The sequence below is a fragment of the Rhinoderma darwinii genome, chromosome 1, assembly GCF_050947455.1.
Source record: "Rhinoderma darwinii isolate aRhiDar2 chromosome 1, aRhiDar2.hap1, whole genome shotgun sequence".
NCBI classification, from domain to species: Eukaryota; Metazoa; Chordata; class Amphibia; order Anura; family Rhinodermatidae; genus Rhinoderma; species Rhinoderma darwinii.
This window is the reverse complement of record NC_134687.1, coordinates 62,008,905-62,153,083: the sequence shown is the minus strand read 5'-3', so window position 1 is coordinate 62,153,083 and position 144,179 is coordinate 62,008,905. Positions and strand designations below refer to the sequence as shown.

Sequence of the window (144,179 nt, the reverse complement as noted above, 5' to 3'; positions counted from 1 at the left end):
TATAACATTTTTCATGGTCGGAATTTACCTCATTCATCCGCAACACAGAGGCGGAACGGGGTTTAGGGGGCCTCGTTCTAAAGATGGGTGCGGGTCCCAGAGGTGGGACCCGAATCTGACCTTTATAACGTATCCTGTGGATCAGTCATAAATGTCTCGTGGGAAAACCCCTTTAACTGTTTTAGACTTTCAAAATGCTCGACAAGGCGTATGGCTCTGCAGAAAATAAATGAAATAAGTGAAATACGCAAAAATTTGGCCACAAAAAATTGGCTTAAGTTATACAACCTATTGGTTAATTCAGCCAAGAGAAAAAAAAAAGTGTCTAGCAAGATGCGCCAAAGTTATCATACAGCATGCACCAGAAAAAGCAAACTTATCAACGTTTATGCGGTCTAAGATATAGTATTAGTAAATCTGCCCAAATGTTCTTTAGGTAAATCACTCCCAGTGGTATTGGCCCTTAATCTCTTGACGCATTATTACGTACATGCACATAAGTGTCATAGGGAAGTATGGAGGGCTTTCACGGGCTGAGCGCCCTCCATACCCTGCGGGTGTCAGCTGTGTTTTACAGCGGACAGCCCAGACTAACGGCCGGGAACAGCGATCATGCTGTTCCTGGCAGTTTAACCCCTCAAATGCTGCGGTCATTCGTGACCGTAGAATTCGGAGGCGTTAGAGAGGGGGTGCCCCCCTCCCACAGATCATCAGCGCCCCCACCACGCGGTTGTCATGGCAGCCCGGGGGCTTAATGAAGGCACCCAGGTCTACCTTTTGTCTGCCTCTGTTAAGCCAAGTCTTTGGCACAGCTTAACAGAAGCCTCTGAAAATGACGATCTACTGCAATACATTAGTATCGCTGGTTTAAGTCCCCCGTGGGGGGGGGGGGGGGGTGGTAGTAGTATATGGTGTAAATAAAAATATTAAAAACGTTAAAAAAAAACCTGCTTTTCCCATTTTTCCACTAAAGTCAAGTCAAAAAATATAAAACTGGTATCGCTGCGTCAGTAAAAGTCTGAACTATTACAATATACCATTATTTAACTCGCACAGTGAACGCAGTAAAAACCCAAAAATGTAAACCGCTGAAATCGCAGTTTTTTGGTCACTTTAGCCCGCAAAAAATAAGCCCTCACACCGCTCAATCCATGGAAAAATGTGAAAAAATTGTTTTATTTTTTTATTCAAAAGGTTTCTCTTTTTAAAAAGTGGTAATCTATAAAAAAAAAAAAACACATCATATAAATTTGGTATCGGTATCGTCGTAATCGTATTGACCCGCAGAATAAAGTTCAGTTGCTGTTTTTACCACACGGTGAAAGTCGTAAAAACGAAAAAAAAAACAATGTAGGAATCGCAGTTTTTTCCAATTTCAGCCCACCAAGAATTTTTTTCAGTTTCCCAGTACATTATGTATTTTATGGTACTTTAAATGGTGCCATTAGAAACTACAACTCCAACTCCTCCCGCTAATAATAAGCCCTCACACCGCTCCATTGACAGAAAAAAAAAAATAATTATAATAATGGCTCTTGTAAAGCGGGGAGCGAAAAACGAAAACATGAAAAATGGATCGGTCCTTAAGGGGTTAATTGTTTATCCAGTGGTCCGTCTACATGAAGCTGTGCCTAGGACCCCCACAAATCAAAGACTGATGACCTATGCGAAGGATAGGATATCAAGATTTTAGTCTAAGAAAACCCCTGAGAGAAAAATAGCAATTAGGTGATAATTTAGGATTCTGGGAAAAAACCCTTTAAGAAATCAATAAAGCAGGGTACTGAAGACAGGAGCTAAATGATACCCATGATAATCTAAGACGGACACCAAAAAAAACACAAAACGTTTTTGCTCAGTTTATTCTTCACATAACAAACCGTGAATCAGGACCCTGCAGAATTGCGGTTTCTCCATTATCGCAGGGGAGGGAGGTCTACTGTGCAAAGAAGAGATAGGAATTGTGACATGCAAACCGATAAGAGTGTATATGGTCTAGAGATAATGCTGTGCACGGTGACCGTGAGGAGTCCTGTGTGGAAGGGAATATCCATGCTTACTGCACACCACATAATAAACAGGAGGTCAGAGAATAGTAGTGGTCTTACAGGGCCCAACACGGCTCGATCGGCACTCGTTTGCTTCTTTCACAAGGAGCCATGTATGGGGACGAGCACTTGTTACTATGATCGCTCGTCCCCATATATCATCATCATGTCAGCAGCACATCTGCCTGTTTACACAGGGAGAAGTCCTGCAGACAACGATATTTTCTGGATTTAAAATGATACAATCAGCCGATGAACGAGGGTTTGTGCGTTCATCAGCTGATAGTTGCCCTGTCTACACAGAATGATTAAATCGGGAACGCTCGTTTGCCCAATAATTGGCCAGTGTAAAAAAGGCCCTAACCGGTGCTACAAATATTGTAACCTTATGAAGCTAGAGGATATCTATGCAGCTCCACAATCTAGAGGGTAGGAGTAGTATAAAAGTTTTTTTTAGGATTTAGGCCATAAAGGTTTGATCACTCGGGACCCGACCCTGGGAGCTGCATTGTGTTCGGATATTGGCGCAGTGGTCATGTAAAGGGGATAGATAAATAGCAGGCCATTCTGTCATGAAGTGGCAAGACCTGGCACCATAAATGGGCCCATTTTGTTCTCTGCTATGTGGTCCCCTCCCTTCCTTGTATGGCACGGTTACCCCAACTTCAAATCAGAGTGTGTACTTCTTACCCCCATCACAAGAAAATATTTATATAGCTGAAAAGCTGCTCTAAACACAACGTAGGGGGAAGCCGCACACATTCAATAAATATTTATCACCAGCGTTAAATGTGCATTTCCCCAGGTGTCTTTCTGAAGTGTATTCCTCAGGGATGAGTCACTCTGGAAACATGCGAGCCGTAATCCTGAGGTAAGCTTCATTATGTGAACATTGTACAAAAGATGGCTGTTTACCTAACCCAGCAGCCAGAGATCAAATAAGGGATACACACAATGCTGCTCCATCTGACGAGGTGCGAGACATCCCATGTTTCTGCCAAGCATTAGAACCGGTTCACATCTAGTCTACAGCGTATTCACACTTTGTAATTTGCAGCTAGCAATTACTCTAAAACCAAGGGTGCACGTACTATAGACACCACTCCTGCAGCAGCTATAAGCCCGGGGGTGGCTTCAGTTTGCCTCATTTGCCAAGCACCCCCTCCCGCTGCAGACAAAGGAAGGGGGGGGGGGGAATACAACTCAAGGGTCACTACTAAAGGGGGGTGCCACTGGCTTGGGCATCCATCCCGATTCTATACTTTGTAGCTGAACCTATGGTAAGGCAGCGGCCTAGTATGAAGGTACATTCCCTAATTTGTTACCTGGACAGGGTTAAGTTGTTGCCTTACAGCAAGGTTATAATGGAAATATGGTGGGCCATAAAATATATAAAGGGTGGGCGCATCAATAGAAGGTCCTACACAGAGCACCAACCAACCTAAGACCAGCTATGAGGAAACCCCCCTCCAGACTTATATAGAGAATACAGTCTAGGACCAAGATTTTTGAAGTAGTTGAACGCTTTTACACCAGTTTACCATAAGTGACATTGTGATCTCCTCACACACGATCACGTGTTGCCCTCTGATAGGATTTTCCATAAACTCACCTGTAAATACAGGACATGGAGTTCTTCTTACACAAGCTTTAAAAGCTCAATTTTCTATTCTACAATTTCTTACTCTTCTGGAAAATCTAGATTACTACAGCCGCCATACACCGTTGTCATTCAGCCTAGTTATACAGCCATCTAGGACGAAGGATGTAATAATGCATAACTAAAAAGATCATTCAGGAGTTTGGAAAAACTGTGTGGCAAGTATGAACCCGGCCTTACAGTGGGCACATGACTATTACGACTCAGTTTTATTTGTAGCCACAACAGGTCTCCTAATTATAGTCTTCCGGTCCACTACTGTATCGGAGCCTCAGATTACATGCAAGAGGTTTTTTCTGAATCTGGACAGAAAAAACAAAATCATGGCATACCCCCATCACGCACCCGACGGAGGCTTTACGGTTCCATACTAGGGATCCACATTAGGCTGGCAAAAGACTACAGTTCAAGCATGGATACACGGACTATAAAAGGAGCCCTAAAGACCACTCTGGCACCTATTGGGAAGGGGGTTCCTGGTCAGGTGGTGTTGTCAACCTACTGTACCCCAGAAACATAACATTGAACAGTAAATCTGGCTATACACATTAGATCAAATTCAGCCAAACCGAACGATTATGGTGGGATTGGCTGGTTATCTAATGTGTATGGGAGCAGCAAGACATGCTCCCCGGACCCCCACTGATCATATACTGGTGACCTATCCTGTGGTTCGGTCATCAGCTGTCTGTGCATGGACAACCCCTTTAAGAATGGGGCTAAACAGACTTTTTGCAGCACAACCACAAGCGGGGTCCAAAGGATAACAATGTTTTGAACAAAAAAACAAAAAAAAAACAAAACGCAAAGGCATTATAAGCGACAAAACAAAATGCTCCCTGTACTTTTACATGAAATTGCAATATAAATATTAACCAACTTCCTCAGTGCAAGAAAGTATTGCTAAAAACCACACACGGCTTTCTATACGTTTCTGCTGGACTGCACAAGATACATCAGGTCTGCATACAATAAATGAATCTCACCTTAGCCACCCAACTAAATAAAGGGGACATGTCTCAGCTCCTCCACATGACAAGTTAGAACCATAGAGAGACTGGGGGAGTCACATAGGAAGTCCTGAGACCAAGGAGCTTGCACTCCGAGCAGGGAGCCCCATTCTGCAGCTGCCTGATCACTGCCCACAGCCAGCATGATGTCATTGTGCCTAAGACGTCCCAGTCTGAGAACTGGGAGGGGAAAGCATTGACCCAGCAAGTTTTCACAGCAGATTCCGCCTGTTCAATTCCAAAAAGTTTTCAGAAGGTGAAAGTGTTTCTCATGACTCAGGAAACTGATACATCAGACAAACAAGTCTCCTATTTCCATGGATTGTTAATATTACACACACAATGTATACCTCTTTACGGCCAGCGTATCTAGGGTTTAATGAAAAAGGGTAGAAAAGAATTGGGAGATAAATGTATTTTTAGAACAAAACAAAAATGTATGCTTCTACTATAATGTAGACGGACATAGTAACCTTCGATACAAAACCTACATATTACAAGATAGGGCTGCGAGACCATACCGTAGCTCTACGACTGCATTTATAGTGGTTAAAAACCTAACCCGCAGCTCAATAATTCAAGAACCATGACTGCCATTAAGGGGTTAAAGTGCCCATAGACTGGTTCGGCCGACGGCGATTACTTCTGACGCTACCTTTAACATGCATGTCTGGCAAAGTAATAATAATCCCAAAATTGACAGTATGAACTGGCTGATACCTCCACCTTAATTAGGGGTACATAATTCTTCAGAAAGAAGTTCTGCAGCAGCCATAAAGGGCGTTGGAAGGAATTATGTGGAGCTTCTTGTCTAGCATTGATAGGAGTCGTTTATAGGCAAAAACATACCCATCGCACTGCTATAAAGGAAACCCTCCCTGCGAGTCTTAGGATCTGAAGAGGGCCGTTTAAAAACAAAAAACAAAAACAATAGTTCCTTGAGGATACAGCCAGAATGACAATTTTTTTTTTTCTCATCTCACGGTCTGATAGTGAGAATTTATCATTTTGACAATCGCGACACACACACAAAATAAAAATGCACTAACTGTAAGGGCGGTTTTACACGAACATGTAATACGTCTGTGCAACGCGTGTGCTTTTCACGCGCGTCGCACGGACCTATGTTAGTCTATGGCGCAGTGCAGACTGTCAGTGATTTTTGCGCAGCGGGTGTCCGCTGCGCAAAACTCACGACAGGTCCTATATTTTTCGCGCATCACGCACCCATTGAAGTCAATGGGTGCGTGAAAATCACACATGCCACACGGAGGCACCTCCGTGGGAAGTGCGTGATTCGCGCAACAGCAGGCAAACTATGATTGCAAACAGAAAAGCACCACGTGCTTTTCTATTTACAAACAGTGTGTCAATGGCGGCTGCGCGAAAATCACGCAGCCGCGCATCATATGGTGATGACACACGGAGCTGTTAAGTGCCTTTTGCGCACGCAAAACAATGCATTTTTTGCGTGCGCAAGACGCACACGTTGGTGTAAACCAGGCCTTACACTGAAATAATCCATTCTGCACAGGCCAGTGTCGCACTGAAATAGTGACCTTTCTTATCCCCCTTTTAGTCCACACTCCGCACCTTGTGTTGTCCTGGTATAATACGGGCACCCTCGCTTCCAGCAGATATGTTTGGGCCCTACCCTTCCTGGTACCCTCCCTTTTTTTCCTGACACGGGAGCCTTCACTAATTTAATTTTTTTGCAGGACAAGCTGTATTTTTTATTGGTACCATTTTGGGGTATATGCGACTTTTTGATCACTTTTTGTAGGCAAGGTGACAAAAAAGACCTATGCCAGAATTGCGTTTTTTTTTTATACACAACGTTCACCACGCATTATAAATTACATGTCAACTTCATACTAAGGGTCAGTACGATTCCGGCGATACCCAATTTATAGCACTTTTTCAGGTATTACAACCATTTGCACAATAAAATTACTTTGGTAAAATGTAATTTTTCGGTCACTAAGAGCCATAACTTCAAATTTTTTCAGCGACGCAGCTGTATGGGGGGGGGGGGCCTGTTTTTTGCGAGACGAGCTTAGTTTTTATAGGCGCCATTTTTTGGATACACGAGACATCACTTTTTACTTACATTTTTGGAAGACAAAAGTGACCTAAAAACAGCAGTTCATTTTAGGTTTTGTGTGTTTTGTTTTTTTTTATAATTTTTATAGTACAGGCAGTTACGGACGTGGCGATAGCAAATATGTAAGGTTTCTTTTTTTCAATAATAAATGACTTGATAAGTGAAAAAGGGCGATTGTGTTTTTTTTATTTTTTCCAACTTTTCTTTACACTATTTTTACTCCAACTAGGGGACTTGAAAGTCCAACTGTCTGATTTATTTTATAATGCATTGCATTACATAGGTAGTGCAATGTATTAGAACCATCAGTCGTTCACTGACAGCAAGCTGATTAGCCTCCGCCTTCGGGCTGGGCCTTATCGACTTCTGTAATGGCAGACCAGGAGGCCATTGTTAGGCCTCTAGTTGCCATAGTAGCAGTCGGCAGCCCTGCCATCGCATGACAGGGCTGCCAATTTGCTACAAACCACTAAGATGAAGAGATTGCTGCATTTAAGGGGTTAATGGCAGGGATCGCAGCTAGTTACGGTTCCTGCCATTACAGCAGCGTGTCCGCTGTAACATACAGCGGACACCCACTACTGATGACACCGGCTCAGCTCCTGAGCCGGATGCGGAGCCAGCGCCACATTGCAGTTGCTACCGGAAACCTTTTAGGCTTCCGTAGCTGGCAGACCGGGCCAGTATTAGGCGATCACGTTGCTGGGGTGCCGGTGGCTAAAAAACCCTCAGATGCTGCGATCTCTGTTAAGTTAATCGGCTGGGTCGGAGGCTAGCTCCAGTCCTGGTCGTTACAGCAGGGTGTCAGCCGTAACATACAGCTGGCACCCGGCGGTGATGGTGTGGACTCAGCTCCTGAGCCCGCACTATCACCGCAACGTAATGGTACTGCGGAAACTCCTGCCCGATAACCCCTTATATTTATACAGCGCTAATTGCGTAAAAGGAAAAAAAAAATAGGAAGGGTGAGAGTTTTCCTAATAAAATAAAATTACAAAAAAGAATCATGCACACAGCAGTACATGGAATAAAATACCGAGCCATATGGGGCGCTGTGTGCAGCCATGTAATACCTCGGTCAGGCACCATTTGTATGGAGCTACATATGCATTCAACGGAGAAAGCCACTTTGAGGCATAGGCACTTACAATATAGGGGCTCAGACATTTGTATTGGCGCCATATTATGGTTCTCTACCACTCGGATGTTGTATGTAGTCTAAGGCCTCATGCACCCTAACATTTTTTGCAGCCACAATTCACACGCAGATCTGCGGGTGAATTGCGGCCCCATTCATTTCAATTGGCCCATGCACACCACCGTAGTTTCCACGGTCCGTGCATTGCCCAGGAGCCTGGACCGCAAAATGAGCGGACAGGTCTTATTACGGCCACATCTTGCGATCCAGGCTCGTTGAAATTAATGCACACGACAACGTGAGCGGCCTATGATTTGCAGGCGGCCGTGGGTGACTCTGCGGCCGTCCGAGCTGCAAGTCACGGCCCGTGCACACCACTACTCTATGGCAGCACTGGAAAAAGCCAAACACTGCACTTGCTATCTCCGGCGCTCCCATAGAGAATGAATGGAGTGGCAGTGCGCATGCGCATGTAACCGGAATACCCCTTAACAAGGTATTTGACAGCCGCTCCTACATAGTGCCAGCGCGGTTGTTGGCCGCGCTGCGACCGTTTCAGGGCCGCTCCGTGTGGCCATACCCTTAAAATTTTCACATGGTTATGCACGATGATATTGATACATGCGTTTTGTACACTTGAAATGACGGCTGTGTGAACGGCCCCATTGAAATACACGCGTCCGTGTGACGGCAGTTGTTTTAACGGCCCTCACACAGATGTACTCTGCGTTCATCTGAATTTGGCCTTCGAAGCAAAACAGCAGCAGCACATACAAGACTTGTTAATGCAGACGGCTCATCAAGTTCTCACTTGTATAATGCACATATTTCAACTTACTAGAAATACAAACAAAATATTGCACAACAATCAGATCTTCATTTCTAGATTTTTATCTCCTTAGAAACAGCAGATCACAGCTGAAAAATGAAAATGTTCACTGGTAACTTACAACATACATCCCAGTATACGGATAGTCCCCATAGTATACACACTAGCCTTAACTTAAGCAGGCCATACAACTTAGGGTATGTTCACACGGCCTATTTTCAGCTGTTTTTTGGGCCGTAAACGCCCGGAAAAAAAATCGGAAGCAGAATGCCTCCAGAAATCTGCCCACAGAAAACGGTGTTCTGTTCCGATGGGCCGTTTCTCAGTTTTTTTTCAAGAGTAAAAAAAACGGCCGTATAAGTGTAGGACACTTCTTGGAGCGTTTTTTCATTGACTATTGAAAAAGCTCCAAAAACGGCCGTAAAAAAAAAACGCAGCGAAAAACGCCACGAAAATCGCGAGTGGCTTAAAAAAAACGACTGAAAATCAGGAGCTGTTTTCCCTTGAAAACAGCTCCGTATTTTCAGACGTTTGAGTTTGTGTGTGAACATACCCTTAAAGTGTAGCCAAGTCCCCCCCACCAATCGCTAAAACGAAGCAGCTGAAGCACTCGTGTGAGCGCTCAGCATCTGTTCGGCTTTTTCCAGAAATGAATGTTTGAGTACAGACGCAATAGAACGTCTTCAGCTGCTTCGTTTTAGCGATTGGTGGCGGTCTCAGTGCTCTGACCCCCACCAATCAAAACTTGACGTCACTATGACATGTCAGAAGTTTGTTAACCCCTTAGTGACCAGCCTATTGTCGACCTTAATGACCAGGCTATTTTTTTCCCATTCTTTCCATCGTCTCATTTAAAGAGCTATAACGTTTCTTATTTTTGTGTTGACATAGCTGTATAAGGCCTTGTTTTTTGCGGGAAAAGTTGAACGACTTGTATCTTTTATTGGGGGGGGGGGGGGGGGGGGGGGGGAGGCGGGAATTATGCAAAATAGTTCTCCTCCAGAATGAAGGAAGCTGTGTCCTCTAGTGCCACCTATATGAAGACCCCCCCCCCCCCTTCTACAACAAAAGTCTGCCTAGAAACCAATCTGCGTGGAGAATGTAGTATTACAAGCTGGCCATGTGATATAGATGGGCCGTCAGAGTGAGAGCCCCGCCTAAGGTGCCTATACACATTAAATAAACGTTAGCTGATTTCGGTGGGACCAGCCGACAATCTGTGTATGGGGGTGTCACAATTCTAGCCCCACACAGAAGATATCGGGGGGAGGGGAAAAGGATTAAGTATGTCTGATTTCAACATACCCGATCCTTTGTTCTGATGGGAGATAAATTGCCGCAAGAGGTGTGTGGTGTCGGGTTATTCCCCCGCCTCCCATTGAGAAGTGTTCAGCCGACATCTAATTAAGGCCCGTTCTACACTAAACGGATAATATAATAGTCTATGGGTGACGAATCTGTTAAGCATAACCGCCCTGGAGCCCGCAGAGAATTTCTGCTGGAAAAAAACCCCAAAAAAACATATTTACCGTAGTCGTGGCGAAGCGTCCCTCTGACATCCTTCAGCTGGCCTTTTGGGATGATGTTTCATGCCATTTGACCGCTGCAGTCTGTGATTGGCTTCTTTTTGAGTTGCGATTTCTGCATTGGAGTTGCAGCTTTTGCGACGCAAAAAAACCAAAAAAAAAACGCACCATCTGTGGGGTAGATTCCTGGGTGGGGGGGGGGGGGGGATGTGTGGCTTCCAAAATGCTCTTTCTTATGCTTTGGCACCACAAGACCTCTTCAGACCTGACACGGTGGCTAAAATATAATCTAATTAAAAGGAGGCCCCAAAATCGACTTGCTGCTCCTTTGCTCCTGAGGCCAGCATTTCATCCATGTAGCACACTAGGGCCACATGTGGGATATTTCTAAAAACTGCAGAATTTGGGCAATAAATATTGAGTTGCTTTCCCAGGTATTACCTTCTGTGTTACAGAAAAGGGAAAAAAAAAACATTTCTTGAAATTAATTAAGTTTGTAAATTTCACCTCCACTTCTCTGTAATTCCTGCGAAACACCTAAAGGGTTAAGAAACTTTCTAAATGCTGTTTTGAATACTTTGAGTAGTGCAGGATTTATAAAATTGGGTGACTTATGGGGGTTTCTAATATATAAAGATCCCCAAAGCTACTTCAGAACTGAACCGGTCCCTAAATAAAAAAATTGGTTTCGGAACTTTTCTTGAAAATGTGAGAAATTGCCGCTAAATTTATAAAGCCTTCTAACGTCCTAGAAAAAGAAGAGGATGTTAAACTATATTACCTTCTGTCTTACAAGGAGATATATTTAAGTTTATAAAAATGCTACATTTCCTCTAAGCATTTCTTTTTTACAAATAAATAGTGAATTTGTCGACCAAATTCTTCCACTGACAAAGTACAATATGTCACGAGAAAATAGTCTCAGAATCGCTTGGATAAGTAAAACCATTGCAAAGTTATTACCACAAAGTCACGTCAGATTTGAAAGACAACGGGCTGCGTCTCCACGGGGTTAAAAAAAAATATATATATACTAATAGTTTGTAAAATCTTGGCCAATTTTTTTTATTTTTATCTAAATGATCCCAAGTCAGGTTTCCTTTATTCATTTCCTGCTTGGTGCGCTCAGTGCTCGGAGTCACCAATAGCCCGGCACCTTCCACGTCTCTTTATAGTATAAGGAAGTGAGTCACTAACAGGAAGAAAACCTTGTGAACAAAAGGAGGAATACCTCAGGGACGTGAAAGACGAGAACTGAACAAAAGGAAAAAGAAGAAGATGTGTAACGCTTCGAGCACACATTTTACATTTTCTTATAGCATTAGCAAAAATAAAAAATTAAAATATTACAATTATAATTAAAGGCTATGTAAACCTTTCAAAGGGATTTTTTTTTTTTTTTTTTAATAAAATCTAAATTGAAAGTTGAACAAAACACTGACTGAAATAGTAAAACAAATTTTTAATAGATTAGATACAGCTGCTCTGTATTCTCTGTACAGAGCAGCTGAAACTTTCGCAAAGACCTGAACCCGTCAGTCCCGCAGACCTGACGGGTTCAGTGTCTCTCTTAGGGCTTATTCACATGAGCGTTGAATACGTCCTTGTGACGGCCGTTAAAACAACGGCCGTCACACGGACGCACATATTTTAATGGGGCCGCTCACAGCCGTTGTTTCAACGCACCGTGCGAAGGGTCAGTTGAAAAATAGAACATGTCCTATTTTCTTCCGTTTTCCCGGATCCCTCCATAGACTCAAGTCTGTGGGGATCCGTGAAAACGATTCCCACACAGTTGAAACTCTGACGTGAAAAACGTCCGTTTTCCATGTCAGAGTTTACCCACGTACGTGTCAATAAGCCCTAACACACAGGATCCACCTGTAATCTCTCTCATCTAAGTTATGATGTGATGGATAACGTGTGAATCCTGCGTGTCAGCCACTGATTGGTCACACTGAGTGGTCACATGGGATGAAAAGTCATCCCAGGAGGCCTGTCTGCAGGATGGCAGAGGGACGCGTCGCCATGGCAAAGGCCAAGTATGAAATTTTACTTTTTTTTTTTTTCATTTTACCTTGCACTTTTCCGCCGAAAAACCGCCCCACAATTTGGTGCGTTTTTGGCTGGAATTTCCTGCAGCGACCAGGGTGGTTACACTGTACTTTTGCACAGAGTATCGACCCTGTGTGAACATAGCCTAAGAGGGGAAAAAATATTTTTTTTTTATATTATAAATATATATATATATATATATATATATATATATATATATATATATATATATATATATATACAGAAGTAGTAAGACATAATAAAAAAGATAAAACATTAGCCCATTGATGTTAATGGGAAATATAGCATTCTGTTCTGATGGGGCGTTATTTTACGCCTCATTTTCAAATAACAGAGCGTAAAAAGACGCACCCTAAAAAGAAGTGCATGTCACTTCGAGACGTTTTTCATTGACTCAATAGAAAAAAAAAAAAAAAAAAAACCTTCAAAAACAGCCATAAGAAACGCTAGTTGCTTAAAAAACGGCTGAAAATCAGAAGCGGTTTTCCCTTGAAAACCGCTCCGTATTTAAAGCCGTATTTTGTTAAGCGTGTGAACATACCCTAAGGCTGCTCCAGCTTCTCGCAGTTTGCATGTATTTTTATTTCCGTTCAAGTATTTTACAAGGAAGCACCTGTTCAGGAGAACCAAGAGCCCCTCAGGAGTTAACAGTTCGAGAAAAACATTGCCAAGTTGTTGCTCTGCACATTCAAAAACATTTCAAGCGTGCAGCATGCGAGGAATGACATGATCTCCCACTCAGCGCAACCCTAAACACGTACAACCCAGCGACGGGGGCAGAACGGAGCGTGTTCATATACTGTATATACAGACAGATCATAATCCATTGCTAAATACCAGAGAAATAATGACCACTTTACAGGAATATCAGTTTATAAAAACCATTTCCACCATTCTGGAATTATGAGGTAAAGCAATAGAACATGGCAGCCAGAACATACATACACAAGTTGTGGGGAAATAGTGTTTGCAGTGTAGCTATATTATTTTCTACAGGGGGGGGGGGGGGGGGGGATGAAATTGGAGGCACAGCATGGGCCTGCAGATTTCTATGGGCGATTTATTACACATTCTCATAACATGGATATGCAGGGCCTCCATCAAGACCGCACTACAGCCACGTCTTCTGAAAAGTGGCCTGTCTACCGCCACTGCCTGCCGCTGCCAAACCCAATTGGGCCCATACAGCTTCACCTAGGTGAAAGGAAAAGGCCAATTATGTCATAGGGCCCGTTACTTTCACCTAAACCAAACTTCATGGGCTCCAAGAAATAGTCAGTGCACATCCTCGTCTCCTCCCACCGCCTTTTTCCCCCCCATCTTATGTGGAGCCATCTTTGGGTTAGCGGTGGGACTCCCGAGTACCTGCCATCAACAGCCCATTAGTGCCAGCTAACATTTAAATGTAGCTAGTTAGAAAGCAAATCACACAACACAAAAGAGTTTACAAAACACTATGCTGCAATTATCATAGTAACACCAAGACCCCCAGCCTCCGGATTTATCAGATCACTGTAAAATGAGCGATCGACCATTGTGAAACAGATCTATGTATAACGTATAATGAGAGGAGTCTTTCTACAAGAGGTCATCCAAATGGTGAACTTCCCTTTAACCTCAGTTAACTGTGTGCCAGGTGGAATGTGACAATTTCCATGTTATTTTCTACCGTCAGCTGTTCCTGCCCATTTTACGGATGACTGGAGATACTTGTACTGAGAGCAGATAAGGAACACGGATAATAACGAAGCACTTTCAAGAGAGATTTGGGGGTATTTTCAGAATGCGCTGCTCCAAAAAGTCAACTAAAAGCCCTTATTCACACGAGCGCCTCCGACTTGCATCCACGTGGCATCAGGTTTTTCGTTTTCCCTCTGCAAGCACTTCCTGCTTTTACTTTTCTTAATTTCTTTAGCAACTGATGTGTAAAACACGGACAGCACACAGATGTCTGCCGTGCGCCGTCCGTTGTTTTCACGTACCTATTGACTTCAATGGGTGACGTGGACGGCAAAAATGGGTCAGAATAGGACATGCAGTGAATTTCACGCAACGGACACGCTACGTGAAAAAACACGGACAAGTGAACAGGGATTGTTTGCTCATTCATCGGCTGATTGCCGCCCTGTTTGAACAGAGCAGTGATGGGGGTCATGCATTCATTCGCCCGATCATCGTCCCGCGTGAGAATGCTTTTAAGGTACAAGCGAAACTAGATTTTAATTATTAATTTATCTGATCCTTCCCCTGATTTTAAGGGGTCGGCTGAGGAATGTGTTGGTGCTTTATAAAGAAAGGATGAGGATCTTATTAATAAAAAAAAAACCAAAAAAAAACACAATAATGATTGTTTTCATGTCGCCAACACACACACGTATGTATGTATGTATGTATGTATGTATGTATGTATGTATGTATGTATGTATGTATGTATGTATGTATCAGACCAAAGATCAGACCTGGAGATAAACTGCAGTACAAAACAAAGTGCAAACAGTCCATGCTACTTTCTTTGCATAGAGGAAATTTTCTTCCCAAATATTGCCCCTCGCCCTTGTGCCATGATCCGATACAAGAGAGCAGATCTGCCGAATGGGATCAGAAAGGAGCCTTACTAATATAAACCTTCTTACACCAGTCCAAACAAATAGGATGAGCGGCTTCCTAACTAACTGAATAGTACTGGCAAACAGGTTCGAGACTTTGCAGTATCGTTATGACATCCGTTATTATCTGTGGGTTTTACATAGGACTGCTGGTAAAGGCCATTTTACACCGTCCAATTATCGGGCAAACGAGTGTCCACAGAACGCTCATTTACAGTAATTGTGCTGTGTAAGGGGGAGTTGACAGAGTTTTGACGAGTTTTTTTGACACGGAAACCACACCAAAAACGCCTCCCATTGATTTCAGCGGAAAAACCGGCTTGCAGGAAAAAGAAGGGACATGCCTTATCATCGGGCGTTTACGCCTCTGACCTCCCATTGACATCAATGGGAGGCAGAGAAAGCGTATTTTGCGGCGTTCAATGGCCACGGGCAAAAAACGCTGTGAAAAATCGGCATGCAGGCAGAGGAAAATTTGCCTCAAAACTCCAAACTGAATTTTGAGGCAGATTTTCCTCCTGCAAAAAACTCAGTGTGAACAAAGCCTAAGGATATGTTCACACACAAACGCAAAAACGTCTGAAAATACGGAGCGGTTTTCAGAGAAGACAGCCTCTGCCTTTCAGGCGTTTTTGAAGCTGAAATTAAGCTTCTTTTTATTTGGAGCTTCTTTTGAGGCTTTTTTTTAAATTGTTTTCAATGGAAAAAAAATCAGCTCCAAAAACGCCTCAAGAAGTGACATGCACTTTTTACGGAGCGTCTTTTTACGCACCGTTTTTCTAAAACAGAGGTGTAAAAAGACGCCCATATTAACTAAATGCTTGTTCTCCCATTGATTTCAAAGTGGAAGATGTTTTTAGGCGTTCAGCTTCCGTTTTTTCAGGCATTTTGAGAGACGTAAACGCACCGAAATATGCCTGATAACACTGCATGTGAACAAACCCTAAATTACATCCATTCCCTGGTGAGAAAGCCATTCTAGTAGCCTGGAATCACACATGTAGTTCTTCATGCAAGTTTTGGTGCAGTTTTTTTTTTTTTTAGCTAAAGCTAAAAGTGAATCACGAAGGAAGGACAAGTATAAATTAAGAACTGATACTTATTCTTCTTGTATCCACTCCTGTGTTTGGCTTCGCATGCAGCACTCTAGCCTGGGGCCGCTTTCACATGTAGGGTTTTCAGTGGCATTTGTTTTTTTTAAGCACGTTTTTTGGGATGGGTGAGGGACTAAAAATTCTGAGGCCAGATATTACTGAAAAGTCTATAGCGAAATACACGAGCCTACATACAAAGACGCCACAAACCAAAACACTATGTGGTGTCAGTGGTGTCTTTATCAAAATGAAACATGCTCTAGGGATGGCGTTTCTCTCCATAGTATTTAAAAAATGCCACAAAAAATAATAAATCCGATTTAGCTTTTTAATACGGTCCCATACCCCCCACACCATGCTCAAATCCTCTATTTACAAATCTGTCACATGTCCATCTGCCCACCAGTCATGTGACATTGTTGGCATCATACACACTTGAAGACAGAGGACCTGCACAGGAATAGCAAATATTAGAACATTTTCTAACTTTTACATTTTAAACTATTTGTATAACCCAGAAAACCCTTTTAAAAATCGATACATACATTAAAAATGTCATATGAGGAAGGTTTGTCCGACATAGAAAACCCGTTTAAAACCCAATCAGCTCTGCTACATCAGCATTAACCACACTATAGATAGTAAATAAGGGACACATGAGGTTTTGCGAATAAAAGAAAGTTCACAGGAAACACTGAAGTTGCGGTAGAAATACAAGTCCCAGGAGAACTAATGGTAAAGCCATTGCCTAGACCAGGGGGGATCGCCCAGCACAGCAGGGATGTTCATCCAGAGCACAGGCTGCAGCGCTTCATGACCACAGAGAGCAATGTCTGCCTACCTTATTCTCCTTCTCCTGCCCGGTGTCCAGGTGGATGGAGATGAGCTTCTGCAGCCGGGCCTTCATGTCTGGGGGTCTCCACTGCTGGGACAGAACTTCTCATGGATGGAACTGCTACTTCCTATACATTCTTAACACAGCGTTCAGCTCCTTAGGCTTTCAAGCTGCTACTGCTCTCCTCTGACCAATCATGTTCCGGGCCTCTGAGAATCTGACTCTTCATTGGATTAGGAAGTGCGGGCAGTTCCTGAAAGAATTCATTGTCCTCATTACATGCAGCAGCAGCAGCATGCAGAGCACAGCAATGTGAGGACTACTGCCGGGGACTACAACTCCCTCTATACTCACTACTGCAGCCCCCAGGAACACATCTCCTTCAGCAGGAGCTTTCACTGATGCCATGAATATTCAATGAGTTTCAACTACAACACAGAGGATAAAGGAGGGGCACAAACTTCAGAAAGAGCGTTTATATCAAACTGGCAACTTCAGCAGAACTACAAGTCCCAGAATGAAAGCCAAATTTCACACAAGAGCCACTTCAACATTATTATGTGGAAATGCATTATTATCAGCAAGTCCCTAATGTACTGCCCACATTCACGTTCCCTGTGCAGTGCCCATGAAATGTCTATCCTGATGGTCTAAAGGCGGGTGGCCCTGAGGATCCTAACCCCCCCCCCCCCCCCCCCCTGCAACCCGTACCTCCCATTTCTGGGGAGACAACCTAGACTAGGATTCCTGGGAGATGCTTGGGTGTCAGCCAAGGCAGACAATACGGCACAGACGGGTCACCCTAGTGAGGGGTCGCCACTTGTCCTTTACCGCTGTAGAGCCTACTGGTTAGGGAATGGATTTATTAAATGGTTGGGGCATTATCTTCTTTCTGAGAGGGCTTCCGATAATCTGTCTCCTTGTACATTATTTGTGATTCACCTCACATTTTTCACACCCTGATGGATTAAGAAAAAAAGTTTCCTCCTGGCACTTAAAGGGGTTGTCCGAGATAAAATGACTGTGTGTCAATGCTTGCAATTTATAAATGTAAATACATTTGTAATATGCTTACGTTTTCCAAAGTGGCCCCGTTTCCAGATCCTGCCGTGGGGAACTTGACGGGTGACGTCACTCTCTGCACTGGCTCTGGCCGCTTTGTTGATCTTGAATTCTTTGCCGGGTATACGACACGTCACCTGTATTCTGCCAACGTAACAGGGGGAAGGGTATCGCCCCAATTACTTCTGCTCAAAGGGGGGAAAATTCTGGTAATACGTAGGTACACAGCATTCAGCTATAACATTGAAACCACTGACAGGTGAAGTGAATAACATGGATTATCTGGTTACAATGGCGACTGACAAGAGCTGGGATATATTAGGCAGCAAGTGAACAGTCAGATCATGAAGTCGATTTGTTGGTAGCAGGAAACATAGGCAAGCGTAAGGATCTGAGCGACTTTAAAGAGGCTCTGTCACCACATTATAAGTGGCCTATATTGTACATGATGTGATCGGCGCTGTAATGTAGATTACAGCAGTGTTTTTTATTTAGAAAAACGATAATTTTTTACAGAGTTATGACCTATATTAGATTTATGCTAATGAGTTTCTCAATGAACAACTGGGCGTGTTTTACTATATGACCAAGTGGGCGTTGTGGAGAGGAGTGTATGACGGTGACCAATCAGCATCATACACTTCTCCCCATTCATTTACACAGCACATAGCGATATAGCTATATCACTATGTGCAGCCACATACACACACACTAACATTACTGCAGTGTCCTGACAATGAATATACATTACCTCCAGCCAGGACGTGATGTGTATTCACAATCCTAACCACTTCTCTGCACTTCTCTGTGATTTACAGCACAGCACAGCGAGATCTCGCTGTAAATGACAGTTTACAGCGTAATCTCGCGAGACTACGCCTGCTATGCTGTAAATCACACAGACGCTACAGAAGTGGTCAGGATTCTGAATACACATCACGTCCTAGCTGGAGGTAATTTATATTCATTGTCAGGACACTGCAGTAATGTTAGTGTATGTGGCTGCACATAGCGATATAGCTATATCGCTATGAGCAATGTAAATGAATGGGGAGAAGTGTATGACGCTGATTGGTCACTGATTGGTCAGCATCATACACTCCTCTCCACAACGCCCACTTGGTCAAAAAGTAAAACACGCCCAGTTGCCCATTGAGAAACTCATTAGCATAAATCTAATATAGGTCATAACTCCGTCAAAAATGATCGTTTTTCTAAATAAAAAAAACACTGCTGTAATCTACATTACAGCGCCGATCACATCATGTACAATATAGGCCACTTATAATGTGGTGACAGAGCCTTTTTGACAAGGGCCAACTTGTGATGTCTAGACGACTGGGTCAGAGCATCTCCAAAATGGCAGGCCTTGTGGGATGTTCCCGGTATGCAGTGGTCAGTACCTACCATAAATGGTCCAACTAAGGACAACCAGTGAACCGGCAATTGGGTCATTTAAGTTTGTGGGGAGTCAAGTCTGTCTCCCACAGAAGAGCTACTGTAGCAAAAACTGCTGAAAAAGTTAACACTGGCTGTGATAGAAAGAGGTGTCCGAACGGCAGAGCATCGCAGCTTGCTGAATATGGGGCTGCATAGCCACAGACCAGTCAGAGTGCCCATGCTGACCCCTGCCTACTGCCGAAAGCACCAACAATGGGCATTTGAGCATCAGAACTGGACCATGTAGCAATGGAAGAAGGTGGCCTGGTCTGATGAATCACATTTTTGGCAACAGGATGCACTATAGGAAGAAGACAAGTCGGCGGAGTCAGTGTGATACTCTAAATAATGTTCTGCTGGGAAACCTTGGGTCCTGGCATTCATGTGGATGTTATTTTGAGGGTATGTTCACACACAGTGTCATCAGGCATATTTCTGGGCGTTTACGCCTCGAAAAACACCTGAAAAAACGGAAGCTGAATGCCTACAAACATCTGCCCATTGAAATCAATGGGAAATAAAGCATTTCGTTTATACGGGGCGGCTTTTTACGCCGCTGTGTTAAAAAACGGAGCATAAAAAGTGCATGTCACTTCTTGAGGCCTTTTTTGGAGCTGATTTTCCATTGAACACTATGAAAAACGCCTCAACAGAAGTTCCAAATTAAAAGAAGCTTCATTTTCAGCTTCAAAAAAGCTTCGTATTTTCAGCCGTTTTTTGTTAAGCGTGTGAACACACCCTCACATGTACCACCTACCTAAACATTGCTGCAGACCAAGTACACCACTTCATGGAAGTGGCCTCTATCAGCAGGATAATGTGACACACTGCAAAAAATATTCAGGAATAGTTTGAAGAATATGACAAAGGTTCAAAGTGTTGACTTGGCCTCCAAATCTGTGGGATGTGCTGAAAAAAACGTAAAAAGTCCCAACCATACAGGCCCCACTTTACCACTTACAGTACTTAAAGGGGTTTCCCATCTTGGACATTTATGTCATAAATGTCCGATAAATGCGGGTCCCCCCTCTGGGAGCCGCACCTGTGTCTAGAACGGGGCCCCCAGACCCCATTCTACCTTGCTGGGCTACCACTGACTCCCAGCCACTTCATGTTTAGGTGGCCGGGAGTTACGGAAACAGCATAGTTCGCCGTGCTTCACTGTTTCCATAACTCCCATTAGTTTCTATGGGAGTTACGGAAACAGCGTAACTCATCCGAGCTCAGCGTGCTCGGATGTTTTCGTATCTCCCGACCACCCAGTCAGTAAGTTGCTGGGAAGCAGCAAGAGCCATGCAAGGTTGAACAGTATTTAGTATACAAAAAATTGAAACATAGGTTCGCTCACCACGTTTCCAGATCCTTTTCATACCACGCTGTAATCTTCTTGGTGCTCGTAAATACAGGATATATTCTGCGTCGGCAGAAGATGCAAAATGTAGTAGTATTTAAATAAGGATGTATCCAGCACTCATTTGAATAAAACTTCCAATTTATTAAGTCATATTAAAAACAAAAGGATTAAAACATCTCGGGAGGACGCTTACGCGTTTCGAACCACTGGGGTTCTTAATCATAGCTGGCTTCCCTTCTAGAATAAGATTTAGGGGGCCCGTTCTAGAGATTAGTGTGGGTATGCCATAAATATCTGAGATAGCAAAACCCCTTTAAAGGATCTGCTGTTAATGTCTTGGTGCCAGATATCACAGGACATATATATATTAGGGAACTGTTAATGATGTAGTTTCTTAATACGATGGTGGAGCTTCAAATTAAAGAGCTTCTAAAAAAGCACACAGGTTTTTTGTGTGGTGTTTTAACCCCTTGACACACCAGGACTTAGCGGTACGTCATGCATTGCAAGGACATACTGGTGCGTCATGGATGTAAACTGTCAAAGGGCAAGGTGGCAGAACTGTGCCATCAACTGTTTATGACAGTTGATCGGCACAGTAAGACGGCAGGGGACCAATCACAGCGGTCCCCTGCCGGCGATCGGTGTGATTGGTCAGTCACAGCAACACTGACCAATCACAGCTCCTTGACAACAAAACTGGCTGTAAACATTGTTATAGGGCCTGATCTCCTCTGTGTGAAAGTGAGGAGATCAGACATGTAAGGCCTAATTGAAACGAGCGTGTTCGGTCTGTGATATACGGTCCGTATGTCGGCCGCATTTCCCGGACCGAACACACTGCAGGGAGCCGGGCTCCTAGCATCATAGTTATCTATGACGCTAGGTGTCACTGCTTCTCCGCGGAACTACTGTCCCGTACTGAAAACATGATTACAGTACGGGACAGTTTTCCCGCAGCGAGGCAGTGACACCTAGCGTCATAGATAACTATGATTGTAATGTCCGTGGCTGCTGGCCATCAGCTCCAATCTCCTGTCAGCCGCAGCCACGAGTCGGCAAGCGCTGGCCCCAGCCTCCTCCTCAGGAGACGCCAGCGCTCGTGACCACTCACCTCAGCCGGATCCCGTAGGGTGCGGACTTCTGATGAACTTGAACCCCTGAGTACCCTGGACTATAAGAGGGTTCCGGTCCCCTGCTTCTATGCCTGAGCGTTGTTGATGTTTCCTTAGTTTGTCTATGTGATGGCCTACTAGTGTGTTCCTATTCCTGTTCCTTGCATTCCATACTATCCTGGTCGAGCACTGTGCTGTGCCAAAGTCGTGTCGTGCTGTATCCCACGTCTGACCTTCTTTACCTCGCCTGACGTCCACCTGCTGCCTAGTCCCAGCCGAACCTGCCTTGCTGCTGTCCGAGCTGCCACAGGTACCTATATGAACTATAAACATTGACCTGCACCCTGTTGGCCAGCTGCCGTATCGCCAAGGCGGTACGGGCCAGTGGGTCCACAGACTGTTCGTGACAATGATGCTAGGAGCCCGGCTCCCTGCAGTGTGTTCGGTGTGGGAAATGCGGCCGACATAAGGACCGTATATGACGGACCGAACACGCTCGTGTGAATTAGGCCTAACAGTGTGCCCACTTACCCGCAAAATCAAAATCACGCCTTCTCTTGTAACTGTACGTGATGGTGATGGAGCTGGCTCAGAAACTGTGCCAGCGCAATCACCGACTTGTGTTGGCTGAATATTACAGCCGACACCCAGATGTAATGGCCAGGACCAGAGCTAGCCTCCGATCCGGCCGATTAACCCCTTAGATGCAGCGAACAAAAGTGATCGCTGCATCTAGGTGGTTAGATCGCACCCGATGGTTGCTAATGGCAACCATCGGCACCCGGGGTGGCCTCCTAGTACGGAAGCCTATTAGGCCACGCCAGGAGGTGAAGCCTAATAGGCTTGCTGTCAGTGAACAGCTGACAGCTCTAATACACTGCACTATGTAGGTAGTGCAGTGTATTAGAATAGCAAGGGATTCATGCCTTCAAGTCCCATAGTGGGCCAAAAAATAGTTTAAAAAAAGTTAATAAAAATTTAAAAAAATAAAAGTTTCAAGTTACAAAAACAATAACTTCCTTTTTTCCCCATAATAAGCCTTTTAACTATAGTAAAAAAATGGAAAACATAAAAACAAGTACACATATTTGGTATCACCGCATCCGTAACAACCTGAACTATAAAAATATCAAGCTATTTTATCCGCACGGTGAACGCCAAAAAAAATAAAAAGCAATTCCAGAATCGCTATTTTCGGTAACTACCCCTCCCAAAACAGAATTAAAAAAGTGATCAAAATGTTGCATGTACCCCAAAATTACACCATTAAAACCTACAGCCTGTCCCGCAAAAAACAAGACCTCCCACAGCTTTTGAAGAAAAAATGTAAAAGTTATGGCTCTCAGAATAACGCGACACAAAAAATAAATTATTTGAAACAAAAGTGATTTTATTGTGCAAACGCTGTAAAACATAAAAAAAACTATACACATATGGTATCGCCGTAATCGTATCGACCCGCAGAATATAGTAAATATGTAATTTCTAGCGCACGGTGAACGCCGTAAAAAAAGAATAAAAAACATCAGAATTGCTGGTTTTTTGCACCTTTCTTCCTTGACAAAAAATGAAATAAAAAGTGATCAAAAAATCACATGTTCCCCAAAATGGCACCAATGAAAAATAAAGATTGTCCCGCAACAAATAAGCCCTCACACAGCTCCGGTGGTGAAAAAATAAAAAAGTTCTGTCTCTCAGACTATGGCGATGAAAAATGTGCAGAGTGTTCCAAAAGCGAAGAAGATCGGGCACTATTTATCAGTGCGACACTGGCCCCACACAGGGCCGGCCTTAGGATAGATGGCGCCCCACCCCATCATTTAAAAAAAATGCCCCATAAAAAAATTATAATGCCCCTTTAGTGCCCCCATACAGTATAATAATAATAATAATATTTAATAATATAATATATTACAACCCCTTCAAGGACACAGTATTTTGTCCTCTAATTGTGCCCACAATATTATGCCCCCTGTAGTACCCCTACACAGTATAATGTCCGCTTAGTGGCCCCCACACAGTATAGTGCCCCCCTGTAGATTTTGCCATACAGTCTCCTTGTAGACAGTACCATAAACGCCCACCTCCTCCATGTAGACCGTGCCATACAGCCCCCCCACCTCCCCCTTGTAGACAGTGCCCCCAAACAAAAGCAAAAATTGTACTCACCTAGGCCCTGTTCCCACGATGAACTGAGCTGCTCCACGACGTGATCATTGTGTAGGCCGGCGTGATCCTGTAGCCTACAACAGAGTTTCACAACCTTTTTGGACTTGAGGCAGCACTGGAAAAAAATAATTTCTCAGGACACCTCTAAAATTGTTTAGAGAAAGACAGAAAACGGCTCCTGTTACTATAATAACTTTATATTGATGTGGTGCGGGGGGCCGCGGGCCCCCCTGGCTTCGGGGCCCGGTCGCAATTGGGACCGCTGCGACCCCTATACCTACGCCACTGCATGCAAATGATAAATGCCTGGAGGGGTGTAGTTTACAAAATGGGATCTCTTCTCAGGGTTTTTAACTGTACTCTGGTACCTAAGGGAGCTCTGCAAATGCAGCATGGCGCCCGTACACCAGCCAAGTAAAATTTGCACTCTAAAAGCCAAATGGAGCTTCTTCCATTTTGAGCTCTGCCATGTGCCCAAACAGCAGTTTAGGGCCACACATGGGGTATTGCCGTACTCGGGAGAAATTGGGTAACAAATTGTGTGGTGTTTTTTCGCCTATTACCCCTTGTGAAAATAAAAAATTGGGAGCAAAAACGACATATGAGACTATGAAACACCTGTGGGATCAAAATGCTCACTACACCGCTAGATGAATGCCCTGAGGGGTATAGTTTCCAAAATGGAGTCACTTCTCAGGGGTTTCTACTGTACTGGCACCTCAGGGGCTCTGCAAATGTGACATGGCGCCCAAAAATCAATCAAGCAAAATCAACATTCCACGTAGCACTCCTGCCATTCTGAGCCCTGCGGTGTGTCCAAACAGCAGTTGTTGATCACATATGGGGTATTGCCATTCTTGTGAGAAATTGCTTTACAATTGTTGGAGCGCTTTTTCTCCTTTATTACTTGTGAAAATGAAAAAAATTTAACATTTTAGTGGAAAAATGTAAATCTTCATTTTCACTGCCTAATTCCAATAAATTCAGCAAAAAAAAAACTGTGGGGTCAAAATGCTCACTATACCACTAGATCAATTCCGTGAGAGATGTAGCTTCCCAAATGGGGTCACTTTTGTGGGCCTTGCACTGTTTTGGCCCCTTAGTGGCTTTGCAAATGTGACATGGCCAACACAAACCATTCCAGCAAAACTTGAGCTCCAAAAGTCAAATTGTGCTCCTTCCTTTCTAAGCTCTTCCCTGTGTCCAAACAGCAGTTTATTACCACATATCGGGTATTGCTGTACTCGGGAGAAATTGCTTTACAAATGCTGGTGTGCTTTTTCTCCTTTATCTATTGTGAAAATTAAAAAAATATGAGCTAAAAATACATTTTATTCGAAAAAATTTTGATTTTCAATTTCACGGCCTAATTCCAATAAATTCTGCAAAAAACCTGCTGGGTCAAAATGATAACTATACCCCATGAAAAATTCCTTGGGCGTGTAGTTTCCAAAATGGGGTACTTTTGGTGGATTTTCACTATTTTGGTCCCTCCGGTGAATTGCAAACACAACATGGCACTGAAAACCATTCCAACAAAATCTGCGCTAAAAATCCAAATGGCACTCCTTCCCTTCTGAGCCCTGTCGTAGGTCCATAATGCAGTTTATTACCACATATGGGGTATTACCGTAATCCGGAGAAATTGCTTTACAAATGTTGGGTTGCTTTTTCTCCTTTATTTCTTGTAAAAATTACAAAAAAAATTTCAGAAAAAAAAGTAGATTTTAAGTTTTACAGACTAATTCCAATAAGTTTAGCAAAAAACCTGTGGGGTCAAAATGCTAACTATACCACTAGATACATTTCTTGAGGGGTGTAGTTTCCGAAATGGGGCCACTCTTAGGGGGTTTCCACTGTTTTGGCAACAGAAGACGTCGTCAAACCTGACATGGTGCCCAAAGTATATTCTAAAAGAAAAGGGAGGCCCCAAAATTCACTAGGTGCTCCTTTGCTTCTGAGGCCTGTGTTTCAGTCCGATAGGACACGAGGGCCACATGTGGGATATTTCTAAATACTACAGAATCGGGGCAATAAACAATACATTTGTGTTTCTCTGGTAAATCCTTCTGTGTTACAGATTTTTTTTTAATACAAATGGATTTTTGCAAAAAAAAGACATTTTAAATTTTACCCTAAGGGTATGTTCACGCGATTAACAAAATACGTTTGAAAATACGGAGCTGTTTTCAAGGGAAAACAGCACCTGATTTTCAGATATTTTTTGAGCAACTCGCGTTTTTCGCGGCGTTTTCGCTGCGTTTTTTACGGCCGTTTTTTGAGTGGTTTTCAATAGAGTCTATGAGAAAACGGCGCCAAAAACATCCTAAGAAGTGTCCTGCACTTCTTTTGACGAGCCGTCATTTTACGCGCCGTATTTTGACGGCGACGCGTAAAATGACAGCTCGTCTGCACAGAACATCGTAAGACCCATTGCAAGCAATGGGCAGATGTTTGCCGACGTATTGGAGCCGTCTTTTCAGGCGTAATTCGAGGCGTAAAACGCCTCCATTACGTCTAAAAAGAGGTCGTGTGCACATACCCTAACTGTAAATTCGGAAAACTTTTGATATATCATATAGAAAAATCCGAAGTTTTAATTGGTGGGGTATGGGTGCTAAGACCCCCACCAATCGCTTAAATGGAGGGGCAGAAACACTCAGCCCCAGAGGTATAACTTGAAGTTCCTGGGCCCCAATGAAAAATCTATAATAGGGCCCCCATCTACCATGTGCCATTTATAATATTGGTATCTTCTTATGTGGCAGATCGGCTTTGGGCCCCTACAGGTACCAGGGCCTAGGTGTAACTTATACCTCTGCACCCTCAATAACTATGCCCCTGCTGGCAATATCTATGGCTGGCACCAGTGGCGTAACTACCACAGTAGCAGCCGTAGCAGCTGCTACGGGGCCCGCGGCATGGGGGGGCCCGTGTCACCCTGACAGGCACATTACATTATGCCTAATAGTAGCATCACTAATGTAACACTAGGCATTCGGGGGGGGGGGGGGAGGCCCAGTGATAGCCGCGGGGGGGGTCCGGGGGCCGGGTGATAGCCGTGGGGGGGGGGGTCCGGGGGCCGGGTGATAGCTGCTGCACTGTGCACTGATAGTCTGCCACACAGTTGAATAGGACGGCGATAGGTGGTAGGAGGAGCGCCCAGGCAGGGGAGAGGACAGGGGGCGGAGCTAAAGGGAACGAACGACGCGATACTTCGGGCGGAGGACAGTACAGTCAGGACTGCCGGAGTACTAGGTATCTCACAGGACGGGTGGAGGGCGTGCAGACCGCAGAGGACAGGTACATGAAGTTAAAAACTTCATGGGAGAAGGGAAACGTTTTTAGGTAAAAAAATCTGCCTCATAATTCCTTCCGGAATTTTAAGGCATATTTTGAACACTTCCCGCGTTTTTCGTCGCGTTTTTTGTGACGTTTTTCGGCCATCGGGCCGTGGGCAGAAAAACGCAGCAAAAAACGCATTTTCTGCCTGCCATTGTTGTCAATGGGAAGTCGGAGACAGAAACGCCCGAAGAAAGGGCATTAGGCTACGTTCACACGTAGTATTTTGACGAGTTTTTTGACGCGGAAACCGCGTCGCAAAACTCGTCAAAAACGGCCCGAAAATGCCTCCCATTAATTTCAATAGGAGGCGTCGGCGTCTTTTTCCGCGAGCAGTAAAACTGCCTTGCGGGAAAAAGAAGCAACATGCCCTATCTTCGGGCGTTTACGCCTCTGACCTCCCATTGACTTCAATGGGAGGCAGAGAAAGCGTATTTCGCGGTGTTTTATGCCCGCGGCGCTCAATGGCCGCGGGCGAAAAACGCAGCGAAAATCGGCGTGCAAGGAGAGGAACATCTGCCTCAAACTTCAAAACTGAATTTTGAGGCAGATATTCCTCCTGCAAAATACTCCGTGTGAACATAGCCTTACGCTTCTTTTTCCCGCAGGCATTTTTTACTGCTCGCAGGAAAAATTTCATGGATTTCAATGGGAGGCACTTTCGGACGTTTTTTGCCATGGTTTCCGCGTCAAAAAACTCAGTGTGAACTCCCCCTAAGGGTATGTTCACACGATGAGAGGCATTTACGTGTCAACAGACAGACTGTTAACAGCTGCCTCGTTTCACACGTAAATGCTCCTCCTCGTATTTTGCGAGCCGTCTGAGACGCTCGTAAATCTTGAGCTGTGCTTCATTTGCCGAGGCAGTCAATTTACGCGTCGTCGTTTGACAGCTGTCAAACGACGACGCGTAAATTACAGGTCGTCTGCACAATACAGAACAAACACTATTACACTTTGTGTCTCCTTTACTTCCTCATAGATTGTAAGCTTTTGCGAGCAGGGTCCTCACTCCCCAGATTTGAATTGTAAATGAACTTTGTCACTATGTAATGTCTGATATTGTTTGTTTCATGTCCCCTCTAAATTGTAAAGTGCTGCGTAATATGTTGGCGCTATATAAATAAAGATTATTATTATTATTATTATTAATACATCGGCAAACCCATTCAAATGAATGGGCAGATGTTTGCCGACGTATTGTAGCCCTATTTTCAGGCGTAAAACGAGGCATAATACGCCTCGTTTACGCCAGAAAATAGGTCGTGTGAACCCAGCCTAACACCTATACTGAAGCCTTAAGGTCCTGTTCACACAGAGTTTTTTTGCAGGCAGAAAAATCTGCCTCAAAATTCCTTCTGTAATTTTGAGGCAGATTTTCACATGCCTGCCCGCCGTTTGCCGTGTTTTTTGCTGCGTTTTTTGGCTGCGGACATTGAGCGCCGCGGGCAAATTTCTCTGCCTCTTATTGTCAATGGGAGGTCAGAGACGTAAACACACGAAGATAGGGGCAAGTCGCTTGTTCCTGTAAGCAGTTTTAGCGCTCGCTGGAAAAAACGCATCCGTTTTCGTCTGTTTTTTTACACGTTTTTCCGCGTCAAAAAGCATGCTGAAAAACTCAGTGTGAATTCCCCCTAACACATATACTGATGCCTGCCCTCTGCCACGTTATATAACTTCAAACTTCACACACATTACATTAAAGTAAGGGGTCCTCTGGGCATTTTATATTGATGGCCCATCCTTAGGATAGACCATCAATATCAGATCAGTGGGGGTCCGTGATTGATGGGACCATAGCGTTCGTCTGACTTTTCCAAGTTAACAAGCACAACACCATACACACACGGGGCGACTGTGCCTGGGATTGCATTCAAGTGAACGGGACTGAGCTGCAATCCCAGGCGCAGCTGCTACCGATGTGTATGGCGTTGTGCCTGGTAAACACTGAAGAGGCCAAGGCGACGAGTACTACGGCCCCTTCAAAAAAGCTGATCGGCGGGTGTTCCGGGAGTTGGACCCCCGCCGATCTAATATTGATAACCTATCATAAAGATAGACCATCAATAAGAAATGTCCAGAGGACCCCTTTAACACCCTAACGACATGCCACGTACATGTACGTAGCAGCCAGTGGCGTAACTACCGCTCTAGCAGCCGTAGCGGCTGCTACGAGACCCGTGGCATGAGGGGACCCGTGTCGCCCGCCGGCATGGGCCCCCACCATGGCCGGAGGCTCCGCTAGCTGCCGCTACGGCTGCTACAGCGCGACACCACTGAACACTACGGCAGAGCAGGGAGGTATCTCCCTGCTCTGCCATTAAACAAAAGACATGTATCCCCTAACCACAGGATAGGGGATACATGTGTGATCGCTGGCAGTGATAGGGAGAACGGGGGACTGAATGTCCCCTGAAGTTCTCCATGAGGAACCTCGGACTTCCGGGGTCTGTGTCGGCAGCTCCGTAGAAATGAATGGAGCGCCGGTCGCGCTTGTGCGCATGCGTGACCAGCGCTCCTTTCATTTTTATTGAGCTGCGCAGACGCCGGAAGTCAGAGGTTAGTCATGGAGAACTTCGAGGGACTTTCAGTCCCCCGTTCTCCCTATCGCTGCCAGCGATCACACATGTATCCCCTATCCTGTGGATAGGGGATACATGTCTTTTGTAGGACACACTGTAGGTTGCATTTTTTTTGAGGGTTGGGGCTGCATGGCGTTACCTACAGGGGGGGGATGTATAGGGTTACCTACAGGGGGGGCTGTATAGCGTTACCTACAGGGGGGGCTGTATAGCGTTACCTACAGGGGGCTATATGGCGTTATCTACAGGGGGTCTGTATGGCGTTACCTACAGGGGGGGCTGTATAGCGTTACCTACAGGGGGGGCTGTATAGCGTTACCTACAGTAGGGCTGTATGGCGTTACCTACAGGGGGGCTGTATAGCGTTACCTACAGGGGGGCTGTATAGCGTTACCTACAGGGGGGGCTGTATGGCGTTATCTACAGGGGCGCTGTATGGCGTTTCCTACAGGGGGGGTTGTATGGCGTTACCTACAGGGGGCTGTATGGCGTTATCTACAGGGGGGCTGTATGGCATTACCTACAGGGGTGGCTGTATAGCGTTACCTACAGGGGGGCTGTATGGCGTTATCTGCAGGGGGGCTGTATGGCGTTATCTACAGGGGGGCTGTAAAAAAGGCACTATCTACAAGGGGGGGGTTGTGTGACACCCAGGGGAGGGGGGCCCCAGTCAAAAGTTTGCTATGGGGCCCAGTCTTTCCTAGTTACGCCCCTGGCTGGCACACACTGTTATGGGGGTATCTGTGGCTGGCATACACTGTTATGGGAACATCTATGGCTGGCGCACATATCTATCTGGGTGTGTATGTATCTACTCCAGATTTTTTCATATTATTATGTGATTGGATTAAGAGCAATTTCCAGGCACCACACTACAAGTCTATAGTATCCATTACTTATTATGATTTAGATCTTTTTTTGCTTCACAGCTCAGCAGATACAAAGCTATGCTGACAAAGCATGATAAATACATTAAGAATGTTGTGAGATTGTGGATACACAAAGGGCCCGTTTACACCGGCCAATTATCGGGCAAATAAGCGTTCAAACAACGCTTGTTCCCGATAATTGCCCTGTGTAAACGATGAGCAAACGCTTGTGAGCGTATCATTTTAAATGCCGAAAATATTAACGTTGTCGGCAGCACATCTCCCAGGCATGTTACCAACATGATAGAAATGTATGAGGATGAGCGATCGAAGTAACGAGCACTCGTCCCCATACTAGCCGATCAATGAGCTGTCTCGTTGAACAGCGCTCGTTTACATGGCTTACTGTCTGACTTCCTGAAATCTCCTCACTGCACTTGCCTTATTTATTACCTGTAATTTCTTATCTCGCTTCAAATAACAGTCTCCAGTATATTTACATTCAGATACCAAAGTCAAATATGACATCATAGACCAGGTCATTAATAACAAAATAAACATGTTTCTATGTGTACTGGTTGAATCGCTGCTACAGTGTTAGGGTCTGTTCACGTCTGCGAGAACAACGGAATATCCTGACACAGATGTGGACAGGGCCTTACTTCCACAGACATCTAGCCGAGCCTGCGTTGACAACTGCTGTGCAGCACGAGCAGTGAGGCTATGTCCATATCTGTGTTGGAGGCTCCGTTCAGAGTCTTCGTTAAAGGTTCTATCGTTTTTGAGAGGAAAAATAGTGTTGCATGCAAGTCAGTGGGGTTCGTCAGAGGCCACAGGTGTCCATCATGTGACAGATCCTTTACTGCTTTATAAACAGGAGCCACAAAGCAGATGTGAACAAAGCCTAAATGGAGCCTGTTTACAGGGAGAAGAGTTGTAAAAGTCATTGCTATAAAGCAGGATTGTGACAATCTTATTGGTGTCCAAGTCTGTGAATTTAAAGAAGAGCTTTTTTTTTTTTTTTTTTTATTCATAAATTCTGCCCCTACCTCAATGATGCCCCAGGCGGCTGCCTACATCGCCTACTGCTTGTCCCGGTCCTGCTTTAAAGCTGGTCATATGGTCATAAACGTAGAGTTCCTCCCTGGTCTGACATGAGAAGACAATTATTGTCACTTGTGCGAATTGGAACTACAACTTACAAATTACAGCTATAAAATCTCACAAGACATAGAGTAGGGAGAACATGAAGAAACTGTGTCTCATATGTGAAGGAACTACCACAGATCTAGGCATATCTTCAGTGTAAATAAATGGCGGACCATTTTTTGTTTGTAGATGTTACTGAAAATGTTGTAACATCTTCATAAATATAGTGCGCATATATAATCAGGACGGTCCTACTTCTAATAGGGTCAGGGGGGCAGGGGTTTGAAATACACCATGCTGGCTATCTGCAGCCACCACTAGAGAGAACTTAGGAACTTATTGCATACTGATTTATTATTGAGTCCAATGCATCAGTAGTATGCAGTAAACTCCTCAGCCCCCTCTAGTGGTAGCTACAGGAAGCCAGAAGGTTATTTTTGAAATATTTGTCTACTGAAAGGGTATTTGGAGCTCTGTATTAGAGAAACAGAACTTAGACTACTATAAAAATATGCTAAAAAAAATATTCAAAAAAATGATGTTCATGGGTTTACATTCACTTTAAGCAATTTAAAACACTGCGATGGAGATAAACAGGTTATTAATAATAGAATTCCCAAGTATATTCGTTGTATACTTCAGGTTAATTGCCATCTAAATACCCATTCCCTTGTCTATGGTTTAATTTATGACGGACAGTGCAGTATTATACTGTGCTCAAGATTATAATGTACAATACAGATGTTACTTTTTTATTTTTTAGTATCAATTGTAATTTAATTAATATTTCATCCATTACATTATGTCTGCTGTGAGCGTTACAAATACACAATTAATCACATGCAAGATATTTTCCTGTGCCCTTTAACATGTGGCACATTGGTGTAGTGCCCAGTCTGGTGTGAGCTCAGAGCTCCTCTGGTTTATAACAGCACAGAGATCTCAGAACATTGTTACCATAGAAGGCTGAACATTCCTGGTGTTCACACAGATAAAAGTGACTACAAGATAAAGCACTGAGTCTAGGAGAATGTAAGAAAACACCTCGAAGGAGCAATAAGCTTATAAACCTAAAGAAGAAATCCTAAATCTTGGGTAAAATAAACATTTGAAGTTTTTGAAGCCAAAACCAGGTGTGAATGAGAAAGGGAGATAAAGTATAAAGAACAGATACTACGTCTCTTATTTGTATCCTCTCCTGGTTTTCTCTTCAAAACCTGCATCAGAAAACCTGATCAAAACCTGAATGTGTGAATTCAACCTTAGCCAAATAGACGTAACACTATTAATCACAAAGGATATCAGTGGATCTTTCCTGATCGTTTTATGACCAAAGCTGTAACAGATTATAAAAATAAATTGTCATTTGTTCAATGATTGCATTGTGGCTGTCACACTTCTAGAATAAACCACATATAAATATGGCTTTTAGTGCAGTATTAGAGGCCATTTACTAAATAAACTCCATTTCCACTATTCATTGACTGTTTCATGTAATATTGTGTTAATCATTTTTAGTGATCAGAGAAGGAGAGCGAACCTGTATTGAGCAGTGTTGCAGTGTAGTTCTGGAATATCAAATAGGGGATGACCCTTCACTTGTATATTATACTAGCAGAGTTCTCCAGCTTCACACGGGTCTATTTATTGGTTGTTTGTGTGTGTGGTTAAAACTTTGTTTCCTACTGATATGAAGCCAACTTATCCAATGAAGTCCAAGTCCAGGTTCCTTTTTGGAGACATGACTGGTCTGAATTTATGAGAATGCTGAAATCCAGTATAGGTACAGTGTAATATAGGTACAATCTGTTCATGGCGAGTAAAGAAAGATGGCTGGATTCTTATGGAAACCCGGTGTAAAACCAAAATGACTGGGTTGTTATGGGAACTTGGTGTAAAACTGTGTGTATGTTAGTGAGGCTAAGAATGAATGACCTGCCACCTTCTATTGGCTAATACAAGTCATCTGATGTGATATGGAGGAGGACCCTTGATGTGGAATCCAGATATTGCCATAAATGCAGGATTTTGCCAAGGGTTACTTCACAGGTATTATGCATATGCGGCACATACATACACACATATACATGTACATGCTCTTGACAGACACAAACATTCCCCTCATTATAAAGTGAATGTAGTCCCTATACAGTGTACACAGATAATAATGCCATACTGTACACATAACTAATGTCACCATACAGAAAATACAACTAACCCTGCCATACTGCACAAAAAATGCTGCTATACAGTGCACCCATATAATACACCCCCATATAATAATAATAATAATAATAATAATAATAATAATAATAATGACAACCAGAGTTCTTCAGATAACAGCATACCTCCCAAATGTCCCGGAGTCCGGGCAGTATCCCGCTGTCCCGGGCGGCCACTGGTATTGTTCTCAGGACGCAGATACAGTTGAATCCAATACTGAAGCAGGGAACTGTCAGCTCCCTGCTTCAGCATTCAACTATGGTTACTGTGGCACTATCTACAGGGGCATTGTGGCACTATGGGGCATTATACTGTATGGGGGCATCTGTGTGGGAATTATACTGTATAGAGGCAGCTATGGGGGCATTATACTGTATGGGGGCATCTGTGTGGGCATTATACTGTATGGGGGCATCTGTGTTGGCTTTATACTGTATGGGTGCATCTATCGGGGCATTATAGGGTATAGGGGGCAGCTATTTGGCATTATACTGTGTGGGAGGCACTATGAGGTATTATACTGTGTGGGGGGCAGCTATGGCGGCATTATACTGTGGGGAGGCAATATAGGAGTATGATGCTGTGCGGGCTGAACCGGGTGTGTATGGGCAAGGTTAGAGGTGTAACTTAAAAGGAAAATAAATTGTCATTTTGTTTTTATGTATTTTATTAGATTCAAATGATGTCCTCATTGATTTAATAATAAATATTTATCAGAACTCTTATCGAAACCCTCTTTTTCCTTTACGCAGCCAGCATTACATGATAAGATTCCGTCTGGCTACAGGCACCACCAAGCCCATATTTTGTCCCAGACTCTTGCTTAACTTGGCACCATAGGGGGGATAATCGGGATATACTGTAACTGCATCGTGTGAATACACTCAAAGACATCTGAGGTAAATTCTGCAGAGACAACGTCAAAGAAGACATCACCCACGAGTCATTGGATTGCATTATTCATTATGTCTCGGACTGTGTCTAAAGCGTACTAGATTGTACTTGTACAGTCTGCAGCGTGATAAAACCCTGCAGAAAAACCCTGCGAAGGGCTGAAATCACACATGCAGTTTTTTATGTCGTTTTTTGAGCCAAAGTCAGGAGTGGATCCAACAGGACGGGAAGTTAAGTCCCTCTTTGTACATCCCATTCCTTTTCAATCCACTCCTCTCTTTGACTCTATACTGCACTGTGATCTGAGTAGTGGCTTTTATTCAGTTACGGTTTGGTAATATTATTCAGTCATCATGTGGTGAGAATATTTGTGTATGGCATGATAGTATTCATTCATTATGTGATGCAGTATCTGGTCATGGTGTGGTGGTATTAGGCCGGTAAAATGTGGTTATGCTACTGTGGCCAGAGGTCCCTCTGACTCATCAGTGGATTTTTTGAGGGCCTAACCAGGGGGCAATGTCTAAGAGATTATTTGTATTTCACCTTAAAACCCTTAAAAGGGGGTAAGGACTTTATCAGGTGGAATCGCCAAGTGTGTCCTCCAGTATTATCTAATTTTCTATGGATACAGGTTCCGGTACAATATGTTGAAGACTGTATTTTCCAATGCAGCCTACACTACTGTAAAGCAACTCTTTTCCAGACAAAAATTCAAATTTTGTGTCAGTAAAATTGATGGTTGATCTTCATACATACCGTATTTTTCGGACTATAAGACGCACCCAGGTTTTAGACAACACATTTTACAAAGAAAAAACTATTGGTTAAAAAATTTTTTTTGTTGAGTTTCACCACATTCTGGGAGCCATAACTTATATTTATCCATCATTTGAGCGGTGTGAGGGCTTATTTTTTGCGGGACGAGCTGTAGTTTTTATTAGCACCATTTTTTTGGTACATACGATTTTTTTATCACTTTTTATTTCATTCTTTTTAGCGCTATGGTGACCAAAAGACAATGATTCTGGGGTTTTAAATATATATATTTTTTACACCGTTCACTGTGTGAGTCAAATAATGCTATATTGTAATAGTTTCAGACTTTTATGGACGCAGTGATACCAATTTTTTTATTATTTTTAAATGTTTAGATTGTGCTTGGGGAAAAATGGGAAAAGTTTTTTTTTTTAACTTTTAAACATTTTTTACACTCCTGAAAATATATCTAACTTTTTTTTACAAATTGTATTAGTTCCCGTAGGGAATTAAATCACCAGTACAATACACTGCAATACATGGATGATTTACGGAAACAGCATAACTCGCTGTGCTACGTTGTTTCCGTAACTACTATTCAGTTGTATGGGAGTTACGGAAACTGCGTAGCTCAGTGAGTTACACTGTTTGCGTAACTCGACCATGTAACCAGGAAGTGAAGTGGCCGGAAGACAGCGGAGCCGGGTAAGATAGAACGGGGTTTAGGGGGCCCCGTTCTAGAGATAGATGCGGGTCCCAGAGGCGGGACCCGCATCTATTTGACATTTATGACATATCCTCGGGATATCCAAAAAATAAAATATTCGAAGCAGCACAAATCCCGATGTCAGAGCGGTGTCACACTGTAAGATCAGACAAACCCAGTCTGATGTAATGTAATCCTCAGAATAAGCGTGGTTGAACAGCAGCACACGTCTCCCAAATTTCAATCAATATGTTCTTTTGTTGGTCAAACATCTAGTAAAAAATGGCAATGTTTCGACCTGTGACAAGTGGAGGGTCTTTCTCAAGCCTGGCTTGTTCTGCTGTTCAACCACGCTTTTTCTGAGGATATCCTGTGGATATGTCATAAATGTCCTTCATGGGAAAACCACTATAAATCCCGCGGTCGCTATTGAACAGTGTTCCTGGCCTTTAGAGCAGCGTGTCAGGAGCTGACACCTGCAGTGTATGGAGCGGGCTCAGTGCGTGAGCTCGCTCCAAACATCATCCCCTCCCCGCTCCATGATGTGCTGGCACATCATGTAGCGGGAAGGGGTTAAGAAAGGAGCGGTCAGGGGGCCTGGCTCTGCCGGGTCCCTTGACTGCCGACTATAAGACGCAGGGACTTTTTAGCAAGATTTATTCTTTTTTAAAAACTGCGTCTTATAGTCTAAAAAATACGGTATTTCAACCAATTTTAAGAAAACAGGAGTAACTACATGTGTCGTGTATACAGGTACAGTAAGTGTATTCAGTCTTAGTGCCTTGGGCAGCTTTAATTACAGCCCTGGGAAACACTAGAGGGAGCTTGTTTAGCTAACTACTTAAAGAGTCCCTGTCACCACATTATAAGTGCCCTGTCTCCTACATAAGGAGATGGGCACTGTAATGTAGGTGACAGCAATGCTTTTTATTTAAAAAAACGATCTTTTTTCACAACGTTAGGAGCGATTTTGGTTTATGCTAATGAGCTTTCTTAATGCCCAAGTGGGCGTACTTTTACTTTCGACCAAGTGGGCGTTGTACAGAGAAGTGTATGACGCTGACCAATCGGCATCATGCAGTCCTCTCCATTCATTTACACTGCACTAGCGATATAGTTATATCACTATGTGCAGCTACATACACAAACCCTAACATTACTACAGTGTCCTGATAATGAATACACATGACCATCCAGCCTGGACGTCATGTGTACTCAGAATCCTGACACTTCTGACTCTTTTTTTGTGAGATTCTGGCAAGTGAAACCAAATCTCGTTTAGCTCCGTAATCTCGCGAGATATGGTTTCACTTGCCGGAATCTCACAAAAAAAGATTCAGAAGTGTCAGGATTCTGAGTACACATGACGTCCAGGCTGGATTGTCATGTGTATTCATTATCAGGACACTGTAGTAATGTTAGTGTAAAGGATCTGCCAGGCACAGCTTCTGTGTCAACGCCCATAGGTAATCAGTCTGCACCTGCTTCTAGGTCTGTGAGGCTGACTCCATCTTCCACCACTCAGGATGGCAGGCTTAGGAGTGGGAGAGCCTATCGCAGCCTGGCCAGACGGAGCTAGCTCCCGCCCTCTGTCTATTTATACCTGCCTTTCCTGTTCCTCCTTGCTTGTGAATCTTCTCTGTTGGTTTCCTGGCCCTGCTGCAGCTTCTTGTACTATTTGTCCCTGCTTCGTATTGACCTTGGCTTGTTGACTACTCTCGTGCTCTGCGTTTGGTACCTCGTGCTCTCCTGGTTTGACTCGGCTTGTTCACTACTCTCCTGCTCTGCGTTTGGCACCTCGTACTCTCCTGGTTTGACTCGGCTCTTTACTACTCTTGTTGCTCACGGTGTTGCCGTGGGCAACTGCCCCGTTTCCCTTAGGTTCTGTGTTCCCTTGTCTGTTTGTCTGTCGTTCACTTATTGAGTGTAGGGACCGTCGCCCAGTTGTACCCCGTCGCCTAGGGCGGGTCGTTGCAAGTAGGCAGGGACTGAGTGGCGGGTAGATTAGGGCTCACTTGTCTGTTTCCCTACCCCCATCATTACATATTCACAAGCCCATATACCTAGTCTACCCTGGTCCCTGACACTACTATGGACCCCCTTGAGACCCTGGCTCAGCAAATGCAGGGTCTCTCCCTACAGGTCAAGGCCCTGGCTCAGAGGGTCAACCAGCCTGATGCTACCATGGTAGTGCCCCTCACCTCACCTCTTGAACCCCACCTCAAGTTGCCTGACCGGTTCTTAGGGGACCGGAAGACTTTTCTCACTTTTCGGGAGAGTTGTAGGCTCTATTTTCGCTTAAAGCCCCACTCCTCAGGTTCTGAGAGCCAGCGGGTGGGTATAATTATGTCCCGGCTCCTGGAGGGGCCCCAAGAATGGGCCTTCTCCTTGGCTCCTGACGCCCCTGAACTTTCCTCCGTTGATCTTTTCTTTTCTGCTCTCGGACTCATTTATGACGAGACTGACAAGACTGCCTTTGCCGAGAGTCAGCTGGTGACCTTACGTCAGGGTAAGAGACCTGTTGAGGAGTATTGTTCTGACTTTAGGAAGTGGTGCGTAGCTTCTCGGTGGAATGACCCTGGCTTAAGGTGCCAGTTTAGGTTGGGCCTGTCGAACGCCCTGAAAGACCTGCTAGTTAGCTACCCCTCTTCTGACTCCCTAGACCAGGTTATGGCTTTAGCAGTACGACTTGACCGACGTCTCAGGGAACGACGACTTGAACGTCTCGGTGTTTTCTCCTCTGACTCCCCCATGATGCCTCCCGAGGTTCCGTTGCTTCGTTCTTCCACGGAAGACTCGGAGGTACCTATGCAACTCGGGGCCTCCGTGTCCCCCCAACAACGTAGAGAGTTCCGCAGGAAGAATGGTCTCTGCTTCTACTGTGGGGATGACAAGCATCAAGTGAACAACTGTCCTGGGCGTAAGAATAAGCAGCCGGAGGAACTTCCGCGCCTAAGTGATCATCGGGGAGGTCACTTGGGCGCACAGGTATTTCCCGTAAATATGAAACGTAATAAAATCTTGCTTCCCTTTCAGGTCTCTTTTGGTGGTAGGTCTGCTACCGGCAGTGCCTTTGTGGATTCAGGGTCTTCTGCTAATATCATGTCTGTGGAATTTGCTATGTCTCTAGCTATGCCTTTGATTGATTTGCCTAAACCTGTCCCGGTAGTGGGTATCGACTCCACTCCTCTTGCTAATGGTTATTTTACACAGCATACCCCTGTTTTTGAACTCCTTGTTGGCTCCATGCATTTGGAGCAGTGCTCTGTACTGTTAATGCAGGGATTATCGTCAGATTTGGTTTTAGGCCTTCCCTGGTTGCAGTTGCATAATCCCACGTTTGACTGGAATACTGGGGATCTTACCAAATGGGGTAATGAATGCTTGACATCATGTTTTTCTGTTAATTCTATTTCTCCCCCTGAGGAGGTGAACAAGCTACCTGAGTTTGTTCAGGACTTCGCTGATGTTTTCTCTAAGGAGGCCTCCGAAGTGTTACCCCTTCATAGAGAATACGATTGCGCTATCGATTTGGTACCAGGAGCTAAGCTCCCTAAGGGTAGGATATTTAATCTCTCTTGTCCCGAACGTGAAGCCATGAGAGAGTATATCCAGGAATGCCTGGCCAAGGGTTACATTCGCCCCTCTACTTCTCCTGTAGGTGCTGGCTTCTTCTTCGTTGGGAAGAAGGATGGTGGTCTTAGGCCATGCATTGACTACCGAAACTTGAATAAGGTCACTGTGAGGAACCAGTATCCCCTTCCTTTGATTCCTGATCTCTTTAATCAGGTTCAGGGGGCCCAATGGTTCTCTAAGTTTGATCTACGGGGGGCTTATAACCTTATCCGCATCAAAGAGGGGGATGAGTGGAAGACTGCGTTTAACACGCCCGAAGGTCATTTTGAATACCTCGTCATGCCCTTTGGGTTGTGTAATGCTCCCACGGTCTTCCAGAATTTCATAAATGAGATTTTAAGAGACTACCTGGGGGTATTTCTTGTAGTGTACCTTGATGACATGCTTGTGTTTTCCAAGGACTGGTCCTCCCACATTGAGCATGTCAGGAAGGTGCTCCAGGTCCTTCGGGAAAACAAACTGTTTTCGAAGACCGAAAAATGTGTGTTTGGGGTGCAGGAGATACCATTTTTGGGTCAAATCCTCACTCCTCATGAATTCCGCATGGACCCCGCCAAGGTCCAGGCTGTGGCGGAATGGGTCCAACCTGCCTCCCTGAAGGCGTTACAGTGCTTCCTGGGGTTCGCTAATTATTACAGGAGATTTATTGCTAACTTCTCGGTCATCGCTAAGCCTCTTACGGATCTCACTCGCAAAGGTGCTGATCTCCTCCACTGGCCTCCTGAGGCTGTCCAGGCTTTTAAGGTCCTTAAGAAGTGCTTTATCTCGGCACCGGTGCTGGTTCAGCCCAACCAAATGGAGCCGTTTATCGTGGAGCTTGACACGGTGGGAGTGGGGGCTGTCTTGTCCCAGGGTACCAGGTCCCTCACCCATCTCCGTCCCTGTGCCTACTTCTCCAGGAAGTTTTCGCCCACTGAGAGCAACTATGATATTGGCAACTGTGAACTCTTAGCCATTAAATGGGCATTTGATTAGTGGCGCCACTTCCTGGAGGGGGCTAGGCACCAGGTAACGGTCCTTACCGACCACAAGAATCTGGTTTTCCTAGAATCTGCCCGGAGGCTAAACCCGAGACAAGCTCGATGGGCGTTATTTTTTACCAGATTCAACTTTTTGGTTACCTATAGGGCTGGGTCTAAAAATATTAAGGCTGATGCACTGTCGCGTAGCTTCATGGCCAGCCCTCCTTCGGAGGAAGATCCTGCTTGTATTTTGCCTCCAAGTATAATCATTTCCTCTATTGATTCTGATTTAGTCTCTGAGATTGCGGCTGATCAAGGTTCAGCTCCCGGGAACCTTCCTGAGAACAAGCTGTTTGTTCCCCTGCAATTACGGCTAAGGGTACTTAGGGAAAATCATGACTCCGCACTATCTGGTCATCCAGGCATCCTGGGTACCAAGCACCTCATTGCCAGAAACTATTGGTGGCCTGGGTTGCCTAAAGATGTTAAGGCCTACGTCGCCGCTTGTGAAGTTTGTGCTAGGTCAAAGACTCCCAGGTCCCGACCAGCGGGCTTACTATGTTCTTTGCCCATTCCCCAGAGACCTTGGACCCATATCTCCATGGATTTTATCACCGATTTGCCTCCATCTCAAGGCAAGTCGGTGGTGTGGGTTGTAGTAGACCGCTCCAGTAAGATGTGCCACTTTGTGCCCCTCAAGAAACTACCCAATGCTAAGACGTTAGCTACCTTGTTTGTCAAACACATCCTGCGTATCCATGGGGTCCCTGTCAATATTGTTTCTGACGGAGCGGTACAATTTGTTTCATTGTTTTGGAGAGCCTTCTGTAAAAAGTTGGAGATTGATCTGTCCTTCACCTCTGCCTTCCATCCTGAAACTAATGGCCAAACTGAGAGGACTATTCAGTCTCTAGAACAATATTTAAGGTGTTTTATCTCTGACTGTCAATATGATTGGGTCTCATTCATTCCCCTCGTCGAATTTTCCCTTAATAACCGGGTCAGTAACTCGTCAGGGGTCTCCCCCTTTTTCTGTAATTTTGGGTTTAATCCGCGGTTTTCCTCCGTTTCACCTGGTAGTTCCAACAATCCCGAGGTAGAAGTCGTTCATCGGGAACTGTGCACAGTCTGGGCCCAGGTTCAGAAGAACCTAGAGGCGTCCCAGAGCATACAAAAAACTCAGGCAGATAGAAGACATTCTGCTAACCCCTTGTTTATGGTTGGGGATGTGGTGTGGCTATCGTCAAAAATTTGCGCCTGAAAGTCCCGTCCAAGAAGTTTGCTCCCCGGTTTATAGGGCCGTACAAGGTCATTGAAGTCCTCAATCCTGTCTCCTTCCGACTGGAGTTGCCCCCATCTTTTCGAGTACACGACGTGTTTCATGCCTCCCTCCTTAAACGCTGCTCCCCGTCATTGGCTCCCTCGAGGAAACCTCCGGTCCCTGTTCTCACCCCTGAGGGGGTAGAATTTCGAGGTGGCCAAGATTGTGGACAGCAGGATGGTCCAAGGCTCCCTCCAGTACCTGGTCCATTGGAGAGGATACGGGCCTGAGGAGAGGACGTGGGTACCCGCCCGGGATGTTCACGCTGGGATATTGGTCAGGAGGTTCCACCTTCGTTTCCCCAATAAACCAGGTCCACTTAGAAAGGGTCCGGTGGCCCCTCATAAAAGGGGGGGTACTGTAAAGGATCTGCCAGGCACAGCTTCTTTATCTACGCCCATAGGTAATCAGTCTGCACCTGCTTCTAGGTCTGTGAGACTGACTCCATCTTCCACCACTCAGGATGGCAGGCTTAGGAGTGGGAGAGCCTATCGCAGCCTGGCCAGACGGAGCTAGCTCCCGCCCTCTGTCTATTTATACCTGCCTTTCCTGTTCCTCCTTGCTTGTGAATCTTCTCTGTTGGTTTCCTGGCCCTGCTGCAGCTTCTTGTACTATTTGTCCCTGCTTCGTATTGACCCTGGCTTGTTGACTACTCTCCTGCTCTGTCTTTGTCTGTTTGTCTGTCGTTCACTTATTGAGTGTAGGGACCGTCGCCCAGTTGTACCCCGTCGCCTAGGGCGGGTCGTTGCAAGTAGGCAGGGACTGAGTGGCGGGCAGATTAGGGCTCACTTGTCTGTTTCCCTACCCCCATCATTACAGTTAGGGCTTGTGTATGTAGCTGCACATAGTGATATAACTATATCGCTAGTGCAGTGTAAATAAATGGAGAGGAGTGCATGATGCCGATTGGTCAGCGTCATGCACTCCTCTCTACAACGCCCACTTGGTCGAAAGTAAAAGTACGCCCACTTGGGCATTAAGAAAGCTCATTAGCATAAACCAAAATCGCTCCTAACGTTGTGAAAATAGATAGTTTTTTTTAAATAAAAAGCATTACTGTCACCTACATTACAGCGCCCATCTCCTTATGTAGGAGACAGGGCACTTATAATGTGGTGACAGAGCCTCTTTAACATGGATTTATAAAGAGCCCATTAGTGGCATCTGCTGGCAGAAACACTGTAAGGCCAGGATCACACACACAGTTTTGTTGAAGTTTCTGTGGAAGTTTTTGGCTCAGTTTTTTGATCCAAAACCATTAGTGGATACAAAAGGAAGGATATTTATAAAGAAAAGACTGATGCATTTCCTAAATCGAGAAAATTCAAAACTCTTTTCCATATACTGACCAATTCTTCAAAATTTTTTCTCCCCCAGTCAATTGCAGTTGTGGTGACGTCATCCATAGTGATGTCATCACTGCAAAGCATGATTAGCCACGGCAAATGATGTGTCATCAGTATAAAGGGCCACATTACAGCAAACAGGAGTAAAAAAAGAGAAAAACAACCAACGGTAGGGATTGGTAGGCAACCTTGGAGTTGGTTTTTGTTTTGTCATCTTGCAGCCATATACCTTAATTTATATTTTATTAGAAAAAACCCTTTAAAGGTAAATGTTTGAAGGTTTACCTTTACATTTTCAGTAACAGTGTGAGTCTGTGGCCTGTGATCCCCATCGATCACTAGAACAAAGATATTCTTACTTGGTGATCTTTGGATCTTCAAGTCAGTCATTAGAAATCTACAATTTACTTCAAAGTAACTGTATTGTGCATGCGCCTTATGGTGCCTTCATGAGGATGTATTCTTCTATAGAAGTAATGCTACTAGGGGAGAATAAAGTACCTCCGTAATACTGGATGCATTCAAGCAGAGATGTAACCAGGTTCCTAATGCAACTGCTACTTCTGCATCCCCTATAGCTATACCCCTGAGTCGGAGGCAGGGGTGTAGCTAGGACAAGAATTATTGTTCCTGCCCTAATAAAATAAATCTGTGAAGAAGTCACCTGCACAGTTCTGTTAATTAATCTTTTTGATTTCCACATTATTGACCAGCATCGACAATATAGCAGGAAGAAGTGAGAATCTACATCCTGCGGGTTTATTGAAGAGCTATAGATTGATAATAGTACAGCATAAAATGTACATCCTATATGTATCAAATACAACAACTGGAATGTCTAGCGTAGTATTGCTTATTATTAGATGGGGAGAACAGATAAGGATGGTAAATAAAATTCCACATACTGGGAAAAATACATAAGGCTACATTCAGATGTAGCGGAAATTTCCACCAGATTGTCACCCAAATCTGCTGCATAATCGGCATGTGTTACAAACAGATTTTGCAGCAGATTATATTACAATTTAAAACATGTTAATTGCTTTGCTGCTCCAATACTAAGGGTCTTTAGACAAGCTGAGAGTAAAATGCCATCCATACTGTAAACGTGACAACTATTGCCACTCAGGAGTGTAAATTGAAGCTCCTGAGTCTCAGTGCAAAATCTATTGCCCCTGCTGTCTTATACAGAACCTCCTGACCAGAACACTAGCTCTTACTAATATAGTCATTTGTTTTAGTTACTTCCTCGGTATGAACACTAGATGGCACTATTAACTATTGCATTTCTTCCAGTCTGACTTTTTCAAAAATAATCCTTTCTGTCTAAATCAACTTTTGGTGGTGGTGTTTTTTTAATATTACTATCTACCGGTATATTATAAAAAAAATCCTGATGACTTGCAGCCTTCACAATATGCTGACACATCCAGTTCTGTAGAGATCCCTTTTCAGCAATCATTTTTGATCCCTTTTCAGTTGCCAACATTTGAATTTTTTTCCAGGGACACTTAGGTTGTGGCGTCTTTGGTGGGTGTGACTAGTGGGCATGGCTTTCTTTCCAGAATTTCTGCATACAAATAAATGAACAAAAATTTCTGCACTAGTTTGGCTGACAACTACTTTGGTGGCCAGTATCTCTCTCTGGTTATCCGGTTGTTTACAGGCAGGTGCTGTCTCATTTTATCACTAAGGCAAGTTAATATGTGCTGACCACTACTGGCATCGTGAAAACCAGTATAGATAGTGCCACATTTATACTACTTATAGATGATGCTCCACACTGCCCCCATTAGATATTGCCACATACTACTCTCGGTAGATATTGCCACGCTCTGCTTCCTGTAGATAATACCACAATGCCCCCTGTAGATAGTGCCACTGTGCCACGCTCTGCTTCCTGTAGATAATACCACAATGCCCCCTGTAGATAGTGCCACAGTGCCCTCTGTAGATAGTGCCACACAGCCCACCTGTAGATAGAGCCACACAGCCCACCTGTAGATAGAGCCACACAGCCCACCTGTAGATAGAGCCACACAGCCCCATGTAGATGATGCCACATAGCCCCCCTGTAGATGATGCCACACAGCCCCCCTGTAGATAATGCCACTCACACCCTGTTGTAGACAGTGCCACACACACACCCTTGTAGATAGTGCCACACCCTCCCCCTGTAGATAGTACCACACACACCCTTGTAGATAGTGCCACCCCCCCCCCCCTGTAGATAGAGCCATTGGCTCCCTCTAGGAGGGGAATCCCCAGCCAGAGCGTTGCCGACAGTAACGTCAGGAGCTCCCTCTAGGAGCAGAACCCGCTCTAGGAGGAGTGAATGGCAGAGCAGGAAGCGGATAGTTTCCTGTTCTTCCGTAGTATTCAAATGCATCTGCCTCCTGGGGACGCAGATAGAATTGAATGTGGCAGTTACCGGGACACGTCCCGGGACAGTAATTTGCCGGAACTGTCTCCGGCAAATTCGGAAATGTTGGCAACTATGCAATCATCCCATTATCATCACAGGCAGTATTACAATGATAGGTAACACTTCTATTATAAAGCTAGAGGCAGATTACAAGGATTCTTCATTGACAATAGGTGATGGGGACAAATCCACTCCTTCCCCTCCCTGTACAGGTCCCAGAGTATGTCCACAGCGCCTCTGTCTTCCGCCCGATCTGACATTATGCGTGGAGAGACACTGCTACATGAAGGGCGGGACAGTTGCAAACTGTCTCGTCCTGCGTGCAGCTGCATCTCTCCACGCATAATGTCAGATTGGGCCCCTTTAATGAGTCGTCTTCTGCCTGAGGTTTTTTATATCCAGGTGTCTGCAGTAAAGAAAATCTTTGAACTGCTGTCACAGCTTAGGCAAGACGGCTGCCCTCATATTTATATAAAGAATAATAGAATGAAATCAGAGTATAAAATCAGAAAAGAAAAACTGTTAATTATATTTCTTTGTCCTCTGTTTAATTTGTACCCCTGACCCTTCTCCCTTCCTTTTTGTACCCTCTACCCTGCCCCCTCCTCACTATGTTTAAAATAAAAACCAAAAAACAACAAAGTTAAATAAAGAATTTACAAAAAAAAGAAAAGCATAATGGGCCATATTTATTATGGTCTTTGCACCTTGTTTCTGGCTTTTCATGTGCCTATTTTCTTGGCGCATATATTGGACAAATGTATTAATGCATGCGCCAGATAAAACCTTGATTTGCAACATATCACCCATGTTGGGTTTGCATACTGAAAATATGCCTGGGGATTATTGAAAATGTGATATGCGCCAGATTTAACACTTGTATGCGGCAGTTTTGTGGAGCAGATAATTGGTCTAAAGAAAATCACCGAATAGGAGTTGTAAAGAAGTGTCCATCACTACCGCTGTAGCAGCCATAGCGGCTGCTAGCGGCAACACAGGGCATGAGGGCGGTGGCACCGCTAGCAGCTGCTGCGGCTGCTATAGCGGTAGCGACGGCACTATAGCAGAGCAGGGAGGTATCCCCCTGCTCTGCTATCTACTAGCGCCACTGTAGCTCCCTGAAGGAGCGGAATCCCCGTGTGGCCGGGGATTCCGCTCCTGGAGCGCTGCTTGATGCTTCTGTCCATATATGGACAGTGACATCAGGGGAAACTCCTGAAGCGGAATCCCCGGTCACAGCGTTGCAGACTCTATGACTGGGGATTCCACTCCAGGAGAAGCCAATGACGTCATGGACACAGACGACAGTAGCTTGTACTGGAGTGGAATCGACGGTCATAGCGTTTGCAACGCTGTGACCGAGGATTCCGCTTCAGGAGTTTTCCCTGATGTCACTGTCCATATATGGACAGAGGCATCAAGCAGCGCTCCAGGAGCGGAATCCCCGGCCACATGGGGATTCTGCTCCTTCAGGGAGCTACAGTGGCGCTATCTATACTGGAAGGGGGGGTTGCTATCTACAGGGGGGCTGTGGGCTGTGTGGCACTACCTACAAAAAAGGACAAATGTGCAGGAGCACACAAAATACCCAGCTTTCCCGGGTATAAAAAAAAAAGTGTGGAAATAAACTAAGATATAACTTTTATTTAATCTAGCTAAAAGGATTAATCCTTTACTCAGACTAAATAAAAGTTATATCTTAGTTTATTTCCACACATTTATTTGATAGCTGGGAAAGCTGGGTATTTTGTGTGCTCCTGCACAGTTGTCCTTTTTTGAATGTCTATTGCCCGCCAGCTATCAGGGTAATTTCGTAGTCCTTGCACTACCTAGAAGGGGTCTGTGGGCAGTGTGGCACTACCTACCTGGAGGCAGTGGGCTGTGTGGCACTACCAACCAGGGGGCTGTGGGCTGTGTGGCACTACCAACCAGGGGGCTGTGGGCTGTGTGGCACTATCAACCCGGGGGCTGTGTGGCACTACCTACCAGGGGGCTGTGGGCTGTGTGGCTCTACCAACCACGGGCTGTGGGCTGTGTGGCACTACCAACCAGGGGGCTATGTGGCACTACCAACCAGGGGGCTGTGGGCTGTGTGGCACTACCTACCAAGGGGCTGTGGGCAGTGTGGCTCTACCAACCAGGGGCTGTGGGCTGTGTGGCACTACCAACCAGGGGGCTGTGGGCTGTGTGGCACTACCAACCAGGGGACTTTGGGGCACTACCAACCAGGGGGCTGTGGGGCACTATCAACCAGTGGGCTGTGTGGCACTACCAACCAGGGGGCTGTTGGGCACTACCAACCAGGGGGCTGTGGGGCACTACCAACCAGGGGGCTGTGGGGCACTACCAACGAGGGGGCTGTGAGGCACTCCCTACCAGGGGGCTGTGGGCTGTGTGGCACTCCCTACCAGGGGTCTTTGCGACACTTCCTACCAGTGGGCTGTGGGGCACTCCCTACAGGGGGCTGTGCGGCACTCCCTACAGGGGGCTGTGTGGCACTCCCTACAGGGGGCTGTGTGGTATTATCTACAAGGGGGCTGTGTGGCGCTATCTACAAGGAGGCTGTGTGGCGTTATCTACAAGGGGGCTGTGTGGCGCTATCTACAAGGGGGCTGTGTGGCGCTACCTACAAAAGGGCTGTCTGACGCTATCTACAAGGGGGCTGTCTGGCGCTACCTACAAGGGGGCTGTGTGGTGCTACCTACAAGGGGCTGTGTGGTGCTACCCACAAGGGGGCTGTGTGGCGCTACCCACAAGGGGCTGTGTGGCGCTACCTACAAGGGGGCTGTCTGGCGCTACCTACAAGGGGCTGTGTGGTGCTACCTACAAGGGGCTGTGTGGTGCTACCCACAAGGGGGCTGTGTGGCGCTACCCACAAGGGGCTGTGTGGCGCTACCTACAAGGGGGCTGTCTGGCGCTACCTACAAGGGGCTGTGTGGCGCTACCCACAAGGGGCTGTGTGGCGCTACCCACAAGGGGCTGTGTGGCGCTACCTACAAGGGGCTGTGTGGCGCTACCTAATCTGTGAGTGGGGGGCTGATGGTCATTTTAGTGTGAGTGGTGGGTTGATGGTCATTTTACTGTGAGTGGGGGCTGATGGTCATTTTACTGTGAATGGGGGGCTGATGGTCTTCAAGTGGTTTCCACCTCTGACCTCCAATTGAAATTAATAGGAGGCAGAAAATACCTGCGGCGCCCTTTTGCATTCGCTTCAACAGCTTAAGAAAAAACACAAAAAAAAGGTCACACAACGCTGTCAGTTGCTGAAGGAATTTTGAGGCAGATTTTTTTTGCCTTACAAAAAACGAGTGTGAACATGCCCTACGAGTGGAGTGCTTGTTCTTAGCCATTTTCTGTCTTTCTAAAAACAATTTTTGGTAGGCGGGCACTGAGGAAATTTTGTTTTTCCAGTGCTGCCTCGAGTCCGAAATGGTTGGGAAACTCTGTACTAGGCTACAGGGTTCCGTCATGGAGCAGCTCAGTTCATCGTGGGAACGGGGCTTAGGTAAGTACAATTTTTGTTTTTGTTTGGGGGGACTGTCTACAAGGGGGAGGTGCGTGGACTTATGGCACGATCTACAAGGGGGAGGTGGGGGACTGTATGGCACTGTCTACAAGGGGGAGGTGGGGGACTATATGGCACTGTCTACAAGGGGGGGTGTGGGGGGCTGTATGGCACGATCTACAAAAAGGAGGTGGGGGATTATGGCACTATCTACAAAAAGGAGGTGGGGGATTATGGCACTGTCTAAAGGGATGGCTGTATGGCAAAATCGACTGGGGGCACTATACTGTGTGGGGGCCACTAAGTGGACATTATACTGTATAGGGGTACTACAGATGAAATAATACTGTGGGCACATTTAGAGGACAAAATACTGTGTCCTTGAAGGGGTTGTAATATATTATATTATTAAATATTATTATTATACTGTATGGGGGCACTAAAGGGGCATTATAATTTTTTTATGGGCCATTTTTTTTTAATGATGGGGTGGGGCGCCGAAAGATAATTTCGCACAGGGCGCCAACTATTCTAGGGCCGGCCCTGGCCGCAGATTCCAGGTGGGGACTAGTGGAGTGAGGCCCTCTCCAATCTGCTCAACAGGAGTTATGGAAACAGCCAAACACGTGCAGCTCGGCTGTTTCCATAACTCCCATACAACAAAATGAAGAGGGCCATGCATGCACTAGTCTCTCCAATAGTTCCTGTTTGGAATCTGCAGACAGCTGCTGCTGCACCAAGTGTGACGGGGTCGGGTGAACGTGGTTCTTGATATAGGTGAATGAGACTCGAATCTATCAGACATTTATGATATATCCTGTGCATATGCCATAAATGCCTAAGATGTAATACCACTTTAACTCTTGTTTTCACTGAAGATTTCTCCAATAAGGTTATTTCAGTAGCTTGTAGAAAATCTTGCAGACTGACAGAGTTTGCTTTATATGTTTTTATTTCTAGGTTTTACTCCTTTATAATAGGTTTAAATCTAGCACTGTGTTGGAATTACAATATAGCCCCTTTTACTCATAAGGCCACTAACTTTCAACAAACTTAGCATAAATCAAGTACAAGCGAATATAAGAAACTTTGTAATATATCTTATTAGAGAAAAATTGCCTGTTTGTGCCCTTATCCGCCTCTTCTTCCTCCCTCCTAACTGTTCACACTCCGAATTTACTGCTGAATCCATCTCATGACAAGACAGACTATAACCTCACTGAGGGATCCGGTTACAGCTGCCCATAGAAGTCTATTCAGAGGGGAGGAGGGAGAAGGGAGCAGGAGCAGAGTGAGAGAGAGGCAGATACAGACGCTGCTGCAGCTTCTAGTAAGTGTTATATCTCACTAGCCCAGTGCTAGTTTCTCAGCTACACTGCTAATTACTGCTGTATAATGTCCCCCATGATGCTACAGCTTCTATACATATATGTATCATGAAGGGTCTGTGGACCCACTGGGCTGCACCGCCTTGGCGGTAAGGCAGCTGGCCAACAGGGTGCAGGACAATGTCTATAGTTCGTAGAGGGTACCTATGGCAGCTCGGACAGTAGCAAGGCAGGCTCGGCTAGGACTAGGCAGCAGGTAGACCTCAGGTGAGGTTAAGCAGGTCAGACGTGGAACAGCACGACACGACTTTGGCACAACACAGTGCTAGACAGGGTGTATGGAAATTCAAGGAACAGGAACAGGAACTGGAACACGTACAGGAACTGGAACACACTAGGAGGCCATCACATAGACAAACTATATGGAACAACAACAACGCATAGAAGCAGGCATAGAAGCAGGGGGCTGGACCCCTCTTATAGTCCAGGGTACTCACGGGTCAAGGGTCATCACAATGTCCGGTGCGCGCTGCCCCTTTAAGAGCGGGCACGAGCGTGCGTGCGCACCCTACAGGATCCGGCTGTGGTGAGTGGACGCGAGTGCTGGCGTCTCTTGAGGAGGAGGCTGGGGCCAGCGCTTGCCGACTCGTGGCTGCGGCAGTCAGGGGAAGGTTGGAGCTGGCGGCCCCCAGCCACGGACATTACAATATGCATGTAATATATAGAGATATGAGAGCAGGATTATCCTCTTCTTTATGTGTGCAGTGTATAGAAGACATGATAGCAGTTAGGCTTCAAGCCATACCTCCCAACTTTTGAATTTGGAAAAGAGGGACATTTTAAAGCCACACCCCCTAACCACGCCCAATAGCCCGCATAAGCACATCAAATCACGGCCAGATCCTTCTGCAAATAACAAGCACACATTCTCACTGCGGATATCTAGACTGTCTGGATATCACAGATATTATGGATCCGGTTATGTCGTCTTTGTGTTACTTTTCCTATCTTGGGTATAACATTTGCTCATCACGGCAGCAGCAGCTGCAGGACAAACCAAAAGAGTGAGAACAATGAAAATCAAGAGGGAGACCCTGTGGTGGATGACTTTTCAATTGACAGGTAGCAGAGTTACATGATGGGGATTTTTTTTTTCCAGTTGTGTAACTCTGCTACTGGTCATGGGAAAAATCATCCACCAGAAGGAAAAATGTTTCCCCATGGTGGAGAACCACAAAGAAACACCTGGGAATCAGACACGATGGGGAAAAGTTTTTCCATGTGGCGGATGACTTATTTTTCATTGATGTCTAGTTTCTATTGCAGCGCAGGGAAGAAAACAGAAGTCGCTGGAGGTGAGAAGTTTTTTTATTCTTCATATTGATAACTTAATTTTTTTTGTTTTGCAGGTTCCGCTGGACTGTTTCGACTACGTCGTAGATTAGTTAGACTACTGCGATGATCTACGGTTTTTGTTTAAATAAAATGGTGAAAGAGGGTTGTGTGGGGGAGTTCTTATTTCAATAAAAAATATTTTCTTATGTCTTGTGTTTTTTTTCAATACTTTATTAGCGCCTTGGTAATGACAGTTGTCTGACCACGTCCATTACTAAGTTGGGGCTTAGTGTGAGCTGGTAAAAGGGCTGCAACTAACCCCCCATTATCACCCCGTTACCCAGCGCTACCAGGGGTACTGGGAAGAGCCGGGTACGATCCAGTACCCGACCATCTGTAGTGACGGGCGGGCACTGGTGTGGCCGCAGACTGTTACTCTTAGACTGGGAGTAGCCAGAAACAGTGACCTCCCCACCCTGGTAATGCTGGGCTGCTGCTGTGTTGTATCTGGCTGGTTAGGAAAATGGGGGGGGACGCAATGTTGTTTTCTTCTTTTTTTTTATTTTAATCAACGTGATTCCCCTCCCATTTTTCATAACCTGCCAGATCCAACATACCGGCGGCAGCCTAGCATTACCAGGGTGGTAGCGGCCACAGTTTTTGGCCCTTTCCGGACACATAATACCAGCCTGCGGCCGCACCAGTGCCTGCCCATCACTGCAGATGGTCAGATACTGAATCATACCTGGCTCTTCCCAGCACCCCTGGTGGCAGTGAGTACCGGGATAATAATGGGGGGTTAGTTGCAGCCTTTTTACTGGCTAACCCTAAGTCCCACCGTAATGGACGCGGTCAGACAACTGCCATTACCAAGGCGCTATTAAAGTATTAAAAAAAACACAGAGACATAAGAAAATAATTTTTTATTGAAATAAGGACTCCCCACTCAATCCTCGCTAACCATTTTATTTAAAAAAAAAAATAGATCATCGCAGTAGTCTAATCTACGACGTAGTCCAAACAGTCCAGCGGAACCTGCAAAACAAAAAAATAAAGTTAGCAATACTTACATGGGGGCTGTGTGTACATAGCGCCAGACACATCCCCCCTGTAAATCGCTCCACACACAGCCCCTGTAGATAGCTTCACACACAGCCCCCCTGTACATAGTGTCACACACTGCCCCCTGTAGACACAGCCCTCCTGTAGATAGCACCAGACACAGCCCCCCTGTAGATAGCGCCACACACAGCCCCCTGTAGATAGCGCCACACACAGCCCCGCTATAGATAGTGTGACACACAGCCCCCCTGTAGATAGTGTCACACTCAGCCCCTATAGATTGTGTCACACACAGCCCCCCTGTAGATAGTGTTACACACAGCCCCCTGTAGATAGTGTCACACACAGCACCCTGTAGATAGTGTCGCACACAGCCCCCCTGTAGATAGTGTCGCACACAGCCGCCCTGTAGATAATGTCACACACAGCCCCCCTGTAGATAGTGTCACACACTGCCCCCTGTAGATACAGCCCCCTGTAGATAGCGACACACACAGCCACCTGTAGATACGGCCACGCACAGCCCCCCTGTAGATAGGGCAACGCACTGCCCCCTGTAGATATTACAACGCACTGTTCCCTGTAGATAGTACAATGCACAGCCCCCCTGTAGATAGGGCCACGCACAGCTCCCCTGTAGATATTACCACACACAGCCCCCTCTTGTACATAGCGCCACGCACAGCCCCTCTTGTAGATAGTGCCACACAACCCCCTCCCCCCTTGTACAAAGCGAGACACAACCCCCCTTGTACATAGTGCCACACAAACCCCCCTCCCCCTTGTGCATAGTGCCACACAACACCCCCTCTCCCCCTTGTACATAGTGCCACATAACCCCCCTCCCCCTTGTACATTGTGCCACACAACCCCCCTCCCCCTTTAACATAGTGCCACACAACCCCCCTCCCCCTTGTACACAGTGCAACACAACTCCCCTTCCCCCTTGTGCATAGTGCCACATAACCCACCTCCCCCTTGGACATAGTGCCACACAATCCCACTCCCCACTTGTACATAGTGCCACATAACACCCCTCCCGCCTTGTACGTAGTGCCACACAACCCCTGTCCCCCTTATACTTTGTGCCATACAACCCCCTCCCCCTTATACTTTGTGCCACACAACTCCCCTCCTCCCTATACTTTGTGCCATACAACCCCCCTCCCCCTTATACTTTGTGCCACACAACTCCCCTCACCCCTTGTACATAGTGCCACACAACCCCCTCCCCCTTATACTTTGTGCTCCAATGCTGCCAGAGCAGAGAGCAGTAGAGGTAACCTACTGATTCCACTCTCCGCTCTGCCTTCACGTCACTCATCGTTAGGAGAAGGCAGGAGGTCTGGCAGCAGCGTTCTGACTGGTGTCAATGCCGGCCTGGGAGTGGACCAGTCCAGTCACCTGACCTGTCACCTGACCGGTGAAGTCAGATGACAGGTCAGGTAACTGGACTGGTCCACTCTCGGGCCGGCATCGACTCCAGCCAGAACGCCGCTGCCAGACCCCCTGCCCCCTGACGCTGATCACTAATTGCTGCTGCAGTCACCCGGCATGCAGGGCGACTGTTAGCAGCGATCAGCTGTTTTGATACAGCTACAGCCAGCGCCCAGCGGGACATTTTTCAGACCGGCCAGGATGGTGGGACAGCGGTGAGTAACCGGGACTGTCCCGCCAGATCCGGTACGGTTGGGAGCTATGCTTCAGCCAGTAGCTCAGAGAAAACAGAAAATTAGAGAGAGAGTAGAAAACTGCTAATAAATGCATAATACGAGTCATATAATGACCATAGATAATGTTATTCCTCATGTACACACATATGACAGCTTATTCTGAAAAGTCACCTGAAAAGTTATGTACACTGCAAATCAGATTGTGTTGCAATTCCCAACATAGTGCATGGTCGGGAGAGGTACTGTTCCAAGGTCGGAGTTATCTCAGCAGTATGTTGGCTATTAACCCCTCCCCGACATTTGATGTATGGCTACGTCATAGCCTGGTAGGGAAAGTATGGAGCGGGCTCACGGAGTGAGCCGGCTTTATACAATGCGGCTGTCGGCTCGTTTAACCCGTTAAATGCCGAGGCATTTAAATTGTTAGAAAGAGGTGGGCAACCCCCTCTAGAAGTTCATCGCACTCCCCGCAATACAATCGCGGGGTGGCGATGTTTGCTATGGCAGCCTGTGGGCCTAATGAAGGCCCCCAGGTCTGCCATCTTTGTGCTCCTAATAAGCCCTGCCTCTGGCAGGGCTTAATAGAAGACTGTCAGAAAGACGATATACTGCAATACATTAATATTGCAGTATATAGTGCAAACGATCTAATGATCGCTGGTTGAAGTCCCCTAGGGGGACTAATAAAAAAATACTAAATTAGTCAAATAAAGGGTTTTTTATGTAAAAAAAATAAATAAAAAAATGTCAAGTTCAAAATATCCCCTTTTCCCATTTCCTCCCTAAAGCATTGTAAAACAATAAATAAATAAAGATAATAGGTATCGCCGCATCTGTAAAAGTCTGAACTATTACAATATATAATTATTTAACCCGCACGGTGTACGTTGTGAAAAAAAAAATATGTAAACGCCAGAATCGACATTTTTTGGTCACCTCATCTCCCACAAAAAATGGAATAAAAAGTGATCAAAACTTCGCATGTACCCCATAATGGTTGCATTAAAAACTACAGCTTATCCCACAAAAAATGAGCCCAAACACCACTTAATCGATGGAAAAATAAAAAAGTAATGGCTTGGCGACAAAAAAATGTATTTTATTTTTTACACAGTTTTTTTCCTTGTAAAAGTAGTAAAACATAGAAAAAAACAATATATATTTGGTATCGACGTAATCATATTGACCCACAGAATAAAGTTAACATGTTTTAATTGCACGGTGAATTCCGTGAAAACGAAGCGCAAAAAACAATGGAGGATTCGCTGTTTTTTTTCATTTTCTACCCCACAAATATTTTTTTCCCATTTCCTAGTACATTATATGGCACAATAAATGGCGCTACCAGAAACTCGTTCCGCAAAAATGAAGCCCTCATAGGACTAAATATCGAAGGAAAAATTTAAAGTTATGGATTTTGAAAAGTGGGGAGGAAAAAAAATGAAAACGAAAATGTGAAAATTGTTTACGATGGGAAGGGGTTAAAGCCGGCACCCACTGGTGATGGAGCGGGCACAGTATAGATAATGTTTTGGTTTTACTGCCAGCAATAACTTCAGAACTTTTTTTACATTAATGTTTATGAGTTGAACTTGTTTAGGCTCCACTAAGGCTGTATTCACATTTAGTGCCTACATCGGGGAAATGCCCCAGTATATGCACCGAGGGTAAAGCCCCAAAGTATGCCACTGTGTACATATGTTGACCATAGGATGCTATGCATATCGGACTATGCTTTTCAGCAGTATTGTTGGAAAAGAAGGTTTGTTGGCACATACCCCCTGGATGTATGCCAAAAGGACACTCTTTTGGCATACATTGGGTAAATGTGGCCCCCATGGATTTGTTCGGCGTATGCACTGTTTTTTTCATCTTTCACTATTTACCATAAAAAATGGGATTGCCATAGCAAATATGTCTTTATTATGTACAACTATGTGACATGCATTTTAATGGGTCAATCAGAGCTGATAACTGCCTATTGTCTGTCCAAAAACGATTGCACTGAAAAGGTAAACGATCACTAGGGTACATGGAGGGAGTTATTTCGCTCTCTGTGTTTTAGGGGTTACATGGCCAAGATCTAAGGTGTCTTTGTTGTTGCCCATTAGTTTGGGAGTGTGGCTGTCAATCAGCTCCCTCCAGTGGGTGATCGCATGGGCACAATTACCATACCCTGTGTGATCACTAATACTATCTTGCCTATATGAGGTGCCAAATCTACGACCATTATTAAATTAATCAAAATGTAAACAGCTCCTGGCATTATTCCAAGCTATATGTTTTTCCTTCCCTTTTTCACTCCTCTATAGCGGATAAGCTTGTAATTTTTTACCAGGCTAAACATGGCATAGTTGTAAGAAATATACCCTCCCTTATCCCAGCAGCATCAGTAGGACTGTGGGTGCTGCACAACAGATTGACTTCCATTGCTCTGCCCAACAGGTTGAACTGGAAAGGTAGCTGAGTGGTACTTGCTCAGCAGTGCGGCATTTCTCCTGGCCAATCTAATCATGAAGTACATTATAAGGGTTGCCTAATACCAAAGGAACATTACCGGTAGGGTGCCTTAGATAGTGCCTGGTGCTCAAACTTACTCCCTGTGCTGTATGCTATGTTAGATTGCCTCCGACCCAAGTAACTTCGTTTTGACCTTGCTTGACCTTCTAATTGTCTCCAGTCTAACATTTCTGCTTAGTTCTTTAGTTAGAAGTCACTGACCTTTGTGTCTAATTTATGACATCCTTACTGACCTCTAATGTTGACATTGTCCACTGACTATTCCTACACCTGTTGACTTCGTATTTCATGACACCTACTGCCAAATTAGACTCTCATAGCAACACTTCTGTGCCTGTTGCTATTGATAAGTACCTGCTCCAAGCTGTATAGTCTATTACTGAGACTCACTGACCTCCATCGCATTTAGTGACCAGGAATCATGTCACGTACTAGGGCCACCAGAGTACTCCTGAGTGCAAAAAGTTCTGTAGGAAGTGGGGTGCTATAAGTTAATAATTATACCATCTACTAGGTCCTTTCTCCTGAACACCTGCTTGTATTTGGAGAAAATTCGAAAAATGAGGCACCTCAAATTATCAGCATTCCCTCGGGTGGAATTCTGGATGGAGAATTTCTGCTGTATATGTGACTTATGAACAATTACAGGGTGTGGTGGATACTGTGGTCATGTAGAAGCCTGAGGGTAATTCCTTCTATGCTATGTTATTAATGGAACTTAGGTATCTGTTCTGATGAAATGTGCCCCTTGTGGTTTATTTTTTCCCAGACACTGAAAGATGGTGAACTTTGACCAGTCGTTGTTTAGGATGCAGTTAAAAATAAATTGCATTCATTCAGTGGAATGCCAGCGCTGTACGAGCTCACATAGCAAAGGACCCATGGAAACTTATCGCCACATCGCCCAAAAGTCAATCAACAACTGCACAGGAATAACAATGGACGTGTTTACTGTCTAATATATCATCATGATCTCTGCGCCGTGACATACAACTATCATGTAGGTGTCATAAATACACTTCAAAATGAAATATTAGATAACATTGCCTGGGCCATACGTTCAGTGAATGTTTCCAAAGGTCCCACCTAACGCAATGGTCAAACCTGATGTGAACCTAGTCTTAAAAAAATACATACTTCAGCTGTGTGGCTCAAACCAGGTGTAAACAAAGCCTTAGTGACCTTACGGAGCCCCCTTTTACTATGCCAAGTACTGTGCTAAATGCACAAATGTATGTATTGTACCAGTTCAGACGTAACAGAAAGAAATCTACCACTGATTTTGCCGTGATTCCACAGATTTTATCCTTTGCATTGCAATAAATTATATCCGCTGTAAATTTGCAACATAGAAGCCATGCTCCAAAATGTGCAGCATGCCCACAAATCCACAGAAGAAAAATCTGCTACATATGAATGGGGTTTTCAAAACCTCATTCACATGTATTGTACTGTACTCTGTTGTAGATCTTCACAGAAAATCTAGTACGTCTGAACATGGCCTAATATCACAATATCTCCATAGGACAGTCCATTCCATTAATCCATCTCACATGTACTGCATTCGCACCACCGTAGATATGTAAAGGACACATATACACGAATGGCTGAACTTTCTCTGAGCATCAGCTCCAAAGCTGGTAAATGTGGTGGCATCATCTGAACATCATGAGAAACAATCTTCTATGCTCGTGGCAGTTTTATCATACACCAGATGGGCCTCGAAAGTAAACAGCTGCTACCTTAGTCTGACTGGTGTTATAGCTGCCCTGAGAACACGTCATTTGTCATAGTGATTTATTTACAGTACAGTCACCACCCAAATAAATGCCCCCCGCAGTAAAATCTACGGTCATATTCACACTATTTATATTTGTATACCTCCAGTTATAGAAATTTCCTGACAGATCATACAGAAATCTCTTCGGTGGGTGCTGAGACACTCATGATAGCCAGAACAGAAGGTTGTGCCACTCTGCAGAGATCCGTGCCCCTTCAGCTCCAGTTGGCTTGTGTCAGAGAGGTGAAGACAGGCTACAAACCCTTCATCCTAGCTATCAGTGCCTGGAGCCCTCTTGCAATGACATTGAGAGGTTTTCCATAACTATGCAAAAGTTTTAAAAGTAAACCTCTACTTTCGGTTACAGAAGTATTCCAGCCAACAGCAATTATTACCTAACCACTGGAAAGATAATAAATGTTAGATTGGTGGAGGTCCGACCGCTGGAATCCCCACCGATCACTTTACTGGGGGACTCGTCAAACATGCGAAGTGCTGTTCCATTTAAAGCATACACTGAGAGAAACAACCAAGCACAGCTAGCTAACATTTATCCCTTATTCAGGCAATAGGTGGTTAATACTTTTGGCTGGAATACCCCTTTAATGTTGGTTATATAATAATTAGTTTTTAGTCCCTGTAAAATAAAATACAATTCTGTTGCTACATGGATACCATTAACAAACAGGTTAGATGCTGTTCCCTTGTGTGTAAATGTATTCTAATTATGGTTTTTACTGATTTTACATAACCAGGATAAGTCAACTTCTTCAGCTAAAAATACCCAGGCACATCCAAAAAATCTGAATAAGGCTTCGTTCACATCTGCACCAGGGTCCCGTTCCAACGTTCCATCTGAGCTTTCCGTCGGAACGGGACCCTGACTGACACAAACGGAAACCAAAGATTTCCGTTTCCATCACCATTGATTTCAATGGTGACGGATTCGATGGCAATGGTTTCCGTTTGTCTCAGTTGTGCAAGGGTTTCGTCGGAATCAATAGCGTAGTCAACTACTAATCCTAACTAAGAACGAAGTCTAACTAAGAACCAATAATTACATATTTATATTTATGTATTTATGTATATCTATGTGTTATCACCAGGGTGGCAGGGGGTAGTACGGTGTCAATAAGCAAATCAGATCCAAAACCTATTCATAGGACACACTTATGCACTAGAAGTACTAATATTACACAAATGAACTAACAAATAAATAAATGAAAACACCAACAAAATAATAATAATAATAATAATAATAATAAAATACTGAAGATAATAATAAAGATATGTTACAAAGAAGCTAAATTTTCCAACTGCTGATCATTTAGTTGTGACAGACATTTTTGCAACTGGCATGTTATTGTCTGAACATATGGACAAAATGACAGCGAATTCAAAGGTGACCAATATGGCTGCACTTCCGGTTCCCTCCTTCACTTTGTTTTTTAAAAAAAAGGTACTGCAACTAAATAGAAGTATGGCAATATCTCTTCCTCTGAGTAATTAATACAGTATACAGATGAGTCCTTCCTTACCTTTAGGGCCGATTCACACGAACGTGAATCTCGTCCGTGTGCGGTGTGTTGAAACAACGCACCGCACACGGACACATTGATTTCAATGGGGCTATTCACACATGCGTGAGTTTTCACACAGCGAGAGTCCATTGCGTGAAACTCACCGCATGTCCTATAATGGTGCTTTTTCACACACCTAGCCGCCCATTGAAGTCAATGAGTGCATGAAAACCACGGACAGCACATGGATGCACATCTGTGTGCTGTCCGTGTTTTACGCATCAAATACATTAGAAAAAAAAAATAAGTGCTTGCGAGTGCGTGAAAAACGCATGCCACTCGCAAAGCACACTGATGCATAACGCAACACACACGGACATATTTGCGCATGGTTTTTACGTGCGTAAATCTGTCACGCTCATGTGAATGTAGCCTTACTGAATGTAACCTCAACATATCCTGAGATCTGTGGCGTGAGATGACCAGCTTTAAAAAAAAAACAGGATTTTGAGATACTTATATGTGTGTAAATGTGTGGCCACCCAGTGGTTGTAATGTGAATTGCAGCCTGTCAAGGATTTTGCTAGCATGTCATGATATTGTATTGAATTGGTTTAATGAGAAATTGGAGTCAAAAGCAAAGGTAAGGGTGGACAAATCTGTATGGTTGAAAATCCTCTTTAAAAATGTAATGTGACTGGTGGTCATTGCCAATATGGGCAAAATCACAGTATTTTGATAGATCTCCCCCATGAAGTTTAGCACAGGGTCACCTACTTTGGCTTGGTCAGCAGCTCGGAAGACATAGCATTTACTTTGCTGATGTGGGCCGTCTTCTTCCTTTAGTAAACAGGCAAAATAATTGGGATCTTGACTATTGTATATTAATTTCTGGACAAACTGCGGCTTGTGTTCAAAGATGCTACAGCAGATTAGAGGATCCCACTGCTGGCTGTCACCGGGATCCGGTTCACAACAGATACATGTGGCTGACACATACAGCCGGACAGCACGGACAGGTTGTGAATCCTTTGATCTCAATAAGCTTTTCTTCTTGATCTCTGCCACCACCCAAGGTAACATGGGCATCGTAGTGAAAGCATTGAGTGTTAGAGAGCCAATCAACTGAAGTCTGTATTCTAGTACAACGTCACACGCTGCTAAGGTTTTTGGAGCAGTAAATGATATAGAATCCATGGTAAGAATGGAGCAATGTCCGTGTTTCCAATTCCTACAGTTTTCAGACAGATGGTCCGGTTTTGTGCTGTTCTTGCGTTGTTATTATTATGAGGACATCTCTATGGGAGATACACAAAAAAATTAACATGTTGGATATATACACACTGATAATGCAAAATTATTTAAAAAAATTATTTGGGTCAGAAGAATTTTGGGTTTTTGTTTTTGCATTGGCAAACATAATTTTTCAATTTTTGTGCAGATGTTTAAAGGCCTTATTTTTTGTGGGACAAGTTTGACTTTCTTTAGGCGCCATTTTGGGGTACATACAGTATACATATGCCTTTCAGATTATGCTTAAGAAACTTTATTTATTCTGAAAAAAAATTAATATTTTTTTTTATCTTTAATCTTTTAGTAAAATATATGGTATATTAGCCTGTTGTTAGGGCCAGTGGTCTACCATGAGCCAGAGGGGCCTAGCACTGAGAAGCTACCCCCTTCCTCCTGGTGATTGTAGTCCCTTGATAATGGCTTGCCTAAGTATGCTCTACCAACCGGCAATATGGTTAGTCAGTTATAGGGTTCTTCAAAGGACCATGGATTGTCTGCCCATGTATCAATCCATGTTTCACAGAGAGCCACACACCCAATTTTTTTTTAGCAAGAACTATATCACAGCTCCACATGTATGTTCCATTGCTGTGATTTTTCAATTGGCAAAAATTGATGCAAAAATACTACAAAATTCTGGCCAGTAAGGGTATGTTCACATGGCCTATTTTTGGCCGTTTTTCGGGCCGTAAACGGCTGAAAAATGGCCAAAAAAATCGGAAGCAGAACGTCTCCAAACATCTGCCCATTGATTGCAATAGGAAAAACGACGTTGTATTCCGACGGGCCGTTTTTTCGAGAGGCCGTTTTGAAAAACGTCCGCGTAAAAAAACGCCCACGAAAAAGAAGTGCAGGTTACTTCTTGGGACGTTTTTGGAGCCGTTTTTCATAGACTCTATTGAAAACAGCTCCAAAAACAGCCGTAAAAAATGCAGCGAAAACACATCGAAAAGCACCACGAAAAACGCGAGTTGCTCAAAAAACTTCTGAAAATCAGAAGCTGTTTTCTCTTGAAAACAGCTCCATATTTTCAGACGTTTTTGAGTTTGCGTGTAAACATACCCTAAGTAGGGCATTCTGCAGTTTAAAGAATAAATAAAAATAATTTGCAGCAACAGCGTGATTTTGCGTCCGAAATTCACCCGCAAATTTGTGGGTGAGTTGTGGTCCCATTCATTTCCATAGGCCGATACACACCACCGTGGTTTCCATGGTCCGTGCATTGGCCAAGAGCCTGGACCGCAAAAAGATAGGACATGTCTTATTGCGGCTGTATTTCGCACACCAGGCTTATTGAAATGAATGTACACGTCCATGTGAATGGCCGTGTGATTTGCGGGCGCCCCTGTGTGACACTCTGCGGCCGTCCGACCTGCAAATCACGGGCCGTGCACAACAGTACGGTCGTCTGCATGAGCCCTTACACATTGGACCCCTGATCTTATGTATAAACTGCTGTCAAGGTTATTAAACAGAAATGGTCGGCTGCATGTCCCCAGCTCAGACTGTACACGTTACATGAACTTTTCACAACTACCAACCAGGCAAACAATATTTAGAAGCAAGCATTGCTCTGGGGAAAAAAACATAATATCAACTGCATACTTAATAGGATTGATTTGGGAGAAACATATATAGAATTAGATTTGTATAATTGTATTACTGTTTTCTTTTATTATTTGGTTTGTTAGTTTTATTGAAGACCTAAAAATCAAAATATTGTGTTATTGAAATGTCTCTGTTTAAGAAGCAAACATATGAAATTATCAAATTATTATACTAAATAGACTGAAAAATAGCAGGTTTACGAAGGCCTCGTTCACATCTGCATTGGGGTCCCGTTCTGACGTTCCGACGGAGCTTTCCGTCAGAACGGGACCCTGAACAGACACAAACTGACACGAACGGAAACCAGAGGTTTCCGTTTCCATCACCAATTATTTCACTGGTGACGGATCCGGTGCCCGTGTTTTCCGTTTGTCTCTGTTGTGCGCCAGACCCGTAGTTTTGCCGGAAGCAATAGCGTAGTAGTTCCTACTGTGGCCATGTGATGGCCGCTTTTTGAATGACAGGGAAACCCTGTCGTGTGAATAGGGCCTACTCTATGCATTGTTTCTACATGGAAACCATCAGCAAGTTGGGTAGTAGGCAGATGACAGATTTTATTATGGCTTTATTTTTTTCTAATTATGCCCTGTGTGATTATCCAGGATAAATTGGCTCAGTAATGCAAGAATACCAGATAAATTTTTAAGAGGATGCTCTGGGGAAAACTGATACCCTATGTTATGCCTAGTCCACGGTTCAGGGCAAGTGCGTGACACTGGGATTTCAAGAACAAAAAAGAAAGAAAACCTGTGTTAGGTATGTGCCTTCAACAAGTGAACATCCAAATAGTCTGATTCACATACCTATACATAATACTAGCTTTGGGTATTCTTGTGCAATTGTGCAGGAATCCCTGGGTATTAAGGAGATTTCTGGGTATTAAAAACACCCTTCTATCTGTCTCCTACCGCTTGCTGTAGGACAAATAGACGGCAGTATGACTGCAGGATCAGGCTACACATGTCTTGTTTGTAGTCTGTAACCATGGAGACACAAAGATCTGCTGTAGACACAAAACGACATTTTTTTTGTTTTGTTTTTTTGCAAAGTTGATCAAAAATGATTATTTTAGAAGCATTGGAGAAATAAAAAAATAATAATAATTGTTCCAAAGGTACAGCATACCCTTTAAAATGTTAAAGTAGTAAATGCTTCAATATACTAACCCTCAAGTTCCGCATTGTGCCCGTGCCACTGGTCTACTTGGTCTGCTGCCACCATTTGTTGACAATTCTACGTGATGGTGAGTTGTCTATAGCGATGATAAATCACTTGACCACAGTGACCACATGCAGCCCAATTTTTAGAGGGGTTGTTTCTTCAGAAATTTTCCCTTTTACATGGGAGCCTGATATTCCTGGGAACTCTGAGCATAACTCCACACAAGGGGGTACATAGAGTTAAAGGGGGCCATAGAAAAATACATACAAAGACATATGCTGGTTTCCGCACTTTCTTCTTATCTAGTCCATTGTAGGATAGAAGGACAGTGTAAGTCCCTCACCTTGTTTGCTAACAGTGTAGAAAAGGTTATCCCTACACAGGTCCACAACACCTATGGGTCCAATAAAAGCCTCAGGGTCTGCACCTCCATGGTATATATGCCCACTCCATTATAAGCAGCTGAAGACCATAGCCCATCTTCACTAATGTCACTAATGGGATTGTAGGCAAAATACTGTATATACGTTATATTACAGGCTCCTCCATACACATTAATCTGAGGCCAGCTGTTTAGTTGATGTTTCAGTTGATGTACTTTACATTACATTCAGTTACCTATATGTTGGTTGTTTTATGTTCTTTAAATGTAATTATAAATCTTATCGAATCTAGTATAGAGCCAAAAGTTCACAGATATATGCATAAGTATACAATACAACGGGCAGTAATAAGTGATGAGTAACTAGACGGCCCAGCTCGAAAATGCCCAAATAAATGCCAACAGTAAAATCCATTGGCAAAAATGAGCCTTTGATATCAACAATGGAAAGAGAAAAGAAACCAACACTGTTACTCTCAATTCCAAGAAAACTAGAAGAAGGAAACACCTGCATAGAGTTTGTACAGTATGTTGTAACCATATTGCTGTGGTTTCCTCCGAGTTCTCTGGTTTGCACAGTCCAAAAACATACTTAGAGATTAGTTGGCTACTATAAAATTGGCCTTAGTCTCAGCCCATTTAGATAGACAACGTCAATTTGAGAAAACTGTGCCAAGTGGGCTGCAATACCCTATTTGGAGATTTCCGGCATTCTGTATCCTTCAAAAACTTTAGGGATAAAGAGAGTCCATTTAATGACCTTTTAGAAGTTTAACCTTACACAAATATGATCAAATGAGATTGAAGGGCGCTGAGGTCATAATGGGGAAACAGACTGGAAGAGTCCAAAAATAATATAGGAGGTTTGTTAGGAATAACATTTTGACACCAAAAATACAACCTGGGCTTGGTCTAGGAATTTACACTTGAAGGGGTTTTCCCTCACTAGGGTCTCCCCTCTATGTCACAGATCGTATACCAGCGCATCCTTGCATTACATAGATAGCAGGGGAAATGTGCGGCTGGACGCAGCTTCCCCCGGCAATACCAACTCATTACCGTGTAAAGGGTCAGCACTCAAAATTGCAGGTGAACGTATGAACGTATAATTTATTATTCCACGTCACCCAACATCACTGTGTTACATCGATTGTAGCATAGTTAGCAGTGTTCGTGGCAACGTTTCGGGCAAAGGCCCTTCCTCAGGCTGTGTAACTGCAGCTACAATGTCCTTCTGTCACAGTGGTGAACTATGCTACAATTCATGTACCACAGTGTTGTTTGACATGTCATAATAAAGTATACATATAGAATTCAACCTAAAATCTGGAGTGCTGTGCCTTCCTTTGCATCTTTGTATACATTTATGATAAATTGGATGTTAACCACCTGGGTTCTGGCACCCAATATAACTAATTGATCTAATAGGAGATCCCGCCTGAATTGCTTCTAGATGATTACCAGGGGTTGAGAGAAGCCGGACCTCTGATCAGCTGACCATTATGCCGCCCCCCACAAGACAACCCCATTAAGTAAGAAAGGAGTTCAACTATCCACCTCAAATCATTAGGATATTTTCACACTGAGTTTTTTGCAGGCAGAAAAATCAGCCTCAAAATTCCTTCAGGAATTAAAGGGAGGTGATTTCGGATGTTTTTGGCGCAGTATTTAACGCGGTTTCTGTGGCAAAAACCACGCCAAAAAACTCTGTGTGAACTAGCCCTTAATATGCATGAGCTTGACCATCTGAGCAACAGGATAAAGGGGTTGTCAACTTTGGACAATCCCTTTTTGTCAGAAAGGTCCCCTGGCAATAAACTGATCGCAGGGTGGCCGATGCTATCTCCCCCAATCAGGTGTAATCCGGAGGGAAATCCGACAAGTGTTCAATAGCCTCGTAGCTCCACTACAGGGGAAATAAAGCATTACACAGTTTTTAGTGAAACCAATGAAGTGTTCATGTAATGCACGGACATGACAAGTCCTCCAGAGTTAGAGACACTTTTTGTAGCTACTCTCCACTAATCCTTATAGACGAGGGTCCTGGACGTGGTACTCTCCTCTACTAACCTAATAGATAATTGAAACATGGATTTTCTACATGAGACAAGAGGACTTCATCATCGATCCATGAAAGTAACAGGTACCCCTAAATTAAAAGTTCAAAAGACAATCCCAACAATATACCTGGATGTGGAAATGAATTACAGTAGCATTATAGAAAGGTAAAACTACAGGGACATATGAATTCCCATCCATAAAGGGAAATCTTGAGATGTAGGATGAATGGTTTATCATTTCTCCTGGGTGAAATCTATCAAAGTAAAAGTGCACAGTCCAAAGGGAATGGTGCATTCAATGGATTATTAATCAAAGTGGTTATCACGTCAGGATAGTGTCTTTCCACAGCCGTCTTCCTCTACGTAAAATACTGTTCACCTTATGGCATCGCATTATTAGCAGTTACTACTCCTCACATGCCTGATATGCTGCCATGGGTAGAGGTAGCAATGGGTGCTTCCACCATAAGGACACACTAAATATATCTGCATGAGACGTCCAGCATGGGCACAGCATCAGATCTGCATGTACCGCAGATATATAGTAGAAATCAAGTGACACCTACCTGACTGCAGAGTCTGGGGATGAATGAAGCATTGCAGGGGATGTTCTTCAGGCCAGGACAGCAAATAGCAACTCACACGATGACCCCAGAAGAAGCAGAGCCCTGTCCTCCCCCTTAACACCCTCAGCCACATTACACTGCAAAGCAACAAGCAGAGAACAGCATGAGAGGGACCGAGATGGGGTGGGACAGAAAAAGGCTCAGTGCGGTCTGATTGGGTCATGTGGGGGGAGACGATGATAGAGAATACGTGCATGAGCAATATGATGGTGTATGTATAGCAGAAAGGATTAGAGTAGGCAAGAAGCTGGATGACTTTGTGAATGTAAAAGTGTGTGCCAGTCTATATGTAAGGCAGGGAGGATATGTGCGGGTAAGGCGCTGGCAGAAATGTGGCAAGTTACCAATAGTTTGCCAGTTTTGCAACGTTTAATTTCATTTTTTGTTATATGTTTAATTTCCCAACATACATATATTAAAGAAAAAAACAAAAAAAAACAACATCGAACATTTACAGAGCTGTTAAATACTACAGGATGTTCTCTCTGCAATGTGTTGTGGTTTATATTTGCAAATACAATTCTGAAAGTCAATCCGCGAATATTCTTTCATGTTGAGAATAATTGCGACATATTTGTCGCGAACACGACTCCCGGCACACGTGACTTGGATGCTACTGTAAAGGGGAACTCTGCGTATCCACTCTCACACACACCTATCGCAACAGGCTAACAATGAGTTAAGCGCACCCCACAACCAGGTCACACATCCACACAAAACGCTGCCACCACCTGCCGTATTAGGCCGACAAGAGCCTCCTGGTAACGCTCACGTTCACGCAAGCCCACGCTGAATCGAAATAGCATTCAACAGGTTACGCTTTTCCTCTTCGAGGTGGTAGGTAGGTTTAGAGCAGCAAGGAACAAATTTTAAGGTTTATTATACGAAAGTACAGTGCTTACAAAAAAGGTTACAAAAATTATATATATAAAATGACATACATATAAGCAAAACAGTTACAAAATATAAGGGAATAAAGCAAAGAATAACAGACCTCTTACGTATTTGATAGGTTAGAGATCCCGCTGAGGAGAACACCTTGAAGGTGGACAGAACTGCAATGTGGTCGCATCTTCTGTGGTCTGACACGGTGTATTTCTTAGTATGCCACTATAAAGGGTCCAAACAAGACCCCTCACCCTTCCTCCTGGTCAGGTGGGAGGAGGATGGCTAATTACATGCAAAACAGGGAAAGTTGCCAGACACAAGTCTAATCGGTCATAACTCCTTATATGAATCTCGTAGCGAGATACTATGTCCGACAAGTTCTCGGGCATATATTTACCAACCTTGGCATGCCAAACATGACTATGAAATATGAGTACCTATATAGAACCAGACCTAACGATAAACGTTATAGTAAACGTCCACACATATCAAGGAAAAACAGACAATAAATACCTATAACTGTATGTGAAGACAAATCAAATCTCCCAAAAGGGAAAAATAATGACACCAAGTACAGTAAGTAACTTGCAAAAAATATAAATACTTTATTACAATATACATAAGAACATGTTGGCCATCAGGACCAAAAAACCACAGACAATTAAAATATACAATGTGGAGAACATGAGGCTACTCAGAATGGCCTATATTCAACATTCAATAATACCAGACAGGGTCACTACGACAGTCATGCTATAAATGTACAGTACAAGGATAACAGAAACCGCAAAATGTGTCTCCAGAAAGCATGCTGAAACAGAGCAATGTAATACAGACCCTGTAAAAAATAGTATACACGGGAGACTGGTAGCTAACACTGAAATCTCAGTGTAAATAAAGTGGTATAGAGACCAGGGTATCACCAAAAATCAGAGTAGGTCCCAGAAGCCATACCAACCCGTGTATTGCATATCAAGCCAAAAATGAGCTCCACAGCAAGAGCCCCGACGCACGTTTCGCGGTAGCTTTTTCAAGGGGTACCCCTTGCTGTGGAGCGCATTTTTGGCTTGATATGCAATACACGGGTTGGTATGGCTTCTGGGACCTACTCTGATTTTTGGTGATACCCTGGTCTCTATACCACTTTATTTACACTGAGATTTCAGTGTTAGCTACAAGTCTCCCGTGTATACTATTTTTTACAGGGTCTGTATTACATTGCTCTGTTTCAGCATGCTTTTTGGAGACACATTTTGTGGTGTAGGTTATCCTTGTACTGTACATTTATAGCATGACTGTCATAGTGACCCTGTTCGATATTATTGAATGTTGAATATAGGCCATTCTGAGTAGCCTCATGTTCTCCACATTGTATATTTTAATTGTCTGTGGTTTTTAGGTCCTGATGGCCAACATGTTCTTATGTATATTGTAATAAAGAATTTATATTTTTTGCAAGTTACTTACTGTACTTGGTATCATTATTTTTCCCTTTTGGGAGATTTGATTTGTCTTCACATACAGTTATAGGTATTTAATGACTATGAAATATGAATCATTTTAACCAGCATTCAGTTCTGGGATTTCTCATGGCCAAGAATCCCTGCGCTTGAGACCCAAGGAGCATCTGAGTTCCTGGATCATATGTACCTAGCTGGGTTATATACAAGATGAATTATGGGAGGGGGAATTTGAAGGATTATATTTCTTTTGTCCCATACAGCCATTTCTGCAGACATGTGGGTACTGGAGCCTGGCTGTCCGTCTTCCAAAGCATTAACTTTATTAGCACCCAGGTGTGATGGGAGCCCCACAGAGACAGATTTGGTCCTTGTGTTGACATGCAAACTAATTTGATTATGTCTCTGGAAAAGGACATCCTGATTATCCCATACAGTCAGGGAGATTTACCTCATGCATGGGTCTTAAAACATAACTCATAACACCTCTCCCTTTTATAGATGGCATGGGAGATTGATTCACAACCTGAAAATTAAGAATATTATACCCCCCAAAGTCTGGTTTATCACAATATTTATTAAAAAATGTGCAAAGAAAACACGTAGAAACCAATTACCTTCTTAGGCCTCGTTCACATCTGCATTGCGGTCCCGTTCTGACGTTCCTTCGGAGCTTTCCGTCAGAATGGGACCATGAACAGACACAAACTGACACAGACGGTTTCCGTTTCCATCACCATTCATTTCAATTGACTTCCGGCAAAACGACGAAACCGGTGCACAACAGAGACAAACGGAAACCATGGGCACCGGATCCGTCACCTTTGAAATCAATGGTGATAGAAACCGAAACCTCTGGTTTCCGTCTGTGTCAGTTTGTGTCTGTTCAGGGTCCCGTTCTGACGGAAAGCTCTGACGGAACGAGGCCTTAGTGTTATCTATTGTTTTAGTACAGGTATGAAAATTTAAACCAGGTTCTGATTGGTAACTAGTTTGCACTCAGGGGCGTAGCTAAAGGCTCATGCGCCCCAATGCAAAGATTCTTCTTGGCCCCCCTCCAAACTTCTCATGGCTGACGGCCCGCAGCTTTCAGCTACATTGCTGGGTCTCCTAAGTGACCCAACGATGCAGCACTAGCAGCCAAGGGCGTCACCTAGGTCTTAAAACGTCAGGGGAAATAGCCCCAATACATATACCCCCCAAAAAATGTGTGTGCATGTATGTATATGTGCATATAGGAGACAGCATATCTATAGCACCACGACCCTATAGCTATGGATGGGATTAGATAGAGTGGCTCAAAAGACAGCATCACACATGATAGTATTGGATACAGTGGCTCAGCAGACAGTATCACACATGATAGGATTAGATACAGTGGCTCAGCAGCCAGTATCACACATGATGGGATTAGATACAGTAGCCCAGCAGACAGTATCACACATGATAGGATTAGATAGAGTGTCTCAGCAGACAGTATGACACATGATGGGATTAGATACAGTAGCTCAGCAGACAGTATCACACATGATAGGATTAGATACAGTGGCTCAGCAGAAGAGTATCACACATGATAGGATTAGATATAGTGGCTTAGCAGACAGTAATATTTTAACCTATGTTTTTAAACTTTATTACTACCACCTTAGTAATGGCCGCTGTCTGATTGACAACGTCCATTACTAAGACGAGGCTTAATGCTAGACATGAAGAGGCTATCACTAATCCCCATTATTATCCCGGTACCCACCGCCACCTGGGGTACTGGGAAGAGCCGGGTACGATCCAGTACCCGAGCATCTGTAGTGGCGGTCAGGGACTGGCACGGCCGCAGGCTGGTATTATTAGGCCGGGAAAGGCCAAACACAGTGGCCCTTCCCAGCCTGGTAATGCTAGCCTGCTGTTGCTGTGTTGTATCTGGCTGGTGATACTGTTCTCTCCAATTATTATTATTTTTTTTTAAATGACGTGGGGTCCTTCCTATTTTTCATAACCAGCCAGATACAACACAGCAGCAGCAGGCTAGCATTACCAGGATGGGAAGGGCCAGTCTGCGGCTGCCTCCAGTGCCCGGTCGTCACTACAGATGGTTGGGTACTGGATCGTACCCAGCTCTTCCCGGCACCCCTGGTGGCAGTGGGTAGCGGGGTAATAACAGCGGTTAGTGTTAGCATCTGCACTGGCTAACACTAAGTAATGGACGCTGTCAATCAACCAGCAGCTATTAATAAGGCAGTAGTAATAAAGTTTAAAAAAAATACAAAGACATAGATAAAACAGGTTTATTGATATTAACCACTTTATTGATAATATAAAAAAACTGTCATCAATGTAGTCCTCGAATCCGACGTAGTCCAACAACCGAACCTTTAAAAAAACACAAACACAAAACAAAAACCATAGTACGGGCCTGTTCACATCACGGCTGCCCTTCCGTTGGAGTTTTCCGTTGGGTAACTCCTAAACAGAAAGGCAAACTGAAACCTCAGCTTCCGTTTCCCTCACCATTGATCTCCATGTTGAAGGAAACATTGCTAAAGTTTTCCGTTTGTCACCGTTGTGACAGGGTTCCGTTGTTTTGACAGAATCAATAGCACAGTCTACTGCGGTATTCATCCCGTCAAAACTACGGATTCCTTGCACAACGGAGACAAACTGAAACCATTGGCACCGGATTCGTAACAATTGAAATCAATGGTGATGGAAACAGAAAAATTTGGTTTCAGTTTGTGTCAGTCAGGGTTCCGTTCCGACGGAAAGCTCTGACGGAACGTCGGAACGGAGCCCTGATGCAGATGTGAATATAGCCTAACCTGGGAAGCAGGTCCTGCATAGATCTCTTCCATCAATCAATTAGATCACATGGGAACCACATTTTTGTCTAGCTGATGGTGGCAGGCCCCATGGCGTTAAGGAATATAATATCTGAGGTTTAAGTATTGAGTAGCAGTTTAAGGCTATGTTCACACGCTAAAGTAAAAATGGCTGTAAAATACACAGCTGTTTTCAAGGGAAAATAGCCTCTGATTTTCAGCTGTTTTTAAAGCATCAAATGTTTTTTGGATGCGTTTTTTGAAAAACGGCGCGTAAAGAAATGCCCCGTAAAAAGAAGTGCATGTCACTTCTTAAGCCGTTTTTGGAGCCATTTTTCATTGTATAGCCATTCAATAGAAAAACAGCTCCAAAAACAGCTCCAAAAACGGCTTAGGGTATGTGCACACACACTAATTACGTCCGTAATTGACGGACGTATTTCGGCCGCAAGTACCGGACCGAACACAGTGCAGGGAGCCGGGCTCCTAGCATCATACTTATGTACGATGCTAGGAGTCCCTGCCTCGCTGCAGGACAACTGTCCCGTACTGTAATCATGTTTTCATTACGGGACAGTTGTCCTGCAGAGAGGCAGGGACTCCTAGCATCGTACATAAGTATAATGCTAGGAGCCCGGCTCCCTGCACTGTGTTCGGTCCGGTACTTGCGGCCGAAATACGTCCGTCAATTACGGACGTAATTAGTGTGTGTGCACATACCCTTAAGAAGTGACATGCACTTCTTTTTACGGGGCATTTCTTTACGCGCCGTTTTTCAAACAGTTGTGTAAAAAGACGCCCCTTGTGAACGAAACGCTGTTTTTCCCATTGAAATCAATGGGCAGATGTTTGGAGGCGTTCAGCTTCTGTCTTTTGAGATGTTTTTCGGGGCATTTACTCCTGAAAATAAGCCGTGTGAACATACCTTACGGGATGTCTATTCACAATCTCTGTACTTTGTTACTCTGTCTGTGGTAGTTACAGCAGAGGAAGCGTAATCTTGCGAGATTACGCTGTAGATAACAGGTTACAACGAGTTTGTACACAGTTTTGATGCAGTTTTTGGCTCCGTTTTTTTTATGCCAAACACAAAAATGGACACAAAAGAAAGAAGAAGGATCAGTCTTTTCTTAATGCCTGTTCTTGATTTTGGATCCACTTCTGGCTTTGGCTAAAAAAAAAACTGGGCCAAAAACTGCAACAAAAAGTGCATCAAAAGTGCCTGCGTGATCCTGACCTAAGTGTTCCAGGGTGGGGGGTTGATGATGATTTCATGACAGCCACCCTAAGGTTTTTATAGCGTGACAACTAAAATTTTAACTGTTGCAATCCATAAGTATATATTGTTGCCATGAAAAATAAGCTCTATAAGCAGTCTATAAAGCCTCCTTTGTACATCACAAGTTGTATGCTGGCCCTAAGGCCAGGATCACACACAGTTTTGATTCAGTTTTCGGTTCAGTTTTTTGAGCCAAAACATAAGTGGACACATAAGGAAGTAGATGCACCAGTTTTTTCTTTATACCTTTTCTTCCTTTTGGATCCATTTCTGGCTTTGGGTAAAAAGCTGAGCCAAAAATTTCATGAAAACTGTGTGTGAAATTGTGGCCTTATCGATAGAGATTTTTGGGTGGGATCTGATGATAATCTATAATGCCTGTCATTAGTCCACCTACATCTTCCGTCAGAGAAAGGTGTTGGCAGTCACTTGTCTACCTGTCTGTCTGAGAGTACATGTTTATAGAGGAATTGGGCAGTGTCCTGACATGTATTAGAAATATATGGACAACTAGGGAAGAAGGACCTACGGAGATCTCTTCCAGTGATCACTAGATGTAGTACACTAGAATTTCAAAAAGTTGCAGGAATTTGCTTAAGCACAGAGGTTTTCCCCATGACAGAGAGGGATGACATATCGCCAGGATATAACATCACTTTCTGATCAGTGGGGGTCAGACTGCCGGGATTCCCACCAATCCTGAGAATGGATCCGGCAGCTGCTGGGCCATGGCCCTCAACCAGCGCCAAAACTCCTTCATTTAGGATCAATGGGGGTCCCAGCAGTTTGACCTCAACGGATCAGAAAGTGATGTGGTATCCTGGTTATATTATTAGAAAACTAATAGACCATATCGTTTTACAAGGAACAGAGGGTAGGGCGGCACTGCTGGAGTTGTACTCCCAGCTCGAGTGCTCAAATTCCAAGGGGTCGACTCCAATCCCATTGATTCAATATGCAATCAAAAGAAGATGAAGCGTCGCTCCAAAGTAATCCAAAAATGGTGTAGGCTTCATTCTCCCATGGTACATAAGAATGCAGTGTTTTGACCACACAATGAAGCCATTCTCACGGTTGGGAACAACTCCATTGTGGGGTTGAAACGTTGCATTCTCATGTACCATGGGTGAATAAAGCCTACACCATTTTTGGATTTCTCTGGAGTGCTGCTTCATCTTTTGTTTGCATAGTTTTCCTTCCCTGTTTCCCATCCCTTGGTTGAACTTGATGGACATAAGTCTTTTTTTCAACCGTAGTATGTAACAAGGGGTGCCAGCACTTTTGCAGAAGACTGTATATATACAGGCATATCTCCTTTAGTGCAATGACTTACCATAATTGTGCCTGCACCCTCCCTCGCTTCAGTCATGCACGGCTGCTTCTTCAGTCTTATTGATTCCTTCTAGATGCAGAGTTAAGCCGAATTCAGACGAACGTAGATTACGTCCGTGTGACTGCTGTTAAAACAACGGCCGTCACACGAACGCATGTATTTCAATGGGGCCGTTCACACGGCCGTTGTTTCAATGGACCGTGTGAAGGGTAAGTTGAAAAAAAGAACGTCCTATTTTCTTTCGTTTTCACAGATCCCACCATAGACTCAAGCTTATGGGGATCCATGAAAACGTTACATTTTTCACGTCCGAGTTTCCCCACGTTCGTGTGAATCTGGCCTAAATGTGGACAGTAATATTCAGCATTAGCTGTGTAATTCACTATGTAATGTCTTGTCACAGTCATAAAATGTCTCTTGCGCGTCATATGGAAACAACAGCTGCCAGATCTGCCTTGTGCTTGGCCTTTCCTCTCAGACGCCCTGTGTGTCTTCTGGGGAAAACATGGTATAATTATAGATTGCATTTGGAAATAGCCCCTGACAAATTGTGAGCTCCAAAAACATGAGGCACAGAAAGCAACGCTTGATACTAAAGCTGAACTCTGCTTGGACAGCATCAGAATGAACTAAAGAGAGGGGCATTATCTTCATATTTATAGCAAAATGTATTCAGCCGTGTCTGAGTTGGGCCTAGTTTACACATTGCAGAATTGATGCAGATTTTGTATGCATTTTTTAAGCCAAAAACAGGAATGGAACCTAAACAGAAAAATATATAAAAGATGGCCATAAAGTGCCTCCTTTCCTGTATCTATTTCTGGTTTTGGCTTAAAAAAATGCATGCATAATCTGCATCAAAACTGCAATGTGTGAACAAGGCTTTACACCACTCCGGAGTTGCAGTGGTTGTGGATGGTGTATGGGTGCCCATGTTGTTTGTTACCCAATTTCCCAGAAAACAGACAAGAAATGACTAGTGGCATCACTAGCACAGGGCACATACTTCAGGTCTACCAGCATCAGCGATCACCACATTCAATTTCATACATTTTGAGGACAGTAGGTACAGTATTGGGGGCATCCGGCCAGCATTAAGCACAGTATTAGGGGCATTTGGACCAGCAGCAGTCACTGTATAAGATGTCTTGGTGACAAACTCTGCAGAGGAAATTAGTGGCTCGCCTGAACCAAATGAAAAAAAAACGCAAACGCGATATACTTCAATCAGAGAAGTCGTCAACTGTGAATCATTTGACGTAAAGGGGAAGTCTCCAGATTAAACATTACATTTATTAGAGCAGGAATCACTCCACCTCCCATGTACAAGAAGATCTGGGTGATAGGACTGAGCTACTGAGTGGTATGACCACCAGCGCTGGACACCGGTGGATGGGGGCTCATGCTGGACTGCCACTCCATTCAAGCTCCTCCTCACTGTGGGGTGTACAATGAGTAGGATCGGGGGTTCAGCACCCACTTTCTTGGTAGGAGTCCAAACGGTCAGAAAATTATCATTTATCTTGTGGATAGGTGATCATTTTTTATTCTGGGAATACCCCTATAATATAAAAATAGCTGGAATAAGATGCGCATAATTTAATTAGAGGCAAACACCTCTTGTTAAATTAGGCGCATCTCTGAGTATCCGCGAGCCTGAAAAGTGAAATGTATGCCAGAGCTAGCGTAGATTTCCACTATAAATTTATGTCAGCTCCTGCCGTCAATTCTAGTAAATTTGTTGGGACGCAGCAGGCAATGCCCCCTTTTGCTAGGTCCCTCATACTTTTTGAAAAAGTAGCATGGGTGGCATAAATGCATCAAACTTCGCTAAAACATTTTTTTTTTGTTACAAATTGCAACTTTTGATGCTGTAAAGTTTATTAATCCCCCCCCCCAATATGTTTATGTACCTCAATCTGTGGCCCAAGCACAAAAAAAAAAAAAAAACAACGTAAAAAAAATAAAATCATACACCTGGTGAGGTAGACTGATGGCTAGTGAACATGTCTGAATGTTTTTGAATCGTGGAAAGGAAATCTAAGAAAATCAATACAAAAACACTATACTGACAGTAGCCCACTGTACCCCCTGCCATGGCTCATCTCCGCTCAGACCTTGGTAACCTGTATCCAGCCAGATATATAGTTATGTTCTCCTGGTTTGTCTGGGAAAGTTGAACATTTGGTAGAAGACATCACTTATGTTTCAATGTTTATTAGTCTGGATCTGTTTAGTTATTGGTCTCATAAGGCCTTATTCACACGGACGTGTCCGTTTTGTGAGCGCAAAAAACGCTGTGTTTTGCGAGCGCAAAAAGGTCCGTGTGTCATCAGCATATGGTGCGCGGCTGCGTGATTTTCGCGCAGCCGCCATCATTATGACACTGTTTTTATTTTTTACAAACAGAAAAGCACGAGGTGGTTTTCTGTTTTCATTCATTCTTTTTACTACGGTTGCTCGATTCACGCGCAGCATCCGGAAGTGCTTCCGTGTGCGATTTGCACGCACCCATTGACTTAAATGCGCGAAACACAGGCAAGTATAGGACATGTGAGTTTTACGCAGCGCACATACGCTGCGTGAAAATCACTGACAGTCTGAACGGCCCCATTCACTAACATAGGTCCGTGCGAATAAGGCCTAAGTGGCACGCTTATTACTCCTCACCAGTAGATGCCATCAGACGTTTGTATTTTTAAGCTGGTACGTCGCCTGCATATACAATAGGTCCAGCGTGCTTTACCTCAAAAGCTCAACCTTTTGTTCTTGAAAATGACATGTTTTTATTCCATGAAACCCACGGAGCTTAGAAAGGTTGGTGCGAATATTGTAAGGTTTTCCGGATAAGCTAAATGTACTCAAATAATCAGGAAACATTTTATTGAAAATGGTGAAAAAAAAATTAGGTTATTGAAATATTGATATTTACCATCTTAACATGTCCAGGCTATAAAGGTAAGGCATATAGTAGTGACCTTATGACATCAGTGTTCCTAAAGGAGCTTAATGGGAGTCCTAGGACTATACATAGACTGGTTGTACTGCAGGTTTCAGATATCAGACATAAGTAAAGACTCTGAAGATACTGGTGAAGGACATGTCTGTCTCCCGTAGATGATAAGTCGGGTAATGACATCAGAGAAATACTCATCCGTTCACCTTCTTCTAGGTTTTAAAGTAGAAGATCTGTGGTGAAACGTAAGATGCCCCCTAATATAATTATAGGACAAGACTCTGTACTGATGCAGAAGTCAAATCCTTGTGTATAGACGAAATAGAAGTGTTACTTTTTGATGATATTTGGCATTAGCTCAGGTCTCCAAACAAAGTCATATGTCCACCTATCAGGGGGAGAAACACGGCCGTAGCAACAGCGATGGGGCACAGGGGGTGGTAGGGGCCATTCAGGTGCAGGAACATCATTAGTTTTTTGGGGGTAATTCCAAGGTGGTGGTTTCTGCTATGTGGTACTTTTATAAAGGGAAGGTCTGCTGTATGAAGCTACTATGTATTATTGATTACTGCTCGAGGACAAATAGTTATGCTACTTCTAGAATAACGTTAGAAACCGTGTACGTGATGTCATACTATAAAGACACAATAGGTGCGCAGTATAAGGGTATGTGCACATGACCTCTTTTCAGACGTAAAGGAGGCGTTTTACGCCTCGAATTACGCTTGAAAAGACGGCTCCAATACGTGGGCAAACATCTGCCCATTGCTTGCAATGGGTCTTACGATGTTCTGTGCGGACGAGGTGTAATTTTACGCTTCGCTGTCAAAAGACGGCGCGTAAAATTACGGCCGCGTCAAAGAAGTGCAGGACTCTTCTTGGGACATAATTGGAGCAGTTTTTCATTGACTCCAATGAAAACCAGCTCCAATTACGTCTGTAAAAGACGCCGCGAAAAACGCGAGGACTTGTAAAAACGTCTGAAATTCAGGAGCTGTTTTCTCCTGAAAACAGCTCTGTAATTTCAGATGTATTTGGCGTTGTCGTGTGCACATACCCTAAGAGTCTCCTTTACTCTGAATAGGTCTATATTTTGTCTCATTATCATGGCAGGAAGAGATAGAAAACAGAGCTCTGGACACCTCCTTGCCCATTCTCTGCCCTAAGTTCAGTCTAATTTGGCCTAAACAATTTGAGACAGCCTGATAACTAGGGACGACCTGCTGCCGGACAACCCAATATAAAAGCAGTAGTTGTTTGGTTATGTTCACCGCAAATTCTTCATTGGAAAGGGTAAATCTGCAAGAAAAATCTGCAGCATTACCTTATTTCCTTGCAGATTGTTTCTGCTACATGTGGCCTTGCAGATTGTTTCTGCTACATGTGGATAAGGTTTTGAAAGCCCTATCCAAATGTATTATACGGTACTTTGTATTATACGTTACTTTGCTGTGGATGTGCGGTGCGCAATTCACAATGCAAATCTGTAACATCTAAAACGTACAAAAAACTTTTGACCCCACCGATCAAAACTTCTGACATGTCACTATGACGTCAGAAGGTTTTTGAAAGTTTAGTTACCCTTTAGGTACGAAGGAGTTATTTACTTAGAGTGGCGTTTCGTATGCCAGTCTTTACTTTAGAAACCGCATGAGAAAGATGCGGCTTTTTAATAAATGTGTTGCTTTTTCGGCTGTCCGTGCGCCAGAGGTAAAATCTAGCTTCTGGAGCAAAATATAGTAAATAGGTCAGGCCACTGTTGTCCCCCGTCCCTTCTGCTGATCCCCACCCATTTTTCTATGGCAAAAGCAGCACAAAAGTCAAAACTTTTCCCTTTTGTGCCATCTGTGACTTTCTACGCATCAAAAAGTTCATAAATTCCCCCCACCGTGAAATTTTTTAACAAATTTATGTGGAGATCACTTGAAATGAGAGACAACGATTGGGACTAGGACACAAAAAGTAAACCAAACATAGAGAGAACTACAAAGTTTAATGTTAATGGAATACGTTGTATACATAAAATAATATTTTTGTGTACTGAAGTACATATTAAAAGAAAAAACGAAATGAGATAATGTATAAGTAATAAAATAGTCTATAAAGCAGTATACAGTTATAGTTATTCATTACATAACCTTTAAGGCTGCAAACAGTGGGCCTCATATCAAATCTAACAGAACTGTTCTTGTTGCCTATAGCAACCAATCACAGTGCAGCTTTCATTTTTCCACAGCAGTTTGAGAGCTGAAAGTGGAGCTGAGATTGGTTGTTATGGTTAACATGGCCAGTTCTTCTGCTAGACAGTCCTGATAATGGACGCCCACTACTCTGTCTTTAATCTGCCTTTCTTTGCAATTTATTTTTTTCTGGCTGAAAGAAATGTTCTTCAATGGCATCAGCGAGATCGTTCAGTTCCTTCTTCAGCTGATTGTAGTCACTGTGAACACACAAACAATGAGAGTTTAACCCCTTGCCTTCGCAGACCGTTTTGACCTTCTTGACAGAGGACCATTTTTCAAATCTGACATGTGTCACCTTATGTGGTAATAACTTTATAATGCTTTTACTTATTCAAGAAATTCGGAGACTTTTCTCGTGACACATTGTACTCTATGTTAGTGGTAAATGTTGGGTGATACATGCATTGTTTATTTGTGAAAAACACAAATGTATCAAAATTGGGAATTTGCATTTTTTTAAATTTGGTTTTCTCTGCTCCAAGGCATATTTCTACAACCCAAACAGGTACTAATTAACATTTCCCATATGTCTTCTTTCTGATGGCATTTTTTGAACCTCCTTTTATTTTTTGATAGGAAATTAGGAGGCTTACAAGTTTAGAAGTCATTTTTCAGATTTTCGAGAAAATTTCAAAACTAAATTTTTTTTATGAACCAATTTAGTTCGGAAGTGACTTTTAGGGGTCTCTATATTGGAAACTCTCTAAAAATCACCTCATTTAAAAAACTGCACACATCAAGGTAGTCAAAACAGCATTTTGGAAGTTTTCTAAGCCTTCGATGTTCCACTGGAATTAAAGCAAAATGAAAGGTAAACTTAGCTTATCTTTTATTTTTTTTTGCAGATTTTTTTATTTTAATCCTTTATTTCTGTAACACAGCAAGTATTAACAGAGAAACGCAGCTAAATAACTATTCACTAGATTCTGCAGTTTTTATAAATATCCCACATGTGGCCATAGTGGCTCCTTGACTGCATGAGGTAAATAAATAATAAAAGAATCCATATATGTGTGTTACGCTGTGAAGCAATCCTTTCTGCACAGGCCGGTGTCGCACTGATATATGGCGTCCTTTCTTATTCCCCTTTTGGTCCCTACACTCCGCACCTTTGGAGTTTGGGGAATTTTGCTGGGAAAGTGTTGTCCTGGTATAATACGGGCACTCTCGCTGCTAGAAGATGTACTTGGGCCCTCCCTTTCCTGGTACCCATATATTAGGGCCTTGATAACCATCTATTAGAACAGAAAAAATAACTTTTTTTAATTTTTATATAGACTATGGTAGGAGGGCTGCTTACTTTATTCTGCGGGTCAATACGATTAAGGCGATACTAAATTTATATATTTTTGTTTTATGGTAAACCGCTCGTGTCGCCATATTCTGAGAAACATCGTGGTTTTATTTTCCTGTCGACTGAGCAGTGTGTTTTTTGCGGGATGTACTTTAGTTTTCATTAGTAACATTTTTCAAACAAACTACTTAAATGCTACGGTCGCTATTGACCGTGTAATATAAGGAGTTCATCGGCCGGGATCGGTGCAGCTCAGGTCCTGCCCGTTACAGCAGCATGTCAGCTGTAATATACAGATAACAACCGCACCATCAGGTTGTCGTAACTGTATGACAAATTGCAGAAACCATTTGCCGACCATGACGCACAGGTATATCAAATGTCACCAAGGGGTTAAAGGGCATCTCCAACCAAAGTAAAGCAATGCAATAGTTGTTGTGCAGTCTGAACACCAACCTAAAATATCTAAAGGGTACAATAAAGGAAAATCTATTTCTTCTGTCAGCCCAGGAAATAACCTTCATAAGATGTATACCCATAATTTACCTGTTTCCTGGTGCAGCACACAGCTCAGCATAATATTTAATTTTTGGCTCCGTGCCACTGGTCCTCATGGTTGCCACTCCGCCATTGGCAAAAGTGAAAGTGATCATCTGGCTGCTCTGACTAGTAGGCAGAATCTACAGGCAGAAAAGATAGAAACAGAGGAGTGTGAATGAGCAATCTACAAATGTGAACTACAATGTGCAGCCTGTACTAGCCATACACATTAGATCACAATTCTAGCCATACACATTAGATCACAATTCTAGCCATACACATTAGATCACAATTCTAGCCACACACATTAGATCACAATTCTAGCCACACACATTAGATCACAATTCTAGCCATACACATTAGATCACAATTCTAGCCATACACATTAGATCACAATTCTAGCCACACACATTAGATCACAATTCTAGCCACACACATTAGATCACAATTCTAGCCATACACATTAGATCACAATTCTAGCCACACACATTAGATCACAATTCTAGCCATACACATTAGATCACAATTCTAGCCACACACATTAGATCACAATTCTAGCCATACACATTAGATCACAATTCTAGCCACACACATTAGATCACAATTCTAGCCATACACATTAGATTACAATTCTAGCCATACACATTAGATCAGTGGCCTCCAACCTGTGGCTCTCCAGCTGTTGTGAAACTTCAACTCCAGGCTGTCAGGGAATGCTGGATGTTGTGGTTTTGCAACAGCTGGAGAGCTACGGCTTGGATACCTCTGTGTATAATATTTGTTGGCCGAGTTCCTGAAATTTTTGAGTGCATTGAGACAGCCCAATGTGTCCTGTCGGGGGAAAGCAAAGTCTGCACCTGTTGGCGGTCAACCTGTTCGATGGTGTCTTGTAACGTAGCTGCTTATCTCCCTACCCTTAAACACATTGTCTAACCAGGACACCTCCTTGTTAATATGCCTTAAAATATACAGGGATCAGCCTTGACATTGACTATACGGTTACAATGGCACCTGACAAGGGGTGGGATATATTAGAAAGCAAGTGAACAGGAAAAATAGGAAAAACAAGAAAAATAGGCAAGTGCAAGGATCTGGGAGACAATTTTAACAAGGACCACATTGTGATGGCTAGATAACTGGGTCAGAACACGTCCAAAACTAAAGGTCTTGTGGTGTTTCCGGTATGCAGTGGTTAGTACCTACCAAAAGTGGTCAAAGGAAGGAGAACCAGCGACAGGGTCATGGGTGCCCAAGGCTCATTGATGTCTGTGGGGAGTGAAGGCTAGCTCATTTGGTCCGATCCCACAGAAAAACGACTGTAGCACAAACTGCTGAAAAAGTGAATCCTGGCTATAATAGAATGGGGTCAGAACACACCGTGTACCACAGCTTGCTGCATATGGTGCTGTGTAGCCGCAGACTGGTCAGACTGCCCATGAGGACCCCTATTCACCTACAATGGGCACGTGCGCATCATAACTGGAGTAATGGAAGAAGATGGCTCTATGATGAATTATGTTTTCTTCTATACCACTTGGATAGCCGGGTGCGTGTGTGTCACTTACCTGGGGAAAAGAAGGCACGATGTACGATGGGAAGAAGGCAAGGAGGCAGTGTGATGCCCGCCTGCCTAAACACACGTGATCTCGGACATTTCATACTTTTGAGAGTGACTGCACTGAAGAAACGCACGGATGAAAGTATGAAACGTCATAGAATCGAGGAATCAACTCGCAGAGATCAGGTGACCCCATTGCAGAAAAGGTTTTCCAGTGCTTCCCCCGACAGGAAGATAATTGATAAGTTAACTACATGAGTGTTATTTTTTGCAAATAATTTGAGTAAAACCTTTAGCTGATGAGCCTTTCGGCAAGACACGAGCCTGTTGGAGTGTCTGTCTTCTTGGAACTTACAACATATTCAGGCATCGCAGTGTATTAAATGAAAGGTTCAGCCTGCCCTATTACCAAGGAGGAGCTCAGGCAGGCTCAGATCATGTCACAGAGTACATTAGTTGATGGTTTCAGTGATGGAAAAGCAGAAATTGAATGAAGAGTTGGGGGGGGGAAGCGCAAATATTCCAGCCCAGAATAACCCTTTAAAAGGCCTAGAAGATGCAACTGACAGGAAGAACTGCCGATATTCACACATACATTACATTAAAAAGCTTCTGGAGCTCTGCAAGATAAAGTAGTGATCACAGGGGGAAAGGGATGTCTGTGCACCTTCTGTCAGTAATCCCATTTAGAAACACTACAGTCTTCTCCACGGCTGATAACAATGGCTTGCATGCAACTTCATGGCATAAGATAGACTTTAGGCATATTGTCCCTTTAAGCTTTAGTTCCCTATGGCTGATCTACACAATGGTCACTGCTTCTTACACGGCCAGAATAGACTGCTTACATAAATAGTGGAGTACTAAGCAAAAAACAGAGCGCACGCGGTCAAATAATAGCAATCGTACAGTAAGATTTAAGGAACTCAAGCTTCTTATATTCAAATGAATGTGCTACCCAGAGTGCCCCTTAGACGCTGGATGTAAAAATTCACTGAACACATAATTGGATCAAGAATCTATAAGGTTAATGCTGGATACAAAGAGAATATAGAGAAGAAATGCGTAACACAGTGAAACTCACAGCTTTGTTATCAGGCTGGTTGTTATCAAACCCTGTGGTCAAGTCACGTACGCCCGTAACCTCAAATTTACCACAAAGTTTAGGGTATTTGGAGTCTCCATCGTAGTTGCGTAGGTTGTCAAACAAGTTTTTGATAGTAGTTTGATCATAGCATAGGAAATAGGAATTCCTGCTTATGTGATAGCCATACCTGTCCAAAAATATTATAATTATAACAATGCAAGTACAGGATAATAATGAACAGTCTGCAAGAAACAGGTGTGTGTAGATCTGTGGCACAAGATAGAATTACCTGCATATATTCTAACACACAGTTATATAGTTCACAAGGATGAAAAAAGACACAGGTCCCTCAAGTCCAACCAATCCTACCGTGTTGATCCAGAGGAAGGTGTGACGGTCTCCGTCCAATATAGCGTAGTAATAATATTTTCGGACGGCAGGGGGTGAACCCACCGTGTCGTATGGGATTTCTGGTGGCTAGACCGAGGAGCGGATTCTGGGGGACCCTCGGCTTTTCCCCCTCCATCCCTTGTATAGGGTCTTTGTCTTCAGGACGAGGAATCCCCTGATAGCTAAACCCCCTGAAACAGCCTCCCGATACAACAGCCGATAAATAACCGACGGAATAGAAGTGACAAATGGCGCACTTACTATTGAGGTGTACAGACTCGTGTGCGGATCCATAGCGGTAGTTGTGGGCAGTGGTACAGAAGAATAGTAGGGGGCACGTTCCAAGGTTGGTAGGTAGGAGGCAAACAAGAATAATCGATGATACAGTCCAATAGATCAAAAACAGCACACACAGTACCAGGCTTTATGAGGGAGCAATGTTATTGTTCTGGCAAAGTCAAACTGCGGCCACCACACGAACGCATTTATTTCAATGGGGCCGTTCACATGGCTGCTTCAACGGACCGTGTGAAGGGTCCGTTGAAAAATAGAACATGTCCTATTTTTTTCTGTTTCCACGAATCCCTCGATAGTCTCAAGTCTATGGGGATCCGTAAAAACGGGACCCGCACGGGTGCAACTCGGACGAGAAGAACTGCAGTTTTCCACGTCAAAGCTTGCACTCGTTCGTGTGAATCTGCCCTGAGAGTGAGAGCTTTAGGCTGGGTTCACACGACCTATTTTCAGACGTAATGGAGGCGTTTTACGCCTCGAATTATGTCTGAAAAAACGCCTCCAATACGTCGGCAAATATCCGCCCATTACTTTTAATGGGCTTTACGATGTACTGTGCAGACAACCTGTCATTTTACGCGTCGCTGTCAAAAGACGGCGCGTAAAAATACAGCCTCGCCAAAAGAAGTGCAGGACACTTCTTGGGACGTATTTGGAGCCGTTTTTCATTGACTCCAATGAAGAACAGCTCCAAATTATATCCGTAAAAGATGCCCCGCAAAACTCGAGTACAAGCAATTACGTCTGAAATTCAGGAGCTGTTTTCAGACGTATTTGCCGTTATCGTGTGCACATACCCTTATATGGGAAAGCAACAGGTGCTGAAGATGACCAATTAGTGCATGCTGCTACTCCAGAGCCAAGGACAGCGGATGCAGAGAGTTAAGTAACTAGTAGTGTGAGCTGTCCTCAGTAGTGCCAGGAATAGTAGATGTAGCAGAGCTGACACTGCATGGACGGAGGCCAGACCGCAGCCTGGAGTGAATGGAGCGGTACCGTGAAAGGGTGAGCAAGAGTGGAGGAGAGAGAGGTGCGGTGGTAAACCGCTACATTAAGCAAAAACACCTAGGAGGCAGATGCAAATTGGCCCAAATCAGAATACGTCGCATCTGCAGTAATCTAGTACTCATAACATATGCGTATATCATTTCTAGGCCTTTACTATTAGGGTATGTTCACATGCAGTGTTTTCAGCCGTTTTTCGGGCCGTAAACGGCCCGAAATACGGTTGAAAAATGGGAAGCAGAACGCCTCCAAACATCTGCCCATTGATTTCAATGGGAAAAACAGCGTTCTGCTCCAACGGGCCGGCTTTTACACGGCCGTTTTTCAAAACGGCCGCGTAAAAAAACGGCCGCGAAAAAGATGTGCATGTCAATTCTTCAGCCGTTTTTGGAGCAGTTTTTCATAGACTCTATGGAAAAACAGCTAAAAAAACGGCCGTTAAAAAAGTTGCGAAAAACGCGACTGATTAAAAAACGTCTGAAAATCAGGAGCGGTTTTCCCTTGAAAACAGCTCAGTATTTTGAGAAGCATTTTTATTTTCTGTGTGCACATAGCCTAATAGCCTCACATACTTCCTATAATGACCGTCCATGTGGATGCCCATAAAGATGAGTGGAGCTGACAGCAGGTGAAGTGGAATGGTGCTTTTCTAGCTCCTCTGTCACTTTGATCCAGCGGTTGTCTGGCGAAACAGCCATTAGACCCCAGCCAATTGGTGGCATATCTTCGTGATATGTCTGTGATACGGCAACCCCTTTTAGGAATTTGCCAATTCTTATTTAAGGATCCGGCTAGATTTTAGTGTGACAGTTCTATTTTTACATGTGATGATCAAACAAATAAATCAGAACCCAAAAAAATGATCTTAAAGCCATTCTCATTATGATTTTTATCTCTTACTTTCCTTTGAATACTACTATTATTCGCTCAGTGGTTGGCGCAGTTGTCTTGCAGAACTGGGGTCGCAGGGTTGAATACGACCAGGCAACATCTGCATGGAGTATGTATGTTCTCGCTGTGTTTGCAGGAGTTTCCTCCACCCTCCAAAAACATACTGATCAGTTACTTGGCTTCCTCTTAAGTTGTCCCAATGTCATTGTATGATATGGACGGTCATTCCATTGCCATTGTGAGCTCCACAAGGGGGACAGGGACAGGGACTGATGTGAGTGATAACAATCAGAAGGGCCGGCCTTAGGATAGATGGTGCCCCGTGCGAAATTATCTTTCAGCGTCCCACCCCCATCATAAAAAAAATGGCCCATAAAAAAATTATAATGGCCCCCACAGTATAATGCCCTATATAGTATAATGCCCCTTTAGTGCCCCCCATATAGTATAATAATAATATAATATATTATAACCCCTTCAAGGAAACAGTCTTTCATCCTCTAGTTGTGCCCACACAGTATTATGCCCCCTGTACTACCCCTACGCAGTATAATATCCGCTTAGTTGCCCCCACACAGTATAATGCCCCCTGCCCTGGCTGCCACACAGCCCACTCTGTAGATTGTGCCATAATCCCCCACCTCCCCCCTTGTAGACTGTGCCCCCAAACAAAAAAAATAATTTTTTACTCACCTAGGCCCCGTTCCCACGACGAACTGGGCTGCTCCACGGCGGGATCCTAGCGTAGGCCGGCGTGTTCCTGTAGCCTAGTTCAGAGTTTCCCAACCGTTTCAGGCTCGAAGCAGCACTGGAAAAATAAAATTTCCTCAGGGCACCCATACCAAAAATTGTTTGGAGAAAGACAGAAAACGGCTAAAAACAAGCTCTACACTCGTAGGGTATGTTCACACAACGTTTTTTTTTTTAAGCCGTTGAAGAGAATGCCAAAGATGCAGGCAGAAAAGCTCCAAACGGGCGCCGTAGCTAGTTTCTGCCTCCTACTAATTTCAATTGGAGCTCAGAGGTGCAAACCACCTGAAGACTATCAGCCCGCTACTCACAGTAAAATGACCATCAGCCCGCTACTCACAGTAAGGCCTAATTCACACGAGCGTGTTCGGTCCGTGATATACGGTCCATATGTCGGCCGCATTTCCCGCGCCGAACACACTGCAGGGAGCTGGGCTCCTAGCATCATAGTGATCTATGACGCTAAGTGTCATTGCCTCGCTGTGGGAAAACTATCCCATACTGTAATCATGCATATCACGGACCAAACATACTCGTGTGAACTAGGCCTAAAATGACCATCAGCCCCCCACTCACACTAAAATGTCCATCAGCCCGCCACTCAGCCCCCTTGTAGATAGCACACCCCCCTTCCTGTAGATAGCGCCACTGTAGCTTTTTCAAGGAGTGTAATCCCCCTGTGGCCGGGGATTCCGCTCCTGGAGCGCTCCGCTTGATGTCTCTCAATACATGGACAGTGACATCAGCGACAACTCCTGAAGCGGAATCCCCGTCCACAGCGAAGTGAAGCCCCTGTCGTCTGTGTCCATTTAATAGTAGATAGCAGAATAGTAGATAGTAAAGCAGGAAGATCCCTCCCTGCTCTGCTACAGCGGCGTTGCTACCGCTGTAGCGGCTGCAAGCGGCACCGCCTGCAATGGGGCCTGTCCCGACGGGCACACAGAGGCCCTCATGCCCGGTGTCGCCGCTAGCAGCAGCTATGTAGCACCGGGGCCGCAAGGCGGCTGTGGAGTCGCCGGGCCCATGCGCTTCTGAAACAAGCAGAGGAAGGGAGCCAGCACTGCTTGTGTAATGGCACAGGCCGGCCCTGACAATCAGCACCAAAATTACTAAAAGGGCAAAGCCTTACTAGTGACCAGTCACACTTGTGTCCCATACCCCCCCCCCCTGATGATGCCGCAGTTGTGGCGAACATGTAGAGGGGACACTAGCTGTCTTCTATATTTTAACCCATCATGTGCTTAGTATTTGTAAATCATTTAACGGGAAAGTTCAATCCAGACCTCCAATACCCTAGTCAGCTAGCATTATTCAGGAAACTTTTCTAGTCCGCTATTCAGAACGTTAATGTAGGATAATCATTAGACACCGTAAATTCACTTTATTATGAACCCATTCACTAAACATTTATTTCAAGGACACTTTAATAAAAGTTGCGTTTTAATGGCCTGCTAGCGAAAGGCTGGGTCACTTCTGGGGCTTTGCCCTTTTAGTAATTTTGATGCTGTTCAGAAATAAATTCCTTTCCCAGGCTTCAATGCGCAATTTCTACCTCAGCTTCATTTCATTCTAGGATCACAATCCGTGTGCCGCACTGACATACGTTGATGCTAAATAAGCAATGGAAAATAAATGATTCTTCATATAGAGAGCTTACTTCTTAAAAATGGCTTCGAGCTGCTGAGACAGGGTGAGGTTTTTAGTCGCTAGGTAACTGGCCATTTCTGCGGCGATGACGGCAGCACTTACTCCATCTTTGTCCAGCACTAAAGGGCAGCACATGTAGCCTGGAACACAACACATTTATTGATTAATAGTCAGACTTGTTTTTGGCCTCTTATGTCAGCCGGATCATTTACTCATCCTGTCACATTACAATACAAACACTACATCTGCTCCAATGTACCAGAGACCTGGTATTTGCAATTGGACCTTAACCATTTACACCATGCTGTTTTAAGGTCCAAAATTCTATGTCAATTAATTTTAGAATATATATTTTATAGTGTCCGGTGCTCGATTCCATTGATATGTAGTTAAACCGTACTATTCTGGCTGCAAGCAGCTTCCTGACACTGTTTATACATATACACAAGAGCTCTAAAGCTCCCTCTAGTGGTGGCTGCAGGCTGTCGCAATGGCATATTTTAATTCTAGCTCAATGCAGGCGATTTGTAGTGCGGTGTCAGAAAAAGAGTGCGGAGTGCGATATATGTATATTAAAAAATGAATCAGTACAGAATTTTGGACCCTCATATTTAATATTGTGTCAGAAGGACCATCAATATAAAACAACCTTTAAATTATCAAAATTACGCTAAAATAAAGTGTTTATAACTCGGTCGCACTAGGTCAAAGATGATCATAGACTTTGGATAAGCAGGTAGGGCAATACAGTTGATCTGGGGTTTCGGAGTAGATGGGAATATCACCCTATAGAAGTCCTAAACTATAATTGCCCTGCCTGCAGCGGAAATGCCACCCTGATAAAAGCGATCCCACTGGAACCTCCTCTATGTATCCTACTAGGTCCCTAGATGTGGGAAATATCTATCTCGGAAAATAATTCCATATCAATAAATCAAAGACCGCACAGATAATATTCTAAATATGTTATAAAAGCCCCAACACCTTTCCCTATAAAATAATTATAGTTTGTCAGGGGACAAACAATATCTCTTACAGAAATCAGCAGCCATAATAACAAAGGTATGTACAGCCACATACAGGTAGAGCAATCTAAACACAATACAGAAGTAATCTCACCGAACAGGTATAATAATAAACCTCACGAGTTAAACTTGTACTACTTGCGTATCATAGGTACAAAAAAATTTTGCCTTCGGGTACAATACACCCCAGATAATGTTAGATCCGACACCTTGACAGGTCACGGCTGCAAATGAGGTATAGATGACACCCGCAGCAGGTTCCAGAGTGTGACCGCTCTTATCAGGGTGGCATTTCCGCTGCAGGCACGACATTTATAGTTTAGGGCTTGTAAAGGGTGATATTTCCATCTACTCTGACACCCCGGATCAACTGTATTACCCTACCTGCTTATCCAAAGTCTAATCATTATTGACATACTGCAACCCAGTTATAAACACTTTAATTTTGGTAATTAAAGGTTACGTTTTATATTTATGGCCCTGTGACAATATTAAATATATTGACCTCAATAGGTTTAGTATAAGGCTGGATTCACACGAGCATGTTCGGTCCGTAAAGGACGGAACGTATTTCGGCCGCAAGTCCCGGACCGAACACACTGCAGGGAGCCGGGAGCATCATAGTTATGTACGACGCTAGGAGTCCCTGCCTCGCTGCGGGACAACTGTCCCATACTGTAATCATGTTTGCAGTACGGGACAGTAGTTCCACGGAGAGGCAGGGAGGCATGCTCGTGTGAATCCAGCCTAAAAGTCTCTGACAGCTGACAAGTCAGTTCTGTATTGTGCTATAATATATATATATACATACACACACACAATTTTTTTTTTATAAATACATCAAATTAATTATGTTTAATGGTAGGCATTCCGTTTTAAAGAAACCCTCCCATCTCAGACATTTATGGCATATCTGTATGATATGCCATAAACGTCCGATAGATGTGGGTCCCAGCTCTAGGATCTATCTCGAGATCTGAGAAGAAAACTGGCACACTGCATCCAGGTGGTGAATCAGTGGCAAGGATTATAGAAACAGCCGAGCTCGCTGTGCTACGCAGTTTCCATCACTCCCATTCACTTTGAAAGTTCACTATGAAAGTTGCGGAAACCCTATGGGAGTCCCCGACCCCCTCTACACCGATTCCACGCCAGGATGCGGCAGCCAACATCCATTTCACGAGTCGGGTCAGGGGATTCCAATCTAGAGATAGGTGCAAGTCCCAGTTCGGACACGCATCTATCAGACATTTATGGCATATCCTATGAATATGCGATTAAATGTCTGAAATTGAATATTTGAATAGGCCACTACGTAAAGCCCTGCAATGGGTTCGATTAGAAGTACAAATTTTGTAATATTATATCTCCTACAAGTTTTAGCTACGAAAAATACTCCACATACTGTATAACCCATGACCGGGCCGCGATGATCATTATAGCATTTATCGGCCTCTCACCTATGGCTTCCTCAAACGCAAACAAAACCGTTTTCCCTTGGTCAATATGTTCCTTAGCTCGATTTCCCATCCATTTAAATCCTGTCAGGGTTTCCTGCAAGTATTAAGAGAACAGGGTGACTAGCAGATCATGTAGTATACAGTATACAGTACAGTAGGTGGAACAGTATAGAGCACCTCAAAGTGAAAACCTTCCTGCACAGCGATGGCTCGGAGTATCTTGGAGGAGACCGTGCTTGCCAGCATGTAGACGTTCTTCACTGCACCCGCGTCTGTGTTCTGCTCTTTCCAGCAAGTAAATATCCACCAGCCCAGAAGTGCGCCAAGCTCATTGCCAGAGAAGACTTTCCACTCACTGCTGACCAAGAAAAGCAAGAAACTATTCAATCTTCAATCATTGGCAAATCCTGAGAAATTATTCTTCATACTCAAATAATGGTTATTGGAGTATTTTTGAGGCAGGTCAATGGAGAATTGCTATTATAGAGTTAGCACTGAATATACAGGAATCCAGTGTACCTATTACTATGTAGTATATACCATTGCTACCTCGTCTACCCCTACCTACCAACTCCTTCAAAGATGGGGATGAATGTGGTCAGTTTCTCAAATAACTGGTCTTCCTAAAACAAGTGAATTCAAAATGGGCACCAAGGAGAAATCCCCATGTCTATAGTTCAGCACTGTTGATGTGCACTACAGTAATGAGTATACCCTGTGCCAGTAAGCATACTGGGCATACACAAGGCAGAGAGTGGGTCTGATCAGCCAATGATCAGACACACTTTACTGGCATCAGAAGGAATTCAGTAAGACCTACTAATAGGGCGAGCTGTCAGCAACAGCTTTAGACAACTAATACTATTAATAATATGGGAGGTTAGAGGGGTATTCTCAACTAAAACATTTATGGCAGATCCACAGAGGTGGGAGCCGCACCTATCTGGACAACGGGGGTCCCCCTACAGCCGTTCCGCCAGATTAAGCTCGCTGCTGAATCCAGGCAGAGAATAAATCAAGAGATGGCACACTTGCTCAACCGTTTCCAACTCCCATAGAATTGAATGGAGAGAGCGTCTCCATACATGCCCTGACTGGATGCGGCAGCCGCCTCACCCCTGTTCTCCAGAAATGTGGGGGTCCCATAGGTGGGATCTGCACAATTTATGCAATATCAGGAGGATAACACAATGGCTGGTAACCTTTGCCTCTTCTTCAATACCTTAGCTTGGTCATACATCGTAAAAATCAGTCTGCTGTGTGCTAGAAGAGTTGCATTAGTACATGATGTGTAATTCTCCTACAGCGACTGCATATTGCATGTCAGTAATTCATCCTCATGAGTGGATTTGGGAGTCACTGCAGATCTTTCACATTGATTAATAAAACACGGAGCCCTGAAGATTTATGTCTGCACCGCGGCCGGTCACAGGCAGAGGGATGTGGCATCACCATAACAACTACCAGGGAAAAGGAGTCATATCACTTAAGTAAAATCCATTGTAAAATCCATTGTATACTGTGAGAACGGACTGCACTGGAAGTACCCGCAAAATAACCACTAACTCCTAAATTTACAGCAGTATGTAAAAAATACTACTGTTATAATGGACGGAAAGGATCAGACGGCAATACAAGTATTGCTATCACCTATCCTGTGGAAATTTCCACTCATTTATCATTTTTATTTTAAGTGTCGAGAGCGTTAAAAATGGACCAAAAGTCAAAATGTTTGTGACTTTTGAGGCATTTGCGACTTTTTTTTTACTACATTAGAGTTCTGGTTTCTTTTTTGCTTTTCTATATAACATTACTAGATTGACAGCAGTTCCAACTCAAAATAGCCAAATGTGGTGAAAACTAACACGTATGGACACTTTTCTGTATAAAAAGTGCGAAAAACTCCAGAGAGTGAAAAGTGGTGAATGCCTCGAACCAGCGCCTCCTCCTATAACATACACTACCTGACCACGAGAGGTGATCGGAATCAGACCGAGACCGGGTTAGTTACATCCGTACTTTGTATCTGTCCTGTGTGACTGGATAAATAGCCAAACGACAGTAGCCCCAGTTCATGAGCTCACCTCTCCTGCTTCTCAGCAACAGCAAGACGATCAGCATCTGGATCATTTGCCAATATAATCCTGGCCTCTTCTTTATCAGCCAACTCAAAGGACAATTTCTGCAAAACACAGAACTGAACATGAGAAAATAAACTAGTGATGTCATCAGCCTCTCCGGACATCACTGCGATCACTTATTCCCACGGCAGCAATACGGCTCCATGTGAATGCCATACATTGTGTGCTAAATTAACTACTGCCGTGTCCTAAAGGGGGTTGTCCCAGAATGGACAATCATCACCTATCCACAGGATTGGTGATAATTGTCTGATCGCTGGGGGCCCCACTACTGGGACTGAGAGAAACGAGCGATTGCACTCGGCTGTCTCCGTCATTCCCATAAACTTTGAACGGAGGGGCAATGTTTATGTTTGACCGCTGCTTCATTTAACCCCTTAGTGACCACTAATACGCCTTTTAACGTCATTCACTACTGGGCTTTAGGCTAGGCTGACGCCTTTTCACGTCAGCCTAGTCTAAGTCCTGCACGGGTCTCCCGTGCAGGCTGGTGCCGGGGCTCTGCTGTCTGATGACAGCTGAGCTCCTGCTCCAACGCCCGCGATCGAAGTTTACTTCGATCGCGGCCGTTTAACCCGTTAAATGCCGCCGTCAATAGCGACCGCGGCATTTAACTTTGTTTACAGAGGGAGTGCGCTCCCTCTCTCACTCATCGGCGGCCCGCGAATGCAATCGCGGGTCTCCGATGCGGTGTCATGGCAGCCGGGGGACTGATAAAAGCCCCCAGGTCTGCCCTGGACATATGCCTGTTAGGACGCGCCGGAGGCACGTCCTAACAGATTGCCTGTCAGATTTACACTGACAGGCAATAATGCTCTGGTATACGAAGTATACCAGAGCATTATAGCAGCGATCGGAATATCGCACAGTAAAGTCCCCTAGTGGGACTAATAAAATCAGTCATCAAAGTGAAATAAATATTATTAATAAAAAGTACAGTAAAAAAAATAAATAAAACCATTTTTTTTCCATAAAAAGTGGTTTTATTTAGTAAAAGTGTAAAAAAAAAAAAAAAGTACACATATGTGGTATCGCCGCGACCGTAATGACTCCATTAATAAAGTTAATATGTAATTTAAACCGCAAAGTGAACACCGTAAAAAAAAAACGCCAAAAACTATGGCGAAATTGCAATTTTTTTCCATTGCCCCCCAAAAAAGTCATAATAAAAATGAATCAATAAGTCCCATGTACCCCAAAACAGTACCATTCAAAACTACGTCTTGTCCCGCAGAAAACAAGCCCAAAAAATCACTACATTGATGGAAAAATAAAAAAATTACGGCTCTTGGAAAGCGACGATGCAAAAACAAATAATTTTAGTTCAAAAGTGTTTTTATTGTGCAAAAGTCGTAAAACATAAAAAAACCTCCACATATGTGGTATCGCCGTGATCGTACCGACCCATAGAATAAAGGTAACATGTTATTTACGTCGCACAGTGAACGGCGTCAATTTAAAAACGCATAGAACAATGGCGGAATTTCAGTTTTTTTTTATAATCCCCCCCAAAAAGGTTAATAAAAGTTAATATAAAAATTATATGTACCCAAAAATGGTGCCATTAAAAAGCACAACTAATCCCGCAAAAAACAAGTCCTCATACAGCTATGTAGACGAAAAAATAAAAACGTTATAGCTCTTTGAATGCGACTATAGAAAAACAAATAAAATAGCTTGGTCATTAAGGCCTAAAATGGGCTGGTCACTAAGGGGTTAATGTTGACAGCAGTGAAGAGGAACGGGGTTTCAGGAACCTCATTCTTCTGATCGGTGGGTGTCCCTGCGGTGGGGCCACAAGCAAATCAGACAATTATCATATAATTTTATTTACAGTTGTCAGTTCTGGGACAACCTATTTAAGGACGCAGACAATTTTGGCTGAAGGGAATTTTTTCCGTTTTGCACTGCATTTCGACAGCAATAACTTTTTATTTTTTCAATTTACATACGTTTAGAGGGCTTGTTTTTGCAGGACAAGTTGTATTCAATAGCATCAATTTGAGGTGCATATATCTTAGCGTTTATAAAGCTTTTATATATTATTGAGGGGGAAATGGGAAAACAACATTTTTGTTCTGTGTTTTGATTTTACATCATCTAACGTGCAGTATAAAACGTATTGACTTTATTCTGTAGGTCGCTACGGTTACGTGGTTAACAAATACGTATAGTTATTTATATATTGCCCACATTGAAGGATCACTAAACTGATCAGAAATACCCCCAACACTTCACATGATATTCTAATCTTCCTTGATGCTATTCTGTTTCAAATTGCAATCCAAATTAGGAAACATCTTATTTATCAATCTTCTCCCTCTTGAGTTTAGAATATGCCAACAATAGTTTTGGCTGAAATGGGCAGGGCTAAGGCAGCGGTGTCAATGGCCGGGAGGTAGTAGAAACGGCCCTCTTCTGCACTGACTTAAAACTGACAGGAAGCAAAGAAAAGTCATGTCTCTTTAAATCAGGCTTGTCCCCTTCTCACAGCAGCCGAACCACTAAGAAAGCCATGGGGTCCCTCTTACTGTGATTTACTCTTTATTGTCCTTTCATTTTTTTAGCAGAGAAAATAGGAACCATCTCCTTCTGGCCCCTCCATCTTTTATTAACTTGGGTAAAGAGATATGGCTTACCTAGTCTTCATCGCGGATAGTGCAGCAAAATGCCCCAAGCTTAACACTTGTACTAAACTACCTGCGCATGATGTACCAGCACTGGGGGAGGGGAGACAGTTGATATATAGAGGAACGGTCTTTTTTTTTTTTTACATTCTTTGGATTGTGAAATCAGATAAGACAGGTCAAGGAAGGACATAAAGCGAGGGGAGCTGGTACTTAGTAAGTGCTCGTACCAAGACTCCTTTGCCCTCTTCGGGATTGGGGTATTTCACGGTAGGAAATTCTGGATCTGGGTCCTTTTGTTCAGGGACAGCGAGTGGGGGGCTGAAGCTGAACGCTTGGAATGCAGACTGCACAAACTCGTGGCCCACGCCGTGCACAGACGTGTGCACAAACTTCAGCTTGGAGGTCTTGTTTATGTCTCTAAAACAAAAGAGAGAGACCGTAATATTATCTATACATACAAAGGAGCACCTAATAAGCAGTACAATAAACTTCCATGCACTGGAGAGCTTTTGTATGACCAATGATGGTGATATTTTCAATGTTTTTGCTGATCATTTTGCTCATCAAAATTATAGTCTTATTGGTAGGGATCCGACCACTAGGACCCACAAATTCTGCGAATGAACCTGTCTCCATTACACCCTTTATTGGATAGTGACTAACCGTGTATAGCCACGGTCAGTCACCTCTGTCAGTCAGACCTTCGCTGATCAGACTTTTATGGCATATTTAGCGAACATACTATAAGGCTGGGTTCACACGCCCTATTTACGGACATAATTCAGGCGTTTTAGCCCCGAATTACGTCCGAAAATGCGGCTCAAAAGCGTCGGCAACTATCTGCCCATTCATTTGAATGAGTCTTACGATGTTCTGTGCCGACTGTCATTTTTTTTACGCGCCGCTGTCACTTCTTCAGACGTAAATGGAGCCGTTTTCCATGGACTCCATGGAAAAACAGCTCCAATTACGTCCGTAATGGACGCAGCGAAAGACGCCTGCACATGCCATTACGTCTGAAATTACGGTGCCGTTTTCTCCTGAAAACAGCACCGTAATTTTTGCCGTAACGGACGCTGTCGTGTGAACATACCCTAAAAGCGATTTGTCAGAAAATGAGCTATGCACAAGTGTGTGCAGCATATGAGGACAGATTTTACACTTCTAAATGAAAAAAATGAATGTTTTCATTCACTGACTGTAAGCAGAGGAGCTTATTAGAAAGTTTCCTAATTTATCTCTGAAAAATCCATATAAATGTAAAATTGTGAAGTTTAATATGTTTAGTGATCGATTATAATACCAGAAAAATAAAGTATAAGCCGCACATAAATTAAATCACTCTAGTGTACGTCACCTGGTGGTTTTGGTCCAACTCACACACATTTTTAGAAATATTTCAATAAAAGGCTTTATATAATGCGAAGTGTCGCATGTTGGATTAAACAATACCTTATATTAGAACTTTTCATTAGAATACCAAAGATCTCTCCTCTACATGTGTATTCCAAGCAAAGAAATTAGCCACAAAAATACAGCAGAGGCAGTGAAGTCATGTTAGACCCCATTCACATTAAATTTTTTGGCCGTTTGACGTGACGCCAGAAAAGCTCCCGGCGTATATGTGAAATGTAGGCTGTGACAAATGCCTCACAGTGGCCTATGTCACGTAGACTATAATGGTATCCATCATAGTCTATTAGGCATCCGATATAGTATCCGTTTAACGTATAAGTAATGAAAAGCTATAGAAAAGCCCATTAAACGTGTCATACAGAGGTATACGTCACGCATAGGATCCCATGTTAAAAACAAAAACCATATACTACGTAATAAATCTGTATTTGCGGGATGCAGTTGTATGGAATAGTGTAGACTACTACGCTATTCCACTCTTAAAAAAAACAGAGCCCTATGGACGCATTTAGCACATACGCCAGGAGCTTTTGTGACATACATGATAAACGTAGGGCCAAAACGTGATGTAGACTCGGCCTTAGGGCAGATTCAGACGAACGTTGCGTTTTTGCGCGCGCAAAAAACGCTGCGTTTTGCGCGCGCAAAAACCACTTGACAGCTGCGTGTGTCATCCGTGTATGATGCGCGGCTGCGTGATTTTCGCGCAGCCGCCATCATAGAGATGAGGCTAGTCGACGCCCGTCACTGTCCAAGGTGCTGAAAGAGCTAACTGATCGGCAGTAACTCTTTCAGCACCCTCGACAGTGAATGCCGAACACAACATCGGGAAACCTGTTAAAAAAAAAGAAAAAGTTCGTACTTACCGAGAACTTCCCTCCTGGCCGTTGCCTTGGTGACGCGCCTCTCTTGACATCGGGCCCCACCTCCCTGGATGACGCGGCAGTCCATGTGACCGCTGCAGCCTGTGCTTGGCCTGTGATTGGCTGGAGCTGTCACTTGGACTGAATTGTCATCCCAGGAGGTCAGACTGGAGGAAGAAGCCGGGAGTTATCGGTAAGTCAGAACTTCATTTTTTTTTACAGGTTCATGTATATTGGGATCGGAAGTCACTGTCCATGGTGCTGAAACAGTTTAACTCTTTCAGCACCCTGGACAGTGACTATCTCCTGACATCGCGTACCGGAAATTTTTTTGCCGAGTTCGGCCGAACCCGGTGAAGTTCGGTTCGGTTGTCCGGGTTCGCTCATCTCAAAGACACTCCGTTTGGATGTTTGGAAACAGAAAAGCACGTGCTTTTCTGTTTACATTCATCCTTTTGACAGCTGGTGCGCTGTTTCAGTCAATTCGCACGGAAGTGCTTCCGTGCGACCTGCGTGGTTTTCACGCACCTATTGACTTCAATGGGTGCGTGATGCGCGAAATACGCGGAGATATTGAGCATGTCGCGCCTTTTGCGCAGCTGACAAACGCTGCGCAAAAAGCACGTACTGTCTGTACTGCCCCATAGACTTGTATTGGTCTGTGCGTGGCGCGTGAAAACCACGCGGCCCGCACGGACCCAATACACGCTCGTGTGAATCCCCCCTTAAGGTCATCCTTAAAGAGGCTCTGTCACCACATTATAAGTGCCCTATCTTGTAAATAATGAGATCAGCGCTGTAATGTAGGTAACAGCAGTGGTTTTTATATAGAAAAACGATCTATTTTCACCAAGTTATGACCTATTTTAGCTTTATGCTAATGACTTTCCTAATAGACAACTGGGCGTGTTTTTACTTTTGACCAAGTGGGCGTTGTGGAGAGAAGTGTATGACGCTGAGCAATCAGCTTCATTCACTTCTCCCCATTAATGTATTCAGCACATAGTGATCCTGCGTTGTTCACTATGTGCAGTCACATACATACACATTAACGTTACTGAAGTGTCCTGACAGTGAATAGACATCACCTCCAGACAGGACGGGATGTCTAGTCACAATGCCGACACTTCGGTAATGTTTGTGTGTGACTTACTCACACAGCACATCGAGATCACGCTGTGCTGTCATTTACAGCGAGATCTCGCGGGATTAGGCTTGCTGTGCTGTAAGTCACACACAAACGTTACCGAAGTGTCGGGATTGTGAATAGACATCCCGTTCTGGTTGGACGCGATGTCTATTTACTGTCAAGACACTTCAGTAACGTTACAAAACATCAGTGTAAATAAAAAGGACCGATTAATGTCAAATCACATTTCTGATAATAAAAGTGAAAAACTGACAGGCAAGTTAAAGTGTATGTTCACAAATGCCAGAAGTCTAGCAAGCAAAATGGGGGAGCTGGAGGCCTTGATACTGGAAGAAAATATAGATATAGTTGGTGTTGCTGAAACATGGCTGGACTCTTCACATGACTGGGCTGTAAATCTACAGGGTTTTACACTTTTTCGTAAAGACAGGACAAATAGGAAAGGTGGTGGTGTATGTCTGTATGTGAGAAGTGATATGAAGGCGAGTGTGAAAGAGACAATAGTGGGTGAATACTGTGAGGAGGTTGAAACCTTGTGGGTGGAACTAGAAAGGGAGGTAAACACTGAAAAAATTACTTTTGGTGTAATCTATAGACCCCCCAATATAACTGAGGAGATGGAAGGTCAGATATATAAACAGATGGAGCGGGCTGCACAGGCGGGTACTGTAGTGATAATGGGAGATTTTAATTTCCGGGATATTAATTGGTGTCATGGTTCGGCTTCAACTGCAAAGGGGAGACATTTCCTCAACCTGTTGCAGGAAAATTTTATGGGCCAGTTTGTGGAAGACCCGACTAGAGGTGAAGCTCTGTTGGATCTGGTCATTTCTAATAATGCAGATCTTGTTGGGAATGTCAATGTTCGTGAAAACCTCGGTAACAGTGATCACAATATAGTTACATTTTACCTATACTGTAAAAAACAAACGCAGGCTGGGAGGGCAAAAACATTTAATTTTAAGAAAGCCAATTTCCCCAGGATGAGGGCGGCAATTCAGGATATAGACTGGGAAGAACTAATGTCAAATAATGGGACAAATGATAAATGGGAGATTTTCAAATCTACCTTGGGTAATTATAGTGCAAAATGTATTCCTATAGGTAACAAGTATAAACGACTAAAATTAAACCCCACATGGCTTACACCTTCTGTGAAAGGGGCAATACATGACAAAAAAAGGGCATTTAAAAAATACAAATCTGAGGGTACAGCTGTAGCCTTTGTAAAATATAAAGAGCTTAATAAAATCTGTAAAAATGTAATAAAATTAGCAAAAATACAAAATGAAAGGCAGGTGGCCAAGGATAGTAAAACAAATCCTAAAAAATTCTTCAAGCATATAAATGCAAAAAAGCCAAGGTCTGAACATGTAGGACCCCTAGATAATGGTAATGGGGAGTTGATCACAGGGGATCAAGAGAAGGCAGAGTTACTAAATGGGTTCTTTAGCTCTGTATATACAACAGAAGAAAGAGCAGCTGATGTAGCCGGTGCCGGTGCTGTTAATATATCAGTTGATATACTGAATTGGATGAATGTAGAGATGGTCCAAGCTAAATTAAATAAAATAAATGTGCACAAGGCTCTGGGACCAGATGGGTTACACCCTAGAATTCTTAAAGAGCTTAGTTCAGTTATTTCTGTCCCCCTTTTCATAATATTCAGAGAATCTCTAGTGACTGGTATAGTGCCAAGGGACTGGCGCAGGGCAAATGTGGTGCCTATTTTCAAAAAGGGCTCTAGGTCTTCCCCGGGTAATTATAGACCAGTAAGCTTAACATCCATCGTGGGGAAAATGTTTGAGGGGCTATTGAGGGACTATATACAGGATTATGTGACAATAAATAGCATTATAAGTGACAGCCAGCACGGTTTTACTAAGGACAGAAGTTGTCAAACTAACCTAATCTGTTTTTATGAAGAGGTGAGCAGAAGTCTAGACACAGGGGCCGCTGTGGATTTAGTGTTTTTGGACTTTGCAAAGGCATTTGACACTGTCCCCCATAGACGCCTAATGGGTAAATTAAGGACTATAGGTTTAGAAAATATAGTTTGTAATTGGATTGAGAATTGGCTCAAGGACCGTATCCAGAGAGTTGTGGTCAATGATTCCTTCTCTGAATGGTCCCCGGTTATAAGTGGTGTACCCCAGGGTTCAGTGCTGGGACCACTATTATTCAACTTATTTATTAATGATATAGAGGAAGGGATTAATAGCACTATTTCTATTTTTGCAGATGACACCAAGCTATGTAATATAGTTCAGACTATGGAAGATGTTCATGAATTACAGGCAGATTTAAACAAACTAAGTGTTTGGGCGTCCACTTGGCAAATGAAGTTTAATGTAGATAAATGTAAAGTTATGCATCTTGGTACCAACAACCTGCATGCATCATATGTCCTAGGGGGCGCTACACTGGCGGATTCACTTGTTGAGAAGGATCTGGGTGTACTTGTAAATCATAAACTCAATAACAGCATGCAGTGTCAATCAGCTGCTTCAAAGGCCAGCAGGATATTGTCGTGTATTAAAAGAGGCATGGACTCGCGGGACAGGGATGTAATAATGCCACTTTACAAAGCATTAGTGAGGCCTCATCTAGAATATGCAGTTCAGTTCTGGGCTCCAGTTCATAGAAAGGATGCCCTGGAGTTGGAAAAAATACAAAGAAGAGCAACGAAGCTAATAAGGGGCATGGAGAATTTAAGTTATGAGGAAAGATTGAAAGAATTAAACCTATTTAGCCTTGAAAAAAGACGACTAAGGGGGGACATGATTAACTTATATAAATATATTAATGGCACATACAAAAAATATGGTGAAATCCTGTTCCTTGTAAAACCCCCTCAAAAAACAAGGGGGCACTCCCTCCGTCTGGAGAAAAAAAGGTTCAAGCTGCAGAGGCGACAAGGCTTCTTTACAGTGAGAACTGTGAATTTATGGAATAGCCTACCGCAGGAGCTGGTCACAGCAGGGACAGTAGATGGCTTTAAAAAAGGGTTAGATAATTTCCTAGAACAAAAAAATATTAGCTCCTATGTGTAGAAATTTTTCCTTCCCTTTTCCCTTCCCTTGGTTGAACTTGATGGACATGTGTCTTTTTTCAGCCGTACTAACTATGTAACTATGTAACTATGTAATGTGAGTGTATGTGGCTGCACATCGAGAACAACGCAGGATCACTATGTGAAGAGTAAATGAATGGAGAGAAGTGTATGACGCTGATTGGTCACTGGTCAGCGTCATACACTCCTCTGTACAACGCCCACTTGGGCAAAAGTAAAAACACGCCCAGTTTTCTATTAAGAAAGTCATTAGCATAAAGCTAAAATCGCTCATAACTTGGTGAAAATAGATCGTTTTTCTAAATAAAAACCACTGTTACCTACATTATGTACAAGATAGGGCACTCATAATGTGGTGACAAAGCCCCTTTAATACTTGTAAATTTGAGAAAACCGTTTTCTCTTCTGTTGTATGTGAGAACTGACGAACATTAAATATTGGCCTCCATTGAGGATGAAAGGAGCGTTTGTGACAACCGACGAATTGCAAAAATATATTAGTAAAAGCGAGGTTAGTAAGCAACAATTACATTGCACAATTTTAAATGGCTTTAAATATTGGAGTGTGTCTGGACAGAAATCCCACCTGCTTACCTGTGGTAGCAATGTGTCTGTATGTCGGAAAAGTAATCTTTGTTTATTGTGCTGTAAGGATCTTTAAGGAGGGGGCTGCCATCAATGAGAGAGTCATCCCAGGCTTGTGTCCATGGCTCCAGATTCTCCTCAATTGCCAGAGCGATGCCCGCATCATGCGGAGGAATAATCTGAGCTCCATTCTCCCAATAGACCTACAGTAGAAATAAAAATCACATCCACTATAAAGTCACTGGACGCATGATGCCGGTGCTGGACCGATCTCACTTGGATCACTCCTGTCTGATTCTACTGCACTCCCTAAAATAAATGGTGGAGGAAAATAAAGTATTTCAATTTAATTTTATATTTAACTCTTTAATGAGGCGGCCTATTTCACACCTTCAGGACGCAGTGATTTGTTTTTTTAATAACCACATGACTTATCTTTCAGTCGATGTAGCTGTATGAGGTCTTGTTTTTGGCAGGATGAGTTGTATGTTTCAATAACACCATTTTGGGGGCAAATATTACTTATTAACTTTTATTAGGCTCCGTTCACATCTGCATCAGGGCTCCGTTCCGACATTCCGTCTGAGCTTTCCGTCAGAACGGAGTCCTGACTGACACCAATGGAAACCATAGGTTTCCGTTTTCCTTATCCAATGATTTTAATGGTGATGGATCTGGTGCAAATGGTTTTCGTTTGTCTCAGTTGTGCAAGGGTTCCGTCGTTTTGATGGAATCAATAGCATAGTCGACTACAGTATTGATCCCGTCAAAACGACGGAACCCTTGCACAACGGAGACCAACGGAAATCATTGGCACCAGATCCGTCACCATTGAAATCAATGGTGATGGAAAATTAAACCTATGGTTTCCGTTTGTGTCAGTCAGGGCTCCGTTCTGACGGAAAGCTCCGACGGAACGTCAGAATAGAGCCCTGAAGCCTTAATTGATTTATTTTGGCTTTGGTGACAGGGACGATGTGTAAACCCTACTACATGGTTATTATGTTTTACACAAAGACTTTGGGTTCCAAGTTTGTGATAATATTATTTTGCAGTGACTGGGCACACGTTATCCCACATTAAGTTGAAATTGAATTGTACAGGTTGGTGAGCTCTTTGCCTGTCTGGTAAACCGTAGACTGCGAGGACAGGAATATATGATTTTGTAGTCCCTCAGGACCTTATAAATCAAAGGTGAATAAAAAGATCTATAAACTGAAATACCTTGTATCCATTGTCTTGCTTCGGATTGTGTGACGCAGTGACCATAATTCCTGCACATAGGTTAAAATGAGTCACAGTATATGGCTAGAAAACAAAGACATAGTTACCGGACTATACAGATAGGCTTAATTGTTTAACAGAAATCGTATAACTTACAGTAGAAGGATAAAAGATTGTCATCAATTACAATAACACGAGACATTCAAGGAAATGTTAATAAAGCCAAGATATGAAACTCTGGTAACACATATGAGAATATACATGAAATAAATGATAATGTTGTATAGAAGTGTCTGTTAAGGCCCTTTTACAAGGGCCGATGATTGGGCAAGCGAGCATTCATATGAATGCTCGTTCCCAATCATTGCCCCGTTTATCGACTGTTTGTATAGTTTATGCAGCACATCTCCTCCCTGCGTAAACAGAGAGATGTGCTGCCGACGGGATACAAATGCATGGGGACAAGAAATCATAGTAACGATCGCTCGTCCCCATACATAACTGGTCAAGCTGTCTCGTTGATCGGCGCTCGTTTTCACGGCCCATATTAGGCGGTGTAAAAGAACCCTTAGTATTCAGTGCTCTGGAACGTGACTACAGTTTTATCCAATAGATACATGGGTAAAACTAAAATGTTTTTCTCACAGCCACAAAGATATCCATTTCATAGACATCAGTCTCAGATGTTATTCCTCAAAATTGAGTGAACCAAAATACATGTACATACCCTCATTATATCCCACCTAAATTACTGAAACATCCTCCTCTGTGGCCTCTTGCCCCCTTCGTATCTACAACTCCACAGCCCAGTTAATCCACCTCTCCACTCATCAATCTCCTGCCTCGGCTCTTTGTCAGTCCGGTCACTGGCTACCCATCGCCCAGCAAATACCTCTCAAAATAAGAACTTGTCCCCTCCATACATCCCTGCCCTAATCTCCCGATACCTCCCAACATGTAATCTCTGATCCTCACAAGACCTTCCTCTCTGCTCCTCCCATTGTCTCCAAGATTCTTCCAGCGCATCCCCCATACACTTACCTAACACATCGGACTCTCTACTATTATCCAAACCTTTAAAACCAACCTGAAATCGACCTATTCAGGAAAGCCTACAATCTGCAATAACCCGGCCACCGCTACACTACCATATGAACAGCTTCTACCCTCCCCTACGGTCTCCTTCCCCCTTCATTGTAAGCCCTCGCGGACGGGGTCCTCTCTCCGGCTGTACCAGTCTCTCACTTAGTAAGTTTATTGCAGATAAAGGCATAGTGCAGTTCAAGAAATAGTGGTCACAGAAAAAAAGATTTAATTTACATTAATTATGATCATGATCAGTAAGCAACGTGACATATGTAATTACAGTCTACCTGGGCCTTCAAGAATAATGTTTTATACGTAACCTGGAACTGACCACAAATGGTGTTGGAGTGATACCGGAGAAGAGGTGCACTGGAATGCCTTGACTGATGAATGTTGTGGCAGCAAGTCTTGCAAACCTGGACAATTAAAAAGTTACATTCTATCACGGATGACCTGGAACAGATACATACAGCACCCAAAGATCACAGAATTGTGGAGGCCACTTCAGAAGTGAAGGATTTGTAATGGGCAATGGTTTCTACTGAACAGACAGGAATGTATTATGTCCACGTGTGTGCAGGATAATAAATATGCTTTAAAAACACCACTTGCTTAATAAAATGGCGCTATAAATAAGGAAATCTATGAGATGCCCATAAAAAGCGTTGAAACATTGCCTTGGAATTTGGGGTGTTGAACCCAACTTATGTAGTCCTTCTGTCAATGGTGCTTTATAATGGTGAAGACCCTTCCCCTCCTGAGTCATCCTTCTATAAACTGCTAGTTTGTGCCATTCCCTTTGTTAGTCCTCCTAAAAATGTATGAATAAATTGACAACTTGGTGTCACCGGTTGGGGGTGTGTCCCTACACAGTCTGACACTGTCCAATCAGGGCTGGCATAGACTGTGAAGGACACGCCACTTTGACCAGGGAAATGGTAACACCCAGATGTCAAAATAAATCATACATTTCTAGAAATAATAACGGAGGAACGGTACAATGCAGAGTTCTTTGAAAATATTTTCCAGATTTGTTATTTCATGGGGAATACAAGTATTTACTAAAACAGATATAGGTCAGGAGAGCTAATTTTAAGAACACTGTGGCTGGCAACATTTAGGGGCACTATATATTGTTCTATTATTTGGACAATGTATGGCATTACTTTGTGGAAGGTAAATGTGGCTATTGTTTAGGCACTGTATGGCTGCATCATTTCAATACTATTGGATATTATGGAATAAGTATTATGTTGTGTTGTATAGGGTGGTATTATGTTGCATTATTTGGGTCGTATATAGAAATATTATAGGCATAATAGTGTGGTGGTATTACTTAGCAAGTTCAAGATAGCTTGCCTTTCATTGAATAAAGGTGCATGGACTGATGGAATATACTATGTGATTAATGCAAGAAATAGATGACAGACTATAACAGGTGACAGTGTGATACTGTCCCTTGCCCTATGATCTGCACTCATCCCCCCCATCCACTGTAGGCCATACCCTAGTGCCACACGAATGAGAAGAGAGAGCTGGATGGTGCATAATGCTGCAATTCAGGACTTATTTATGTCATTCTGGTAATGTACATGACAATTCAACATTAATTGGCATTTAGATTTACCTTTTACTGCTACCACCACTTGCTGGGTGAGCTCGAGCATCATAGCCAATTACTACACCTTTTTCCTTCAGGTCACTGATGTTCTTCTCAAGGTACCGGCAGAACCCCTATGGAAGAATACCAAAAAAACAACGGCCCACATTTAATATTCATTTATGCTTGATTTTGGAAGAAATTCCACAGATTAAAAAGTTGCATCTAATACTGCGCTAAATTTGAGGCCAAAAAAAAAAGTGCCGAAAAGTGGGCATGCTCAAGCTGTAAATGTACTTTTAGACTCTATAATTAAAAGGCATAAGTTAAAAAAGGAGATAGCTGCTCATAGCCGGGGGAAAAAATAAATCCAAAAAGAGTCAGACAATTTCAAATGCACCAGATTTATTAAGAGGTGTGCGCCAAATGTTCCTAATTGGTTAGGAAATTTAAAATGGAGACGCATACGAATATACTTTCACTTTCAAAACTAAGGATGTCCAGATTTCCCTGTCCTGTGATGCGGTCCCAAAAGGGGAGCATCTCCCCTTAGCTGGGACGTGTCGACACAGGTTTAGGATGCAGCTCCCCCCCCCACCCTTTGTGTGTCGGTGACGGGATGAAGGGGCTGGCTGCCTGGCTTATTAGATAAGCCAGCTCCTTCTCTGTCATGGCTAATATACAGTAGCTTTATGTCCAGTCTGCAATTGTTCCTTTTCCTCCTGTTCTCCTTATTATCTATTATCGCCCTTCCCCCTCCTGACAGAGCACGGAGCTATCTGTTTTCTGTTACCCTTGTTTATTCACAAGAGAAGTTACAGTCTCTTGGTACTATGGTAATAAGACGTAACAAACTGGTTACGGATCTGTTTGTAAAACCAACGTATAGTAACAATTTGCTGCATTTTCAAAGTAGTCATCCAAAAGTGATCACCCCTTTAGTCAACTCCTGAGAGTCAAACGGATAGACAGGATAAGAATGATGATTGATAAATTCTCAGAAAGAAATTATCCCAAACCAATCGTTATTAGAGCTTTGAATGAAGTTAAGGATTTAGAACGATGTACTCTACTTAAAGAAAAAAAAGAATATACAGAAAAAATTCCATTTGTAGCCACCTATGCCCCTATTTGTGGTAAGATTTCTAATATCCTTGGGGAATACCGGGCGGTCTTGAAGGACACATTCCTAAATACCATTGAGTTTCAAAAAACCATCATGGTGGCGTATAGGAGACCTACTAATCTAAAAAAACAAAACAGATTAGTTAGGGCCGATATAGGCTCAAAAAAATTGCTAAGGAGGGCAGTTAACCTTGTCCCGAATGTTGCAATTGTTTGATCAAGGGTAACACCTTTCTATATCCGAGAACAGGCAGGATATATAACAAAACATTATACATGTCAATCGTCGTATGTTATATATATCATCCAATGCTCATGTGGGCTATGGTATGTTGGTGAGACAATACAGGAATGCAGAACTTGATTAAACCAACATAAAATACAATTAGAAACCTATAAAAATGAATTACCAGTCCCAGATCATTTTATGAAGTATAAACACAAAGTCTCCCAGCTACGATTCAAAATTATAAATGGGGTTCCACCAATGAGGAGGGGTGGAGATAGAGAAAAGGCCCTAAAGAGATTAGAACTCAAATGGATCTCTGAATTAGATACTTTGGAACCAAAAGGCCTTATTAGAGAGTTCAGAATGACTGGTATCTGTCGCTAATGGTTTTCCTGTGTAGGATCCTGGCGGCATCATCATCTGAATATGTAGTTGAAGATTTAGTGTCCAACCTCTGGTTGTGATTTTAACTTATTCTTTTTTTCTTCTATTTTTTGTAGATTTATTAATACTTGAGAATTTTGGATACTCTGAATACACTAAAAAGTGAACATGTCTAGTTAGTGGATTTTTAACTGAAGTCCAGTCTCTTACTTCTGTGCCGGATCTTTTACCAGTTTCGCAGAATACACAGTAGATATAAAAAGTTTACACACCCGTTAAAATGCCAGGTTTTTGTCATGTTGCCAAATCATTTCAGAACTTTTCCACCTTTAATGTCACCTATAGTCAGTACAATTGTATAGAAAAACAAACAGAAATCTTTTAGGGTGGAAAAATAAAAAACAAAAGTACAAAAATAACGTGGTTGCAAAAATATGCACACCCTTAAACTAATACTTTGTTGAATTATCCTTTGACTTTATGACAGCATTCAGTCTTTTTGGGTAGAAGTCTATCAGCATGGCACATCATGACTTGGCAATTGTTGCCCACTCTTCCTTGCAAAAGCGCTCCAAATCTGTCAGATTGCGAGGGCATCTCCTGTGTACAGCCCTCTTCAGGTCACCCCACAGATTTTCAACAGGATTCAGGTCTGGCCTCTGGCTGGGCCATTCCAAAACTTTGATCATCTTCTGGTAAAGCCGTTCTTTTGATGATTTGGAGGTCTGCTTTTGGTCGTTGTCGTGCTGAAAGGGGAAATTCCTCTTCATCTTCAGCTTTTTAGCAGAGGCCTGCAGGTTTTGTGCCAATATTGACTGATATTTGGAACTGTTCATAATTCCCTCCACCTTGACTAAATCCCCCAGCTCCAGCTGCTGAAAAACAGTCCCAAAGCACAATGCTGCCTCCACCATGCTACACTGTGGGTATGGTGTTCTTTTGGTTATGTGCAGTGTTGGCTTTGCACAAAACGTCCCTTTTGGAATTATGGCCAAAAAGTTGAACCTTGGTCTCATCAGACCATAACACGTTTTCCCACATGCTTTTGGCAGACTTGATGTAGGTCTTTGCAAAACAAAGCCAGGCTTGGATGTTTTTCTTTGTTACAAAAGGCTTCCGTCTTGCCTCCCTGCCCCACAGCCCAGACATATGAAGAATACGGGAGATAGTTGTCACATGCCCTACACAACCAGTACCTGCCAGAATGTCCTGCAGCTCCTTTAATGTTGCTGTAGGCCTCTCGGTAGCCTCCCGGACCAATTTTCATCTGGTCTTTTCATCAAGTTTTGAGGGACGTCCAGTTCTTGGTAATGTCACTGTTGTGCCAAATGTAATCCACTTCTTGATGACCAGGTCTTCACTGTGTTCCATGGTATATCTAATGCCTTGGAAATTCTTTGGTACCTTACTCCTGACTGATGCCTTTCAACAATCAGATCCCTTTGATGTGTTGTAAGCTCTTTACGGACCATGGCTTTTGCAGTCACATGCAACAAAGAAAATATCAGGAAAATCCTAACAGAACAGCTGAAGTTTATATGGGGTTACTCAGAATCACTTTAAATAATGGCAGCTGTGTACTGACTACTATGTAACATGAGTTTGAGGGCTTATTTAGACAAAACGTGTAATACGTCCGTGCAACGCGCGTGATTTTCACGTGCCTCGCACGGACCTATGTTAGTCTATAGGGCCGTGCAGACTGTCCGTGAGTTTCACGCAGCGTGTGTCCGCTGCGTAAAACTCACGACATGTCCTATATTTGTGCGTTGTTCGCGCATCACACACCCATTGAAGTCAATGGGTGCGTGAAAATCACACGCAGCACACGGAAGCACCTCCGTGTGAGGCGCGTGATTCGCGCAACAGCAAATAGTATGAATTAAAACAGAAAAGCACCACGCGCTTTTCTGTTTACAAACATACAAAATAGAGTGTCATAATGACGGCGGCTGCGCGAAAATCACAGTCACACATCATACGCGTCTGACACACGGAGCTACAATACGCACACGCTCGTGTAAATGCGGCCTAAATGTTATAATTCTGAGCACAACCACATCCCCAATTACAAGAGGGTGTCCACACTTATGCAACCACATTATTGTAGTTTTGTTATTTTTCCCCTCTAAATGATTTCAGTTTGTTTTTCAATGGAATTGTACATATTATGGGTCACATTAAAGGGGGAAAAAAGTTCTGAAATGATTCATCCTGGACTGATTTTGTAACATGACAAAAACCTGACATTTTAACAGGGGTGTGTAGACTTTTTATATCCACTGTAATTAATTATGTCCGTTTTGGCTTTTTTGTGAAGTGGGGTTTATCTTTACGCGAGGGGCTATATGTGGTCGTACGTTTGGGTAGTGGTCTTTTTAGACTTTCCTGTCCATTCAACTTGAAACCGCAATGGATGGTTATATGCAGTGGTTTATGGGTGCGACCCCTCATCCGGATATAGGGTGATGGATTGCGAGATGACCAATCTGTTGAACATATTGATCAATGGGTCTTTAGCAGTGTATTGGACCATGTACACATGGCCACTCTACGCCAGCTAATAAATATGGACCTAGTTTCAACATATAAATAAAAATTATTTCTCAGATAGATAATGCCACTATGGTTGAATGAGATAGGTCTTCTTGCCCCCTCGAGAATAGATATAAGTCCGCTATAGTTTTAATAAATGTAAGAATATTTTCTTCTTTTGCTGTGAACTAGATGAAATGTTTGGGGGCAGACGTTTATGGTATATGGCCTATGTGAGAAATAGAAGAGCTGATTTTTTTAGCTCCGTTCTTTCTCATTTAGCTCGCAGACTGTGGACGAGACTGCGCAAGCGCAGCCAGGCACGGCCCATGTAAACCTGACTTTAGGGTTTTGTATTTATGTCATTCAAACAATACTTAGTGTGCGCGGCATGACGCGATTCTTAGAAACTGCTGTCGAAGGCAGCTTAGACAGCCCGAAATATATAGTCAGATGCAATTTATTTTGGCATCGGGTATTGTCCTGCCGACCAGTGAGAGGTAACAGTGGGGTTAATAGAACTAGAGTGTTTGCATTCCGATGAGTCACAGGATAACACTGGGTAACTAGGAACGCTTCTGTCTAGAGATTCCACTCCCCCTACAAACAGGTGTTCTAATTAACTACGGACACTGAAGGGGGTTTTACACTGGCCGATTATCGGGCAGACAAGCGTTCATAGAACGCTCGTTGCCGACAATTGCCCTGTGTAAACGGGGCAGCAATCAGCAGATGAACGAGCAAAATTATATATAAATTTGGTATCGCCGTAATCGTATCAACCCATAGTAAAGGTTAACGTGTAATTTTTACCACACGATAAACACCGTAAAAACAAAAACAAACAATGGCGGTATTGCTGTTTTTTGCCCATTTCACTCCACAAAGATTTTTTTTTTTCTAGTACATTACATGGTTCATTAAATGGTGCCATGAAAAACTACAACACGTACCACAAGAACAAGCCCTCACACAGCTATGTCGACGAAAAACTAAAAAAAAGTTATGGCTTTTGGAAGACGGGGTTGAAAAAATTTAAATTGGCTGCAGAGGGAAGGTTTTAATGGCTATTTACACCTTTGACGCAAACATTTATTTTTTTTAATTATCCTTTTTTTTTTATAAATTAATGTTTTAAGAGATTTGAAACAACTTCTAACTTGACTTTTGTTTAACTTTTTAAGATACAGCTTCTATGTATCCTGTATACATAGAAGCTTTATCGCTCTGTCAAAGCCGAGGCCGTCAGTTCAGTAGAAGTGATGGCTTGGCTGAAAACTGGTCCGGAGTTTCTAACACTCAGGAACCAGCTTATAGCGATCACATCTTAGTTGATTTAAAATGTAAATGTAAAAGTTCTTTCAAATCACTTAAAACACAGATTAAAAATTTTTTAAAATCCTACAAGTGTGTACATAGCTTTTAATCAATTACAGTTTAGAAATTGTGGAAAGGATGAGGGGATCCGCAGAGTTGAAGTTCAGTTTTCTTTTGGTCAGGAGGTCAGTGACCAGAGAGAGACCAATAACTAAACTAACACAGAGCTGTAGACGGCTCTGCCATCTAGGAAAGTGAATATTACATCTAGAAGGAAAGATCATTGTTTCTACGTTGTAATCTAAGCAAAGACAGAGAACTGTGGGACTATGGAAAAAGCTGCTGTATTCTTAGCACGTGTCCTCCAAACCAGATCCTACATAGCGCCAGTTGTGGTTGCTGGTCATCTTCCCCTGCCAAGGCATTGCTGGTGGTGTCCCGTCCCCCCACGATAGTAAAGAATATGCACAAGTGTAGAGATCCAGCGTGGTCACCTCTGGCAGCAGAGGAGGGATGCCCAGTAAGCCCTGTGCCAGCAGAGACAATATATTAGAGAGTCTGTATAATGACTACTTACAACTACGATGAACCTTATAAAATAATAATGGCTATAAAGGAATCAGCCTTAGGCTGGTTACGCATGGCGCTGTCAAAATGGCGCAGCTTTGCTTCAAATCTAAGCATTTTGATTGACATGAAACCCCAGCCTTATATGACCGCAGTGTGACAATTTAAAGGGGTATTGCCATTTCACCAAATATAGCTTATACTGTATGTAACCAAAATGAAAACATTCTGTATCAATTCCTCATGGTTTTTAAGATCTCTGCTTGCAGTTACTTACTTTAGGTTGGGAAAAAGGCCATACTTACTGATACAAGGGCAGGTAAAACACCAGTTCCCAGCAGGATGCAGACAAGCCACAATGTTAAATGGAGGGGAAAGTGATTGCACAGGTGCGAAATACTGATGAACAGCCACTTTCACACCTATCGTCCATGACGGGGGATCGCTGCTTAGCATTATTATTACACACAGATATAGCTTCTATTAAAGGTGCCAGTCACACAGTTACATGTAGTGCACAATGCAGGTTAATGGTCTATTAGGTCTAAGTGTATCACAAAAAGTACTGACACCTCATTGTCCCCCAACATCACATCCTTCAAGAATAATAACCATGATAAACATTATAGAGGTATTCGTTGCTATTTTGGCCAAAATACGCAAGGTCGCAACCCTCGCCAAAAGTCCTTATTGTCTTCTTAGTTCCCTACACTAACATTAGAATGTTTTCACAGAAAATTGAATCAAATGGACTCAAACATAACAGAACAATGCCATACTTAGGCCCCATGCACACGGTCCGTGATTATGGCACAGACGGGCCACGGTGTGTCATCCGCGGGCTGGCCCTTATCACGAACCGTGCACACACAAAATTGCAAACCGTATAATGACATTCCTGTTTGTTGCGGTCCGGGCTCCCGGGCAACGCACGGACCACGGAAACCAGTCGTGTGAATTGGCCCATAGGATAGAACGTGTTCTATGCTATCCGCGATGCCGCAATTGCAGGTCGTATACGGCCTCAAATGCACGGTCATTAACATGAGGCCTAACTGATATAAGGGAAGGTTGACGGCATCATGCTGAGAACTGGTTTATTAATGGCTCTTGTATCAGTATGTATGGCATTTTTCTGTGATTTTAACCCCCCCTTACTGATCACCAATATGCCTTTTCACGGCATTCAATAATGGACCTTATTCCGATGCATAAGCCTTTTTACGGCAACTCGGAACAAGCCGGCACGGGTGCGCAGTTTTCTAATAACAGCAGGGCTCCTGGTCCAAAGGCCAGGATAGGAGTTACCTTCAATCCTGGCTGTGTCCCCCCTTAGATGCCGTGGTCAAAAGCAACCTAAGTCACCAATCCCAGGCCTCCAATGGGCTGCCCTGAGCCTGACAAAAGCCCCCAGGCCTGCCATGGCTATATGCCTATTAGGCCGTGCCAGTGGCCTTTCCTCATAGACTGTCAGTTTTACACTGACAGGCAGTAATGCTTTGGTATACTAAGTAAAGCATTATATCATTGACATGCCGATATTTTGCTATCCTATGTTTTCAGTTTCCATTTGACAAAATGACAAGACTTGTTTTTGGTTTGAAATTCATAAAACTTTATTGTTTTTTTAAAAATGATGCATAGGGAGTGTTATTTAAAAAAAAAAAAAAAATACACATATATGGTATTGCTGCAATCATAGCGACCCAAACAATAACGTTAAAACTTTATTCAGACCACAAAGTGAACAGCACAAGAAAGAAATTCAGAAAATAATTAAAGAATTGCTTTTTTTCCTCATCTCCCATTAAAAAAAAAATATAAAAAATTTGCTAAAAGTTAAATAAGTCCCATGTACCCAAAAATGGTACCAATGAAAACTATATCTAATCCTGCAAAAATACAAACTCACATACGGCTACATCAACGTAAAAATAAAGAAGGTATGGTTTTCGAAATGAAACCGTGCAAAAACAAATATATTTTTTTTTATAGGGTATTTCCACAAAGGGCGGATATGCTGTGTAAAAGCAGAGAGGAGTATCTGCCCTGGTCGCCGCAGGGAAGTAAAGAGTAAAGGAGAGTAAAGGAGAGAAGGTTGTGGTCAGAGAGCGGGAGAGGAGAGTTAATAAAGTCAGAAACTGAGCAGAGCTGGAAGACGACCAGGGCAAGTGAATGCCCGTCTTCATGTGTAGGAGAGTTAGTAAGTTGTGACAAACCTAGAGAGGAGGTTAAAGATAGAAACTGGGAGGCAGATTGGGAGATTGGGTTATCAATGGGGATGTTGAAGTCACCCATGATGAGAGTTAGTGTTTCAGATGATAGGAATTGTGGAAGCCAGGCAGCAAAATGATCCAGGAATTGGCGGGGTGAGCCCGGGGGGGCGGTAGACAACTGCCACTCGGAGGGAAAAAGGGTGAAAAAAAGTCTGAGGGTGAGGACTTCAAAAGAGGGAACAATAGTTTATGTTATCATTGAAATGATGTAAGGGTAAGATATAATACTCAGCAGACTTGACAGTGTCGTTTGGGTATTACCAGGTGCTACATGACTACTTCCACAGAACACTTCTGAGCGTTAACATGTGACGCGACACATTCAGGTATCGGCATATCACACGTTCCAATATCCTTTGTGTAATCCACTGGTATTTACTGGGCTTTACGAACACAAGATATACAGTGAGCAATAGATTTTAGCTCTCCGTTGTTAGAATACTCTTCAATGAGAACCAGCACCGCTCGAGCACTGCATGAAAGGCCATCTTGTCCAGTATCTTGCTCTGTACTGAGGAGGGGAAAACACCACGAAACAGTTGTCTACAGAGGGGTTTTTCTTCTTTTTGGATGAGATTGTTTTGGCTAAAATCCCTAGTCATGTTTAACCCCTTAGTGACCACTAATACGCCTTTTTACGTCGGTCACTAATGGGCTTTAGGCTAGGCTGATGCCTTTTCACGTCAGCCTAGTCTAAGTCCTGCACGGGTCTCCTGTGCAGGCAGGAGCCGGGGCTCTGCTGTCTGATGAAGTTTACTTCGATCGCGGCCGTTTAACCCGTTAAATGCCGCCTTCAATAGCGACCGCGGCATTTAACTTTGTTTACAGAGGGAGTGCGCTCCCTCTGTCACCCATCGGCGGCCCGCGAATGAAATCGCGGGTCTCCGATGGGGTGTCATGGCAGCCGGGGGCTTGATAAAAGCCCCCAGGTCTGCCCTGGACATATTCCTGTTAGGACGCGCCGGAGGCACGTCCTAACAGATTGCCTGTCAGATTTACACTGACAGGCAATAATGCTCTGGTATACGAAGTATACCAGAGCATTATAGCAGCGATCGGAATATCGCACAGTAAAGTCCCCTAGTGGGACTAATAAAATAAGTCATCAAAGTGAAATAAAGATTATTAATAAAAAGTACAGTAAAAAAATAAATAAAACCCATTTTTTTCCATAAAAAGTGGTTTTATTTAGTAAAAGTGTAAAAAAAAAAAAAAAAAAGTACACATATGTGGTATCGCCGCGACCGTAATGAGTCCAATAATAAAGTTAATATGTCATTTAAACCGCAAATTGAACACCGTAAAAAAAAACGCAAAAAACCATGGCGAAATTGCAATTTTTTTCCATTGCCCCCCAAAAAAGTCATAATAAAAATTAATCAATAAGTCCCATGCACCCCAAAACAGTACCATTCAAAACTACGTCTTGTCCCGCAGAAAACAAGCCCAAAAATATCACTAAATTGATGGAAAAATAAAAAAATTACGGCTCTTGGAAAGCGACGATGCAAAAGCAAATAATTTTAGTTCAAAAGAGTTTTTATTGTGCAAAAGTCGTAAAACATAAAAAACCTCTACATATGTGGTATCGCCGTAATCGTACCGACCCATAGAATAAAGTTAACATGATATTTACGTCGCACAGTGAACGGCGTCAATTTAAAAACGCATAGAACAATGGCGGAATTTCAGTTTTTTTTTTATAATCCCCCCCAAAAAGGTTAATAAAAGTTAATATAAAAATAATAAGTATGTACCCAAAAATGGTGCTATTAAAAAGCACAACTAATCCCGCAAAAAACAAGTCCTCATACAGCTATGTAGACGAAAAAATAAAAAAGTTATAGCTCTTTGAATGCGACTATAGAAAAACAAATAAAATAGCTTGGTCATTAAGGCCTAAAATGGGCTGGTCACTAAGGGGTTAAAGGCTCTTCTATGGGTTGGACATTGACTTACAGGGAAGTAACCTCCACTAGGGGGCACTAGAGAGATGGTTTTCATTCTCCTGAAGGAGAGCTTGAATAATATTTTCAAAGGAATGGACCAGAAGGTGGTGACCACCATCTACTATTTATTCTCCTATACCTTACCTATTTATTGTAAGAATAGCTAACACCAGTTCATGTGACTGTATAAACAAAAGGTATTCTTAACCACTTGCCGACACATGACGAGAATACTCGTCCTGAGTGGCAGGTACTTTGCGCATTAGGATGAGTATTCTCGTCCTGTGTGACAGCCGTGTCCACGCACGATCAGGAGCGGGGCAACGGCTGTAATACACAGCCACAGCCCCGCTCTAACGACGGAGAGAAGAGAACCCTCTTCTCTCCGCCGTTAATCCCTTGAATGCCGCGATCAAAGCTGATCGTGCCACAGCTGATCGTGCCTGTGATGTGATCAAAGTCCATAACTTGCATGGCCAGACAGCCCAGGGTCCATTGAGGGACCCCGGGGCTGTCTGACCATATTCGTTGTGGTTAGGACATACAGAGGTATGCCCTAACAACTGCCTGTACTATCAGTACACAGGCTAATGTACTGCAGCATGTGAATGAAATTTGATAAAAAATCATCCACTTTGCTGCTAATATAAATGCTGTGGATTTTCTACTGCCAAATACAGGCTAAAAAATCTCCCGTGTACACGCTATGTACATTCATTACGGACAATCTTCATCAAAAAAAAAAAAAAAAGGATGCAAATTAGATTTCCTCCAGAAGAAACCTGTCTCTCTAGTGCCCCTATAGGTGACTACCCTGTAGTCCATTAATTAAAGAGCCTTGAAACAGGACTAGAGATATCAGTCAAACTTAGTAGGATACTACCCATAGGTGGCACTAGAGAGCTTTCTACCATCCAGAGAAGAGGTAATTTGCATAAAAATGGGTGACAGCCTTGTAAAAGTTATTTATTCCATTCGAATTTTATATCCGTCATGCTGTGCTCTAGTTCTGTGACTACTCTCTATTTATTATTCCCTTTCCAGGTAGGTTGCAACATGCAAAGCAGTGGTCTTGTGCAGTCCAGTGCTAAAGTGGCCATGTTCAGAGCTGTTATAAATCGATGACCAGATGACCTTCAATGAAAACGTCTATCAGCTTGTTTTGTGCAACTTTCTAAATACTTTTTATTAAAAATAAGCTTAACGTTTTTAGATACAGCTGCTTTGTATCCTGTATACAGAGCAGCTGTATCCTGCGCTAAGACCTGTATTAGTCAGGTCAGCGGCAGGGACGGGCTCAGTGACAGCGGGTCCTGCATGACAGGATCCACCTGTAAACGATCACATCTAAGTTATGAACTTAGATGTGATCAGCTCGATCCTGCTTGTGCGTCTGGTCAGTGGGACTGACGGCTTCAATTCAACTGCAATTGATCACATCTAAGTTATGAACTTAGATATGATCAGTAACATGTGTTTCCTGTGTGTCAGAGATACGCAGAACCCTCCGTCACTGAACCCGTCAGTGCCGCTGACAAAGGCTTCAGGTCTTAGCGCATGATACAGCTGCTCTGTATATAGAATCCAAAGCAGTTGTATCTCAAAAAGTTAACCTCTTAACGCCGAAGGACAGATATATCCGTCCTCTGCAGCTGCTAGTTCGCGCAGGACGACGGATATATCCGTCCTGTGATGGCGCGGGTACTGAGACTGCACCCACGCGATCAGCGGCAGGAGCACGGCTGTTATACACAGCCTGGCTCCTGCCGGAATCGAAGCGCGCTCCGATTCCGGCAGTTTAACCCATTAAATGCCGCTGTCAATAGTGACAGCGGCATCTAATGTGTTTGACAGAGGGAGGGAGCTCCCTCTGTCACCCCATCGGCGCCCCCGCAAACAAATCGCAGGTCGCCGTCGGGTTTCCATGGCAGCGGGGGGTCTAACAAAGACCCCCAGGTCTGCCTTCAGCATCTGCCTGTTAGGCGATGCAGGAGGCATGGCCTAATAGATTGCCTGTCAGTTTTACACTGACAGGCAATAATGCTTCGGTATACTAAGTATACCAAAGCATTATATATGCGATCAGCAGATCGCACAGTGAAGTCCCCTGGTGGTACAAAAAAAAAAATGTAAATCAGTTAAATAAAGTTGGTGAAAAAAAATAAAATAATAATTACAGTGAAAATCAAATAAAACGACTTTTTTTTGCCCAAAAAGTGGTTTTATTTAGTAAAAGTGTCAAAACAAATCACACATACACATATATGGTATCCCCGCGATCGTAATGACTTGAACAATAAAATGAACACATTAAACCGCTGGATGAACGGCGTCCAAAAAAAACAACGGCAAAATTCTCTCTTTTCTCCCATTCCCCCCATAAAAAATTAAATAAAAATTAATCTATAAGTCCTATGTACCCCAAAATCGTACTAATGAAAACTACACATTGGCCCGCAAAAATCAAGCCCACATACGGACACATTGACGGAAAAATAAAAACGTTACGGCTCTTGGAATGCGGCGATGCAAAAACAAGTAATTTTTTTCTAAAAGGCTTTTTATTGTGCAAACGTAGAAAAAACATAAAACCTTTACATATTTGGTATCCCCGTAATCGTGCCGACCCATAGAATAAAGTGAATATGTTATTTACGCTGCATAGTAAACGGCGTAAATTTGTAACGTGAAAATCAACGCTGGAATAGCTGCTTATTTTCAATTCTCTCTTAAAATAAAGTTGATAAAAGTTAATCGATATATTATAAGCATCTAAAAATGGTACAAAATACAACTCGTCCCGCAAAAAACAAGCCGTTATACGGCTATATAGACGGAATACAAAAAGAGTTACGACTCTTGGAATGCGACCGTGAAAAAACAAAAAATAATCCTTGGCCATTAACGTGCAAAATGGCCCGGTCATTAAGGGGTTAAACTAATTTTTAATAATCTAGAAAGTTGCACAAAACAAACTAATAGACATAACGATTTCAAAAGGTGTACAGACCTTTATTAACATACACTTAAAAGCTACCAGTTCAGAGCAATCAAGTTCTGATGCGTTTGTTTGATGTATAAGGGACGTACGTATGCCAAAACAGTGTCCTTTTGGCACACACCTGCCCGGCATACATCAGTATATCTTTTTTATACAGTATTGGAGAGTGTAGTCAACTACCTTTATAATACAACGGCATCCGACAAAAAAAATATATATATATAACGCATGGGTGAACAGAGCCTCAGTTGTAATGTAATAAAGAAGTCAAGTAAAGTGTTTCCCATTTATTGTTGGAGAAATCTAAAAAATGTCTTGCCCAACTCTCTGGGGGCACACCTATACCCGATAGTCACGCTGTCCTCATACCATTATTACATCAGCTTTCAACCATTTCAGAAAATCAGGAAACTATTTTCCAGCATTACCTCAGCCTCCAGTAAATATAATTATCTACTGGTATTTCACAAATTTCCTACCAATTATGAAATTCATATGATAGTAACTAATATGGTTGGATGGAAGTGAAATTAATGCCTGCACCTCAGGACCAGTGAAGGAATACAGCTCAGTGGTTGGCATCTAGCACCTGAATTAAACCAGGGTGGTATCCTCATGGTGCTTGTGCTCCCAGGAGCACCTATGAGCACATACATGTCCAGGAGCACCTATGAGCACATACATGTCCAGGAGCACCTATGAGCACATACATGTCCAGGAGCACCTATGAGCACATACATGTCCAGGAGCACCTATGCGCCCAGGAGCGAATTCTGAAATTTTGCACCCGAGCACAGAGGTGCCCTGTTACGCCATATATCTGTCAAGCTCTGAAAGCATTATTTGTGTAGGCCATTACACCTTAAGTTTAACTTGCTTTTAACTTAAAGAGGCTCTGTCACCAGATTTTGCAGCCCCTATCTGCTATTGCAGCAGATAGGCGCTGCAATGTAGATTACAGTAACGTTTTGTTTTTTTTAAAAACGAGCATTTTTGGCCAAGTTATGACCATTTTCGTATTTATGCAAATGAGGCTTGCAAAAGTACAACTGGGCGTGTTGAAAAGTAAAAGTCCAACTGGGCGTGTATTATGTGCGTACATCGGGGCGTGTTTACTACTTTTACTAGCTGGCCGTTCTGATGAGAAGTATCATCCACTTCTCTTCAGAACGCCCAGCTTCTGGCAGTGCAGATCTGTGACGTCACTCACAGGTCCTGCATCGTGTCGGCACCAGAGGCTACAGTTGATTCTGCAGCAGCATCAGCATTTGCAGGTAAGTAGCTACATCGATTTACCTGCAAACGCCGATGCTGCTGCAGAATCATCTGTAGCCTCTGGTGTCGATGTGTCCTCGCTCGTCTGACACGATGCAGGACCTGTGAGTGACGTCACAGCGTGATCTCTCGAGAACACGCTGTGTCTGCACTGCCAGAAGCTGGGCGTTGTGAAGAGAAGTGGATGACACTTCTATACACAACGCCCAGCTAGTAATAGTAGTAAACACGCCCCGATGTACGCACATAATACACGCCCAGTTGTACTTTTACTTTTCAACACGCCCAGTTGTACTTTTGCAAGCCTCATTTGCATAAATACAAAAATGGTCATAACTTGGCCAAAAATGCTCGTTTTTTAAAAATAAAAACGTTACTGTAATCTACATTGCAGCGCCGATCTGCTGCAATAGCAGATAGGGGCTGCAAAATCTGGTGACAGAGCCTCTTTAAGCATTACAAACAGCACACACAAAATGTTGGTGCCATGGATCAAATCAATTTAGGTAAGATCTTAACCAGGAGCTGAAACATATCTGTCTAATGGACTCCAACAAAGTCAATACCTGTGTGGTTTGGATAATGGTCAGGTCATTCATCTGAGATACACCAGGGCCCATCGCTGCTCGGAGCCCTGCTGTACCAAACTCCATTCTGGAGCCAAAACATTTCTCCAACTCTTGTTTGTTCCCGTCGGACAGAAGATTCTTCACCAACTCAGATGTTTTTGGATTCTGCAAAAAAACAGCAAACCCTATTTAATGAACATGTGTAATTAACACGACAGCAATTTCTGATAATACAGAAAATATTTGACATACTCATTACATATTACCCAACTTTCATGAGATCTTATTTTGAACCCATAAAAGAGCGCCTTCATTGCCATTCAGAGTGCAATGTGAAATGGTGGATTTCGAGGAGACGTTCAGCGCACGCTGGTGTGAATTACAAAGAACATCTGATAAATTTGTTTCTTAAAGGAGCCACTTTAAAAATGTTCGGGCTGAAGCGATGCTTTCCGTTTGGACTCTCGTTCATCTCTTCCTCTGATACAATAGGGTGCGATTATTGCGGCGGAAACGCTGAGATTCTGCCGGAAAAATCGCAAATCTGAAAAAACGTTTTTTAATAAATACAATACTTACCCTCATGCGCTGTCATAGCGGCGCGTTGCTCTGTTCTGTGAAGCCCGGCCTTCTGGGATGACGTTTCATCCCATGTGTCTGCTGCAGCCAATCACAGGCTGCAGCGTCATCCCAGGTGGTCAGGCAGAACAGAGGGACGTGCCGCTATGACAATGCCCAGGAGTAAGTATCAATTATTTTTTTTTAAAATACAACCACTGCTTTCCGCAGCAGAGATTCCAAACAAAAATCTGCACCACAATTTGGTGTAGTTTTTCAGGCAGAATTCCCTGCGGGTTCTCAAATCCACATCAAAGCTGCAGATAAATGCCGCTAATTCCGCAGGTAAAATCAGCACTTATTATGTTTTTAGGTGCAGATTTTACATTTTGATGCAAAAACAGGTGCAGAATTTATGCTTTGGTTTTGGTGCGTTTTTGGTTGCAGCAGCTCGCGACCGCTCAACGACACGTGAACGCTGCAGGAGCTTTCGGAAATGGATTGGTGGTGAAGGGAGGGGCTGCGCTGGAGTGGGGGGCATTTAATAGATTATTATTTTTATTATTATTTTCCCCGAAAGTTACGGATAAGGCCCCATGCACACGACAGTATTTTCATCTATCCCAAGAGACTGGCCGTAAAAACGGTTCAGTAGGCATCTGTATATACACAGAAGGGCGTCCGTAAATACGGTCCGTATTGCAGCCATATATATACGGCTCCTTACATAAAGAGGGAGGTTGCAAATGATGTCATCAACATGTTGCCTAGCAATGCTTCCGTAAATACGGATGGTATATGGATGCACATCAGCAGCCGTCCGTATTTACGGAAGCTCCCATAGACTTCTATGGACGAGTCATTGCCGTAATTACTGACAAGAATAGGATGGGTTCTATCATTTTTTCAAGACAGACACCAATCTGTAAAAATACTGAAAGGTGTCTGTGGCCAATAGAAACGAATGGGTCCGTAATTACTGATGAAAAATACTGTCTACTGATCCGTATTTACAGACAGTATTTCGGGAAAGAAAAAAGTCGCCTTATCTACGAGGATCACCTATATAGAGAAAAAAATCAGGAGTCACACCGCATCGCTCACGTTCCCGATCGTCTACATAAAGTACACAATTATGGGGCACACTTGTAAGAATTGACAATTCCCCATTTTCTGTTGCAAAAATTGCGAAATTTGACATAAGTAGCACATAGAGGTGTATGAAGTTGGTATAAGTAGTAAACAGCGCCGTACATCCACCAATGCCATCGTGTGCCATCCTTCACAACGACCCAGTAGCTGCGGCCGGGCACTGCCTGCAGAGGACAAACTGTTTTACGGGTTTAGACTGGTGCTCCGCGATTCTCGTTCTGACGCTTTCCTTACAAGACGCACGTCACCGCCATATTCAACCCCATCAGAAAACCGTATTGGTTGCACTCATTTTTAGAAATGAACTCGAAGTGTCTCGGGATGTAAATGCAGACATGGCCATAGATCCGAAGATCGCTGGAACGCGCGGACATGGACGCACTCGCCTTCATAGTCGCATAAACGTCAAGATAATTTCCTACAATCCCAGAAATTGTTCCAATCATAATAAAAGTCATTCCAATCTGCACAGCCCTAAAATTAGGTTGTTAGGATTCCCCCCAAACGCCAGAGGAAGGTACATGATTTTACTTTAGCCATAAATGTGAATATTACCAATCAGATCGTTCAGATCACTTATACTGTCCGATATAGTAATAGTCTGAACGATCTGATCGGAGTCCAATCGTTCCAATATGATGATGGATATATTATTGTCCTTACTATATAGCGGTCATTCATTGTGATGGGGAATGGACAGAGAGGGGGGGGGGGGGCAGTACTACAGCTGCATGTGACAACGTGGCGGACAGGCCGGGGTCTCCTCACCTTGTCCCATGTCAGCCATGTCGTGGCTGCTCTGTACAGCACGTCACTCCCGGAGCTGCTGCTGCTGCCCTTCCCGGCCATGTCAGCGCTTCTCCTTTCACTTCTCACTGCTCGGCAGTTCTCATCACCAGGAAGCGCTTCCCGTACAGACTACGTCACAGCGTCATGTGACCAGTCACGTGTTCTCCAGCGGGATTGCGGTGGTCACTGGATAGAATGTCAGTATGTAGAGAAGGGACGTGGCTGGAGCGGCGCTGTCTCCGCTGACGTGTTACTATAGACTAATAAAGCTTGTTATGGAGGAAGAAAATGACAACAAAGATCTGAGTGTTTCCCCTTGAAATAAAACCAAAATTGTAATTGTTAATATTAGTCTTGAATGTATTTATTCCCCTTTGCTTACATAGCTCCATCATGTTCCGCAGCGCTGTACACACATTGTAATAACTGGTACCCAAAGGGGAGAATTTATTATCGGCGTAGAAAATACGCAAATGCATAAAAAGACGCAATTTGCAAAACGTATGAAACGCCAGTGTAAATAATCTCTTCCATAGTGTCTTGGTTTTATGTTTGTTCGTGCAGTTATAGACATTATAGAGGTGGTACCAGTGGCGTAACTATAGGGGCCGCAACTGTGACCGGGCCCCGAAGCCAGGGCCCGCACCACATCAATGAATAGCTACTATAGTAACTGGGGCCTACGTAATAAACTACACGGGCCCCCGTTACTATAGTAACTGACAGTACTTACAATCCTCCTTCCAGAGCGCAGCGGCGGTCCTGACGTCACAGCGCTGTGCACAGCATCCCGATCCTGGATGGAGTCAGGACCTCCGCTGTGGCTGAAGAGGAGGGTAAGTTTAATACCACTGTCTGCTGGAGCTGATGGGTCGGGGTCCGACTCCCGGGATCCCCGCCAATCAGCTGTTTTGAAGGGGGGGCAGCGCTCGTAAGAGCGCTACTTCCCCTTCGTTCCGGTCACTTTCTCCGTGTCACAGTGTGAGCAAGAGAGGAAATTGAAGGGGAAGTAGCTCTTGTACGAGCTCTGCACCCCCTTTAAAACAGCTAATTGTCGGGGGTCCCAGGAGTCGGACCCTGACCTATCAGCTATTAATGGCCTATCCTGAGGATAGGCCATCAATGTTTAGGGACTGGATAACACCTTTAAAGTCTACCATGTGGTAGGCTTAGATACAGGGTCCAACAAACCGTATCACACATGCACTTGGGCCCTGTATTTAAGCCTACCATATGTGTTAGGCTGTGTTCACATCAGCTTTGCCCTTCCGTTGAGGGGTTCCGGCAGAGGTTTCCGTCGGGCAACCCCCTCAACGGAACTGCAAACTGAAACCTCAGCTTCCGTTTCCCTCACCATTGATCTCCATGGTGACGGAAAAGTTGCTAAAGGTTTTCATTTGTTACCGTTGTGACAGGGTTCCGTTTTTCTTGGCGCAACCAATAGCGCAGTCGACAGCTCTGTCACCAGAAATGTACCTATCAAACTAGCAACAGATTAATATAGGGTCGGCTCACCTGAATCTAACGTTTGTTACCTTTTTCACATGGGTGGCTCCTCTGCAGAGAAAATCACTTTATTCAATATATGCAAATGAGCATTTTGGAGCAACGAGGGCGTCACCATTGCTCCAAAATGCTCTGTCTTCTTTCCCCCGTCCCTCCCTCCCTCCCTTCTTTTATTGATTGACAGGGGCCAGGCAGTGTAATAGGCGAGTTCACGCCTGACCCCATAGTCCACTGAACGCGCACGGCTCTACCTTCATAATCGGCGCATGCGCAGTACACCCTTCACGTTCAACGGTGTAATCGTCAGTACTGCGCATGCGCCGATGACATCAGACCACACCCGAAAGAGATGGACCTTGGCATCGCAGAGCAGAAGAGGGTGTAGTCTGACGTAATCGGCGCATGCGGAGTACAGCCAATTAGACCGGTGAAACGTCAAGGATGAAGCAGAGCCGTGCGCACGTTCAGGAGATTAAGCATTACACAGTGCCCATTTAAGGGTAACTAAACTTTCAGAAAACTTCTGACATGTTATAGTGACATGTCAGAAGTTTTGATCGGTGGGGGTCTGAGCACTGAGACCTCCACCGATCGCTAAAACGAAGCAGTAGAAGCGCTCGGGTTAGCGCTGAGCCGCTTAGTTTCTGATCGGCTTTTCTCGGAAAGCCGAGGTAACGGTGTACGGACTCAATAGAAAGTCTATGAGACTGTACACCAACTGCTCGGCTTTCTGAAAAAAGTCGATAAGAAATTAAGCAGCACAGCGTTCACCCGAGCGCTTCTGCCGCTTCGTTTTAGCGATCGGTGGAGGTCTCACTGCTCAGACTTTAAATTAATGGGATGTCTGTTAGACAGCAAAATACAGTAGCTGAGTATATTGGAATGTTTGGTTGAGAAGGTGCCCTTTAATATGTAATGCAGGTATATCCCAGCAGAAATACTCCAGGTCTCCCATAGTTTACAGTGCTGTCTGCAGCCATAGAGATTCCAATACTGTATAGAAATACAATTGCTCTTTCTCAGCAACATTGATATCTACAGCAGAAGCTTTATCTCTGTAGATTACAAAATTGTTGTTATCAGCAGATGATGTGGCAGCCGGTGTGGGCAGATAGTGAAGAACGATTTTTTTTTTTTTATAACACAGTAAGAACTTTTTTCTTGAGGATCCGGCAGAAGAACATCTGTTGTATTCAAGCATACAGCAGCCTATATGAATGACATCAATGGACTTTTATTCTATGTACACACGGGGTTTTTTACGCAGCACATGGATGAGATTTGTTCAAATGTCATCCACTTTGCTGCTACCGTATTACGCTGCGGATTTTCACTCTAAGGGTATGTTCACACGCTTAGCAAAATACGTCTGAAAATACGGAGCTGTTTTCAAGCAAAAACAGCTCCTGATTTTCAGACGTTTTTGTAACAACTTGCGTCTTTCACGGCGTATTTTACAGCCGTTATTGGAGCTGTTTTTCAATGGAGTCAATGAAAAACGGCTCCAAAAACGTCCCAAGAAGTGTCCTGCACTTCTTTTTCACGGGCGTCTTTTTACGCACCGTATTTTGACAGCGACGCGTAAAATTAAGCCTCGTGGGAACAGAACACCGTAAATCCCATTGCAAGCAATGGGCAGAAGTTTGGAGGCGTAATGGAGCCGTTTTTTCAGGCGTAATTCGAGGCGTAAATGGCCCGAATTACGTCTGAAACCACTGTGTGTGAACACACCCAAAGTGTTTACGCTACATGTGGACTTACCTTTACGGTATGTTCACATGCACAATTAAAAATGGCTGAATATTACGGAGCTGTTTTCAAGGGAAAACAACCTCTGATTTTCAGCCATTTTTGAAGCAGAAAACTTTTTTTTAGACGTTTTGGAGCTGTTTTTTAATTGACCCTATGAAAAACAGCTCCAAAAACGGCACAAGAAGTGACATGCTCCTTTTTACGGGGCGGTTTTTTACGGTGTAAAAAACGCCCCGTCTGAACATAACGCCGCCTTTCCCATTGATTACACCCTGAAAACTCTGCGTGTGAACATATCCTCAGAGTGTCTACTGAGAATGTGCAAGTCTAGGAGTAAAAGACAGCACTGAGGATAATAACACTATGTTGGGTTGACAATCATCCAATTTTTCATGTTCAGTCTGGTATGTAATCTCAGAATCCGGCTAATCTGTGAGAGGAAGCTCAGAGTAATTTAATTTTCTAGGAGACACGTTCATTTCTTAATAAATTGAGGGCGTTTTGTTACTTAATCAGATCATGTGTCACAAAGTGAATCTACACGAGCAGTTGTCTTCCTTGAAGTTCAATGATGTGACCTGCACTGTTCAATTTCAATGGACCATTGAGGGCATGTTCACACGCTGGGTGCAAAAATGTCTGAAAATACGGAGCTGTTTTCAAGCGAAAACTGCTCCAGATTTTCGCGTTTTTCGCAGGGTTTTTTACGGCCGATTTTGGAGCTGTCTTTTAATGGAGTCAATGAAAAACGCCTCCAAAAACGTCCCAAGAAGTGTCATTTTACGCGCCGTATTTTGACAGCGACGTGTAAAATAAAGGCTCGTGGGAACAGAACATCGTTATTCCCATTGCAAGCAATGAGCAGATGTTTGTAGGCATAATGGAGCCGTTTTTTCAGGTGTAATTTGAGGCGTGAAAAGGCCCGAATTACGTCTGAAAACAGTGCGTGTGAACATACCCTCATACTTACCAGCTATGTGTGTATTATGTGATATCTAAATGCAGTCATTGATTGAAATTGTTATTATTTTATATTGCGTTGGACAACTTTACTGCCAAAGGCTTTAAACAGTGTCTTAAAATCCACTGTTAACCCTTAAAGAGGCTCTGTCACCAGATTTTGCAACCCCTATCTCTTATTGCAGCAGATCGGCGCTGCAATGGAGATAAGAGTAACGTTTTTTTTTATTTTTTAAAACGAGCATTTTTGGCCAAGTTATGACCATTTTTATATTTATGTAAATGAGGCTTGCTAAAGTACAACTGGGCGTGTTTACAGTAAAAGTCCAACTGGGCGTGTATTATGTGTGTGTACATCTGGGCGTTTTTACTTCTTTTACTAGCTGGGCGTTCTGACGAGAAGTATCATCCACTTCTCTTCAGAACGCCCAGCTTCTGGCAGTGCAGACACAGCGTGTTCTCGAGAGATCACGCTGTGACGTCACTCACTTCCTGCCTCAGGTCCTGCATCGTGTCGGACGAGCGAGGACACATCGGCACCAGAGGCTACATTTGATTCTGCAGCAGCATCGGCGTTTGCAGGTAAGTCGATGTAGCTACTTACCTGCAAACGCTGATGCTGCTGCAGAATCAACTGTAGCCTCTGGTGCCGATGTGTCCTCGCTCGTCTGACACAATGCAGGACCTGTGAGTGATGTCACAGCGTGATCTCTCGAGAACACGGCTGTGTCTGCACTGCCAGAAGCTGGGCGTTCTGAAGAGAAGTGGATGATACTTCTCGTCAGAACGCCCAGCTAGTAAAAGTAGTAAAAACGCCCCGATGTACGCACATAATACACGCCCACTTGGACTTTTACTTTTCAACACGCCCAGTTGTACTTTTGCAAGCCTCATTTGCATAAATACAAAAATGGTCATAACTTGGCCAAAAATGCTCGTTTTTTTAAAAATAAAAACGTTACTGTAATCTACATTGCAGCGCCTATCTGCTGCAATAGCAGATAGGGGCTGCAAAATCTGGTGACAGAGCCTCTTTAAAGACATTGCCTCTGTAACAAAAGTAATCACCAAGCATATTGTGCCCAGTAAAACTACTGTTAAAGTTTATTGAACCCTGTCTCCTGGAACATCCTTATTCGGGGGAAAACCACATAACATCCCAGGGGACAGAGAACAGTGTATCCTACAAGCACCACTTATTTCACTGGGGGGGGGGGGGCTTTTTTGAATTTTAACCTCTGGTCCTGCTGAATCTTTAGTAATCTAACTTACAGCGTGGTGTTGCGGTCTGCAGTCGCTAGCACCCTGTTTTTTCAAGTGTCCACACATTGCACTATGCTGATCTCTATCAGCAATGGACCAGGAATTTTAATCTCTATGTAGTCTGTTTATGGTCGTCTATACCAAATAAAACTTGTTATTTTAATTTTGGTAGTTGGGAAACAAGGGCTCTGTTTGCCGGCAGGCACTCCATACACAGTGTATCCTACAAGCACCACTTATTTCACTGGTTCTGCTGCCCGAGGAGCGGGAGAAAGTGTGCCACCGTGACCAAAGGGCGCGAATACCAACTTCAGCTCAGAGAGCTCCGCCCACCATGACTCGGCGCCCGCGTTACCACAAATCAATGAGAGGCGATTTTGTATGGTTTTGGCACTATTTCTGACCCGGTTTCCGCATCAAAAACAGCGCCAAAAAACTCAGTGTGAACTAGCCCTTAGGGTTATCCTTTGATTGCTTACATAATACAAAGCACCTTATGTGTGCAGTGTATTATGCCTGTCAGAATTATTTTGGCAGACAGCCTATTAGACTAATAGGTGAATGTCCCTGGCAGACTGGTCCTTTGTTAGGCCCTCTGCTGTCATGGCAACCAATCGGCAACCTGCAATTGTGTCGCAAGGGCACACAGCCCCTTGTAGATAGAACCACACAGCCCCCCTGTCGATGATGCCACACCGCACCCTGTAGATAGTGCCATACTGCCCCCTGTAGATAGTGCCATACTGCCCCCTGTAAATAGAGCCACACAGCCCCCAAGTAGATGATGCCACACAGCCCCCTGTAGATATAGCCAAACAGCCCCCCTGCAGATAGAGCCACACGGCCCCCCTGCAGATAGAGCCACACGGCCCCCCTGCAGATAGAGCCACACGGCCCCCCTGCAGATAGAGCCACACGGCCCCCCTGCAGATAGAGCCACACGGCCCCCCTGCAGATAGAGCCACACGGCCCCCCTGCAGATAGAGCCACACGGCCCCCCTCTAGATAGAGCCACACAGCCCCCTGTAGATGATGCCACACAGCCCCCCATAGATGATGTCACACAGCCCCCTGTACATGATGCCACACAGCCTCCTGTAGATGTTGCCACACACACCACCCTGTTGATAGTGCCACATACTCCCCCTGTACATAGTGCCACCCCCACCCTGTAGATAGAGCCATTGTGGCTCTCTCTAGGAGGGGATCCTCAAACAGACCGTTGCCGTTGCTCTGGTCGGGGATTCCGCTGTCTATTCCGTACCAGGAGGAGGCACTGACATCACTGTCCATATATGGACAGTGACGGCATCAGTGGCTCCCTCTATGAGCGGAATCCTAGGCCAGAGCATCGGCAATACTCTGGCCGGGGATTCCGCTGCCTTATATGGACAGTGATGTCAGGGGCTCTGTCTATGAGCGGAATCCCCAGTCAGGGAGTAGGCAGGAGTGAATGGTAGAGCAGGAAGTGGTTAGTTTCCTGCTCTGCCATAGTATACAATTGAATGTAGCAGTTGCCGGAACAAGTCTTGGGACAGTAATTCGCCGGGACTGTCTCTGTAAATTCGGGACAGTCCCAGAAAATTCAGGACTGTTGGTAAGGATGCCAGAGGCATAGCTATGGGGGTCGCAAATGCGACTGGGCCCTGAAGCAAGGGGGCCCAAGGCGCGGGGCACACGTCTTTAGCCCACGTCTTTAGAAAGTTACTGTAGTATCTGGGGCCTATATAATAAAATACAAGGTCCTGTTACTATATTTACCCTCCTCGTTCCTGAGCGCAGCAGAGGTTCTGGCGTCTCTTCGCGGCACTACGTCACGGCGCTGTGTGCCACGCATGACGTCACGACGTCTTCTCGGGCCCTCTTTTTAATCCTATCATGTGGTAGGCTTAGATAAAGAGTCCAACAGAAAGTATCACACATGGGCCCTGTATCTAAGACTACCATATGGTAGGCTTAGATACAGGGCCCATCAGGCAGGATCACACATGGGCCATGTATCTAAGCCTACCATGTGGTACCATGTGATATAACATAGTAGCAGCAGGCTAGCATTACCAGGGTGGGAAGGCCCACTGTTTTTGGACTTTCCCAGCCTGATAATACCAGCCAGCGGCCGCCCCAGTTACCGGCCATCACTACAGATGGTCTGGTACTGCATTGTACCTGGCTATTCCCGGCACCCCTGGTGGTGGTGGGTACCGGAGTAATAATAGGGATTAGTCTTAGCCTTTTTCCCGGCTATCATTAAGCCCCTCTTTAGTAATGGACGCTGTCAATATTTTATTGAAATAAAACCCCCCACACAATCCTCATTAACCATTTTATTGAGAATAAAAAATGCCGTCATCTAAGTAGTCCTCGAATCCGAATTAGTCCAATTACCAAACCTGTAAAAAAAACACAAACACACAAAAATAATTAGTAACACAAAAAAATCAAAGCAATTATTATACTTACTTCTCCTGGGTCCAGTGCTGGAGCCGCAATGTCAGCGAGCTTGGCCCTATATCTAAGCCTATCATGTGTGATACTGTCTACTGAGCCACTGTATCTAATCCTATCATGTGTAAAACTGTCTGCTGAGCCACCGGCCATGAGACAGGCCACCGGCCATGAGAAGAAGTCGAGTTGCCTGAGAAGGACTTTTGCATTGGGGCCCATGGGCCTTTAGCTAGGCCCCTGCCAAGAAACAGCCAGTGTCCACCTTCATTTCCATTTGGCTCCTCCTGCTCCCTCTCCTCCTCACAGTAATGCGACGTGCATTTGCATCTCTAGAAAGAGGTTGAGCTCCCTTTGTGGCGGGCCGCAGCAGCGGGAGTCTTTAGTGCCTGCTAATGTCATCATCAGACCTCAGAGCACTGCCAGTGAAGCCGGGCCATAAGCACAGACTATGCAGCAGTTACAGGTAAGAAAACTGTGCCGGCCTGTCACTTTGTGTCCCCCCTGCCATTCCACATAGCCCTGTAACCCTTCCTCCACAGGATGCCTTCTACCTTCTGTGCACCTCTTCATGACCACCACAAAGCCAATGCCACTTTCTGTGTACCCATACCCTCAAAGAGCCCCTGCCACCATGTGCCCTTTACCCCATCTTCTGTCCGCCCGCCTCCCACAGAAGCTCCACCACATTATGTCCCCCTGTACCTTACTATACACACTACTCTTACCACCTTTTTTGTCCCCCTTCCCCAATATAGTCCCTGCTACATTTTGTCATCAATGCCCATGCCCCCCACATTGTCCCTGCCACATTGTCCCCAGTCACACTACCCTTACCATCTTCCCTATCAGAATACCTGCCATCTTTTGTCTTGCATGTCCCTGACCCCCCTCACAAAGTGCTCCTGATACCTGCTTTTCAACTCTACCATAACAGAGCCCCTATATCCTTCTTCACCCATCCTCCTACAGTGCTTTGCCACTTAATCCCCCCCCCCAGTCCCATGCAGTACCCCTTCCACCTCCTGTACCCTTTCTTCCCTAAGAAATCCCTTTCAACCTTTTGTCTTGCATGTTGCTGCCCTCTCACACAGAGCCCCTGCCACATGCTTCTGTCCACTCTCCCTCAAACAGAACCGGCAAAAGCTCATTCTACCTTGCATCTGACCCACCTGCAAACTTGTGCTTCCTCTTAACTGCTTCACACCCCCATAAGGGGGGCCCAGACTTCTTTGCAGTGATAGGCTCATAGAGAGACCCTGCATGTACAGCACCATGCAAAAAAGGGATTAAAGGGGGTGTCTCGTATCACAGACAACCCAATTAATCTGGGATCTATGGCACCGCTCAGTTCCAGGCAACTATATTGTATACTATACAGCAACTATATTAGTATCACATAACCGCCACTCATCTGTCCACCAGAGCGAGCCAATGCTTGTCTCTAGGGGGTCTCTATGACCTCCGTATCCTAAAAGGACAATCTATTTAGGCATTTTGTGATGCTTGGAAACTTGGAGCGTTTCGGAAGTTCCTTTTCCAGCTTAAACTGAGTCAAAGGCAGGAGTGGATCCAAAACAGAGGACAAATCTGAGTCTTTTCTTAATACTTTTCCTTCTTTTATTTTGAACCATGTCTTTGGATGTGTGAATATGGCCAAACAATACATTCACATGGGCTTTTTCAAAGAGTTTGTGGAGCTGCTTGTTGTGCAGGAGGCTGTATTACTGTATTCTATACTCTGTGTATGCCTCTACATAAAGTCTGGGACATAAGGAACAGTAAAGCCCCCTTTTTGCAAGAAGTAGACACAGAGGGTAAAGGCAAACTCTGCTTTAGAAAACCCATTTTTAAATATTAGGAAATTCTAGGAGTTAATAGAGGGGGTCATCTATTCTGGACCCTCTCATATTAGCCAGAGCAAAGAGTGGCTACAAAGAGAGTCTCTCACTCAGGAGGACCCAACATGTCCGTGCATTACATGTACAGCCTATTGATTACAATGAGACCAGTGTAATGCTTCATTACACCAATAGTGGCGCTGCAGAGGTGTTGAACTCTTGATACTGGTTTCCCCCCACAGATTGCAGTTCATCACTGGGCATCGCAACAGCAGGGCACCCTGTGGTCAGTTTATCTCCCAGATACCCCTCTAACAAAAATGATCTATCTTATGCAGAAACCCCCTTTTATTCAGCCTGCTTAACGTGATATGGTTTGGATTAATGTTACTGATATACAACAAGAAGAAACTTGACTTAGTAGTCACATAGTAGCTGGTCATGTTCAGGTTGCATAGAAACTCCGGTTAAATGAGAAGTCATGTTATGTGACCTGTTACGTAATGTTAAAGTGATAGAGAACTGCAATGTCTCCTCGGTAACTAGAGGTCACACTGACATATGAATGTCGTAAGCATTCACATTAGTGCACAATAGTATTATATTTGTAGAGATGTTGGCGCCTGTCAAGTGGAGGGATCGATATATTAGGCCATATTACACAGCATATTTTAATGAGGCGTTTTTTTTTCATCAGCGTAAAAATACGTCTCGTATGAACAGCACAGTGTGTTTCCTATTGAAGTATTTCACGTATTTCAACAGATTTTTGGATGTAATATGAGCATTTTACACTCCGAAATACGCCTCAAAATATGCTAAGTGTACAGACAGGTCTAAGGCTGGGTTTAGGTTGTGCATTTGTGTATTGTTTTTGTTGCGTTCTGAAACGCTGCCAAAAAAACGTATCTAAAAATAAAGGAATTCGTCTTTTAAATACCCATGCATTTTTTGCTGTGTTGCAGTTACGACCATTAAATTAAAAACCAGATTACAGCTGACACATTTAAAAAATGCACACTTTTTTAGAAGTGTTTCTTTTGGCTGTGTTTAAAACCGCAACAAAAATGCACAATGTGAACCCAGCCTTAAAGATGATGTGCTGGAAGCAGGAAAAATTGGTAAGTGTAAGGATCTGAGCAATATTGAAAGGGGCCAAATTGTGATGGCTAGATGACTGGGTCAGAGCATCTCCAAAACGGCAGGTGTTATGGAGAGAACAGGCAACAGGGTCATGGGTAGCCAAACCTCATTGATACCCATGGGCAGTCAAGCCTAGCCCATCTGGTCCGATCCCACAGAAGAGCTCCTATAGCACAAATTGCTGAAAAAGTTACTGCTGGCTGTCATCTGCGGCCCGCAGGACACAGAGCCGCTAGTATCGGCTCTGCTCGGAGATTCTGGAATTCCCTGACATCGCTGTCCACATATGAACAGCGATGTCTGGGGCTTCCCCAGAGCCGGAGTCCCGTTCAGAGCGCTAGTATCGGCTCTGCTCCGGGACTCTGTGGAATTCCCTGACATCGCTGTCCATATATGGATAGTGTGTCAGGGTCTTCCCCAGAGCGGAGTCCCGAGCAGAGCGCTAGTACAGGCTCTGCTCCGGGACTCTGTGGAATTCCCTGACATCGCTGTCCATATATGGACAGTGTGTCAGGGTCTTCCCCAGAGCGGAGTCCCAAGCAGAGCGCTAGTACAGGCTCTGCTCCGGGACTCTGTGGAATTCCCTGACATCGCTGTCCATAAATGTACAGTGTGTCAGGGTCTTCCCCAGAGTGGAGTCCCGAGCAGAGCGCTAGTACAGTCTCTGCTCCAGGACTCTGTGGAATTCCCTGACATCGCTGTCCATATATGGACAGTGTGTCAGGGTCTTCCCCAGATTGGAGTCCCGGGCAGAGCGCTAGTACAGGCTCTGCTCCAGGACTCTGTGGAATTCCCTGACATCGCTGTCTATATATGGACAGTGTGTCAGGGTCTTCCCCAGAGCGGAGTCCCGAGCAGAGCGCTAGTATCGGCTCTGCTCCGGGACTCTGTCGAATTCCCTGACATCGGTGTCCATGTTTGGACACGCGATGTCTGGGGCTTCCCCAGAGCCAGAGTCCAGTGCAGAGCTCTAGTACAGGCTCTGCTTCGGGACTCTGTGGAAATCCCTGACATCGCTGTCCATATATGGACAGTGTGCAGTGTCTTCCCCAGAGCGGAATCCCGGGCAGAGCGCTAGTATAGGCTCTGCTCCGGGACTCTGTGGAATTCCCTAACATCACTGTCCATACATCGACAATGATGTCAGGGGCCTCCCCAGAACAGGAGTCCCAGTGATGTCAGGACTACAGCTGGAGTCCCAGGAAGAGCCTACTAGCGCTCTGCCCGGGACTCCAGCTCTGGGGAAGACCCTGACACACTGTCCATATATGGACAGTGATGTCAGGAGCAGAGCTGGAATCCCAGGCAGAGCTCTGGGCAAGCCCCTGACATCACTGTGGCAGCGTCTGCGGAGGGCACTGTGGCAGCATCTGCGAAGGGCACTGTGGCAGCATCTGCGGAGGGCACTGTGGCAGCATCTGCAGAGGGCACTGTGGCAGCATCTACAGAGGGAACTGTGGCAACATCTACAGAGGGCACTGTGGCAGCATCTACAGAGGGCACTGGCAGCATCTACAGAGGGCACTGTGGCAGCATCTACAGAGGGCACTGTGGCAGCATCTACAGAGGGCACACTGGCAGCATCTACAGAGGGAACTGTGGCAACATCTACAGAGGGCACTGTGGCAACATCTACAGAGGGCACTGTGGCAGCATCTACAGAGGGCACTGTGGCAGCATCTACAGAGGGCACTGTGGCAGCATCTACAGAGGGCACTGTGGCAGCATCTACAGAGGGCACTGTGGCAGCATCTACAGAGGACTCTGTGGCAGTATCTACAGAAGACTCTGTGGCAGCATCTACAGAGGACTCTGTGGCAGCATCTACAGAGGGCACTATGGCAGCATCCACAGAGAGCACTGCGGCAGCATCCACATAGGGCACAGCGTCAGCATCCACAGAGGGCACAGCGTCAGCATCCACAGAGGGCACAGCGTCAGCATCCACAGAGGGCACAGCGTCAGCATCCACAGAGGGCACTGCGGCAGCATCCACAGAGGGCACTGCGGCAGCATCCACAGAGGGCACTGCGGCAGCATCCACAGAGGGCACTGCGGCAGCATCCACAGAGGGCACTGCGGCAGCATCCACAGAGGGCACTGCGGCAGCATCCACAGAGGGCACTGCGGCAGCATCCACAGAGGGCACTGTGGCAGCATCTACAAAGGGCACTGTGGCAGTTATGCGTGAAGGAAGGTCTCCCCCCCCCCATCTCCACGAGAACATTCTGTCCAAAAGAGATAAGGCCACCTGCAAACCTAATGTGTGAAGAATTATAATGATGTATCTGGGATGTATTTTATTGTATGCTTTTTACTGAATAACAAATATTGTTATATTGTCTCTGATTGGTTAACCTCAAGCCTACACCCCTTCTGAATTTCAGTTTAACAGTTTGAGTCTTGTAATAAATCCTTCAGAGGAGTATTTTTGAACATATCAGCAGCGTCTGTGTGTTTTCTTCTCCTCTCTCGATATATATCGGTGAAATATCCTAATTAGGATACTGACTAATGGGGTCTGGCCTTGAGAGTCTGTTTGGACTCGTATAAATTTCAGTCTAATATATTTTGAGCAATGGATTTCCACGACAGTAATGGTGCCGATAAAACCCGGGAGATTGCACGTCTGATAAGCTGTCACTGGAGAGGTCTGGCTTTGCATCTGTGAATTACAAAAAACCGCGGTAGGTAAGGAGCTTATTCTTACACCATTCACACATGTATTGCGTAAGCCTTGGAATCTAGCTGTCAGACGTCACATCTTCTGGACGAGGCTTCCTTAGTCAGCAGTGGGTTGAAAGATGGATCCAAAGAGGTATGTTGAAGCTTTTTGTGTGATGAAGGATTGCAGGTGTGTACGTGATCTTAAACTGTTGATATGAAAGACATGAGAGAATTTTTGCCAGCAATTACATTGTTAACCAGAAAAATTGTGAGAAGTGTAAGACCTCCGCCTTTGGAATGCAGTGACTTAGCGCATGGCGGAGAGAAGTCGTAACTCTCATGTGAAGTATTTGAAATGAAAAGATTGTAGTCTGGACTGTGAGGAAAAAACAAAACTTGTGCTTGCTGCTCTGTTGTAGCGTAATTTGTTATTTAGTTGTGTAAAATTGTTGAGGATTAATAGTTGTTCTGTTACCCGTTTGTCTGGGATTATAGTTGGGAGGTATTGACTGTTTGTAGGTGAGAGGAAAGTTGGATAGTTGTGAGTAATATCCTGTAGTACCACAGGGGCTTCAATGGTTAAGTCCTGATAATGTAGAATCCAGTGCAAGGAGAAGCAATTGTTTCTATATTGAATTTGCACTCAATACCATTACCCAGTGCAACAGGGAAAACTTTGAATACTGTATTAGAAATAATTTATATTTTCCTAACTCATTGCCAGACAGTGATATTGTGTGTAAGGGTCCATAAACCAGTTGTATGCATTGCCAGACTGGCATAAGGTGGGAATCAGTACAGACTGTTTTCTAGCACATGTGATAATCCGGCATATACACTTTGATGTAAAATAACATCCAAGTAATTAAGTCTGTAGTAGTATAACATCAGACCGCTGGATTGAATACCGTTGTAATATAACATCCTGTATTCAATGAATGACCCTGACACTTATCCCAGATGCCACCTGTGTCGTAGTAGTAATTACAGTGAAGGACGTTGGTATTGGCTCAGACCCAGAGCCCGTAAAGAAATCATCACCAACATAGATAACAGCCCCCTAAACTACAACCCACAGAGTGAACGGCTGAGCGGGGAGGATAATATATATATGTTACCAAATATAATTTGCATATGAAACCATTGCAAAGTGCTAGAGGAAAGAATTTGGGATATATGCTACATCACAGGCTGTATGAACCGAAAGACGCCCCCCGGCAGCAAGTGTTCTGCATAAATGAATGTGACCAACTCCTGCTTGAATCAATGGAAGTTCATGAATGTCGATTGTGTTGAAGAATTTGCTCTTGTAATTGTTGATTGGCAGCATTTTGTCTGTTCTTGATGTTCAATACAGTGAGGGATCAGAGGATCCTACTGCTAGAATGTCTGGAGGAACGACTTTTGATATCGTATTGGTAAGACAGTCTAGGAGATAGACTGGTCTGAGATATCTGTCGGCAAACGTGGCCTGTTTGCCTGGAGGTGGGGGATTTACCGAAAATCACCCTACTGCTCTCCGACCATGGGGTCAGGAGGAAGTTGGACAAAGATGATTTGGGGCACTGGTCCCGGCCAACATTAGAATGAGCAAAAGGAGCTGGGGCTTTAATTGTAAAGTATGTGAAGGCAAAATAACACACTGTAAAAAATTGTTGAAGAGGCTGGCAAGCTGTAAGAAGGGAGTGGAGTGGCCAGGACAAGCCATACGTTAAAAGGACAAAGCACGTGATTACAGGTGGTTACAAGTAAGATGATGTGAGAAAGAACAATTTAAATACAGGTGTAAATTTTCATTGGAAGAGTGAAGAAAACGGAGCAGCCGGGTACATTGCAGTGACTAATGTGGGTCAGAACGGGGGGAGTGTAATGTAACATGTGTGATGTGACATCTGTGTGATGTGTGTAATGTAACATGTGTGATGTGATGAGACATCTGTGTGATGTGTGTAATGTAACATGTCTGAAGTTTGAAACTAATAGCCACATTAAAAGCAGAACTATATTGTATGTTTCCTATTTTTAACAGCAGTAATGTCTAAAAATGTTAGTGTTTTGTGTATGGGGTTAAAATCAGTTCCACTTTTTTTTCATTTTTTATGGAATGTGTCTTATCTTCGCGCACGCGCAGTCGTCTGTAACTACACCGAGCGAGAAAAATATTACAGCCGGCTGGATCTGTTTGTAAAAAGATAAAAGCTATACTGCATATTAATGTGTTATGATGTGATAAGATTTAATGTTGGAATGTTTTGATGTTGATTCAAATGAATTAAAATACAGATATTGTGAGACACGGGGTCTTGAAAATGTATGTGCCCCCACTGTTCCCTATTTTTATGTATAGTTTTATTGGTTTGCAGTAATTAATATTACCAGATATATTATTTTCTGTGTCATTGAATAACTAATTACATTTGTCTTGTTTTTGTTTTCACACATGAGGCACGTGCTATGGTGCTGCCTAATTGTTATTTTTGAAAATGTGAGATGTTTTACAGGTAAATGGTTGCAGGTAATTTTAAAGATAAAATGTATTTTTGTCAGGAGAAAGTCATATTTTTTTTTTGTTCCAGGCTGTTGTGTATTACAGGGGGTTAAACTAGTGCCCCCCCCCCCAATAGAGTGCCCAATTTTATTATGTTGACCTGTAGTTTTGAACCCTGCTACATTACTTTCGCAGAGTCCAAATAGGAGGGAATGGTGAAGGGACTGATCAGGTAGTTTTGTTTTGTGTTTTATTTTGTTTTGAATTAATGAATTTGGTTCTAGGAGATCTATAAAATATGTATGAGCTTCAATGAGTAATCCAGATTAAATGTGTATGACAGTAACCTACATTTTGAGGTATTTCTGTGTAGATGGTTCCAGATCCTTCCAGAACGGTGAATATGGCACTGGGTAAGCTGTGCTGTAGTCTCCATCCAATATGAGGTATTGTGTAAGAGACCATCCCCCTCCAGCAAATTTACACAAGAGGCAGAGGTGACTTCACCCACAGATGAGTCTTTACAGATTTAGATGGGGGAGAAGGCAAAACAAAAAAATTGTCTGAACATTGTTTATTTTATGCCAGATTTCAGTAACATATTTTGTTTGTTTTTGTATTAATCAGGTATTTACAGGACCTGGTGGGCGGGATTTCCAAGTGTTCTGGATCATCAGATGAATGTGGAACAATAAAACTCCACCCTTTTGAAATGTTCTATCTATATGTGACATGGGTTTCCAATGTAAATTTGTAATGTAGACATACTTCATCATATACAGTATGTGTAGAGCAGGATACGAGGCACAAGGTAAATCACCCAGAAACCACTCTCACCTTCTTGTTCATCTCAAGGAGCGGAGCTGGAGGTGCTCGCTGAGGCCTGTAACCTGGCAGAAGGTAAGACGGCCGACATTTACACTGACTCTAGGTACGCTTTTGGCATCGCCCACAATTATGGGCCCATTGGTAGTAGGAATTTTATTGGATCATCGGGTAAGCCAATTGAGAGAGCAAGAGAAAACAGACCTGACAATAAGGGTATATGCAGCCAGGTGTCAGTAAATTGGCTTGTCCCTGGATACAATAATGCCACCACTAGGTTTGTAGCAGCCGGCATGATGTGCGCACGGCGTGACATAGGTAAAACCGCAAAGGTACCTGTGAAAAGTGCAGCACGGCCAGATTACCCGTCCCAGCGACTGCAGAACATACAACTACCCGAGGTAGAAGTGTATGACAATGTGCTCGTGTGTGTAGACCTGTTCTCAGGGGGGGGGCCTGAAGCCCGGCCGGTATCTTCCCCAATGCAGACGTTGTGTATAGTGACAGGGGAACAGTGTTATCCCAAGTATTGAACTGATGTTTGTACAGTGATAAGATGTCAGCAGTTCTCCAGATGTTATCCCAAAGTTAGTTTGTTTAATAACTGTATTTAAGAAGTGTTGTGGGAATATTAAATACTGAAGTTAAGTTTTATGTAAAGTTCTGGACCAGCCTTAGCATTGGACTATTAGAGTCAAGCGTCAGATAAAAGGTACAGAAGTGGAATATTCCCATTTGAATTTTTTTTCGTT

At 43.8% G+C, this 144,179-nt stretch overlaps 2 protein-coding genes across 4 annotated transcripts in view; both read right to left on the bottom strand.

Moving 5' to 3' along the window:
• TBC1D1 (TBC1 domain family member 1) overlaps nucleotides 1-17,068 on the bottom strand; it is a 149,076-nt gene extending 132,008 nt beyond the window's left edge. For 2 of the 3 annotated variants that reach the window (XM_075859047.1, XM_075859066.1), the window contains exon 1: nucleotides 16,933-17,068. In XM_075859047.1, the coding sequence (XP_075715162.1) occupies nucleotides 16,933-16,998 (66 nt within the window). In that variant the 5' untranslated portion in view covers nucleotides 16,999-17,068. Of the gene's footprint in view, nucleotides 1-4,694; nucleotides 4,841-16,932 lie in introns of those variants that run through there. The other variant, XM_075859056.1, reaches the window with a different exon arrangement.
• A 63,768-nt stretch (nucleotides 17,069-80,836) lies between these two features.
• On the bottom strand, nucleotides 80,837-126,739 carry PGM2 (phosphoglucomutase 2). Its single transcript, XM_075859032.1, has 14 exons — nucleotides 126,520-126,739; nucleotides 124,039-124,206; nucleotides 108,842-108,948; nucleotides 107,546-107,630; nucleotides 106,129-106,212; nucleotides 104,914-105,107; nucleotides 98,045-98,234; nucleotides 95,131-95,228; nucleotides 93,224-93,404; nucleotides 93,047-93,140; nucleotides 90,572-90,701; nucleotides 85,582-85,771; nucleotides 82,946-83,079; nucleotides 80,837-81,302 (listed from the first exon to the last, which is right to left on the bottom strand). Exons 1-14 carry the CDS (start codon nucleotides 126,598-126,600, stop codon nucleotides 81,200-81,202), a joined length of 1,839 nt encoding a protein of 612 aa, XP_075715147.1. The 5' UTR covers nucleotides 126,601-126,739; the 3' UTR covers nucleotides 80,837-81,199.
• Between the last annotated feature and the right edge of the window lie 17,440 nt (nucleotides 126,740-144,179).

Coding starts and splice junctions, on each gene's coding strand:
- PGM2 (XM_075859032.1), bottom strand. CDS start 126,600: ATGGCCGGGAAGGGCAGCAGCAGCAGCTCCGGGAGTGACGTGCTGTAC. Junction 107,631..108,841: donor AGTGGTGGTAGCAGTAAAAG/GTAAATCTAAAT, acceptor TTAATTGTCCAG/GTTTGCAAGACTTGCTGCCA. Junction 93,141..93,223: donor AGGAAGGTTTTCACTTTGAG/GTGCTCTATACT, acceptor TAATACTTGCAG/GAAACCCTGACAGGATTTAA.